The sequence below is a fragment of the Spermophilus citellus genome, assembly GCF_964194105.1.
Source record: "Spermophilus citellus genome assembly, chromosome: 1".
Classification (NCBI taxonomy): domain Eukaryota; kingdom Metazoa; phylum Chordata; class Mammalia; order Rodentia; family Sciuridae; genus Spermophilus; species Spermophilus citellus.
In genome coordinates this window covers 1257970-1402148 of record NC_138182.1, presented here as the reverse complement: position 1 = coordinate 1402148, position 144179 = coordinate 1257970, and the positions used below count along the sequence as shown (strand labels likewise).

The 144179-nt window shown below is 48.1% G+C and overlaps 3 protein-coding genes across 5 annotated transcripts; 2 read left to right on the top strand and 1 right to left on the bottom strand.

Annotated features, from left to right (window-relative positions):
* Positions 1–33410: 33410 nt before the first annotated feature.
* TUBGCP3 (tubulin gamma complex component 3) lies at positions 33411–104867 on the bottom strand (the record flags this gene model as incomplete). 3 transcript variants are annotated; one of them, XM_081297331.1, is made up of 22 exons in its annotated part: positions 33411–37381; positions 38912–39028; positions 41671–41811; positions 44567–44698; positions 44788–44876; positions 54912–55047; positions 58882–58950; positions 59630–59765; positions 61546–61735; positions 64559–64667; positions 64997–65107; positions 73903–74069; positions 75619–75751; positions 76109–76177; positions 77367–77492; positions 78031–78149; positions 79921–80093; positions 81648–81865; positions 82639–82716; positions 87707–87774; positions 88416–88523; positions 104663–104862. In XM_081297331.1, 22 exons carry the CDS (start codon positions 104739–104741, stop codon positions 37223–37225), a joined length of 2727 nt encoding a protein of 908 aa, XP_081153457.1. In that variant the 3' UTR covers positions 33411–37222. The 3 variants fall into 3 exon arrangements, with proteins under 3 accessions (XP_081153457.1, XP_081153458.1, XP_081153459.1); XM_081297332.1 differs by lacking the exons at positions 82639–82716; positions 87707–87774; positions 88416–88523; positions 104663–104862 and adding an exon at positions 82143–82531 and having other exon boundaries at positions 79921–80089; XM_081297333.1 differs by lacking the exons at positions 33411–37381; positions 38912–39028; positions 54912–55047 and having other exon boundaries at positions 41676–41811; positions 104663–104867.
* Positions 104868–133689: 28822 nt separating this feature from the next.
* Positions 133690–134185, top strand: LOC308645425 (uncharacterized protein). The gene has a single exon (XM_081287547.1). It carries the CDS (start codon positions 133790–133792, stop codon positions 133922–133924), a length of 135 nt encoding a protein of 44 aa, XP_081143673.1. The 5' UTR covers positions 133690–133789; the 3' UTR covers positions 133925–134185.
* A 12-nt stretch (positions 134186–134197) lies between these two features.
* LOC308645417 (protein tyrosine phosphatase type IVA 1-like) lies at positions 134198–135170 on the top strand. Its single transcript, XM_081287539.1, has one exon. The coding sequence runs from the start codon at positions 134278–134280 to the stop codon at positions 134809–134811; it is 534 nt and encodes a 177-aa protein (XP_081143665.1). The 5' UTR covers positions 134198–134277; the 3' UTR covers positions 134812–135170.
* Positions 135171–144179: the final 9009 nt, after the last annotated feature.

Below are 144179 nucleotides of genomic sequence, written 5' to 3'. Positions count from 1 at the left end.
GTGTCCTCTGGGTCCGGTGGCCGCCTGCCCTGCTCAGGTCTCCCACGTCCTCAGGGCACCACTGTCTGCTTGCAATGCCGCCGTCTCCAGCCATGCACTGGACCAGCCCCCTGGTGGTTCCGGCAGTGCTCACGGCACGTGTCTTGAAGCTCTTGGACAGGTGCCTGAATACGTAGGGTGGCCGTGCCACTGTGGTGAATGGCCAGTTTAACACGAAGAGATGGCTTTTGGTGCCCACGCCAGGCTGTTTCGTCACTGCTGCTCTGTAGTCTAGTTGAAGGTCTGGAATTGTGGGGCCTCCTGCTTCACTCTTCTTGCTAAGGATTGCTTTGGCTATTCTGGGTCTTTTATTTTTCCAAATGAATTTCATGAGTGCGTTCTCTAGTTCTCTGAAGGTCGTCATTGAATTTTAATAGGAAGTGCACTGAATCTGTGTAGTGCTTTGGGTAGTGTGGCCATTTTGCAATATTGATTCTGCCTATCCAGGAGCATGGGAATCTTTCCACCTTCTGAGGTCTTCTTCAGTTTCATTCTTTAGTGTCCTGTAGTTTTCATTGTAGACGTATTTCACCTCTTTTTGTAGGTTGATTCCCAAGGGTTTGTTGTTGTTGTGGTCTGTCTGTTTGTGGCTATCATGAATGGGGTGGCATTTGCCAGCAAATGGATGGAGATGGAGAATATCGTGCTAGTGAAATAAGCCAATCCCAAAAAAACAAATGCCAAATGTTTTCTCTGATAAGCACATTCAGGTAGGGAAGAGCGAAGGAAATTTGGATCGTGCAGAGGGGAGTGAAGGAGGGACAGGGCGGTGGGGATGGGAAGGACAGGTACCTGAACATGTAGGGCTGCTGTGCACCGTGACGAGCTACCAGTTTAACATGAAGAATGAGGCGGACATTATTACCCTCTACACACTTAGACTCACACTGCTGGTGTGACTCAGAATCGTGCAGCCAGAGGAAGGAGAAGGTGTGCTCCATCTGTGCACTGTGTCAAAATGCACTCCGCTGCCATGTATAATGAATGAGAATTTAAGAAGAAATGGCTTTTTATCCTTACTGATATTCTTTGCTCCCAACATGTTTTGTTTGGAGTTTAAATTGCCATTTCATTTCCTCTTGATCCGCGTGGCATATCTTTCTCAGTCATTTCTCTTTCTATTTCCGTCTTTACACTTAAAGTGGGTTTCTTGCAGGCAGCATATAGTAAGGTCTTGCTTTTTTTAAAACCTAATTTGACAACCTATGCCTTTAAACATAGGGGCTATGGTTCTAAAAAAAAAATTTCTAATATGATGATTCTACCATCTGTCCATTTCTTGGTCAATTTCAGTGTTTTTTTTTTTCTTCTCATTATAGGTACTGTTTTATTGATCATTCATAGGTTGCTAATTTTTGTTTAGATGCCAGACATTGTGAACTTTATTTCATTGTGTGTTGAATATTATATATTTTAAAATATTGAACTCTGGTTTTTGTTTTATCCAGTTTAGTTACTTTGAATCACTTTGATCCTGTGAGGTTCGCTTTTAAGCTTTGTCTTATGGACCCAAACAGCACTTACCCTACTAAACCCCACTACCAAAGCACAGGATTCTCATCATCCTGTGTGCTAGGTTCCCTCGTGTCTCCTGAAGGAATACAACTTACTTCTGGCCTGTGTGAGCTCGGGGCTCATGTGCTGTCTTTGAGCTGGTCCTTCTTATTACTGGGGGTTTCCTCAGAGCCACATACTGACAGGTACTCAGCTGCAGCCCTCTTGTCTCTCCTCCCCCTGATGGGAGCAGGGCTCCGAGTTGGTTCTCCGTCTCCAGCTGGCCTGCAGGCTCCCCAGGCAGTCGCTGGAGCGATTCGGGGCTCCACTCAGCTCTTGTCTCTCTCAGGGGCCACCAGCATTTACTGCCTGATGTCCAATGGGTGGGAAGCACTGTTGCGTGTGGGTTTTCTTGTGCTTTAGTTAAACTGGAAGGGTAAGTCTGATCCCCATTCTTCCACCTTGTTTGGACATTAAAGTACAAATGCTAAACTTTTTTATCATGATATGGTTCCTTTGAGAATCCCTCATCATGGAAAGCCCTGCATCTCAACTGGGAGAAACTTCAGGGTGGTCTCCAAGGAGCAAGAGCCAGAGACAGTGGACCTACAGGTTCTTTCCAGCTCAGACATGGTGCCTCGGTGGCCTCATCTATAATGGAGACCCAGAACACCCACAGGCCTCCTCACTCTGTGTGGCAACTGATGAATTCCACGCATGACCACATGACCTCGCATGCCTGAATTATCTACCCAAATTTTCGAAGCAACTTCCTCTAAAAACTATGGAGCATGATTAAATACTCAGAGTATGACCCTTGCAAAAATCTGTGTGGTGTGGATTTTACCTGGGAAGACCCACAAGAAACGTCTGGCGACTGTGGGCTCCAGGAGGAGCCAGCAGTGAGGGCCAACCATTGGAAGATTTTCAATCCAAAATTTGAAAACTGTGCCCTGGGTCTGCAATGCTTATTCCAAATAGAAACTGAGCACCTAAAAGTCGTTTAGATTAATATTTGCAAAACCAGAAGCAGCTTGAAAGATGGGGGTCTGCAGACATCTGTCCTTCCTGTGGCCACACAGCCAGGTCCCCTGTGTGAATGAGACTTCTGGTGTTTGCTAAGTCCCATGGCCCATAATGTGGTTCCTGAGGCAGCAACTGCATCTGAGTTTAAGACTCTGGCTCTGTTAATAAAGTCAAAGTGCCTCAAAGGACAGTTGTAGGTTTATGCCATAGTCATTAACTTCCTGTTGACATTATGTCGTCAAGATTCACTCACTCAATAACATTGGCCAGGTGCTGGATAGGTGAATGAGAAACCTGTTCCCAAGACACTGGAGACAGGGGAGTCAGACTAGTCAACAGACATCCTCATTCCTGTGTCCAAGGAACATGGCCTAACCTGAGCACTTAGGTGTTCCAAGTTGTCCTTTAAAGACTTGTGGGTCCTCCTTGCTTGCTTGGACAGTAGGAAGAGTGCAGGAAGGACAGGGACGGCATCCTGCAGGTGCAGTGAGGACCCACCCTTGAGGGAAGCAGGTCCCTCCCCAGGAAGCCTGTGGACAGTGCTGCTGCTGCATACAGGGGACTAACAGTCCTCGGCCAGCAGTCCTCGAGAGGGGAAAGCACAAAGCCACTGGACTCCACTGTGACCTCCCTGAGGGACGCTGGGGGATGTGGGGCTGGGCCCACCTCTCATCTTCACCCAGCGGCGTCTTCCCTCGGTTGATGGTTTCCTGAGTTAGAGGAAATGGAGTCACGCCTTCGTGATTTATCCAAGCTTGATGGCAGCACTGATTTTCCCCACAGAAAAGAAGCACTCAGCCAGGGACCAAAACGACAAGCTGTCGGTTCTGGACAGAATCCTCCAGGATATCGGAGAATCTTCAGGTAACTGGGATGGTGGACGAGAGGCTCTGGGCCCACAGAGGGAACGGCGCCCTGCGTCCTGTGCCCTGTCTCTCTGAGGTTAGCCGCTCTTTTCCTGGGGGTTGGGTCTGCATCTGCAGGTTGTAGCGAACGCTGGGCCATGAGGGCCTCAGACCTTCGGGGTGACCTGTGAGGGGCTTCAGTGAGGCTTCCCCACCAGGCCTGCCCCGCAGCCCCTTCCCCAGCTCTGCGAGGTCAGAGCACAAAGAGGGTGCCGAGTGCCCTGAGTCCAGGCAGGGCCTTCTTCCACTGCAGGGGCCAACAGCTCCGTGAGACTGCCCAGGCACCCATGGTGACCCTGTGAGAGGTGAAAGCAGGCACAGCTCCCAGTGGAGATGCTGCCTGCCTATGTCGCCTCTGGCGAAGAGTGCCGCGGCTGGTCTCGGGCTTCTCTACGAGTAGAGGGACTGGACTGCAAGCTGGTGGAAATGACCAGCAGGACACCTGGTGCTGATGGGGAAAATCTTCTTTCTCCAAACAGAAATCAACTTTCTGTAGCGAGAAGAGGATGGACCCTGAGGCTGTGTGCAGCGCAGGCGCCCTGAGCCGGCCCTGTGGCCAAGGACCTGCTCCATCCACGTCTGTCCCCTTAACCACTCCATAAAGCAAGCTGTTCTGTCATGAGCCCCACGTCTGTTGGCTGGTTTGTCGAGGTGGAGGCGTGCGGGCTTCATGGGGTTTTCTCATTTTGTTTATAAAAACCTCACTGATTGGGGCTACCTGTCCCTCACCCCCAAGGCACAGGAGACCTGATTACAGCCATTCAGAAGCTGAAAGCTCCAGGATTTTCTATCAGACCACATCGAATGTCTTCTTGGAGATGGCACCAAAGCCAGGGAGCACCGGCTGTGTGCAGGCACTCTGGGTACTGCAGGGGACAGGCGGCTCTGCTCCCGGGGGTTACAGAGCAGCGAGGCCCCAGTGTACAGAAAACATGCATTAGCATCAGCTGCCAAAGATGGCGTGGGGGTGGCTGCCCGGCAGGCAGCCCTGGAGCCATGTCAGAGCAGAGCCCACGCCACAGGAGAGGAGGAGCCCCCGAGGCAAGAGGCAGCGGTGGTCCCCGGCCACGTCTGTCTGCCTCCTGGGGGAGAAACACTGATCTGTGCACGAGTTCAGCGTTCTCGAGTTCTCGGAGACTCACTGTATGGCCTGACACACGGCAGGTGTGGCCAAGGATCCAGGTGGGCCTTGGGAGGAAGGTGACTCTGCAGTGTCCTGCAGAGCAGAGCAGGTGAATTGTGCTGACCCGGGGTCAGTCAGCTCCTTACGGTCGCCCCTCCGGCTCTCAAGAAGGTGCGCTCACATCCCACACTGACATCCCAGGGGACCCACTCCTGAGCCCACAGTTCTGCTCTGCATTTCTCGCACACTGTTACAGGTTCATGAAGACCAATATTCCGCCTCCCTGTGGATTTGAGCTTTTATTGATGCAAAACGTTCCTCTTTATCCACGGCTTGCTTCTTTCCCTAAATCAGCCACCTTAACTCCTTTGGTTGACATTCGCATTCCACTTCCACCCTGACCCTATACTGTAACACTGTACTTAATGTGTACCTGTTTAGGCAATCACTTTCTGAATCCTGCACAGACAGAAAAACACTTAGACCCATTTAAAAGTCATTTCCTGCATTATTTTTTCACAGGTTCTGATTCTACATACGTGTTAAGGGCCGCACCATATTGAAACCAGCTGTGTGGTCAGGTTCCTTTAGACTCCTTCCCACCCGCACTCTCCCTTCTTCACTGATTGGTGCGTTTCAGTGCTTCTGTCTGCACACTCTGGCCACCCAAGCCTCCTTCAGCGCTTTGTGTGGTCTTTTTTTTCTAGAATATTTATTTTTTAGGTGTAGATGGACACAACACAATGCCTTTATTTTTATGTGGTGCTGAGGATCGAACCCGGGTCCTGCCTGTGCTAGGTGAGCACAAACCCAGCCCCGACTTTGTGTGGCCTTACTGGAGGATTCTCAGGTTTCCATTGGTAAATTAAATGCCATCCTCTCCTCACTGTTTTGAGGCAGGCCTTCATAGCAGTGTTTTCTGTCCTGTTTAAAAGACAGTCTCCATTGTCTCTGAATTCCATCGTCTTTCTGAAGAAGTCTGCTGTCACTGCAGAGTCCCAGATGGTCACCCCTTGAATGTGTGTGGCATTTCTCATCTCTTTGTTGCCTCTGGCAATGGAAGGAATTTCCCTTGCTTTTTCATTTCAGCCATGATATGCCTGGGTGTCTCCACTGTCCCCATCCTGCCCGGGGCACATGGTGACACTTGAACCATGGCTTGATTTCTCTTGCAAGCCTGGAAGAATTCTAGGCTGTAGGTTCAAATGCTGAGTCTGTACCTCCTTCCTTCTCTCTTCTGCAGTTATACACATTAGGGGTTTCTACTTTGTCCCATATTTTTCTTCTCTTTATTTTCCATTCTCTGATCTCTTTGGCTTGAGCTTGGATATTTCTTACTGGTCTACATCCAGGTCACCAATTCTCTCTTCGGCAGTTGCCAATCATCACTTTAGTACTAAATTTCGATACTGTTTTTAATCATAGAATTTCCATTTGATTGCTTTATCAATTCCATTTCTCTGTGAGCTGGCATCTGTTTTATTGAGATACAGTAATCCATTATTTTCAATCTGCATTCCATAACTCCAGCATATGTGGACCATGAGAAACCTGCTGTGTCACCTGGAGCCTGGTATAGTTTTTGCTTTTGCTGGATGCTGAAACTGGGTAAGGAAAACTTGCAGGCCCTGGAAGACCGTTAGTCCTACCATCAGTGAAAATATGGACTGAGTTGTTTTGACACTGAGTTTCAATCTTTGCAACACCTCACCTGTCTCTAGTTTCCCTTATTCCTAATGGAGTTCCAATTTAAAGTTCAGGGAACTGACTGGGCACTTGAAATTCGATTTTGAAACTTTACACCCTGAGTCTGCTGGTAAGCTCTCCAGTTCCTCAATATCTGGGCTGCCGTCCTCTGCTTACCTTCTCTCAGCCTGACAATGAAGCACTAAGACCAGACTTCTGAGGGACAAGCAGGTCATGGATCGAGTCCCCCCTCTGCACATGACTTCTTTCTAGGATCTTGGCACCTTGAGCCCAGGCTTTTAAAATCCCTTAACTCCCATTGCCCCTTCCACCCGGGCAATTGCCGAAAGCCTGTTTAGCTCTGCTTTCTGCAGGGCTTCCTTGTAAACTTCTGTAACGTGATGTGTAAGAACTAGCAGGAGCCTCAGGGGGTGGAGGGTTCAGAGGAGGGTTCAATTTCTTCTGAGTCTTGAACCCTTGAATTCTTCTGTCTTCGTAGCTTCCCAATACACATACCAGTTTACACAGCATTTCTGCGTATCTTCAGTGGGAGAATTGGCTGCTACAAACTAGTTCACCACTTTCAGAAATGGAATTTTGAGAAACAGTGATCTACCCCTGGCAGTAAAAATAGATAATGAAAGAAAAAATACGCACAAAGGTCTACAAGGCTTGACTGTTTTCACACCTGGGGGAAACCACAAATCAATTCCCTGGGTAACTTGTATTCTTTTGATCTGAAAATGGTGCTACTGGCTCACAATGGGGTCATTGTGAGTTACGTCCCAGGAGCCGGAAGAGACCTTCCCATATCATTCATTCACTGTCCTCTTTGGTCTCCCTCTGGACCAGATGGCCTGTGCCAGCATCTTAAGTCGATGACACTGGCCCCCAAGAGAGGTGTATCTTGGAGTCTACTCAGTATGTGTCCCAAAGGAGGATTCATGCCATTGCGGCTGTGTGCCAGGCTGAAGAGGGAGAAGCTGAGGAAGAGGGACGGGAAAGTGGCACATTAAAGGCAGAGAGAGCGTAGGTTGGCTTGCAGGGCCGGGAATCTGTCATTAACTAGCAGCACCCCCTGGGACCAACGAAGGCAGAGTTTGCTCTCTGCTCAGATGCAATACAAGCGATTCCCCAGGTACATCTCATCCAAACGCACGGTCAGTTTGCTTTATTCTAATCCAGGCATCTCTTCTAGCAGTGTGGGAGAGGGCTCGGGACCCACCCTTTATGAGGACACGAACACCTGGTGGAGAAACGCACACTGCCAAGGGGCTGCAGGGGCTGCAGGGGCTGCCTCGCTCACCCCAAACCACTCTGAGTTGAAAACACCTAATCAAGGATGCCTTTCACCTACCAAGCAGCATAGCCCAGCCACACAGCACACTAGCTAATGGCACCTGCTGCCCAGCGTCACCGCAGGTGTTCTGGGGCATGTCACTAGCCCAGGACAAGATCAGAATTCAAAAGTCAAAGTACAGGTTCTGCTAACTGCATACTGTCTTTGTGAAGCCGAAATCAGACAGGCATCAGGACAGATGGGTAAATCGAGTCAGTCGGACCAGGGAGGCCAATTCTGAGTGCGTCTGGAAGTTGGAGACTGTCCCCTGAGGGACTGAATGTGAACTCCCTCAGAGCCCTTCCTCCACCCTTATCCAGAACCTGCCCCAGCTCCAACCTGTGGCCAAGGTCACCTGTCCCAGAAGTTGCCCCTCCCTACAGGGAGCTACAAGGCCAAAGTCAGAGTGTCCAGGGCTGCTCCACCCTGCCCTTCCCCTCAGCCCACCTGGTTCCCACCTTTAGGCCTCCCACCGAGCATCCCTGGGCACTCCTGGGCCTAGTCACGTAACAGGAGGGAGATGAGGGGAGAGGGCAGAGAGCAAAGGAAGCCCAGGACATGTGAGAAGGCAGGACACCTCGCTCCTGGGGACACCAGGACACCAGCTGTGCCCCTCCCCTCCCAGGAGAGTCTATGTGACCCTTCTTAAGTAAGCCCTGCTTCATGGGCAGCCTCAGGGGCCTCTCCAGTGTTCTCCTTCCACACGTGGGGAGCAGGACCCACGGGGACGGCGGTATCATTTGTCCTCTGTAAGTCGAACCATCGCAGGGGACTCTGCTGTGCGCTTAGCAGCATGAGCTTCCTCTGGGTGTGAGGGAGGCAGTTCCAGCCATCCCAGGCCCAGTCCCCGGGGCCGCTCCTCCGCTTCAGTGAGCCCTGGATGCCCAGACTTGTTCCCTGCATGCGTGTCCAGGCAAGGAGGGCCCCAACCTTGCCATGGTCGTGGCCCTGCCCCCTTGCACACGCCCTCGCCGCCACGGTCCCCTTTCTGTGATCCCTTGCACACAACCCCCTCTGTGGTCCCCGTTCTGTGACCCCCTTACAAACTCCCCCTCTGCTGTGGTCCCCTTTTTGGGTCCCCTTGCCAGTGTTTCCCTCAAAGCTGTCCCAAGGGGGATGAGGAGGCGAGGAGGCGACCTGGTGGCTGGGACTGAATTCCCCAGTGACAGGTGGTGACGGGTGTTGCTGGGCCTCTCCCACATCCTGTGGCCACTTGCCTGGTTTGAGAAGTGCCCACTCCAATGGACGGCCCATCCTCTCACTGGATCGCCAGGTCTGGTTCGGGGTGTCAGTCTTGCTGTTGGCCCCCTGGTGTGCTCTGGCAGCGTCCTGTCCTGAGGGACAGTCTGCACCACTCCCTCCCGCCCCGCCGCACTCTCTCCTGCGGGACAAGCTTCATGGGCTGAGATAACCCTGTTTCTGCCTCTCTGCCTGTGCTCTTGGGGCCTCTTGTGCTCATGTCCTACAGAGTCTCCCTTCGTCTTGATCCAGTGCTCTAAAGGTTTCTGGTCCCTGAGGTCGCTGGCCCACTGACCTGCTTTTCAAAGGTGGTGGGAAGCGTGTGGACGCCCAGGCTTCCCCGCGCCTTTTGCTCTCGCCGCCCTGGACAGAAGCAGGTACCTGCTCGGGTTGTTCTGGGTCCCCAAGGGCCATGGTGCTGGCTCCGCAGCATCCTGCAGGGTCTGCGGTGTCGTGTGGCCCGCTCCCGGGGCAGCCAGTGCAATGGGTCAGGGTCTTGCTCCGGGTGCTGTGGCTGCCCGGGGTCTTGGTGGTGCCACGAGTGGAGGTTACTGCTCGGTGAAGAGTGTCGGAGGACCTCCGCTGGGCGTCGTACTGAACCTCTGAGTCTCTGGGGAGGATGGACACCGCGACAGTCCACGAACGTGGGAGGTGTGGCCATCTGTGTGTCCGCTGTGGTTTTCTCAGAGTCCCATGGTCTCTGCCAGAGAGCACTCACTTCCTTGGTCAGATTGTCCCTGGCATTTTGCTTGTAGTTATTGTGCACAGGACTGTTGTTTTTCGGTGGGTTGGTTATTGGCACATGGAAGCCCTTCTGCTTCTGTGCGCTGACTGCATCACTACTGAACTCCCCTGCCAGTTCTAAAGGCTCTGGGTGGAGAACTTCAGCTTCTCTACACGTGCAATCAGTGGACTGCAAACAGGGCCCTTGGACTCCTACTCTCCTGTCTGGACGCCCTCTCGTCCTCCTCTTATGTGAAGATTTCAACAGGTGCAGCCCTCGCAGCCGGCACTTACTGACTGGCCTCGCCTGGGTCTTGGAGGAAATGGCCTCGGCCTTCCCGCTGTACTGTGTGGGCTGTGGTTTGTCCACCATGGTCTCTGCTGTCCTGAGCAGGGTCCTTTCACACTTGGAAGTTCTTGTCAAGACGGGACTCCAAGTTCCTCAGATGCCTTCTCTGCACCCGAGGAGATGACTGCAGCGGTCCCCCCGAGTTCTGAAGTCCCGGGTCATGTGGGCTGGTCTGTGTACTGAGCTGTCCTCGCCTCCCGGGACCAACCCCACTGGACCGTGGTGGACAGTCTTTTGGTGAGCCGGGTTTCTGGGGGAGTGTCCTGCAGCTGACCCCAGCGCTCTGCAGAGGCCTGTGGAGGCTTTGTCTGGATGCCCTGGGCCTGGGGAGCTGTCGAGAGCCTCTCCTCTCCGGGCCGCACTCCTGGGCGCTCTGACCCTGGTGCTTTCATCTTTGCCACGGTCTCTTCCTCCTGTTGGACTGCCTCTTGAATGGAGGCCTTCTGCTCTGCTCTGGACTGAAGCCTGGCTACGCGGTGGCCCAGCCTGCTCCCCTGCTCACTGCAGTGTGAGACCTTTTACCTCCTTTTACTCTTACTCCAGGTGCAGGTTCTCACCTGGAGTCTGTGCTGCTCCTGGGAGCTGCCCTTTCTAGAGACAGCTCCAGAGACCAGCAAGTCCTGGTGCAGTCAGGAGCAAAGGGCTCCCTCCCAGGACCGGGCCCTCTACAGCAGCCTGCTGTCCTCCGTCAGAGGTCAGTCCCTGCCATGCCTAATGGAGACTCACACAGTCCCATGGACTGGTCTGCCAGCCCCAGGAGGTGTTGCTCTCACACTGGACACACAGGAACACACATGTGCATGCTCCCACCCCTGTAGTAAAGGAACTGGGCTGCAGTCCATGGTGTTGAGATGCCGGCACCTGGGTCCAGACCTCAATCGCTGTCCTGCACTGCCTCCCCGTGGTTCATCGGAGAATAACACCCACCCTGCCATCCAGGAAGTTCCAACTGGGTGTGGTTTTCACCCCTGACAAGAGGGCCCTGGATGGCCACTGTCCACATGCTCAGGGTAGTTCAGGGCTCATCCCAGTTCTATGTCCCCAAGGCAGAGTCCTTCACTCAGAGAGGCCCAACACCACATCCGGGCAGCTGAAGACCCTCAGGTCCACGCAGGATCCCAAGTCACTGTGTCTGCACCAGACAGCTGTGAGGTGCAGGGAGTGGGCGGAGCTGATGGCAAAGAGGCCAGAGGATTCAGGGTTTAGCAAGGTGACAAGGACGTTGGCTATGGAGAGGGACGGGCAGGGCTGGAGACCTCACCTCCTGGCATGACCTCTGAACTGTGGGGAGAGCTGCAGGAGACGGGGAGTGGACAGCACCTGACCAAGCACAGTGATTCCAGCCCCGAGCCTGGGTGAGCACGGTACAGCAAGGTGAGTCCTCACCCTCAGAGCTGGAAGGGCCGTGGGGGAGGCATACCACGCCCCACCCCAGGCAGGCACCCAGCAGCCTAGAGGAGTGGGGACGCCCTGCCTGCTGCTCTGTCTCAAAGGGCACCAAGGCAGTGCCCACAAGCGGAGGGGAGAGGCCCAACAGGATCTGCCCACCCACCCCTGCCTTCTCACACAGGCACCTCTGCCTCCAGGTAACACACAGGACAAGACACCACAGATGTGGCCCCCTGGTTCTGGCCAGATCCCTCCACTGTTGAGGGGCCTGCCTGGCGGATCCCCTCCATTTCTACCCTCCTTCCCGTGGGAAGGCCAGAGGCTCAAGTTCGCCTTGCCTCCTCCCTCCAGCGCCCCCGCCCCGCCCCCTCTGCCAGCCACATGGCTGGAGTGTGCTGCCTCCAGGGCCAGAGAGATTTCAGAAGGTATCTCCACAGCAGCCCTCCAGATGCCTCGTGAGCGTCCATGGCAGGCCACAGTCCTGCAGTCGCTACTGCCGGATGCCACGCAGCCAAGTGCACGCTGCTCCTGCTCACGGCAGGTCCAGGGCCCTGCCCACAGTAAGGTCACGGTCTATGTTTTCCTGTTGAATACAACTAGGCCCAATCCAGTCCTCCTCCATGGAGCACGTTCCCAGGGGGCTGGCCTGCTGAGCAGGCAGGAGGAACTAGGGACACTGGCGCACCTGGCCAGGACACGCAGGGTCTGGCACACAGGTGAACAGCCACAGCGATGGTGGCACCTGTGAGATGAGGAGGTCTTGCACTGCAGCCCAACAGCGTCCCGGGTGCCACGGAGGCGGCACCTCCTGGGGCACCCTAGGGCCACGGAGTCAAGAGGGAGCAGCAGGCAGGAGGCACGCGAGGGGCTTGCCCGGCTCTCTTCCACACCCCAGGGCCCCACCTGGGAGACGCCATGCTTCTAACCGACTAAATGCAGCCTGGAATGACGCTGGGTGTCGTGGGAGTGAGAGGCAGGGCTGGGGCTCAAGGTGACGGCAGGAGGCTCTGTGCTCAGCGGAGCCCGGGGCTGCCATGTGCCATGCAGAGGGCTGCTCTCAGGTGTGGCTGTCACAAATAACAGAGACGTCAACCAGCTGAATGAGTGGGTAGATGGACTCAAATTCACGCCCAACAGGAGCCAGCTGGAGTGGTCAGGTGTTAGCCTGGGGCTGAGTCCGGGTGGCTCCAGGGCCTGGTTTGCTGGTCCGAGGGAGCAGGAGGGGTAGGAGAGCCCGTCCTGTGCACCCCAGGGCCCGCTGGTGTGAGGCAGAGCAGCCTGTGCAGGCTGGACAGGGTGCAGAAAGGGCAGGCGGACACCCGCCCTTGCCTGGGTCTCAGTGTCTGTGCTGCTGTGACCCAGGACAAAGGACAGGGCGACCTGTAATGAACAGGTGACTGCTCACCTGGGGGCTGGAAGGGCAAGCCCAGGTGGGGGCAGGGGGGCCTGGTGAGTTCTGCTCTCCAGTTTCCCACAGGGTCACCCTTCCCCACAGGGCAGAAGCAGGCCAGCTGAGGGAGAGCCCCATGAAACCACCCAGAGGGTAGAGCCCTGGGGCCCAGCCACCTCTTGAAGGACCCACCTCTTCGTAAGGCCACCTGACCATCAAACTCCCAGGAGTTTTAGAGGGGACAGACCACACCTTCCTCTCCAAAAGACACACCCAGTTTTTCATCTCAGCCTTCAACAAAGTTCACCACCCCCAGTAAGGCCCTGCTGCTTCTTCCTACCCACCCCACCCTTGGCTGGCAGAGGGTCTCGGGGTCTCCACGCACGCTGTTTCTGCCAGCTATGGGGCTGCAGGCAGGCTCTCGCGGCCACAGTGGTCCCCACCTGCTGGGTCAGTCCCCGACGTTACCCCTGCTCTGAGCTCCTGCTTCTATGGCAGTCACAGTGAAAGCCACGGACACTGGGTCACAGAGAGGGAGCTTCTGTCCCGTGGCCCCTGGCCCTGTCCCCTGCCAGCTCCCTCTGAGGGAAGGGAGCTCCCATGACTGCTGGAGGCACCCCAGGGGGACCGGGGACCTCTGCCAACAGTCAGGAGGGACAGCTCCTAAAAGCAGACCCCTCCAGCTGGGAGTGATGGTGCCCTCCTGAGAACACGCCTGATTCCCTCTTGAGACGAGGAGCCGTCTTGTCACAGTCACGAAAAGCCGATTTCTGTTTTACTGTGAACTACTGCGGTTTCTCAACTGGCCTGGAAACCCTGCCCGTGCCTTGGACTCACCCATGCCTGGCTTCCCTGACCAGAAAACAGCCCTCTCTGAAACCTTAGCGGTGCCTCATAGACTCTGGTGCTGGGATCTAAATCTACTCCCTAACTTGAGATATTGACCGTTGAGGTCATGAACCTGCTACCCGCCTCTGCATCACGCCTGTCAAAATCCTGTGAGCTCCAAGTTCTCAAGACACCCCCCTTTTGCAACTTTCTGTGCGATAAAGAAAACCAAGCTCCTAGAGAGCTGAGGACTGTCCTCTAACCCACGGATTTGGGGAGGGAGAGTCCCAGCCAGCCGGAATTACAAGCTTGCTTTAATTTTATTTAAAATTGGAGTCAGTGGTCTTTTCTTTGTGTCGTGGTTTAACAAGGGCGAGAGGCACTGCACTCCTGCACTGCAGGAACACTGCAGGGCCAAAGTGTACCTCAGGTTACTACCTTCAGGGATCACCTGTTGCCCCAAAAAAGACCCTGGGCCGGGTGGACTTCCCAGGGGCCCTCAAATCTGCCCAAGGAAGGTGCTGGTAGAACAGGCTGCCTCTGGCTCAGCCTGGGCACGGCCAAGCGCGAGGCAGCAGGATGGCCCCTGAAGCTGCTCCCTGGCCTTCAACCTTGCTGTGGACATTGCTGCAGGTTGAAATCAGTTACAAAAGCACATCGAAGTGACCTTGAGGGGAAGATGCTTGGAGGGGGTTGAGGGGCAGGAGTGTGGGGCCAGAAAGTGAGGCCCAGGGTCACACTGAAAAGCTGGATTTCAGGACATTTTCATGATCGGTAGAACTGCCCTCTCCTCCCAGCGCAGAGCCCTGGCACTCTCTGGGCCTGCTTTCCACACCCAGGGAGAGTCCTCAACCACACACCCCATGCTGCCCAGGGGCGTGCCTGTGATCTGTTCACTAGAGTAAAGCGCAGAGCTCAGAGCTCACACCAGGCGGGCATGGAAGAAGCCGGCCAGGTGTTCTAAGCAGGTCGGGACTCACGCAGGTGCTGTGAAAACCACCAGGAGGCTGAAGCACTGTCCAGAGTACTGGCCCCAGAGATCATCCGAGGACACCTGGGGGTCAGGGAGTGGTCATCACGAAGCCCCAGGGCCTGGGGACTGGGATGTGTCACTGGGCCGTGCAGAATGGACGCGGGTGGAGGAGTAGCACACCCCAACATGGCTTCCCAGCACCAACTCTTCTGCAAGTCCCAGCAGGTGCATCGACTGCAGATGACCTGCACCCTGACGCTGTCTGGCAGGCAGCCCCAGGGACTGCCGCTCCCTCCTCCACCGAGAGGCAGAGGGGAGGGGAGGCTGAGGCACCTGTGCTGTCCACCAGAGGTGGGGCTCTAACAAGCAGACGGGCCGAGGCTGGGCTGGCAACGCTCTCAGCACACCGTCTTCAAGTCGCAGAGAAGGGCTTGGAGCCACGCTCAGGAGGCGCCTGGGAGTCTGGCACCGCTGGGCACCTGGCCAGGCGGGGCAAGGAGGTCTGAGGGCAGTCACTCCACCCTCGGGCTCTGTCCAGAGCAGTCGAGGCCACCATCCAGTCACCACAAGGCCCCATGTTCTCTGAACCTCATGAAGTGACACAGGGACGTCTGATCAGGGCCACCTGCTAACAGAGCCTAAAGACAGAGGGGGCACCTTCCTCCATGGCACTCAGGGTGGCTCACCTGTCACGCAAGGCCACCAGCCTCTGCAGAGTCCTGAGGTGACCTCCCTCTCTGACCAGGAGCCTCACCTCCTCCACTAGTACCTGTGACATGGCAGAATCGCCAGCTATCCAGGAGGGCGACCTTCAGAGCCACCTCTGTTCTGGACACCCTTGCAGGGTGCTCTCAGAGGGCACCACACCCAGGGTCTTGGGGGGGAACCAGGAGAGCCCGACTCCCTCCCCTCCCCACGGGGGTTCAGAGCCGCCCCTTCCCCTAGTCAAGAGCCCGAGAGGAGGAAGCACTGAGTCCAGGAGCAGCTGTAGCTAACTGAGTCCAGCCCGGGACCTGCCAGGGCCTGGGACACGCTGGCCCCTCCCTCTGTGCCCTCTCCTGAGCACCCCACCCGGCACTCCCTCCTCTGAAGATGTCCTGCTGTCACAGGCCACGGCCACGGGCTCCTCCCTCCACATCCGCTTCCTCAGACTTCAGTCCTCAACTCGGTCCCCGACAGGCGACAGGCGGGGCTGGGCTCACCCTCCTCCCCATGACCCCGCACACCTGGGCCTGAGACCTTAGTTACTAAATGCCCACAGACCTTAAAGTGACGGTTTCAAAACGAAACCTGGGAACTAGAACAGCGGTTTGCCACTGTGTTCCCATAAAGCACCACGGGAGACCCACCGCAAGGGGCCTTCGGGTGCTGTCCCCTCCTGCTCTCCACCCCAGGCTGCTCAGGGCCGTCCCCACCGACGAGCACACACCAGGGAGGGCTCACGTTCTGCTGCATGTCTGCTGCATGTCGTCTTGGCTTCTCCTGACGGAGTGCGGTCCTTCTGTGCCGAGGTGGTCCGTTCACGGCCCCGGGCTGCATCCCCAGCACCACCACCGTCCTTCACAGGACCCCACCAGCACCCAGAGGGTCCAGCACAGACTGAGGGGACAGGGTCTGGCCATTCCTGCCCATGGGTCTGGCCCAACCCAGGCTTTCCAGCAGAAAAGCCAAGCCCACGCTGCTGTCCACGCCCAATCCACGCCTGGCCTCTCTGGGCCTCCCCACAGATGGTCACAGATGGCTGCTACACAGCTGCCAGGGTATCCAGCCTGTGGCAGCTGGGCACCAGAACACAGGGTGCTCGCATGTGCAGTGCTAGGCAGAGGCCCGGTGGGCAGCCTTGGTGCAGCAGAGAGGCAGGAGCCAGAGCCCAGGCTGGGCTGCCCACCAGGGGGCTGGTCACCAGGTGGGCCTGCCATCAGGCCTCTGGCTTCCACGGGGAGCTTGTGGAGCCACCTCGAGTGTTTCTGAGCCCGGAGACCATGGCAGGTGAAGCTGCGGAGCAGCACCAATACTGAGCCAGGGCACAGAGGCAATGCCACCAGCGACCACAGGTGAGAGCCCATCCTCTCCTGGACAAGACCGTCTCTGTCCGCTCCTTGGGGACATTGATAGAAATATCTGCGGATCATCATGAGATAGCCATGAGTCGTGCCAGACACTGTTGACATGGCACAGGGCAAGTAGGAGGGGGCAGGCAGTGGCGGCCCAGGAGGGGCCAATGCCAGCAGAGGACACAAGGAGGCCGCCAATCCTGGACTATCCCAAATGGAAGGTTAAATAGCACAAGGGAAGAGCTAACTAACTTTGAGCACTGAGCTATCCATATCCTAATACCTAATCTTGTAATGTTTTAATTAAAACTAAAACAAAAATGCTCCCTGGGGCTACAGTTTTATGTCCAAGTTGCTGAGGGGAGCTGCCGGCTCCCGTTGCTGCACCAGGCTGCTCGGGAGGTCTTTGTCTGGCCTGCGGAGTGACGCTGGGGTGGTCCATGCCTTGGGTCTCCCTAAGGGCGGCCTGGAAGGTGTCATGGAGTCCAGAGCGAGTTTGTGTTTGGACCTCAGCTGGCGTTGCAGCTGTGGCCTTGGGCCTCGGGCCACAGGCAGGGTGCACACCTTTCCACACGCAGCCGATGCCTTCCCATGTGCAGTCCCCGGGCACCTGCCCCTGCCGGAGTCTTAGCCATCCTTGGCAGAGGGTCTGACTGCAAGCGGCTCACCATCCTGGATGGCAGCTGTCGGGGCTTATGTCTGCTGAGGTGGCTTGGATGCCTGTCCCTGGGACTTGCCTCCGTCCCATTTTGTGTCCTCTGTGTGTTCCCGAATGCCTTAGATCTGTGGAGAGGACTCATTCTGTTAATGGCCAGTGTGGGAGGGGGCATGGCTGGCACACTGCTCACGGTACTGCTTCCCTTTCCTCACATGCAGGGAGAGACTCCAGGGCTGCTTTGTGCCTCAGTCGTCCTGTATAATCGTGTTTCTGGGAGTCACACTGGAGAGAGGGCCATGGGGTCGGGCAGGGCTTGTGTGATCCCTGCACAGCATGGCCACAGCCCTTGGCGTCCCTGTGGATGGGCGGGGGACTGTCCTGGGTGCTGTCGTGTCCAGCATGCGCCACAGCACAGGCCGGGAGCACCCCTGGGCAAACCAGGCCATGCCAAGAGGAGTAGGTAGCTGCCATGGCAGGTGGGTAATGCCCAGGCACGAGGAGGAGGAGGAGAGGGTGAGTCTGCCTGCAGCAGGCGGAACTTCAGTGGGTGGAGCAGCTGAGCTCCCAGGTTGGTGTCTGGGATCCTGCAACAAGGCTTCCTGGTGGCATCCCAAGCCCTGCTCCCCACAGACCTGGAGATTGTCACTGGTACAGATGTGGGGCAAGAGGCTGTGCATCAAGTCACACACATTCACAGTGAGTGCCTCTCAGATGTGGGTGACTCCTGCTGCTGTGGCCAAGGGAGTCACGTGCTGAGCAACCGTGGGGCCTCCCCTGCAACGACAGGCCAGGAGAGAGGAGTGCGTGAAGATCAAGCCGGCTCCGCTGAGAGACTCTACCCCTGCTTCCAAAGCAGTCTCCTGTGGTCAGAAGGCTGCACACACTCTCATCCATGCTCTAAGCAGGAGGTCGAATAAGGAGGGGGAAGAGACACATCCCACCCTCTCGGGAGAGTCCTACCCCAAGTTCCAAGCCACCGTTCCTTGGCCAGTGGTTCTGAAAGATTAGAAAGCAGTCCTTTGTTACAGGCTCTCTGCCACCCCATGTAAGTGCAGGGTACTCCTGCCAAAGGAGAGGGCCGGAGAGGCGACAGGCCTCTGCTGCAGATGGGCAGGCATCTGGGTCTGGGGCTTCTCTGTCAAAGAGAAGGCCTTGGGCGGAGAGGGTGCTCCTGACAGCTGCCCGCCCACCCGCTCTGCCGGGAGCACCAGGAGGAGCATGGGGCCAGCAAGGCCGAGCAGGTCCCGGACACTGCGCCTGTCACTTCAGTTTTCCAGTGGAAGCATTTTTAAAAGTAAGAAGAGAGAGAAATTTTATTTTAACATTCTATTTAATGCACTATAGCTAAAGTATTCCCACTTTATCAAGAAATCAACACAGAAAACCAACCAGCCACAGCTACTGGGCTGAGTTCATGAGATTCAGGGTCTCACCCCACGCCTCATCTCTCTGCACTGGCCACTTTTCCAGAAAATGTGCTCGGGGCCTGCGCGGTGGTGGCTGCTCTGCTGGGGTGGGGCGGGGGGTGTCCAAGCCACGGGAACCACTGTGGTCTGCACATGACACAACAGTGTGGCTGCTGAGGACATGTGCTAGGACCCATGGAGCGTGACCTGCAGGGTGCCTCGGGTCCCCACCCACACACAAGCACCACTCTGGCTGGGGGCTGTGTGCAGAAAGTAAAACTGAGGGCTGGGGCTGGGGCTCAGTGGTACAGCACCTGCCTGGCCTGTGTGAGGACCTGGGTTCAATTCTCAGCACCGCATGCAAAAAAGTAAATAAAATAAAGGTCCATCAACAATAAAAATATTTTTATAAAATTGAAAATAAAACTGATATCAATTTGGGGACAGATGCTTTTCCACCTGGCCACTGTAGGCAGGTAGCTGTCCTCACTGCTGTCGGGGTTCTGGGGACAGCTCCCCCAGGGAAGGGCCTGCGTGTCCTGAGCCCATGCAGGGAACATCTGCGACCTCCAGCAACACCAGTGTTCTCACAGCTCCCAAGAGCCATCTGAGACCTCACCCAGCCTCTGGAGCAAGACTGTATCAATCACCAGGAAGGCGGGACCACGGCCTGCTTCTAGCCCCACATGAGCAGGGTCACCGCATCATGTACGTTCTGTGACTAGAGCAGACTCAAGGACAATGTCAGGACAGAACTTCAAACAGCACCACACCGGCCACTCCAGGTTTCTGCTATTACAGGACGTGGGACGTGGGACGTGGGACGTGGTAGGCATATGACTTTTGCTTGATTGGCTTCATTAACGTTAGCCTAACATCTGGCTTAACCTTTTGCAGTACAACCTTGTGAAGTGATCTTTAACTTCAGTTAATTTGGATATCTGGTTTTAATGACTGTGACATTGAAAAAGCCATTGCTCAACACAACTGCCCACAGGACAGAGTGAACTGGAGACCATCGTCACGGGCCACATGGGCCTCTGGGCAGGAGACTACTATATTCCAGGACCAATGTGACAAACTTCAATTTTGACAAATGGGTCCAAACAAAATGCTTTGCTTGGAATATTTTTAAACAAGTTTCAAAACTGTTTGCAACACATTTCTCAAGCGTTTAAGACAAACTTTCTTTTTTACAAAACGTGACACACATCATTCTTATTGACAAAACTGTGTAATTATAGCTCTGCTGAACATTCATTTTCAAAATGTCTTCTCCACAGACGTCTCTGTGGAAAGCAGCCACTCCTCGCTGTCAAAGCTGCTGGCGAGGCTACTCGCAGGGGCTGGTGGCATGTGTGCATGTTCTGAGGGCACTCTCAGCAGCCACTGTTACCCCAGAGGAGCCGGGTGAGTCTGAGGCACTGGAGGATTTGACGCACAGCGTCCACTGCACGCAGCTGGGTCTCTGCACAGAGGATGGCAGTGAGGCTGGCTGCACCCTGGAGTTGCAGGAGCATCAGCCCATGTCATCAAGTCTCTGGTCCTCGAGGACAGACTGCCGCGAGCCCTGCTCAGGCTGCAGGGCTCACAGGGAAGGCCACCCCGCTGTCAGTGTGAGAACAAATGGCAGAACCCAAGTGGAAGCCCAGCCCCTTGCAGCAGAAGCTGGAAGAAGCCCTGAGGGCTGAAGCAGGCCGGCTAGCCTCTCGTGGTAGTGCCCGCAGCAGCCGCCAGCCATGGCCTGGCTGTGGGGGAGGAAGGAGCCGCCAGGGCACAGCGAGGAGGAAGAGGCCACCGTAGGTATGGACGCGGAGTGTGGGTGGCATGAGGATTCACGTGGGGCTGTTGAGGGCCACAGCCGAGTCAGGATGACACATGGCATTTTTGCCAGAAGTAGTGGTTGAAGTTCCAGTTGAGCTCTCGCGGGGATTCCTGGAGAGTTCTCATTGGTTGGGGAAGTGCCGGAGGAGGGATCTTTTCCGGTTGCTGGTGGCTGGACGAGCCGCGTGGCGTTTGGAAGAATTCCCGGGGAGTGTGTGTGGAGTGTGCTGGTGGAGTTCAGAAATAAAGTTTGTTCCTGCTTCAGTGGCTTGTGATTTGTGCCCACCCAGACTGCGGCATGGGGCCAGGTATGAGGGCAATCTGTGCCCACAGGGACCTCTCCTGGCCTTCACAGGCACCTGCGCCCTCAAGGGCACTGAGGGACAGAAGAAGAGCTGAGAGGGGAGGGTGGCCTGCTGGAGACTGCGGGCACAGCAGAGGGACCAGGACAAGCCCTTGAATGTGGAGGCTTCTTCTGAGGCCACAGAGAGCAGGGCTGAGAGAGGGCACCACCGGGGCAGGCAAGAGGGCCCCTGCAGCACAGGCCAGGGACACACGGGGAAGTCCACACAGGCATAGCTGTCCACCCAGCCTGGGGAGAGGCGACCCCAGGGGAGCAGCTCAGGGTGGGCGGTGAGGCTCAGCACAAGGAGGCACACTCCCAGCCCTGTGCCACCATGACAGGGAACGTGGCAGGGGATGTGGTGGGGAGCCCGACCGCGGTGACCCAAAGTCCACCTGCAGCCAGCCGCGCCAGCGTGGGTGTCGGCAGAGGCCCTGCCCTGGGCCACGTGTGCTCTTCCGAGCATACAAAGCGGCCCCACAGTCAGTAAGAAACTCAGATACCCCAAAAGCAAGAAAGTGACCCGCCATCATGCGAGGAAGCACTCAAACCTAGAAATGGCTCGGACACTGTAATTCCAGATGGAAACTTTAAAATAACTATGACAAATGTCAGAGAATCCCGAAAAAATGGTGGACAACGTTTAGGAACAAAATCACATGGAAAACTTCTGATTAGAAAATACGACAGAGCATTCTCTTTATGGACTAATCTGCTGGCTGGGAACAGCACAGGAACCCTGAAGACTGCGAGTAGAAAGAATCCCAGCTTAAGGAAAAACAGGTGGGCGGGGGCAGCAGCAGAGCTGTGGGCCAAGAGAAGAGGGGTCAGCTGACACGGCCCCAGGGAGCAACGGCAGGACCCCGAACAGCTGCCGAGACTGGAACCCAAGCAGCCGCTCTCCTGCATGACACAAGAGTGCCTGAGCCTGGTCACCATGACCATTCTGAGGCTGCAAGTCCACAATCAGATGCCACCATCTGGCGAGGGCTTTGAGGTGCTACCCATGTTGGAAGGGCAAAGAGAGGGCAAGAGGGGAAAGAGGCGCAAACCACTGCTGCGCTAGGGCCCCACTCAGCTGGCATCACCCACTCGAGAGGGTACAGTCCTTGTGGCCTGACCACCTGCTATAGTCCCACCACCTCCTAAATCTGTGACAGCAGCAATCAAATTCCAACTTGAGCTTAGTGGGGACAAACACTCAAACCAAAGCACTTTGCAAACCAAGCAGGGAAAGCACAGAGGACAGTGCTCCACACACAGGACAGTCGAGCCACCGGGACCGACCACAGAGAGAACAGGAAACCCCAACCACAGCCAGAGCGGAAGAGGGTTGGGAACAAAGCAGAAACCGCCACGGCTTCTCTCTGAAATGCGGGCAACCAGAGGACCAAACACAAGACCCCTCTAGAAGACACCCTCCACGGCAGGCAGGACCCATCTCAGTCAGGCTGCACGGTGGCTAAGGGAAACGCTGGTGTTCTCTGCTGGGAGAAGGGCCGGGCGGGAGCGAGTGGCCAGCAGCACCAGGTGCAGATGGGACACCTGCGGGCTAGGCTGTGTGCGTGTGCACACGGTCACACTGTAGCTCTCCACAAACGTACAAGAGCACTGACTGCTGATTCTTCAAGCAAAAATAACAGTGTCATGAGCTGCCACAGAGCACGTAGAAATGAAATGCAGAGGGCACCAGGGGAAAGGACGGAGGTGGGCACCACGCCAGTCCATTACCACGCCATCTTTATGTCTGCGGCAACTACTAAAAACATGCAAAAAAAATAATGAGTAAGCCAACAGAGGAAATAAAATACCAACAGATCACATGATTCTCCCCCTAAAGGCAGAGAAAGAAACAAAGAGTAGAAGAGGATGGGCGTGACCAGTGGAGCACAGACCCAGGGCCACCTGAACAAGGAGGGGAGACACCGGACAGGCTGAGGCCCAGAGGAGCAGGGACGGTGGAAACCCATCTCTGGGGCCATGAAGACGAGTCTCTGAGAGCTTCAGCTAGGAGGTCACTGATCTGGGCCACAGCATAGGCTCAGAAACGCACCACGTTCCACCCCAAGACCGAGCCCCAAGAGCACGCCTAGCACAGCTGAGAGCCAAGGAGCAGGCACCGTGCCCCATCAGGTGGCTTTGCCAGCCTCCCCCAGAACCATACTGTCCCCATACCAAGCTCCTCCGGCCCTTCTCCACGAGGACGTGATGAGTCAGAGGTCTGAGAGCCTCCCATCAGACACCTGAACCCCTGCTCCATCAGGGGTCTCTCCAGTCAATCTCCTGCACATCAGATCCAGCCTGCTGCAGGCCTCCTGGAGTGCAGACTTGGCCCGTTACTCACAGACATCAACCACCTTCTGCAGGCCAGCCAGGAGGCAATCAGCCCTTCAAGCGATACAACTCTAAGTGATCTAAGAATGGAATCCCTAAGGATGTCCAACGGAGCTGTGCAGAGCCCACATGGCAGCACTTACAGAACTCCAGGGACGTGAAGACAGACCCAGCAAGACGGACCTAGTGCCTTCACAGCCTGGGAGAGTAAATGTTATAAACATGTGGCCTTTCTCCAAAACAACTTACAGAGACGATGGACCTGGACCCTTAGATTCATATGAAAGAAACAAGGAGAGAACTAACCAGTCCTTTCTGCTCTCTCCTGCCCTCTCTGCCTCCCTTCCCCTTTCCTTTCTGACCCTGTCCTGTGCTTTCCCTCCCTCCCTCCCTCCCTCTCTCCCTTCCTGTCCTTCCCCCAGGCCGCACACCCCTCCGCTATGCCCCTGGCCAGCCAGCACATTCTCGAGTGGAGCTGAAGCACCCCCTTAAGAGTTACCGATATCTGTCATAAACCACAGAGAGGAGGCGTCCTGTACTGATTCAGGGAGGGACAATCTGACAAGGGGACAAACCATATGCATGTAGGTTCTTCTTAATGGCATGGAGAGTAATTCAGATCTAGTTTTTCCTTCCTTGCTGTGTACAAACTAGACACACTTGAAAAAAATAAATGAAGTTGGGCTTCTGCCTCGTCCAACGTGTTGAGTCTGATTCCAGATGGACTGAAAACGACACGTGAAAGGCAGAACTAAGACTCCTTGCTGAGAGCCATAGCCGAGTTGGAATGACGCATGCATTTTTGCCAGAAAATGGTTGAGAGGTGATAATGGTTATGTTAAGCTGTGTATTCAATTGTATATTAGACCCCTGCTGTCCGCCTCAGCCTGCTACTTTGGAGTTCTCACAGACATTCCCAGAGAGTTCCCAATGGTTGGGGAAGTGCCGGAGGAGGGATTTCCGGTTGGTGTGTGGTGTGTCCCGGGAGAAGGCCACCTGCATGGCATTCGCGGGAGTGCACAGAATACAGGAGTTCCTGTTTTGAACCTACAAGGCTGTGTGGCGGCTTGGTTATTTTGTGCCCAGCCAGACTGCGGCAACGCCTTAGGATGAAACACAGCAGCCGCCTTCCGCGGACTCGGGGCAGGGAGGACATCCAATAAATGCAGTGCTGGCTGACCACGGGGTCTCCATAAAACAGGAGAGATGGCGCCTGCTGAAATCCAACATGTCTACTCGGAAACAACGACACAGAGAAAGAGAAAAGCCAGCCAGAGATTGAGAAAAGATGTCCAACACACACAACCAGGAAAAGACCGTGCACGGCCACATGAAGACACCCCATAAGTCCACGGCAGCTCTCACCGTCACTGGAAGGGATGGGACCAGGAACTGAAAAATGGGAAAACTGAAGAGATCTGGACATAAAAACATGTCACTAACATGTGGAAAATACAAAATAAAGCCACAAGGAGAGTTCGCGGCAGTGCGGCCACAATGGCCAAATCTGCACAGCGGGCAGGCGGAGCAGCCGGGCTGCTGAGCGGCAAAGTCCTGCGCAGTGGAGCGTGCAGTGGCCTGCCGCGCTGTGTGGTACTGTGTGGCAAGGCTGCAGGTACCCCGAGCCCGGCTCCCACTCCCACTCCACACGTGCATGGGAGCTGCAGGCCTGCAGGCCCTCACCAGAGCTGAGCTGAGGAGGCGCCATGCCCAAGCTGCCAGTGTGAGCCAGGAAAGCCTCTCCTTTTAAAAGACAACCGGCCTCAGGTGCTTCTGTTAGTGACGAAAACATCTCAGCAGATGGCACCTGCCTAAGGTCAGCAGAGGCAGGAGGAGCCTATCACTGCTAGGAGGGCGTGCACAGGAGGTGAAGCTACCCAGAGGGCAGGGAACATGGCCACCAGCAGCAGAAGGCAGGACGCCAGCGTGGCCTCAGGCCACTGGAGGAGTCTGTGGTGAACAAGGGTGGTTACCTGGGCCCTCGCATTATAGTCAGTCTTCAGAGCATACACCTATCTCTCCATACACGCAGGAACTATACACACAACTCCATTAAAAAAGAGATCTAACACACCAGCACTCCAGTAAAACATCTCGTCCAACACAACAATCGATGATTGACACTGCTCCACCACAAATACCTAACAGCTGTTGTCTGAATTTCCAATTTTAAAACCACTGCACACAAGGAAGGGTCCTGTCTCATTCATTAGGAAAGACAAGTGGTAAGATGGCTCATCTAACAATCTCAAGTAAATAATCTAGAAACTCTAATCAGAAGGTAGAGGCTGTTGAATTGGAGAGTTTAGTCAGGCTTTTTGCTGCTGCAACAAAAAAGACCTGACCACAACAATTAGAGGAGGAAAAGTCTATTTTAGGGCTCATGGTTTTAGAGGTCTCAGCCCATAGACATCTGGCTCCAGTCCTGGGGGCCTGAGGTCATGGCACAAGCCCAGGGTGGGGAAAGAGGCTCAGGACATGGCACAGGCAGCAGAGAAAGGCCCCTCACCAAGGACAAAGGCACGCCCACGGTGACCGCCTCCTCCAGCCGCAGGTTACCAGTCCTGCCAGTCAATACATTCAAGTGGATTAATTCTCTGATTCAGTTGATATTCTCATGGTCCAATCATTTCACCTCTGAACTTACTTGCATCTCACACACGAGCTTTTGGGGGATGCCTCACATCTAAACCATCACACGTACGTACGCATGCACGCACACACACACACAGAGGCCAACCACGTGCCAGCTACATGACGCCCACTTGGAACACAAATCAAAAATAGGTTAACAGTAAAAAATCAGAAAAAAAAATGTTTCAAAGTGAAGAATATTGTCTTGGTCTCTCTATAATGGCAAAAAGGTCAATTCCTTAGGGAACAAATGACCCTAATGCTTACCATTCTAATAATAGAGGCTCCAAACACATAGAGTCCAAACTGAGGGAAATGTCCAGAGAAAGACAAAGTCCAGGGTTACAGCCAGACGCCTCAGCAGACCCCTGGCTACCTGACAGCAGGGCCAGTGGGGGTGTGCGCCTCAGGCAGCGGGCTGGCCTGGCCTGGCCTGTCTGCCTCAGAACACAGCAGAGCTGGCACTCTTCTCCTGGGCTCGCAGAGCCATGACCCAGATAAATCCTGCCCACAGCATAAAACAAGTGCCAATAAAATTTTGATTTTTATACAAAATATGTTCTCTGACCACAGGGAGATCCATTAGAAATCAGTAACAGATATGTGAAAAACACATAAATATTTGGAAACCAAACAACAAATTTAAACACTCCAGGGCTCAAAGAAGAAAGCAAAAGGGAAATGGAAAAGTATTCTGAAATCAGTAAAAATGAAAGCATGATACATAAAACTTTCTAGGATATAGCAGAAAGATTTTAAATCAATTATTTCATCTTCCATTGCAAGAAAAAAAGAAAACTTCAGAGTAGGTAGAAGAAAGGGAATACTAAAGATCACAGTGGATGTCAATCAATGAAAAACAGAGCAAAAAATAATAGGGACACTTGAGGACAACAAAAGCTGCTTTTTCAAGATCAACAGAAGTGACCAGTCTGTCCAATCTAGTCAAAGAGAGGCACAGAATTTACCAGTACGAGACAGAGAGCAGGGATTCAAGATGGCAGCCAGGGCAAGCCTGCATTCCTACTTGCTCTGGGGTTGGGATTCAAACAGCAGGAGCACTGCTCCTCAGAGAGTTGGGAGAGAGAGGAATTTCACCAAATGCAACATTGGATAGAGCATCTTGGAGTCTAGGGATTCAGGTACACTGAACAGAGAAGGAAGAGTCCTGTGCAGATGAGCTAGTTGTGGCAGTAGTAGCTGGAGTGGTGCTGGTTCCCCTCAGAGGGAGGAAGAACACAGAAACACAATTTGGTACAAAGACCTGTGACCAGAAAAGCATTCTGAACTTGGCTGACCCAGAGGCCGCTGCCGCAGTCTTGGCTGGGCACAGAATCACGAGCCAATCAAGCAGGAACAAAACTTTATTTTGAAAAAGCCGCTAACACTCTCAGCGCCAGCAAGTCAAAAACCGGTCCTCCCACGAGGGTGTCCGACCGGAACCGCGCGCCGACCGGAACCCCCGGGTCCCCCGGACCTCCCCCGGAATTTCCTCCTACTATCCTTCCCCAACCAATGGGAACTCTCCAAGAGTCTGGTAACATGAGTCCGTAACATGAGTCCGGTAGCAGGCCAAGGTGAACAGCGGGAGTCCAATTTGCATATGAATGTAAATCTTAACATAATCATCTCAGTGGCTAGCTGGCGTCACTTTACAACCAAAGGTGCCATACATTGTATATTTGCTTGTGGCTCCTAGCAGGCCGCACTGTGCCCTGGTGCTTGGAGAGAGCTGTTTCCTGCAGGCCGTCAAGAGCCGAGACAGTGCCATTCCAGGGCGCAGAGACAGGAGCTCACGGAAAACACTGCCACACTGTCTTCTTCTTTCTGTGTGTGTGTGTGTGTGTGTGTGTACGCACACGTGTGCATGCTTGCTGTGCTGACTGGTTCAGGGACAACACAGGTACATATTTGTTTCCTCTCATTCTTAGCATTTTTTAAATGTAGTCATTTTCCTTGCTTGTCTGTGAGTGTCAGGGAGGTTGGTTTGTGCATTGTGGTTTGTTTGACCCTCTTTCTCCCTTATCTTCTCCAGCTAACAGCCAAATCCTCTTGTTCTCTCTGTATTTGTTGCTCCTATTTTTCTCCTCATTCCCTACGACCATCACATCCTACATCTCTTCTACTTTCTCTATTCACTTTTTGAAACTGTAAACTCTTTTCCACCATCCTAGCACATTTTCTTGTTCCTTAATTAAATGAACTGTATTTTTACACCTTTTAAATTAATTGGTTTATATAACCCCTGCCCCCACCATTAATGTTGATGTGATTATTCCTGCTGTGGACGACACAGTTGAAACCCACTGTGTGCTTTAAAACCAGATCTGGTTCAAGACTATTGCTTTCAGTGCTGACAACAGCTGATGCCACGGTTCCTCCCTTCTGTTGGAATCAATGCTAGAGAAGTCACAGTAGGAAATGGGCATTGACGTCCCATCTACAGACACCCACTGCCGAGAGAGAGAGAGAGAGAGAGAGAGAGAGAGAGAGAGAGAGAGAGAGAGAGAACAAACACAGACTGTGTGGGTGCCCCACCTACAGGGGGATCTCAATTCAGGTCACTCTAGGACACTGTGGCACATGCAGACGGTGCCCTACAAAGGCCCACGCAGACGAGCAGAAGAGACCCTCTCCCAGCACACGCACAAACCAACACAGTGAGACAAGGAAAATGAAAAACCAAGGCACCAGGACACCTCCAAAAGTTCATGATCCAGCAGCAATCAACCCAAAAGATACTGAAATCGATGAAATACCAGATAAAGAATTCAAAAGAATCATTCTAAAAAAAATCAGTGAATTTCAAGAAAACACAGAAAAACAACTGAATGAAGTAAGGAAGTCACTACAGGACGTGCATGATAAACTCAATACGGAGACAGAAATAGTGAACAGGAACCAAACAAATCTGGGAAATAAAAGACACAATAAATCAAATGAAACGTTCACTTGGAATTCTAATAGAGTGGACCATACTGAAAACAGGATCTCAGAGCTGAAAGACAGAGAGGCCAACCTTGAACATTAGATACCATTAAACTGAACCATTAGGAGCATCAGGAGACCACATTTAAGAACCAGTGGGACTGAGGAAGGTGTGAGAGGCAGGCTAAGGGACAGATGACCTCTTCGAGGACATAGTAACAGCAAGTCTTACAAACCTTGAGAACGGGATGGACCTCCAGGCACAGAAGCAATCAGAACCCCAAACAGATGAGGTCAAAAGCACCTCCATGACACATTACAATTAAAATGCCTGACATACAGAACAAGGAGGAAATTCTTAAAGCCTCAGAAGACAGACGTCAGGTCGTATTTAGAGGCAAGACAATCAGAATCACTTCCAATTTCTCAGCACAAACTCCAAAAGCCAGAGGGCTTGGAATGATGTGCTCCAAGTACTGAAAGAAAATAACTGTCCACCAACACTACAGCCAGAAAAGTTATCACTTAAAATCAAAGAAAAAAATTAAAACCTCTAATACAAGCAGAAACTAAAAGAATTCACGACAACCAAACTGGCACTAGAGAACTTCAACAAATCAAAAACAAACCCAGAGTTGACAAGTGAACAAACCTCAGTTAAAGAGTGGCTAAGCAAATGAGAAACATGGCCAAACCAAACATATCAACCAAAATGGCAGGAATTAATGAACATCTCTCTGGAATATTAACAAGTGCAAATGGTATCAACTCTCTGATTAGAAGACATGGGCTGGCAGAATAGATAAAAAAGCAAGATACAACTATATGTTCTTTGAAAGAGACACATCTTACGGGCAAAGACTGCCACCGGCTAAAAGTGAAAGGATGGGAATTGACATAGCACATGAATGGAGTCTGAAAACAAGCAGGAGTAGCTTCTCTCATAGCTGAAAAAGCAGATTTCACACCCAAATTAATCATAAGAGACAAAGAAGGTCACTTCATACTGGTAAGGGAACAATCCAACAAGAAGATATAATAAGTATTTATGCCCCCAAAGTACATGCAACTAATTAACAAAAAGGACACTACTCAAATTGAAGCCTTAGATAGACCCTAGTACAATAGTACTTGGTGACTCCAATACACCTCTTTTGCCATAAGATAAGACATTCAGACATGAACTCGGTAAACACTCTTTGGATGTGACAAACAGTACAAATCAAATGGATTTAACAGACAGCTACAGAATATTTCATCCAACATCAGTTAGATACATTTTCTTTACAGCAGCTCATGAAAACTCCGAAATAGACCATATTTTAGGCCACAAAGCAAATGAAAAAAAAGAAAAGATATAATTCCTTGCATCTAATTGGACCACAATGGAATGAAATTAGAAATCAACACAGCAAAATGTTACAAAATCTACATACACACATGGATATTAAACAATACACTTCTGAATGATGAATGAGTGATAAAAGAAATCGAGGGAGAAATTTAAAAATTTTTGGACACAAATGAAAATAGTGACACAACATACTCTGGTACACTATGAAGGTTGTTCTCAGAGAAGAGTTTTTAGCTCCAAGTGCCTACATAAGAAAACCAGAAAGATCCCAACTAAACAACCTGATGATGTATCTCAAGTTCTTGAAAAGGGAGAACAAACCAATTCCAAAACCACAGAAGAAAGGAAATAACTAAAATCAGAGCCCAAATCAATGAACCTGATTTAAAAAAAAATACAAAGGATTGATGAAAGGGCTGGGGATACAGCTCAGTTGATAGAGTGCTTGCCTCGCATGCACAAGGCCCTGGGTTCAATCCCCAGCACCACCCAAAAACAAAGGATTGATGAAATATAGAGTTGGTTCTTTGAATAGATAAACAAGATTGATAAGCCCTTAACCAAACTAACCAAAAGAAAGAGAGAGAAAAACCAAATTAATAAAAGTAGAGATGAAAAAGGAGAAATCAGCACAGACATCTCAGGAATCCAGCAGATCATCAGGGACTGTTTTGAAAACTTATACTTCAATAAATTGGAAAACCTAGAAGAAATAAATACATTTCTAGACACACGCAACCAGGCAAAATGGAATCAAGAGGGCATAAAAAACCTAGACAGACCAATGATTAGCAATGAGATACAAGCAGTAATAAAAAGTCTTCCAACAAAGAAAAGGCCAGGATCAGATGGATTCTCAGTTGAACTCTACCAGATCTTTACAGCAGAACTAATGATAATACTCCTGAAATCAATCCATGAAATAGAAAGGGACGGAACATGTTCACATTCATTCTATGAAGCTAGTATCACACTGATACCCAAACCAGATGAGAACACACGGAAGAAAGAAAACTACAGACCAATGTCTCTGATGATGCAAAAATACTTAGTAAAATATCAGCAAACCATGTTGATTGAGCAACGTAAGAAGATTATACACCACAGCCTAGTTGGTTTTATTCCAGTGGTGCAAGGATGATTTAACATTTGAAAACCAATAAATGTGGGACTGGGGTTGTGGCTCAGAGGTAGATTGTTTGCCTATCAAGTGAGAGACCCTGGGTTCGATCCTCAGCACCATATAAAAATAAATTTTAAAAAAATCAATAAATGTAATTCAACATATAAAGAGAATTAAGGACAAGAATCATTTAGTTATCTCAATAGATGCAGATAAGTCCTTCAACAAAATTTCAGCACCCATTTATGATAAAATCTGTGAAGAAACGAGGGATAGAAGGAACCTACCTCAACATCATAAAGGTCATATATAAAAAAGTGAAAGCCAACTTCACAATAAATGGGGAAAACCTGAAAGCATTTCCTTTAAAACTCAAACAAGACAAGGATGCCCACTCTCACCACTCCTACTTAATGGAGTGCTAGAAATTCTAGCCAGAGCAATTAGGCGAGAGAAGGAAAGAAAAGGGATGAACATAGGAAAGGAGTCAGTCAAATCAGCACTATTTGCCGATGATGTGCACATATACAGACAGTCCGAACACCCCACCAAATGACTGCTAGACCCAATAAACAAATGTGGCAAAGTAGCAGGTTATGAAAATCAACATACAAATATCAATAACTTCCCTACATACCAACAATGAATCTGCTGAGAAAGAAATCACAAAAACAATTCCAATCACAACTGCCTCAAAAAAAAAAAATAGAGTATCTAGGAATAAATCAAACCAAGAACACTGAAGAAAGAAACTGAAGAAGGCACAAGAAGATGAAGCCCCCTCGCATCCCAAGTCCATGGATAGGCAGAATTAATAGTTGAAATGGCCACACTACCAAAAGCAATATCCCCGTCAAAATGCCAAATGACGTTCTTCACAGAACTAGAAAAAACAGTCCTGAAATTCATTTCGAAGAACAAAACACCCAGAACAGACAAAGCAATTCTAAGCAAAAAAAAAAAAGGCAATGCCGGAAGCATCACCACACCTGACTTCAAAGGATGCGACAGAGCTACAGTGACCAACACGGCAGAGACTGGAGTGTGATGGTGCACAGAGACGCGGTGCAGAGGACGGCATCTGACCCTTGACACGGGTGCCCAAAACAGACCTGCGGAAAGACAGCCTTTTTAACAAAAGGTGCTGGGAAAACTGGTTTTCCACGTGTCGAAGGCCGAAATCAGATGCATCTCTCTCACCCTGCCCCAGATCAACCCAGAGTGGATCAAAGGCCTCAGTTAGACCAGAAGCCATGCAGCTCCCAGAAGAAAACGCAGGGTCAGCACTCCAGCTTTCAGGCCCAGGCAAGGACTTTTTCAGTCAGACCCTAACACTCAAGAAATAATGCCACAAGTTAATGCATCTCATTAAAAAGCTTCTGCACAGTGAGGGAAACAACAGGAACATGAAGAGAAGGGGAGCAGGCGGAGGCAGGCAGAGGGGACGTGCTGGGGAGTGGCTAGACTCTGCTGTCACGTTGTGCACCGTGCGGTGTGTACCACGTCTCATCAGCTTCTACGACCCTAATGCACCAATAAAACCTGTGGGGAAAAATGAAAGCAGGAGCATCATTACAGATTCTACTGTTACTGAGAAGATAAGGAAATACTATCAACACAATGCCCATAAATCCAACAACTCAGATGAAATGGACCAATTCCCTGAAAGGAACAGTCAAGAACATCACCCGAGAACAATCTCTGAAGCAGAGCATGTAGGTGTGGCCTAGACCCAGGGTATAGAATAAACATCCACTCTGACAAGAGCGGTTTCAAGAACCAGGTGTGCACGGGAGAAGGCACCCATCTCCCAAAAGGCAAAGCCCAAGCAGCTGGGGGCGGGCACTGCACTCCACAAGCAGCCTCAGCCCACGTGGCAGTGTAGGGACCCCTCCTCAGGGGCAGCCCAGTGGAGCATGAGGCCCCCAGCTGCACACCCTGCACCCACCTAGTGAGAGGCCAGACACACGCACTCTCTTCCCAGGACCCACATCCCGTCCTCCATGGGAACAGCATCATGCGACACCCAGCTGGGGTGTTTCACGACACACCTGACGGTCCACCTGCTGCCAGAGCAGAGGAATACCAGAGCCCAGGGAGACCCCAAACCCCACATGAAGTGGGGCCCAGAAGGTTCCAGGAGGAAACAGGCCCCTGTGAAAGGCACCATCCAACAGAATCAGAGTGGGTACCACAGCTGTGAGATCGCCAGGACCCACATTAAAAAGAGGAAGGAGGAACAGGCAAAATTTCAACAATATATTTTATTTAGCCAAATATATACAAAATATTATCACTTCAACATGTAATCCATGTGAATAAAACATGGGAACGTTTCACATTCCTCCTTCATACTAACTACACAGTCTGAAATTTGGAGTGTGTCTCCCACTCCACACTCTTCAGTCCAGAATGGGCACATTTCAAGTGCTCCACAGCCCCCGATGGACACAGACCCAGAGACTGGCAGTGGCGACCTCTGAGCATGGCCAGGCCTTGCACCCTGTGGACCACGCTGCCCCAGGAGACCCTGTGGGTCCAACACAGGCAAGCACAGCACCTCTGCTCAAGGTGGGCACCTGCAGCATCAGTCTGGACTGTCCAATCCTACAAGCTACAGCTTAAGAGATGCTGTGCTCACCATGGACGTACACAAAGACTCCATGAGGATGAGCATAGACGACATACACAGGTACACTCGTGTGTGTCTGTATGTGGACGTGTGGATGTGTACATGCATGTCTACACACATGAATACATATGCCACACTGGGAGGAAAGATTTGCAAAGCAATTATCTGATAGAAGACTTTTGCCCAGACACATAACAGATTGTGGAAACTCAGGAGGAAAACAACCTAATAAATACACAGGCCAAGGCTCCTGACAGAGGCTGCCCATGGTGTTCAACTCCCACACGCTCAGGGCAACGTGAGCTACAGCCACCTAACACCCCCACAGACGAGAACGCCCCCCGGGACAAGCACCAGGAGCAACCGAGCCTTGCACGGAGAACTCAGCAGTCCAGCACCTCCTGCACTGACCACCATATCCCCAGGGACTGGCACCACACATGCAGCCCAGGGGACCAACCACTCGGCACCTTCACTGCAAGATTAAAACACGGGAACATTCAATGGTCAACAGGCAAATGGCCAGCCAGCTGTGCTGATCCCGGGGACAACTCAGGTAAGGAGCAGAACCGGCTCTCTCAGGCAACAGCAGAGAGTGAACCTCAAGACTGACCTGTGGTTAGTGAGAGGCCAGACACAGGCACAGACACAGCACTAGTGGAATTCTAGAAAACAGGAGACCAGAGGGGCTGCCTGAAGCTGGGATGCCACGGGCAGCAAGGGGGGCAGGCATCTCCAGGACGCCTGGGTGACAGATGTGCCCTCACTGAATCAGACGCTGGCGTGGGGCAACATGCAGGGGGTGACGCTGTAGGTGGCCAGCGCCTTGCCTGGGAGGCAGCCTCACACACCTTTCCTGGGTCTCCATGTGCACGAGTCCCGTGCTCCTCCTCTGTGCGTGTGGCGTGCCTGGACTCGCTTTTTATTCCAGTCATTCCCAGGGCCAGCTGCCACTAGGACACAGACCTTGTTACCAGCAACCAGGCTCCCAGGCTGTGTCTGTCTCAACCACTGTACTGCTGCTTCTCACTGTCACCTCTGACACCCCTCCCTTCACAGGTCAGTCCTAGAGGATGCTGCTCATGTGTTAGGCGCCCTAGGATTACAAGAGACTGCACTTTCCTGGCAGCCTTAATATTTTACTTTCACCTTTAAACCATTCAAGCCATCTGAATTTTTCCTGGGATATGAATTAAAGCTCTTAATTTTTTTCAAATGTTTGCCCAAAACCATGTACTTCAAAGCACTTGAACTGGGAACCAAACATGTCACACCTCCGAGGTGGGTCTTCTTCCGACACGGAGCCTCCGTGAGCCAGCACCACGGCACTGCTCCATCCACTGAGGGCAGGCTCTTCTGACTCCTGTCTAGCGCCCTTTACATACCACAGTCCCAACATGCTGGCACACGGTGCAGCCAACTCCCCTTTGTTTTTCTTTTATTCTTTTTCAAAAAGGAAAAGGAAAAAAGCAAAACTCCCAGAAATTCTGAAGCTGAAACAATATCCACAGTCAAGAGAAAACCTGACAGGACAGAACCACACATGAGTCGAAGACCCTGGCAGTGCCCCGTGGACAGCGTGGCTGGGTCACAGCCAGAGGGTGTGGTCAGGGACAGGCTGACAATGAGCCGACTCACCTGTCACACAGCCACCACGAGGCGCGTTCTGCAGGGAATCTGCACCTTGCAGAAGAGCAGGAGCAAGTGAGCTGGGCCTGGAGCCACACCACCACCCGGGCAGGGAGAGGAAGAGTGAGTATAGACAAGAGTACAAGAAGGAAAGGGGCGCAGCTCACCGTGGACACTGGGAAGGCCACAGGGGCATGGATGCGGAAACCACACCAGCACATGCCAGAGCCTGGGAGAGCAAAGCAGAGCAGTCCAAAGGCTGCCCAGGCCACCTTACAGCAGGGCACCAGCACCAACACCAGAGCAAGATGGTGATCTCCCTGATGTGACGCTCGTCTGGCCAGCTGCCCCTTCTCCCCTCCCGCCAAGCTGAACCCATAGGCCCTGCCAACCATCCACACCTGAGTGCGCTGTCTGATCCAGGGTTCCCTCCAGCCTGCACATCCTCAGCCCCTCTACACGTCCTCCTAATGTCCATGCGTCCACTGGAGCATATGAATACCACAAGTGACACCATACTTCCAACAGTGGCAGCCACACCTGAGCTGGACAGGAAAAACAGCAGATTATCATAACTACGCTTAAACCAAACTGGAGCAGCCTGGGAGCTAACTGGAGCACAGGCAGGCAGGCCCTGAGGACACTCGCCAGGGGCCACTCCACTCTGGGACTGAGCTTCGCACCTCCTGAGTGACAAAGGTGGCTATCGGCTGAGGACTCCTCACTCAGCAGGGAGTGGGGGTCCCTTAGGTTCTGCACTGGAAGTCGCACACAGCCTGATTTCTTGGTTTCACAAATTAAATAATTCCTATGCTGCATCATGTTAAATCCAATTCAACCCCCACCCCAGGCCTGGCAAGGGACCATCTCTTCACAGACTACTAAGAGATAAGCAGTGCGTCTGAAAGATGGTGGCCTTTAATTCTCTAAGTTTTCATTTATGCAACGTAAAAAAGGCAGATTTATGTGACCTGATATGACTTTTTTACAAAAACAGTTCCCCCCAACATCTGGTCAGTGGTATATAAATATTTACAATGAAAAAATAGGCAAGGGAAAAGGAAACCTTCATTATGCAAGTCGATTTCTTTCCAATGCTTGTCAGGATTCTGAAAATAAAATTCTTACTTTGGAGTTATTTGTATCTACACACTGCTTCAGCTGACAGTTTTGAGCAATCTGGCTGCACTGTTTGAGGTCTCTGTTCTATATCGTGCCTACTTGTTTCTGTACTGTTTTAGAAGTTATCTGAAATAGTAAACTAAATATAAAAATGTAACTTTGGAAGAAAAAGTCAGAACAGACATATGTGAAGGCAACGCGTTAAGACACAAATGCTCTCAGGGGTCAGTATGTCACAGCACTAAAACGAAAACAAATGCTCTGTGTATTATCTTAGTAGGGACGTCTTTTTTTTTCAGTTTAATTTCATTATGATAACAAAAATTGCCTCTAAAGAGGATGTTAAAAAAATAGCCTTGACATTACCATTTCAATTCATGAATACAGCACTGCCCTTGTGCTAAAAGAAACACAAGTTTCTAAAAAAGTGACAAATATAAACGACACAGAGAGCTTAGGCAGCCCAAAACACCCCGGCATCTTCTGAGTGGGAAGACAGCGCCAGCCAGCCTCTTCGACCCAGCGACCTCGCACTCAACTGCAGCACAAAACCCACTCCACCAGCCACCCTGCCACAAACACAGGGCCTCCTCCCAGCTGCCCGGAGGGCCCAGAATGTGAACTGAATCTCAGCGCTGACCACAGCAACCTGCGCAGCTCCTCGGGAGAAGGCGCCCGTCACATGTGAGAACTGCGCCGCCCTCTGGTGCCCAGAGACACGCGGAGTCTGGGCTCTCTGGCTTTATAATGCTCGTTGAAGTCCAACCTGAAGCTGAGAAACCGGAGACTTTCGTCAGAGCTGGTCGTCAGTAACACCAGGAACTGCTGCACGATGCCCTGGAGAGACAACAGCAGTGGACACTCATTTAGAAGCGAACCACCCACCAGCTCCTGACCCCTCCAGGGCCCTAGGCTGGTTCTTCCTTCTGCCAAGAGCCTGCAATGTACCCTCAGCAGGCCTCAGGGACCTGGGGCTGGAACCTGGAGCTGGCTCCGCCAATGCCACAGCACCCGGAGCTCAGTTTTACAAACACAATTAGCAAAGCAAAAACTAACAGACTTTTCCTTTCGGTCCTGAAGTTGTACAAAAATAAACAAAATCCTGTAGAAGCACTCGATCCTTCCTGCTCTGAATCTAAACCGGTGCTGGCTTTTCACTCCCCAGGTGAGACTGCAAGCATGTCCACCCAGAGCTCTGAGGGGACACAGGCTGAAAACATGCAAGCTGACCCGGACAGGGGCCGGAGAGCAGGCTCCACTCGAGGCCATGGCGGGACACGCCATCACCTCTGCCAAGGAGCTTTGTAAAGAGGCCGCAACGGGACGCGAGCTGTCCCATAGTCTAATACAAGCAGCCGCCTGCTCAGGGTCACAGGGTCCTGTGCGGCTCCACTGTGACTACACCACCAGCACAAGCTATCTGCAAGGGGCTGCTCTTCACCTCTGTGGCTTCAGCTGTCTTGGAAGAGTCTTCCACAGGAAAGACACAGGCACCAGGCCCCGCCACCCTATAGTCTTCTCTGTGGCCACCCCTCTGCCGGGCTGGAGTGGCAGGCGCAGGCACTCGGACCCACACAGGACCCACCTGGGGCACACACACCCTGCAGCATGCTCAAGTTTCCAGTGTCTGTGTAGGTGACAGGAAAGCCACTAGAATGATAGAGACTGGCTTCCTGTGACAAGCAGCACCTAACACCCAACCGTCTCAGTATGCCAGAGCAGAGAAACGGCCTTTTGCTGTCAAGGAATTTGAATGGTAATGATTTATCGAGATTAAGACTGCAATTTCAACAAAATCGGGATTAGACTAATCAAGATTACTCTTTAAGATCTATATCAACTCCATCAGGGAAATATGTAACCATAAACTAGACCACTCTCTCTCTGAAGCAGGCAATTGGCCCAATTCGTTAGATCATACAGTACTACTCTGTGGCTACACAACTATCTTGTTTTAGCAGCACAGAGCTAGTCACAGGTGTCCACTTTTAGGAAGCAGGCAACCGGCCCGGGGGGAGAAGGGATCTTGAGCCCAGCACCATCCAGCACAGGCGCACCTGCTCTGGGCCTGGACAGCTCCTCTACTGGCCCCGTGGTCTGGTATGGTGTCAGTAGGCTGGAAACAGCCCTCTCTGCAGTCTGGCACCAGCCCACAGGCCCCGAGTGCCAACCTCCCTGTTGGGCTTCTTGTCGAGGCTGCTCCATAGGAGCCCATTCAGACCTGTCTCCCAGTAGGCCCCTGAGCCCCTGGGCCCCTGGGGCTCCATCCTGGCCACCACTCACATCTATACAAACCAGAGCCATTCGGAGGGAACCAGTTCTTTGAAAGCAAGAGAAATTTCTGTCACAGGAAATGCTAACACCCACCTGGTAGAAGTGCGTCAATATTTGCAACTGTGAACACATTTTTGGTACAGAGTCTTGAAATTCTCGGATCCTCCTATTCTCCTCCTCTTCCTCCACTGCCGTCACCCCCCACTGACCCTGAAGAATCAAAATCACCAAATTTAATTTCTTGATAAATACTTGCTTTTAGTACCTACAGTATTACACTGTACAGCAGGCAACAACCTGTGTGATTCACCCAAGCTGCCCGTCCTTCCCGACTACAGATGCACACAGTCTGACATCCTCCTGACAACACAGGTGAGAGTGGACCCCAGGCGGGCACCGCCATGTCCCTGAGATTGAGGCAATTCTACTAGAGACATTTCCACCTACTTCTATTTTTAAAAAGGTAATTTCCAATCAGTGGTGACTTAAATAAATGCCTTTTCAACCAGCAATGTACAGGCATTACTGAACTCATCTCTTTTTAGTAATTTACATGGAGGAGTACTCTAGACCCTACACTAAAATATAAACATGCTCCTTTGCTGCAGCAGAAAGCATAAAAAGACGTACAGAGCTCATACATGAACAGCCTACAGCCTCCTCATCACACGGAGATGCACACATGTGGCCTCACCCGGCGGGATGGGGACCAGCAGCTGCAGAGCTGCAGGGGTCCCCCAGGAGTGAGACGATGGACAGGCCCAGCATACATCACTGCCCACGCATCCCAAAGTGTTTGCTCCAACCTACCCTCCACCATCAGTGCCAAGTTCTCACTGGCTCCACCTACCCACAGTGGACACTGTCAGTCTTCAAAACGTTGGCCTTTTGTGTGCACATATGAGTACGTAGGAACAAACCCCACCATCATGCACAGCTACAATGCTCCAATAAAAAAGGTAGGGAAAAGCAAAGCTCAGGAAACAAAAATAAGGTCAGCCATTCTGCCTGGTGCAGTACAGATGACTGGGGTTTAGTCTTGAGTTACTGGTGGTTAACACGGATACTTCTCATCAATTGAAGGCACATGGTTCCTGGGGTCGTCGCATGGACTTGCAGCTGCACTCACGCATTCTGGATGAGCTGACACCTGTGTGGATGCACACAGTTTCTCCAGCTGAGCTGGCGGTATGTGCTAATGTTACGTGCTGATGACAGATGTTACTAACTGGGATGTAAGATCAACTTAACTTCTTTTATAATTACCCAACTGAAAGGTCTCCTACCCTCACGGTCACGCTGATACTTGATGCTCTCTGAAGCTCTAGTACCTCACCTCTGCACCGAGGTGTAAAACCCTGTACTGGCTCCTGTGTGTGCGAGCACAGGAAGGCCACGGAGCTCCCTGACGCTGCCGACTCATGCCCCTGCCTGCTCTTCTCCGTGCCACCTCTGGACACATGGGGCCATTTCTGGATGATTCTGCTCCACTGATCTTTCCTCCAGCCGGTATCATTTTTTTAATTACCATAGCTTCATTGTAAGTCTGGAGTATACACTCATCCATCCATCACCCATGGGGACAGTGCCAGGAGCCTAGTGGACACCAAAATCCACAGATGCTCGAGTCTTTACAAGAGGGCAGTGCTCACACAGGACACGCACATACCTCACCGCACTCTGAACTGTCTCTAGACACTTACAGCAGCCGACACCATGTACGTGCTAAGCACACAGTGGTCACACTGCATTGTCTCAGGGATATGACAAGGAAAGAAGGCTGTAGTGTGGAGTACCGGTGCAATTTCTTTCTCCCAAACATTTCCGACCTGCAGAAGGCTGTCTGTAGATGCGGGGACAGCTGTGTAAGTGTCCTCAATCACTCATGCCAATCCCCGTTCTTATTTCCACATGTATCTTGGAATTAATTGATCAATATCATCATAAAGACAAGGCAAAGCCACAGTCCTGGGGTCAGAAAAGGCACTGGGCCACCTGTGTCCAATTCTCCACTGCACAGGCCGCTCCCCACTGGGCCCTTTGCTGCCTCTTCAGGTGCCGCACAGCAGAAGGCACGGTGCTTCTTCCTGGCCTCTAAGGCCCGGGCCACGGGCTCCCTGCTACAACCACTCGGCTGTCGAGGGTCACTTCTCAGCACAGGGACAGCCACAGGGGCCGGCACACCTCAGCTGGCCTGCTATCTGTGATGTGTCCATGGGGCTTCCACAGACGTGCAGCATCTCAGAATCCTTTAAAGGCATTCCGTGGAGGACTCCATTGCTGCTGAAGGAAATGAATGGGCTGCTGCAGGCTGACCTTGTTCCCAGCCACCCTGACAGAGGCACTTGTTCACTTCAGTGACTCACCTGAAAATCCTCTCAGACTTCTGAGCTCCCAAACCAGCTTCGGCAAAAAGAAGGTAGCTTTTCTCCCTGTGTGCTCCCTTCCTCAGCTCAGTACTGGAGGACCTCAGTGCAACACAGCGACAGCCCTGGACCCGAGGTCTCTGGGAAGGTCCCCAGACCTCACTGTCGAGCACAATGTTCTGCTGCAGATTTTCCATGCAAATGCTTTGTCAGATTTGCTTGGAATTAAAGGATTTTTCTCATTCATTTGTAAATGGGAACCATAATGTTTTTATTAGAAAGTTCTAATGCAAAGAGCTTTGTACCCTGGGACTGTGCCCAAATGTGGCAGAACCCATTTTCCTTTTCACATGTCACAGTTTGATGATACTTTGGGTTCTTACATCCACGTTCACAACAGGAAAGGTCCTTGCTGCCACTTGGGACTACTGTGGCAAGAAGTTAGCTCATCACTGGACTGAAAACCCCCTAGTATGAAAACCATACCTCAATTTCATGCTGCTTCTTTTTCTCTTCAAACTGTAATCGTCTCTGCAGTTCTTCCAGAGCAGCCCTGTATATTGCATCTTGAGCATTCTGAAGCTCAATAATCTGGTCAAACACAGCTCTGAGTTGGTTTAAAAGTACCTAAAAAGATATGACCATTTTTTTTTTTTAATCACAAGAACATTGACGTGCTGCTAAGCTTCCTGAATCTCTAGTGAGACAGAAGGACACTTGGTTTGGATGTGGTCTGTCCCCTCTACAACTCACGCTGAAATCTGGTCCCCAGCCTAGCAGTGCTGCAGGTGGAGGGGCTGTGAGAGGCGCTTGGTCCTGAAGTCACACAAGGAAAAGACCATGCTGCTCTGTAGGAACTGGAGGTGTCTTACAGGACTGAGCACCCACTCTCACAGGCCTGAGTTGTCCTGAACCAAGCACACCCCTCGTGTTCTGTCCCTCCTACCCATGCCCACTTGAGCTGCTCTTGCACCAGGTTGCAACACAGCACGAGCCCCTCACCAGATGTAAAAGAGATGTGAGCACCATGCCACTGGACTTGCAGCCTCCAGAATCATGGGCCAAAACAAACCTCCATTCTTTATAAATCATCCCATTTCAGGTTTTCTATTACAGCAATAGAAAATGGACCGAGACAATACTATCAAGTAAGTCATCAGCCCAAACTCTCCAAGTGTTCATTCACCAAATACCTACTACTGATCAGCACTGCATGAGGTACTGGCAAAACACTACTTCTGCACTTAAAATCATCTACGGTTTGGGCTGGAGCTGTGCTCAATGGTACAGTGCAGGCCTAGCATGTGCGAGGCACTGGGTTCCATTCTCAGGACCACATATAAATAAATAAAGTCCATTTACAGTTTGAAAAAAGATTAAAAAAAAAAAAAAAACTTCTATGGTTTGAAGATGGCTTGCCCCCCAAAATGCAAGTGTTGGAGACCTGGCCCCCAACCTGTCAGTGTAAAATTGTGGGGACCTTTAAGAGAGGCCCAGGACATTAGAGGGATTGATGTCTCCCCTGAGACCAGACTCATCGTAGCAGGAGCAGGCTCTTATGAAGCAGGTCAGCTCTCACGTCCCTCTCTTCCACACACACCACTTGCCCTTGCAGTTCCTGCCAGGAACTGAAGTTGCATGGGGCCCTCACCAGAAGCCAAGCCCAAGCAGGTGCCATGCTCTCAGACTTCCAGAACCCAAAGCTAAATGAACCTCTTTTCTTTAAAGTCACCCCCTCAGGTATTTTGTCATAGCAACTGAGTACTAATCTGATGAAGTATCAAGCTCTCCATGCAAATTCTCTCAAATTCTCACACCAATCCAACAGAAGCATTAGACCTAGTGATGGTAAATACCTTTTTAAAACATGCTTGCACATGTGCACACAATGTGGCTTTTGATCACTTTCAAGTAGCAGCCAACAACCGTGTGCCAGTCACTATGATGAACATTCCACATAGATCACATAACTTCACTCTTGCACATCTGCTGAAGAGAACCAGTATGCCATTTAAACCGGGAGAGCGCCACAGTCGAGCAATGCAGTGGAAGTCCAGCCCTGGCCTGTCCCTGGCAGAGCTGTTCTTCTGTCTGACTGTGGCCACCTGGCCTGCTAATAGTGCTCATGACTGAGGCACACGGCAGCAAGGCCTCCCGCGGCACTGCATGCTCTCCAGCCACAGCCACGTAGCGGGCCATGTGCTGAGGGTGTTCCCAACACCCTCTAGACAACACACACACCGCCCAACAGCCCAAAACCCGCTACAGTCTCAGCCCAACAGAATAGGTCTCGTGATGGTAAAAGGGGTCACAAAGCCAGCAACCCTTTAGAATAGCACGCTTTAAATTACTAGGTATATTCCAAGTACTTTAGACTACCTTTGTTGTTACTTGAATGTTTCTAAGACACTGTTTACAGAAGACTCTTTGGGCTCGGCATGTTTTAGGTATGTGATCAATAGTTGTTTAGTAGTGAAGTTCAGTGTTATCAAAACCCTGTCTTCTCAGCTATGCTTGTCTAATCTAGACACTCGGATGTCCAGGCAAAATGAGAGCTGTAAAGCAGGACGTCCCCACAGCAGGACCTTGAGGTGAGCACAAGGCTCTGGGAGCAACCCTCGGCTATCTGTGATGGTGCCAAAGAGGCCACTTAACCTAAGCAAGGCACCGAGGCTTGGGGCCTGTGCAGCTCATCTGCTGCAGGGAAAGCAGCATGCTCTTCCTTGCCCAGGCCCGAGTGAAACCAGACCTCCAGAGAGACCTGCTGCAGGGAACATGCCACCCCAGAACAGGAGCCCCCGGGAGAAGATAGCTTGCAAAAGCTTAAGGCCGTGGGAATGCAGGGCCCTCGTCAGGCAGTCTGTTCAATGCATGAAGCCAGACACTGGCTCAGTGAAAGCCCATGTGAGACCACTGTCCCTGGACTGACAGTGACACAGCTGGGAGGTGGCTCCATAGCGCAGCCCTGGCCTCCACGTCAAGGGCACTGGTCCACCCAGCACTGCAACAGACAAGAGAGAGAAGCAGCACCCTAACGCAAAGGCTCCTGCTTCCTTTGCACACTGTCTGGGACTTGGGCACACGCCACTGGCCATCTGTTCTCTCGGCGCCTTGTGTGGTCTACCATGTGTTCCCACAACGGAGCATGGCTCAGGACACATCTCCTTTTGGACCACACAGGGGTCAGCCTGCCTGCCATGCTCCACCCACCTCAGGCACGTCACAGCATGCTCTTCTTCCACCCACTCTCTTCCTATTCTGTTTAGAAACAGTGAGCCTCAAACATCATTGAATTGCTGCCGATGACGTGGCGGGGCCATATGATTCTAAGGTGCTCCATCTAGCACCTGCTATCCTCCTGGGGCCTGTCAGTCAGCCTTACCCTGGAGCCACTGTCCAGCAGGCAGCGGGAGGTAATGGTGTCCAGGAAGGCCTCGTGCGCTGCAATGATGTGGTCCAAGTCCTGGGCCTGCTGGACTCGGTTCCAAAGCTCGTCCCAGGAGCATTCCAGCACCTGCAAATGACAAGTTCAGGCTTTTGGATATGCCAGGTTCTTCCTGTTGCAGGAGTCTGCATTACTAATTCAGACTACAGTCAGCATACCTCGAATGTGATGTAATACTGCATTTGATGAATGAAGTGCACCATCTCCGAGGCCAGAATGTGACACTGATGCAGCACCCCAGAGAGCTCTGCAGAGAAGACAGTGTGATCACAAGGGGCATCCAGGACAGTCAGCCAATGGTTTTAACAAGGCCCCAGCTTTAGCAACCAACCCTATAGCAGGAAACCACCTCCCATCGTCCATTTCTGAGCTTGGAAAACACAACAGGACGGGGCGCCTGCTCGAGTAGTGCATCTCTCCTCCAGACAGAAGGGCCTGGTGGGAAGGGAACCAGACAGACCACACACGGCTGGCGTTATAAAAATGCAGTGCCATGACTAAGCATAGCTAGTGTACAGCCTCTTCACAGCAGCCTGTCGGCTATGCACAGGACACTAACTACTCCCCAGCTATTTGGAGACAAAAAAAGGAACTTCTTTAAGGACTGGGGGACCATGTCACCTGCAAGGAAGATGGCCTCTGAAGGTGTCAAGGTGCAGCAGACCTCTGTGCTTCCTGTGAAACTGAAGACACTGTCACAAGGCTGAAAGGTCACCATGGAGTAAAGCTCTCTGCTTGCACTTTTAACTTCCTGCTCAAAATCACGCCAGAACAGTGTCACACTAATGCACATGAAACTGAGCCAGGTGGGGCCACCAGCAGAATGGCTGTAACAGGACAGCTGCACACACCTGTGCTGCCTCTCCACAGGCCCTCACTTAGCTGCCAGACGCACATCTGTCACGCAGGCAGCCGTGCGAGAACTCACGCTGCTCCTCCTTCAGAGAGCAGTGCAGGAGCAGAAGAGACACGATGCAGTCAGAGCGGCCACGCACACGCCAGAACCGCTCCCTCCATCACGCAAGGTGAGGATGCAAGGGGGCCCTAGTCCAGTTTGTGTCCCCTTAAGAAGACAGAGAGACACCGGGGGAGAAGATGTCCATGTGACGGCAGAGGCAGAGACTGCCAACATGCCCCGTTGCAGAGGTCAGGAGAGCCATCCCGACAGCCTCCGAGCAGCTGGCCTTCCTTCTGCATTTCTGGCCTTCAGAACTGTGACCCAGTTTGTGGTACTTTATCCCAGCAGCTCCAGGACACAAACGCACAGGTGACCAGCGATGTGGGATGGCACCTCCCAGGGAGGCACTACTGCCAAAGGAAAGGAGCCCCTTTCTGCAGGCCAAGGTGAGGGCCCTGAGGGTCTTCTGGAGCCTTGCTTTATTAGCACCATGTGGTCAGGGGAGGAAAGAGGGAGAAGTGACCCGAAGTTTTATAAAATACAAACTCTTCAACAAATGACAAGTATCGTACATAAACTGCACGAATGCTATGCAAACAGACTACAGCACCAAGTCCTACAACCTGACCCTGAAACCACGCTGAGGAAGACGCAGGGGCGCAGGCTGCCAGAGCAGGGTGCCAGGGAGGAGGTCCGGGCAGGGCCAGACAAAGGAGCACAAGAGGGTCTTCTGATGAGGCCAACTTTCCGCCTGAGGAAAGTGCTCGCAGACACAGGCGGGGTCCCAACCAGACAGACACTTCTGTACCTGCGCTCCTAAGCAGGGAGATGGATAGAAAAACTAAAACAGACACGTGGACAGAGAGGCACCAATCAATAATAGTGAGGAGAGCATGGACAGGGAGGAGATAAGGAAAGGAAAGAGACCATAAAAAGAACTGGCCAAAACTCCCCACCAGACTCCCAATTCTTTGCTAAACAGAGACAACAAACCCAGCATCCCCAGACAGTAACAGTGAGTGCAGCCTGAGATGAGCCAGCCACGTGCTTGGAAAATGCCAAGAGAAAATGCAGAAGCAGATGTCACTCAGCTCTAGGAATCTGGCCTCAGGAGCTGGACTCTACAACACTGGAGGGCCAGGTGGCCCGAGAGCAGAGCCGAGGAATCCTGACACAAACGTGGCACACGAGCACTCCTTTTGTGAGAGAGAGGCGCGAACCCCTGAATGCACGGAGGAGGCTTAAAATGCCAGACTTCAAAGACGAGCAGAATCCACACTCAGGGAGGTGGGAGAGCTGCATCTGGAGGGACACGATGAACAACACACTGCACACCTTTCTGGGGCTCAGACTCACAGAAGCACTGACACACTGACCCTCAGGCCACATGTGGGGGGAGGTAGGAACCTGACCAGTGGCCTGTCCAGTAGGTCTCTGCATGCGCATGCCAGCCTGTCTCATTCCACAAGAACCCTGTGCTCTAGGGCTCACGGCGCATCCTCTCCAGAGCTGGGACGTGTCTGTGAAACACAGCCAAGATCCTCTTACAGAACTCCACAGGTGCCTCAGCGCTCCTGCCACAGCCCAGACAGCTGAACACAGCAAGCTGGCTTCCACCAGCAGAGCAGTCTCACCTCTGCGCACACCACAGTCCCTGCCAGCATCCCACCTGCTTTGCTTCATCAGTGAGCCATCCACACCAGACGTCCTCCCGCTGCTCAGATGGACGTCCACGGACACGGGAAACACACGTCCAAGGCCCAGGTGCAGTTTCCAGCCCAGCTGAAAGCCCCAAGCAGAGACTGTGCTTTTCACTAAGAAATAAGCTCCATTCCAGCTCAACTTAGTTCTCAACTTGTAAAGGCAAAGAAACGTGCTCTGAGTGGAGTTCAGCTACATACTGGGTTAGTCACCTTCTAAGGGAAAGAGCCACCATCTGCAACTCCAGGCTCGGTTTCAGCCCAAGCCTCATCACCTTGAGTTACTGGTCTGTGATGTGTGTCCACAGCCTGGTGGTCAACTGTGTCCATTCAAACACTCCACGCGTCCAGGATACACAGCTCTCTGGTGCCCAAGTCACGTGAAATAGTTCAGGTGCTATTTGTAAAGGCTTTCCTGGCGTTCTACATTCTATCACAGATGCCTGGTGGGTTTCCCCACTAATAAATATGCCGCCTGGTGTCCTTCCTGAGGTCTGCCTGGGACACCTACACCTGACCACCCTCTCTACCTGCAGCGAAACAGACCCCTGAGCACAGTTCTGACACATCCCAGTGGCACCACCCTTACTCCCCAGCACCCTGAGGCCGCTACGCAGTCGACTGAGCTCTGCCGACAGCTGCCCAGGGAAAGCTTCGCAGGACCAACAAAACCAGACAAAATCATGTGCCTTCATGCTGATGCCGAGCAGGCCGCTCTGCCCCCGTGTTTCTGAGTGGGCCACTCTCCCCCGCACACCCTGTCTGGGGGACCCCGTGTTACTGAGCGGGCCACACTTCCCCCCCAAGCTAAGGGACCCTGTGTTACTGACAGGCCACACTTCCCCTGTCTCTGGACCATCTGTGACTAAGCAGGCCACACTTCCCCTGTGTCAGAGACTCTTTGTCTGTTACAGAAACAAACATTTTTTTTTGTAGCTGTTCTCCATTTTTTAGTTCCAAGTTCATTTTCCACACAGATTGGAAAAGTGCAATTCCGGGAAAGCTCAGGTTTGCATTGCGCTTCTCAGTCTGCACTGACAGAGATCCTCCCAGAGGTCTTCCCGTGGAGTCACACTGCCCATCAGTACCACAGTATTTGCGTGACATGTCAGAGTTCAGGACCAGCTACACATTTATGCTGAGATTTACACGCTTCACTTTTCAGGCAGGAATTTTTCTCTGGTTTTCAGGTCCTTCTGAAAGTAGGATTAAATATGGATTAAATCATGAATCCTATGTTACAATCTCTGAATTTCTTGGATGCATAACTTCTTCACTACTAATTACATTCTACATTCACTAATGCCACTGCATTTAGAAACGAAAAGGTCACTGGGGATGCTGACATCAATACCTGGGCCTGTGATCCCTCCGTGCTCCAGGCTGGGCACGCAGGCAGTGGGCGCTGCTCCACGGAGGTGGGAGAAAAGGGGACGTGGCTAAACTGCAGTGTTTGGCAGTCAGAGTGTGGGAGCCCAGAAACGTGGGTGTGCTGAGCACAGAAGGTGAGTCCCCTGTAGCCCGCTGTGGCAGCAGTGCTGGCTCAGCAGAGGGAGGGACACACGGCCAGCAAAGCAAGGTGTGCCACGGAAAACCCAAGACCGGAAAGCAACCCGAGCTCAGCTGACCCAGAGCTTCACCTTGAACTGGTGTTTAGAAAGTGCACTGCGATTCCCACCTGGCTGCAGAGGGCTGGGATGGACCCATTTTGAGGCGGACACACTGTGACAACTGCTGCGGAGCCTCGAGGTCACACTGTCCCAGCAAGCACCTGTCCTGGGGCCTAGAGTACCCAGCAGAACACGAGTGAGACAGGCACAGAGGAGACTGCAGCCAGGGGGTTCCAGGTGGAAAAGGGAAGGAGAGTCCACTCCCTTGTCCTTTGAGTCTGGTGGCTCATGTGTCCAGATGAAATGGGCAGGAATCTGAACAGGCAGGTGTGAACGCTCTAGGGTCTAAGCCTGGGGAGGCTGTGGCCGGCAACAGCCCCAGCCCGTGCACCTCCCCTCACAGAGCCCTGCGGTGGAAGTGCACAGATCAGTGCAGACAAGGTGTCCACCTCCTCCTCCTCTAACCCCGCACTGCGCGCTCCAGTCCACACCACTCTGCACACAGTGGCTCACACTCATTGTCAGCACCCAGAGCCCCTTCCCTGACCTACACCTGTGAGAGGACAATGTGGATGCCATCACCTCTGGACCTTCTCCAACCCGGTCTGTCTGAGGCCTCCCATTTTGACTCCTACAGTAGTTTCCCAGAGCAAAATCACAAATCAGGTATTTTAAGTTCCTATCTGTCTGTCATATCCTACAGGCAACAAACTTCCCTTTCTGCCACGTCCATCACTGGATACCAGAACCGGGCGGCGCCACGCAGACCTCACAGTTGCTCACTGAATGGATGGGGATCTGCACCCACCTGTACCCTGACCATTCAAACTCACACCTCTGAAGAGGGTTCCAGGACCAAGTCAGCAACAGTGTCAACACGTCTTCTCTGCTCTCCTTCTCCAGGTCTCCAGCACTGTTCTCTCTACAAACACCTGCCTCTCTCCTGTGCCCCACACAGCAGTCTCCGGCAGCACCCTTCAGAGTGTGCTCACTGAGGCGTGCTCACGTGACTCAAGAGCATGTGTCCTGTTTCCTTGAGTCCACCTATTCAAATCTCTCACCACCTGGTCTCTCCTAACCCTGCTCCTCACTCGGCTTGCACGGCCCCGCGTCACAGGCAAGCACCACAGTGACAGCAGCACAGGCGTGACGCTCTCACAGCCAGGTGCTGTCCCAAGGACTCGTGTGCAGACGTGATCCTGAGAAGGCTAGGCAGTCATGTTATCATCACCCACTCCCGGGGGGAGTGAGGCCACACAGCCAGGGAACTGGCAGGTTGCGGGGAGATGGCCGGCCAGGGCTGGGCAGCCCCAGGTGTGTGCTGGTGCCTAAGCCTGAGTCAGGCACACAGAAGTCGTCCAGGTTTATATAATCACAAATCTGAGGACTCATTCACACACAAAAACAAATGCAAAGAAATTTCAAAGAGGAAAACGTTCACTCATCTTTTCAGACCCCGTCTCACCAAGGCTCAGTGCTATCTGCATGAGACGCATCACTATTAGTGTCTCCAGAAAGAAAGCAGCCACCATGCGGACTAGACGGTGATGACGACCGGGCCATGGCACTGGACACCAGAGCACCTGACGACTCCCTCCCCAACACCAGCACCTGCCACTTGTGCATAGTCCTTTGCTTTCAACATGGAACAGAGGAATTTTGGCCCCTCTTCCCACAGTGGTTACTGCTTAGCTAAGCTCAGGCTTCCTATGCAAACACAGTACTGTCCACTCAACATGCCCACAGCCACTCTTCTCAGGGGCAAGGGGCTACAACTGTGGCTGGCCGCTTCAGTCCACAAGACACACTTCACCACCACAGTGCACCGGGAACAGCTGCGTCGAGGCCACGCACCACCTCGTGGGCAGCAGAAGGCACTTCAGACATGTTCTGAGAAATCGTGACCTGAAAATAATGCCACCTTACAAGTGATAAAAATAAGTAAAAGGTGAACCAAAAAAGTCACCCAAGCAACGAGGCCTTGGCTCGCCCTGAGCTTTCAACACCGTCGGGTCTCCCAACTTCTCCCCGCTTCACTGTGGCTACTGTCACCCTTGCTGCCATTTGCTGTGGAGCACAGGTGCAACCCAGAGAAGAAGTGTGGGGAGAGCCTGCAGCAGTGCCGGTGAGGAAGAGGCACAGCAGGACAGTGGCCGGGGACAGCTGGCCGGGCACACGCTCTAGCCTCCCAAGCCACAGAGACTAGACCAACGTGTGCTGCACCTTCCAGGACCTCCACATTCAGCACCAGGTGAGGCTCGGGTTCCTCCGCCCAGCTGAACTCGCATGAGATGCAGGTGCCGGCTGGAGACACCCACCTTGCATTGCAGCCCTCTGAGGCCCAGGGCATCTCTGGAAGCCCTGTACAGGCAGCGAGGCCTGCAGCTTGGGAGAGAGAGCACCCTAGGACAAGCACCTGGGAGAATAGGGCAGAGCCCCACAAGGGCCACCCCTTCCTGAACTTCCAGAGCCACTACCAGATGCCCAGCCTAGCCCTCCGGACAATTCTGAAAGCATCTCATATCCAACATTCAATCCAAACATCAGGCCACTTCTCACAGCTTCCATTCATATTAACTCATTTTTCATTCACTTTCTTGCTAAGATTTCCATTTTTATTTTCAAGCAAACTTGAGTCAATCCTGAGCACAGACATGTACCTACACGCTCTTGAACCAGCCACTTCCCGTCCCCAGTGGAAACAGTCGTTGACTAGGAGACCTCCGTGGGCTCTGCTGGGAGAACTGAGCCTGGCCAGTGGTTCAGAGCTGCCCTCGGGGGGCTCCCTCCGTGGCAGACAAGGTCGGCAGTCAGACACGGCCACGCCCCGACACCATCTGTTCTGGGAGCACTGTCTCACTCAGCAGCATTGGAAAGGAGTAGAAGTCAGTACCACTTATTATCACTCACGCAGGGGATACACTGGTGTTTAGTACACAAACTGATTTTAAAAACAATTATCATTTACATTTCTTCTAAGCTAATAAGATTATATTATCTTAATATTAAAAAGTAAGCAATAAACTCCCACTAACCAATGTTCTCCCCATCCCTATCCATTGTAGAGAACTGACATTCTCTATGGTTCTCTAAATATTCAGTGTCTAACCTTTTTGTTTCTGTATGAACGAATACATCTCAAAACAAAGGGAGAGGTAATTTCTGGATCAGTCTCACCTACAGTCCTTACGACTCTTCACGAGGAGGAACGCAGTCTTCCTCCTACTCGAGACCAGGGGCATGCCATTTCAACAGGACTGCAGTGACCACTTCGACATGCTCTGCTGAGCAGATGGAGCCTCGGCTCTCCTTCCCCACCCAGAGGGCTGGGGGAGACCACGAGCTCACTTGCCTACACTGTTCACTTCCTCACGAAACACAACACAACACGAAGTAAGTGCCACAGGCAGCAGTATCTTTTAGGTTAACTGAAGCTGACAAACCATTTAGTGGAACTGTGTTATACAGCTGAAAGGCAAATAGATAAAAATTCTGCCATCCAGGGAAAACAATCTTAAATTGAAACAGGTACGGTCCTCCTGGCAGAGCACCACACCCTGTCCCTGCCAGGTGCAATGACACACATCTGTAATTCCAGGGAGTCACTCGAGAGACTGAGGCAGGAGGATGGCAAGTTCCAGGCCAGCATGGCAACCGAGTGAGGCCCTGTCTCAAGATAAAAACCAAAAAAGTGCTGGGATGTGTCTCAGTCGTAAATTGCCCTGGTTTATGCTCTTTGTCCAAAAAACAAAAACAGAAGAAAGCCTCCAGTCCCGAGCAGGTAGACTTCCCCTGGACTGCCCACTGGCATGATGGGGCCAGGCCAGGTCCTGATGAGAGCCACTGAACGCTCGCTGGAGCAACGCCACCCTCCACACTGAGGACCACCACGGGCAGCTCTCAGGAGCACCTCAGGGGCTCCATGTGCACTAGCCTCAGGGTTGCAGTGGATAGATGCATCTATATCACCACAGTTAACTTCTGCTCATGAAGACGCTTGCCACAACCAACTTCAAAATACTTCTCAAAATCTAACATAAGCACATTAATCCCCCCCAAAAGGAACATGGGCAATAAATGATTTTTTGGAAAAAGAAAGACAAATAGGAAAAAAACAAAGTGTTCACCCTCATCAGTAATTTTAAAAGCATAAAACATTTAAAATGAACTTTGACTTATCAAAAACCTAATTCACTTGAATGTAAGATCCAATTGTCAGCAGAAACAGCAATACCAACACCTTCCACAGAGTGAGAGCTGGGCTCGTGGGGATGTGACCTAAACGGCACAAGGCTTCCAAAAGCAGCCTGACCGTGCGCCCTACGGCTGGAACACACACAAGTGCCAAGTGCAGTACACAGAAGTGGAGCTGGAGCCCACGCCTGTGAGTCTGCAGTGATAAAACAACAGTGCAGCCAAGGCAACACGATGCTGTGGTCAGAAGGTTCTGGAACAAGTTCACTGACAAAAGGAAAGGACCAGCGAGAGAAGCGAGAGTTAAGCTCAGCACGGTAAGACCCACTCATGTACAGTTACTAACTGGACAGACACCAAAGGTGCATATTCACATACAGAGAAAATAGACCAGAAGATTTATTACTTGTCTCCAAGTGAAGAACAAAACATGGGTCTGGGGTTGCAGCTCAGTGGTAGAGCGCTCGCCTAGCACGCATGAGGCACTGGGTCTGATGCTCAGCACAACACAAAAATAAAGATATTGTGTCCACCTAAAACTAAAAAGTAAATATTAAAAAAAAAAAAAACACTGTTGATTATTTGCAATGGTGAGAGAAATGTGATCCCCACCATCAGCACCTAAAGGTGCTCTGGAGCTCAGATCCCTAAAGCCAAAGCACCCAAGATGCTGATACTGATGAAGAAGAGCAGCATAGGGACAAAGTCTCTGCACGACTGGGTTCATCTAAATCTACAGCAAGACGCTGGCTGGTCGGTGGGCGGCCGAGAACCCACTCCTTGACCCTACTGACGAGAGCGGAGGAGGAGGACGGCAGAACTGCAGGGAACGCGACATCTCGCAGGAAGAGCCAGAGCCAACTGCACCCCGGGAACACAGGGCAAACAGGGCCTGTGTCCAGGGCCATCTCTGGAACCCAGCCCCTCCTCAGCTGCTCTGAGGACCCACCAAGAGCCCTTCTGCACAGCAGCTTCGGGCGCCCAGGGAGACCCTGGCCAGGCAGGCCCCGCTGCCTGCAGCCTGCCCAGGCGTCACTGTCTGGGACTCTAGAGTCCAGCAGAGACACCGAGATCTTCAACTCCTTTTTTCATTTTTAATAACTGCTTTTCACCAACCCAAGGGCTCATTCACTTTAGTTTTCTTTAGATGTATTGACTAAAATAATTTCTCAAAGGTTCTTGCCAAATCAAATTCAAAGCAAAGATTTCCCAAGTATTAGCAAGTGAAGTCATTCAAGATTCGTGACATTAGAACAACGTGACTGACGCCTCACATTTTTACTGTAAACGTCTCCACGTCCTGGTTTTTAGAAAAACAATGCACTAAATACATTCCACAAGAGAACACAAATAAGACACTAAGTGAATTTTAAACAAGTCAATGACTAGTTTCGGCAGTGGAGCACACATGTGATCCCAGCTACTTGGGAGACTGAGTCAGGAGCATTTAAAGTTCCAGACCAGCCTCAACAACTTAATAAGAGTCTGTCTCAAAAAAAAAAAAAAAAAAAATATTAAAGAGCTAGGGATGTGGCTCAGTGGCAGACTGGGTTCAATGCCACCCCAAACTGCCTACCAATATAGTTAAAGTGTTTAACTAGGTAACAGTTGACAACCAGTGAAAAACAAATGTGATTTTTTTAAAATATATTTTTTTACGATCTGAAAAAGTAACAGTATGACTCACTTTGCTCATTTGTACCGATGTCCAGATAACTCATGTTACGAGCAAGCCCTTTCACTAAACAATACAGAGGAAAACAGTGGCTCCCTCCAGCTGGACTACTTCAGATAGACTTCCGTTTCCAGGGAGTCGCTAGAAACCAGACAGTGCGGCTAGGGGCAGGCACATGCCCACACGGCCACCCCACAGCGCCTACCCGGCATGCTCCTCAGGAGCTTGGCGTTGCACATGTGTCCCTTCCGGATGTCGGTGAGGATGTACTCCATGCGCTTGGCCCTCCAGAGGAAGTTGAACGCTCTCAGGTAGTGGCTCATGCACTCTCGTGTGAACACCTGGGGGACAGCGGAGACAGGGTCACGGCACTCGCTGCAGACTGCAACCAACCTAGGTCCCAGCCTCCAAAGAGCCAACAAACACTCAGTCAATGCCAGCAAACTCCAGGAGATGCGCAAGTCACTGAACCAGCGCATCTCGAGGAAAGCACCACAACCGCCATGACACTGGTGATTTACAGGCCAGGCACAGCCCAACAGCAGAGGCAGGCGTTTTTAGACCCACCCTGCAGCAGGGAAAACTGGGGCTCAAGGTGACATGGCTAGGAAGTGGATCATCAGAACCTTGACCCAGGCTAGGCCCAGACTAAGTGTGGACGCTTAGCTATGACTCCCAGCTCCTGGAGGGACCTAACAGCAGCTCCAAGGTGGAAGGGAGGCCTAGCGGAATCTCCACTCTGAAGGGTCCCTCAGCCATCTTCATGGATCTACTCATCACTTGAATACCCCATCTGATGCCCACAAATGTGGCTTCCCAAGCACTGAATTTACCTCACCAGCCCCTGGTGGGGACCAAACAAGGCCTTCCCTGCAGCCCCTCAGTGACTCAGCCCACGAGTCACTTCTTAGATCAAGGATGAGCTATGCACTTGTGGCACAGGGTCTTCTGCAGACCACAGCCACATATTTCTGACACAAACATGAGTGCTGCAGTGGAGCACGTGTCCACCTCCATCAGAGGAAGGGCAGAGGAAGTGTGGCCTGCCTCAGTGTCCACCCTGCACCAGAGACACTTGGACATGGCCGGCTCGGCAGGCCACTTCTGCCACTGGGACAAGGCCAGCTTTCGCTCTGAAGGGAGCTCCTGCACCCCTGGACCTGGCCTTGTCCACCTCCTCTTCTTTATCTAAATGTGACGTATGTGGCCCTATTCTACCCATCTCACCTGCCCAAGCTCTACCCATCCTCCAGGGCAAAGGTACACGTCGTTCCCCCGAGGCGCCCATGTCCCTCTTCCTCACACACCTAGAACATTACTGCTGGATGTCCTTAGTTTTAGTATGTGATTAAGGACTACCTATTTATTCTCCCGTATGCATCTTTTTGCCAGTACCTGGCAGGAGCCCACACTGATGGAGGACCAAGCACTGGAGCAGAGGTGACTAAACTTGCACTGAAGGTACTCCAAAACCAGACCATCTGCTTCAAAGTGCTTCCCATGCTATCAACAGTCTTGCAATTACAGAAATTAAGGTGACTGGATTAAGTATTGTGGTAAATGAAGGATTCTTCACCATACAAATACATACTATAGGGCAAGGGCCCTTTAACACTTTTTAGGGTTTTTTAAATTTGTTCTAATTAGTTATACATGACAATAGAATGCATCTGGACACACCGTGCACAAATGAAGCACAACATATCATTCCTTTAACACATTTTAAACTGCATTTTTAAAATGCAATTTAATCACCACTCCTTTGGGATATTAACTAAAAAAAAGTGCTCACATTGCACTGAATTTACATGAAGAAAGCACCACAACACTGTAGTTCTACTGTCACGCTGCCTTTCAGTTCACCTCCTCTTACAGAATCGATTTCAGAGAAATACTAAAAAAAGCTCTGAAATGAGAAGGTGACAGAAATCCCAGGTTTCTGCCGCACCGTGCAGAAGGCAGCACTGAAGCAGAACCAGGCCTTGCACTGCCCGTGCCTCACCACCAACCCTCAGTCCCCTCAGCCACGGGGCAGTCAGACGGCCTCAGCACTCTGAGTTCCCAGATGAAATAAAACCCAACGTCACACAAATAGCTTAGGATTCATTCAAAATAAGGGGAGCCAGAGTATTTTATTACATGTTTAGTGAACTATATTTGGCTAATTTAGGGGGAAAGTAACATGAATCTTGAATTTCATAAATTAATTTCAAATTAATTTCCCAAATAAAATCTATCCAAAAATTTCATTGATATTTTATATCATGGAATCAGTATGAAACAAATTGCTGTTATTAGATATAATTTCATGATTATTACAAGATATACCTATAATTAAATTCTGTATAAAAATGCCAACTTGAATTGAGAACAGAAAATAAACAGAATAATATGTAAGTTTAACAGAAAACCATTCTCTTCAAAATCTTGACTCTAAAGACTATTTTTAATATAAGTCTCCCAGTAACCTTTATATATAACATAACTGCATACAGTTTACTCTGATAAACATTATTTCAATTTCTAGTAACAGTTGAATACTTACAACAGTCCAATATGGCTACAGTCATGGCAATTTAGCTGAAAACCTGCTAACCACATGGCAAAGGCCAGAGGAGCAGGAGAGCATTCCCCACACTGGGTCCCTGGCAGGGCTGCCACCGACAGGACCCTCCCTTCCCCTTTCTCCATCGGGCAGTCCAGGCTGCTGCCACCACCACTGGCTAGCCTACAAATCGACACTTGTTTGTCACAGGAATGTCCTAGATGCATTTTTTAAAATGACACTATGGCATAACGTGCTTTTCTTCTGTCCTTCTGCTAGAGCTTGAAAACCTATGATTTTAACAACATGCCATCACATGTGAGTGCACAGCACACTCCATGTAAGATGTGCAATGTTACAAAACAACTAAGGCATCACATATCTAAACTGTGTTCAGGTTGCCTATTTGCGAAGGCACTTGGAGCTTGTGAAAACGCGATTTCCCTTCCTAGGGTATCCTGGTCCCTCATGCGGGTTGGACAAAGCACTCTACCACGGAACCCCACCCCCGCCCCACTGTGGAGCATGTTGTAGGCTATGAAAATGGCAGGAAACGTACATGAGCCCGCAAAGCAGATACTATGACAGTCTCTCACTTAGAGTGTTAAAATATCAAGCGTGTTGTACATTTTAACTATCTAACCCTGTTTAGGATGTAAGTCAAAGGAACTGCCCATGACAAAAGAGTGAACTTAAGGGTGTTCAAGCCAAGGCAGCTTCCTCTGGCGAAGGCCAGACAGGCGAGGCAGAAGTAAGGCACCTGTGCCGTAGTCCCAGCTCACGGCCAGCCACACACCAGTGGTTGGTGCCAAGTCTGCCCAGTCTGGTGCAGCCTCAGAGACATTATCCTCACGGGCAGTGTGATTTACCCCAGGAGAGGAGGGGACAAGCCAGAGAGTCCGGCTCTACAGGAACTACTACAGAAGGCTTAGAGTCTAACTCTGTTACTTCTCAGCAAAATATTTGTCCCAATAAATAAAAGAAATGCAATGTCCTTCTTCAATATTTCAGCTATAAAAATGACTGAACTAAGTTTAAAGAGATATCATGGTCAAGGAGGATTTATTCAAGCCTGAATAAAGAAAAATGAGCACCAGAAAGAGGCATTTTAATTGCAGAAACTAAGATGACGACTCTCCTGGCCAACCATTTACAATCGGATAACTAAAAGAAAGGGCGCTTCACATGTGGTAAAAGCACTATGAACAATAGCACAGCTATTTTCTCATCAGTTTAAATGAATACTCCATATCAAACTTTATCTAAGTAGTAAAAATACAATTCCCGTAAAATATACTTTATAGTTCCTTTCAAATTATTCTAAATTAGTTGCTACTATCTTAGAATAATGGAACAAAATGAACAGTCCATTTATTAAGTACTTGCTGAAATCTATGATAGAACGGATGATATTTTTAAGGAATCTTAAAATAATACAGCATTTCAGCACTTATTACTAATGATCTAACACACAATTTTGGCCTAAGTATTCATTCATTCAATGGGCACATATCCTACACATCACAATCACTTGGATCATGTTCACGGAGAAAAAAGCCAATTTTAAACAATAAAATGTTTAGCATTCAAAACAGGCTGACTGTTAGACAAGCGCACAGAATGAACTCACAGTTGCAATGGGTCCATCAACATGGTAATCCAGGCTGAAGACGTCCCAGCCCGTGTCACCCGGAGAGACCTATCAGCAGAAACAGACATCGGTTTATCATCTGTTATTTTCAGACAACTGAAAGACTCAGGGCACCTGCTGCAGAACTGCCCAGGCTTCAAGAGACAGCACTGCCCGGCCCCCTCTGTAACAAGGCTCTGGTGTCTGGCTGCAGGAGAGCAGGGAGCTGGTGGCGTCAGCCTCTGCGTCCTCAACAGTGAGGTGAGGGCAAGGCACGCCACAGCTGCTCTACAGGTGGTTAGGAATGAACACTGAGGGTACGTTCAAAGCCCATGGGCCCATGACAGGTTCCAGATCTCAAAAAGTCTGTACTTTAAGAAAACCAATGGAGTCGTATCATGATTCTCATCAACATTCAGCGAACACGCGCTTGTGTTTATACCCAGGCCCCAGCCAGAGCCACTTCCTCTCACCTATGCGGAAAGCCAACCTGCTGCAGAACAGTCACCACCACCAAGTGTCCATGATGTGCCATCTGTTCTGGGCCCACCAGCCCTGTGAATCACCCCTCCCCAGGTGGCATGGCTTGCAGGGCAGGTGACTTGCCTGTAATCACCAGTATCAAGGCTAAAGTAGAGTCAAGGCCCCAGGAAACAGGCGGTGCCGTTTCCTGGAGAGCCTAGAAGAGCCGGGCCTTCACCAATGTGGACACACCCACGAAGACACACGGCACACTCACGCTGCTCACCTCCAGCAGCCTCACGTCCAGCCTTCTGAGGATCTCAGGACTGTCAAACTGTGCATTGGTGGCTCTCACAGCAGTTTCAAGGATTCCAGTCAAGTTATGTTGATACAAAGTTGTTGCTGGACGGACAAGTTCCGGTCTTCATATGTTGTGTAAAAAATAAAGAAAATGTTACTTGGACTTTGAAGGAACCCCTAAGTACCTTGCAAGTAAAATTCTAATTGCAAAAACTGAAAAGATAAATGGGACCAATACAATATGGTAACAAGAGCTACAAGACATAAATTGCAAATAGGATTTGCCAACTATTTTAAAGACTGAAACACTTTATTTAAAATTCCCAAAATATTAATTTTCATTTGGCTTAAATTGAAAGTACTTAAATGTTAGCAAAGTTTTCAAACTTAGGACTGGCTTATGAGTAGCACAGATGACTCCTTTCCTACAGACACTCAATGGTGGAGAGGGCTTTCTGAAGTCAAGCCTACTAGAAACGAGGATGCCGCAATTCCAAGGGGCTCAGAAACACCCGCCATCAGCAACAGTATTACCAGCTGCTAAATACCAAGCCTTAGGGTGCCTGAGAAACATGGGCAAACACTGGGCATCACCTGGCCACTCCCCATAGACACCAGACACCTAAAGCCAAGCTCTGAGAAGGACCCCTGCCTAGGATAATCCAAGCCACCCTAAAACTTAAATTTCCAAATAATCGGTAAATAACAAAGCACAGATATTCAGAAATATATTTACAGAAAGTGAAGTCCCTGATAGAGCTAGTCCACATGGGTTTCGGAACTAGACAAAAGACAAAATGACTCTGGTGGTTTATTTAAGGGGGCAAATCAAAGACAGGTATAAGGTTTCAAGGGCAGACAAGAGTCACAAGCCACCTGTGGCTATGTGTGGACTGCTGTGCATAGTAGCCTTGCGAAAAGATCAGTCCGGCATTGAGAACTCCCAGAGGCACCTCGACAAGGAGTGACCACCTAATGCGGGTGAACTTCCCTCCTCAAGCTCTGCCAAAGATGCCACACTGCACCTCAAATGGGTGTCACATGCCAAGATGTCAATCAATCTGCTGACCGCAAGACTCCGCCCTTGAAACCTTATCCCTGCCTTTGATGTGCCCCCTTAAATAAACAATAAATATAGTTCAACCATGGCCCAAGACCACCGAAGATCTGATGGGGACAGCTAGGATTTAAAAGTAACTTACTGTTTTGTGTCCTAAGGGGGACATTCATCTTTTTTTAAAATGTCCTAAAGAGAACTCCACACCCTGCCCCCAAATAAGAAGTATCCATTCTCACAAACGCCTGAGTGAAAACCACTGGGCTTATGCTGTGACGACACTCAGCGTGTGCATGGCCAGCACTGCCCAAGAGCGCTGGACTGCACCCCTGGGGTCTGTGTCCTCTTAGGAACAGACGTCTCTGTCTCTAGGGAGGGAGGACAAGACCAGCATGGGACTCCAGAGGGATGGCGAAGGAGGGCCAAAGGAGCAAAATGGAAGGTTTTGCTCTTCACACAAAACAATGATAGCTGAAAATACGAACACAAAGTTGAGTGTAAATCATACATTTTCAGGTTAATTGCACACTGAAGCCAGAGTTAACTATGACTCTGCCTGACTGCTCACACTCAGGTGCTGACACAGCCACGGTGCTCGTAATGACACAGATTCTTAGGAACAGCACATGGCACAGGCTGATGGCCTGCAGATCACCAGAGCAAACCCAAAGGACCCTGGCCCGTGAAATGACACCATTTTATCTGTGTAGATTCTGATAGACTGTGCCCCGTAACAACTCAAGCTTTCCCTCTGATACCACTGATTCTTCCACACGAGAAGTATCAGACTCTTTCACATTGCAAGTACTGCCTACTTAGAACACTTGAAGCAGTTTACTTCTTACTTTAGCAAATCCATTAAGTGCCTTATAAAGTCTCCTTGACCAAGAAGCAAGTACCGCCTCATTGCCTGCATGTGGTCCAGCAAGCTGTACTTTTTGTTGAGAACATCCAGTAGATATTTGCTGGTCTCGAAATAAGCAGCATCGATCTTCCCTTGAAATGCATTTTCTAAATCTGTGAATAAATCTGCAGCTGTAGAGGACAAAGGGAGAAGCACACATACATGTGTGATATGTATCGGAACAGTACAGCAGAGGCACAAATGTGCGGAAGGCAGTGCCGACCCCACCATAGAGTTGCAGTCAAAGAAAGCAAACCAGCACCCAGACAGCTGAGGGCACTCGCCGACCTCAACTGCGGGACCAACAATAGGAACTGACACGGCACTGCTCCTAATTCCAGAGGTCACTTTCCACACTGCCATGTGAAGTCTGACTAAAGCTCTATAGTCACCCACAAAACAAGTGGTCCTGGAAAAGAGCCCCGTGTGAACATGTGTGTGTTATGCAGCTCTGGAGAGCAGGGCACCACAGTCACGCAGCTCTGGAGAGCAGGGCATCTCCGTCATGCAGCCACATCACAGTGCCACAGGAACCCACTGGAGACTTCCCAGGGAGAGGACCAGACTGTAGCCCACAGAGCCTAGCTCCTAACAGGGAGAAAGTACTTCCAAAGGACACAGAATGTGGAGACCACAGACACACCACAGGGCTTTTATGAGGCTAATGACATCCTGCAGCTCCAGTGTGAACATTCAGTTTCATTTAGAAACCACAGTACCCTCGGGCTAGAAAACCACCCCAAAGCTAAGCAACAACCTAAGCCTGAGAAAAGATGAAGTACATGTTCAAGGTCAAGCAGAAGTAAGAGAGGAGATGCCTTTCATCCCCAGTTTCAGTCTCCTTCCACTGCTGAGTTAAAGTATCAGAAGACTCCGCGACTCTCTGTGCTTCCCCACACCCGAGAGTGAGTCGGATACTGCTCACTCCAGTGACCCACTGGAGTAGGAGACAAGGACCCAGTGAAGAGGGCCACGGGTGGCGGCAGAGTGAGGTCCGCTGGGCCCACAGGCACAGGAGCAGGCCACCAGCTCCCACGGTCCTCATGCTAGGGCAGAGGTGATGCTTCTGTTCATCTCTGCAGTTTTACAAGGGCAGACCCTGTAGCCCAGGAGGCCTTCACCACACTGCTGTTTGCCTCCTAAGCATTTCTCATTCTAGTACAACAACAGAACACAACCAATCTTCCCCCAGGGCGCCTGTCAGAAAACTGAGACCCAGCTCCTCAAGTCCCAGCTCTCCTGTGTCCAGCTTCTCAAATTCCTCTTTATTCTTTAGCAGCACTTGGATCATCTGGAAATTTTTTCACAGGTGAATATGAATTTGACACATCCCACATGTGTACTGTTGGCAGTCTCTGGGGACTTGTGCCTCATCTTTCCACTATGCTATAAACTGAGCAGCAGAATCTGGCTTTCCACAGACACTAGCTGTGACACAGTCTGAAGGGGGCAGCAGGAATCCAGGCCACCGTGAAAAAGCAGCACAGCCACAACCACAGTGCAGAATGGCAGCGGCAGCAGAGGTGCAGCAACAGCCGCAGTGGCCTTACAGCAGCAGCAGAGGCGGCAGTAACACCAGCAGCACACAGTGACAGCAGCAGCGGAGGCAGCCAAACCAGGCCTGTGGAGATGCTGTCCCTCCCAGGTGCTACCCATGCCCCTCCTGCAGGTGGTCCTCTAGGCACTATGGAAAGGCCACAGCTCCAACACAATTGCTATCCTGGCTCTTCTTTCTTTCACCTTTTAAACATAGGCATTTCCCAAAATCTGCACTGAATGGCACCTCTCTATCCAGGTAACCTGAGGGACCACAAAACTGTGTGCAAATGCAGGTGGGTGAGACACCCAGCTCTGAGGGCCTGACATTTGCCCCACCCCCACCCTGGGCGCTCTGGGCAGGGCATCAGCCTTGCTCTTGGCTGTCTTCCACGGCCAGCCCAATCTTTTCCTAGGGTTTGGTACCCCATTGTCAATACAAAGGAAACTCTATGAGCCATCTGAGATGACGAAAGGAACAGCAGATACAGCCAGCACAGGAAAGCTCTACAACAAGCTAGGCACACACACAATGTCATGACACCATTAAAACTGGGCAGGCAGCGAGTGGTAAAATGGAAGTGAGGAATGGCAGACGAATGTGGGGAAATCATCACACTTGAAATGGAGGGACAAATTTAGCACAGCATTTTGAATACAATACATTGCCAAATCCCTGCTGGTTTCTGAACTAGCATTTGAGTCCCAAAGCATGGCTACCATTAGTTACATTTCACCCTGTTTTCCTATTTTGGCACCTGTCATTTTACCATTAGGGAAAGAGTAACACAAATTACTAAGCAGAATAAAAAAGTCACACCCTAGTCCAATACCTACTATTTAACTCTGTGTAAAAAGGGAATTAACATTCATACAGATATTATACGCACACACGTGCACACACTCACACACATATATATCTAAACTGTGTTCAACAGTATGTTAGTCATCCACATAATCTCTAAATCCTACGGAACAAAGAACATCTTAAGCAATAAATAACCACCACCATCACCACACAATCACCCCCACCCTCACTGTCACCACCATCACGACACAATCACCCCCACCCTCACTGTCACCATCACCACCATTATCACCACCACCCTCACTGCCACCATCACCACCACCATCCTCATCACCACCACCCTCACTGTCACCATCACCACCATTATCACCACCACCATCCCCATCACCATTATCACCCTCATCACCACCATTCTCATCAGTACCATCCCCATTACCACCACACCCACCACCATCATCCCTGTCCTCACACCACCACCACCTTTCATCATCCCCACCATCAATACATCACCTTTACCCCTATTACCACCATCATCATTATCCCCATCCCCACATCACATCAATGCCACCGCCACCGCCACCACCAATCATCACCACCAACATACTCATACCATCCTGCGGTGGCTCTGCAGACTTGGTCACAGCTATCATCTTTGTGGTAGGAGTCTGATCATGACAAACTTGGTGCAAGAAATTTATTGATTTTCCTATCAAAAGGACCTAAAAGGAAAATATCCTATGATTACCTTTAAATGAAATTTAAATTATCATCAAATACTACAAATAGTCACAAGTTAAAAATTGGTGATTAATCAAAAACTACATAACAAGAACATCAGATCTACTATCAAATAAATTCTAGGAACTCAAAGCCAATACATTAACACACACATTGACATAGTGATGCATTCAATTAACATATACTTCTAAGAATACTAACAATCCTAAAATGCAAAAAAATGTTACTTAACTGAAAACTAGTTTTGTTACATAATCCAAGTATATATTACAATAAAACATCGAAGTCACAAAAATTCCTTCTTCCCCACCTTCCTAGATTGATCCATTGTCATAAATGAAGGAATCATCGATTTCCTCAAAGTATATTTGTCATGCCACAGTCGGTCTGTTTTAACTGTTGGATCTGATGCTACAAAAAACTGAAAGCAAAGGTTCAATGAGTATCAAAAAGTGATATCATTGCAAAAACTGAACTAAAAGCAGCATCAAATAATAAGTTATTCTAGAAAATTATTCTATAGGCAAATTCTCCAGATAACAGGGAATCTTACCCATTTACCCAATAAAATTAATTTTATAAAGAATTTTAGACAAAAATCCAAGTTGAATTACATGTTTCCCAAATAAGAGCATAAAAAAAAAAAAAAAAAAAAAAAAAAAAAAACAAGTTATACTACTTCTTGGAGAATCAGGAACCTCACTTTGAGTATCCAGGAGGCTCCTGCCCGCAGCTGGGAGCCAGCTTCCCTCTCTGCACAAAGCTCTACTACCTGGCAATAGCACCAACCTCTGTTCTGCTCAGCCAGGACCAGCTTACCATCTCCACTTCACAGAGCTGCACTGTGGGGCAGAGGTGTCTGAACTCACATGCTCTGCTCACAAAAGAGCACCGGAGCTCCCACCATCACCTGCGGGCAGGCCCTCCTGCACACACGAGCACGCGTGCAGTGGCATCAGCAGCCAGCCAGGTGGCACTGGAAAAGGACCAGGATCTCCTCTCCCTCCCATTTAAATCACAGCCCACTTTTCCCGCCCCCACCCCACCCACTCCAGCCACCCAGAGGGCTGACATCAGGAAGAACTCCAAGCACTGAGGGGAAGTTCCACTGCTATCACGTCCAGCTTAGCTACTACCACAGTGAGAATACTTCCACCTTCAGCCACATGCCCAGCACCTGTGCCTTGGTTTCTATAAACGTGTTTCCTAAAAGCAGGAGTGCTGAGTCGAAGTAACCTAATTCTCATGGACAGTACCAGACTTCCTTTCCCAGGAGCCGTCTACTGCCCCCCTCCTCCAATAGCATGCCCGACATTCTGCATCCTTGTGTGCTTTAGGTGACATTATTATTGTCCTGTTATATGACTGCAAATGAAGTTTAACATATTTTCATAATTTCATTACTTGCTTTTTTTCCCTCCTTAGAACTGTCTTTTTGTGTCCTTAACCCACCTTTCTACTGGTTTTGCCTTCCCTTATTAATAACATTCTGCTGTAAATTACTACATGACACAAACTTAGTTCTTCTTTTCTCTTTTTTGTACCAGGGATTAAACTCCAGAGCACTCAACCACCTCAACCACTGAGCCCCATCCCATCCCTATTTGTATTTTATTTAGAGACAGGGTCTCCCTGAGTTGCTTAGCACCTTACTTTTGCTGAGGCTGGCTTTGAACTTTCGATCCTCCTGCCTCAGCCTCCCGAGCTGCTGGAATTACAGGCACGTGCTACCACACCCTGCAAATCTAGTTTTCCTAAGTTAACTGTTTGCCACTGGTTACACTTGTGTTCTATTTTCCTGTGACCTAAACACCTGCCTTCCTCTAGAGCTTCCAGGCTTCCTGTCTCCCTGAGATCTTCCCATTTCCAGATCATAGGAATATTCTCCACCATGTGACTTCAGTCTTTGTGCCATGTTCAACCTTGGACTCTGAACTGACAAGATGTTGCAGGGATCTGCTTCCTTCTGCATGCCATGATTCTTTACTGCTGGACCTGCTGCACGGGGAAGCATTATCAGAACTGCATCAACAGACAAGAAAGGATGCCGTGTGGGAAAGCAGTATCCAGTGCCCCTAGAGTTTGAACCCACAGGGTTGTTATTCCCACTGGTGCTCCATGCTTGGGAACATGGAGCCTCCGGGACCACACCCTGGTCCTTAATACTCGATGGGCTCTAGGAGTCCTGCTGGCCTCCTGGCACAGAAGGGCCTCTGGGCTCACCTCGGTTCCTCCAGCCTCCCCACGAGCCCACTCTGCTCTAAGAGAGAAGTCAGGACCACGACCTCAGCACCCGTGGTGGTGTGCCACAGGACCCAGAGGACTGAGACCCAGCACCGGCTGAACCACACACAGCAGCTCCATGGTGTCAGACCAGAAACCCCACACAGGCAGAAACACACAAGTGCCTACCCATCCCAAAGTGCCCTGTGAATGACACCCCCCCGACTGGACAGTGAGTCCACAGGCACAAAATGGATCCAAGGAATATCAGCAATTATAGAGCAATGATCTCCTAACATAATGCAAGGACCAAAAGTAAACCAAGAAAAGAGAGGAGACCCCAAAAGGGCAACATCATTAGAAGAAATTGGAAATGTTAAGATGCTGTGAGCAAGGTCCAGGGCCTGCTTAACTTTAAAAAAAAAAAAAAAAAAAGGTGGCTTTTTTTTTTTTTTTTTTTGGTACCAGGGATTAAACCCAAAGGCACTGGGCCACATCCAAGTCCTTTTGATATATTTTATTTAGGGACAGGACAGGGTCTCGCTGGATTGGTCAGGGCCTTGTGCTAGGTCACTGAGGCTGGCTTTGAACTCATGATCCTCCTGTCTCAGCCTCTCAAGCTGCTGGGATTACAGGCATGTGCCATCACACCTGGCTAAAAACCACCATTCTTAAGCTCTGAAAATGTTCGAGTCCACAGAAAATATACAGAATGCCTGAGTTTACTTCATGACATTAGCCTGACGCTAGCACACCTTACAAAGAGTGTCAAAACTTAATATTATAAGCCAGTTTCCTCTATGAACATAGAAGAATGAATTCTGAATGAAATATTATCCCTATAGTACTTAAATAAAGTATCCTTGGTCAGGGTACATCACTGTTCAGTACGGCACTAAGTGTCTAAGCACAACTGAAAACAAAACATAAAGGGATCACAAAGAGCTATCACGTCGTGATTGAAAACAGCTTCTTCTTAACTATCACTGACCTGCCAAGAATCTGAGGAAAGTGCAGACCTTTGTCCCAGGGGGAAAATGCACATGTCACAATACCGTTTGGTATACTGTTCAGGAATTTCAGAGATCATTCTAAGCAGCCATGGTATGAAAAAATAATATTTACTGGCATAAAATAACATTATTTACTACAAGGAAAAAAATAACAAGTTATAAAACATGAATTGTGATACGGTACACAAATACACAGTAAAAATGGCATATTCCTAAATATTTGTACATGAGATTACTAATGAATTTTTAACTACCTCCATTTACCTATTTATATAATCTATTGTATCTCTATTTATATAACCCAGATTTTTAAAATTGGACATATTTTTAAATCAGGAAAAAATACTGTTTAATTAAAGAAGTAATTCCATCAAATACTGAACACATTTTCCAGTATTTTTCTTAATAACATTATCTTCTCAAGGCAATTAAGTCAAAGGCTTTTTTGTCTCTGGCAGGAACACCAAGGGAGAAGACCCAGGGGATGGAACTCCAGCAATGCCAAGGTCCTGGTAGGAGAGGTGTGATGGCGACGGCCGCACACAGCCAGCCCTCTGCACGCAGATGCAGGACAACACCAGGGCTTCCCTGACTGCAGAGCAGGGCCACCCCACTGAGTCAGCTAAGACTTCCTATCTTTAGCACAACTTGAATGACTAAGCATTCATGGACCTTTCTATTTTAGACTTTTTGATTTACATTACCTTTCTAATTTAAAACACAACTCATAACTGCTTTGAGAAATAAACAGTTCTCTAATGTGGACTATCATCACCTTAACATATACTTAAATTATCTCCACTGGAAATTTAAAAATCCACCATGAATAATCTCCAGGGTTACCCAATCACTGTGCTGTGCATGCTCTGTAGCCTGCCATTCAACAGATTAGATTAATTGCATAAATTGTATTTCCCTGCTGTTCACCTGAACAGAAGAGCTAGCTTTTATGGACAACACACTAATTCATCCTAATAGCTGGAGTGCAGCCGGATTTTTATCAGCGTGAACAATAAGAAAATTTAATTTCAGCTATAAAAAGCTCAGACAATCCGGTCATCTTCAGAAGTCATGAACGCATTGCTTTCTCTGGGGCAAAGGAACCCGCAGTCACTCTACCGGCAAACAGCCAGTACGAACACAAAGACGGGGCCTTCAGAACATCATTAACCCTGTGAGAGAGATGCAGCAAGGGGGGAAAAACAAGGTCAGAATACAGATGCAAAGCTTTTACTTTACCGATGCATTTTTCCACTCAAGGTCTTGGATTTTCACTATTAAACCTAACAGAATCAAGGGAAAATAAAGCTAACTGTACCAAGGTATGTCGTTCGCTGCTAGAGAAACACCAAGGCTCCCCTACGAAACACAGAAACAAAGAGGGAGATTTTCTCAGTAAGCAACTGGTTTCTAGGAATCAGATCCATCAACACAGACCTCTGAAGATCCACTCACCAGCCATGCAGGCCAAGGCCAGGGTGAGACTGCTTCTCAGGACACCCGTCGGAGACACCACAGTGACCATGCCAGGGGACACCCCCACACACACCCAGACACTCGTGCAACAAAAATCCTGGAGGCAGCAAACTCACAGACACAGCATGCACAGGCTCAAGACACACACTTCCTTGGCTAAACTGACCCCAGGCCTCCTGCCTGTTGGGGTCCTACTGCGTGTGACCATCTTCTCGGTCTCCCATGTGGACGTACACTGCTGGGGCACAGGAGTACAGCTGGTTCCTGCTACTGATCTCACACCTGCTGCTGGGAGCACCTAGATGCGAGGTTCAGGCTCCTTCGCCCAGGTACCCTCAGAGTGTGGTGCTTGCATCTACAAGACCTTGCCATCGGGGACAGAGAGCAGTTACTGCTTCCTTTCCGACCTGGATGCTTTGTTCCCCCACCTGAAGCACAATGCTAACAGGAGTGGTGGGAGCAGACACCCCGTCTTGTTCCTGATCCCAGAGGCTCGTGGTCTGTGACAGTTCATAGACGCCCTTTGCTGGCTGAGCTCCTTTCTAGTTAGTCTGTGTGTTCCTAAGGTGAAGAATGTTGGATTTCTTCAATTGGTCCTTTAGCACCAATGGTGGTGGGGCGGGGGGTGTTTTCTGTCTTCTCTGCTCATCCTCTGAGTGTGGTGTCACGCAGTCGGCTCTAGGCTGGACCCTTGCATTCCTGGGGTAAACCCCACTTGGCTGAGGGGTGCGGTCCTTTTGATATATGCCATGAGTTTCGTTTTCCAGTATTCTCTTGGGGATCTTCGTATTTTCATTCATAAGACATTGGCATACTGTTTTCCCATGCTGTCTTACAGCAGCCTCTTAAAATGACCTAAGAACCCTCCCCATTCCACTGAGAGTGCCGACTCGGGACGTGCAAAGCAGAGCGTGAGATCTGCACACCGCAGTCTCCTGGGCACCGTTCACATTCCTTCCTTCTTTCTCCTCTGGTCCCCCAGCTGGATGGCCTCACTTGACCTCCCTGCTGAGCAGGGCAGCTAGCGTTTCTTCTCACTGCAGTAATGCCCTGATCAGCTCCGGCTTCCACCTCTACACCTACTCCCTTTTACCAAGTTCTTTCTTGATATCTTTATCTTTCTTTTGATTATAGAAAGTAGCATTTCTTTATGCAGACATCCAATAATCTACCAGGAAATAAAAGATTATAAGCTCCTGTATCACCATCAGGGTCAACTGTAGACTGTAGAAATTCAACCTCACAGTAGCCAGACTGAGGACATACTAACCTATGCTGGAAATGAAGGAGAATTCTCAGATTTTAGCCACATAACCATCAAACACACCCTCTACAAACTACCAATTTCATTCAGTGAGTACATCAGAGTCAACTAAAGAGAATGCTTCCAAAGCTCATCAAAAGTTTAAATGAACATATGTCAACGTAGGGTTCTCCAGAAATTCAGGGTGATGGAGATGTACAAACAGAAAAGAGAAAGGCCGCCGACTTAGGGACAAAAGAGACCCGGGGACCCACCATTCTGCTGGGGCTGCCTCAGTCAGGTGACATCTACAGGCTCACCACTTGTCTGCTCAAACCTCGTCCACATGGAACCCCAGCAGGGTGGCCACCACACCCCTCTGGAGACGGAAGGGAGGCTGAAGGGCAAAGAGCCACGAGGAGGGCGGCCAGGCCAGAGCCCAGCACGGCCTGCCTCGCAGGCAGCAGGACAAGCAGGGAGCAGCACGTCCATGGCCTGAAGGGCTGGGCAGGGCAGGCCTCAGCAAGGAACTCGGGCACTGCACCTCAAGGGCTCGGGAGAGCAGAAACCACCCGAAGCTGGGTTAAAATCCATGTATTAATCACCAGATAGAGAAGAGGGAACAGAGACTCTTCAATAAATAGTCGTAAAATTCTCAAGTTTTTTCATAATCTTTATAAAGATTGCTCTAAAAAATAACCTCTTAGTTCTGTAAGGTACAATTTTAATGGGTAATAAAAAGATAGCCTCAAAACTGAACACGCAGAACTTTTTTCTTTGGTGCTGGGGATTGAACCCGGGCCCTGCACATATATACACCTTAAAAAGAAACTCATTTTTTTATTTTCTTAACCTAAACTCAAAAATGACTTACTTTTAAAGTATAGATAATTTGTTTTGTGATCATGGTCAGAAGATTTAACAAGCATTTTAAATAATCAACTATACAGGGCTTCTTTTGGTTTCAGGGTGTTTTGGGGGAGTGTTACTTTGCTACTGAGCCACATCCTCAGCCCTTTTTATAAGTTGTTTAAGGCCTTGGTACATTGCTGAGGCTAGCCTCAAACTCATGATTCTCCTGTCTGAGCCTCCCAAGTCACTGAGATTACAGGTGTGCACCACCTCAACTACACAGAAAACACCATCCAAAACTCACTTCATCCTGTAACTGGAAAATAAAGGAATGCAAATGCATCAACTCTACCAAAAACAAAGCAAAGGCAGACACTTGCAAGTTCCTCCCTACCTCCCATCTTCCTGGATAAGAAGTGAACAGCCCAAGAATATAAGACCCCTTTAATCCTCAAAGCTTAAGTCTCACTTGAAACTCCTAACCAAACAAACAACTTCATAACATTTTCCAGAATAGATCCAAAAAGGATTTAAATTTCACTATAAATACAAAACACACTCCCCGCACAGCCAACCGGCCTAACTGCGCTCAGAAACACCTATGTAAGCTGATAATAGGAAGCCCAGGACACTAGCACGGGCCAGGGGCCCTGGTTTGAAGTGCCTGTGAACAGAAGCGTCTAGAACAATGGATCTGTTTTGGACTCTTGAATGTCTGCATACACATAAGGTGCCTCGGGATGGGACTCCAGTGTCACCTGACTTCGTTTACGTTTCCTATGCACTGTGTGGACAGTATGAAGGTCGCTGTCGACAGCATACAGAGTGCCTGTTTCATGTGAACTGTCACGTGGCCAGGGGTGGCATCATGACATCACTCAATTTCAGATTTCAGATTTGGAACGTTCAAATTAGGGACGCTGAATCTGAGGTACACCCACTTGAGGGCTTAAAAGGGCAGAATCAAACCTAAGGCATGCATCCTCACCAGCCAGAGTTCTACCTCCATATCTACTTCCAGGAAATTTGGGAGACACAAAAAAGGACATTCATTTGAATAATGTTCCTAAGATTAAAAGCTACAAAAAACACAATTTCCATCAACAGGAGAGCTGCTGAGTAAATACCGGTCTGTTCATGTGGTGGAATAACACATGGTAATACAAAGGCCCTCCCGGCGTTATCAGAGAGCCAAGGCACACTGACCACTGGCACCACACCCCCACATACCGCCCACCACAGGCTTCCAAAGCACAGACCGCCATCTACCACTGGTTCTGCTCTAGCCCGTGTCTTAAAAACAACGGCAATGGCGGCACAGCTTCACATCTGCTCACGGGCACCTCGTGCCATGAGGATGGCAGCCAAAGGCAGAGCCAGAGCCACAGGACAAACGCACAGACAGCCCTGGGCCCCCTTCCTTCCTCCCAGGTGCACTGTGTGTCAGACGGCCCCCGACACTTCACAGAACAGATGGACCCAAGCCCTTCCATGCCCACTTCCACAGCAAACATCAGAGCTGTTCCAAGGTGAATGCCGTACTTACTGCAGGTTCATGTATCTCTTAACCACTTAACAGGTGTAAATTATTTTTAGGTTCCTGCTTTTGCTTTCTTAATGTTCCTGAAAATGTTTTTGAGTGTGACAATCCTCACCCTATTTTCCCACAAAGCCCTTTGGTTTTTATCGTGTGGCTTTGCATAGCAATGATTTTTTTTTTTTTTTCTGGTACCAGGGATTGAACCCAGGGGCACTTTACCACTGAGCTGCATCCCAGCCCTTACTTTATTTTTTTATTTAGAGACAGGGTCTCACTGAGTTGCTTAGGGTCTGGCCAAGTTGCTAAGGCTGGCTCTGAACTTCCTATCCTCCCGCCTCAGCCACCATGCCTAGCTGCACAGCAGTGATTTTTAAGAAATCACATGCTGCATTGTAGCAGAACTGACAATACTTCCAGAAGGTAAAATATACACTATACAGTTAACTTGCTTCCTTCAAACAACGGAACTTAGGTGACCGACTGATACTAGAAGAGATAGGGGATGCAAGAGAAAGGAGCATGTTGCAGAGCCCACCACAGGTGGGCAAAGTGAGTGCACCCAGGGGCCTCCTGGAACAGAGAATGGACACGGGAGGCGGCACCACTCAGACACATGACAGAAGCCTGGGCAAGTGGGCCGACTCACTGAGTCTCTCCCTCCTGGAGCTGGAGAGCAGTTTCCCACCAACCACACACAGCTCTGCTGCTCAGCAAGACTATCTTTTCGGCACAGCACAAAATGCTTATGGCACTTGAGTGAAGCATGGTGTGTCCCGCTCAGAGGGAGTGGAAATGGTGGAGAACCAGGAGGAGTCACCGAGCATCCGCAGCCTTCGCCCCCAGTCTCGGCACCAAGCACCCCTTCTTACTTCGTGGTAGGTGTCCTCAAGCTCCCCGTCATAGATCCAGCGGTAGAGGAAGCTGAGCACGGGGTGCGACACCAGGCTCAGAATGTGCTGCACCAAGGACCTCACACAGGGGTCCCCCGTTCTCGTGTAGGCATGGACAGCAGAGGCCAGCTCACCTCCTTTCCTTCCTGGAAAACACAACACCCAGGTTTACTTCACAGCACAAACCTGTCACTCAGCATTAACCAAAGACGGCCAAGTAACTGAGATAAAGCGTGTCTGCTTTCTTCGGTCTACGCCACTTTGGTACCTAGACACAGCAGCAATAAGCAATGCGTCAGGCCAAGACATCAAGACCCTGCCCAGGGCTTCACCCAACATCAGTGGTCTCCCTCTTTTTGACTGCTAACAAGTGTTTCAATTCAGAAAGTAGCAACAAGTGACTGGTGACAAAATCTAGATCTTACATGGCTTTTCATGCCTTCTTGACTGAGCCACGCTAAGATTCACACATCGTATTGTAATTCAGCATGATGTAAGATTAACAAGAACTAAAGTTCTAAGAAACTGACGTTCTACACTGTTTTGGAGTTCACTACGCTAGTCTCAATTCTCTTTCTTCACTCTTAACCAGCAGCAGCACCATCTAAGACCCTGTTCCACGCAGACAAAGCAGCCCTGAGCGCAGGCTGAAGCAGGCAAGTGGCAAACTCAGGTCCAGAAGCAAAGGTGCAGGAAGCTTCCCAAGTGACACAGCGGCTCATGTTGCCCTGCGTCACTGCTGTGGGCAGAATGCTCTGCCATGTGCACCAGGGGTGGTGAGCCTGGGACCCAGGATTTGTCAGTGGTTCTCACAGCAGCAGCGCCACCAAGATGGGAAGAGGACAGGTCAGACAGGTAGAGGACAGCAGCAGGACTTAGGTGACGACTGATACTAGAAGAGATGGGGGACTGCAAGAGAAAGGAGGATGTTGCAGAGACCCAGCCATGGAGGTGTGCAGTAACTGGACCAACAGCAGAGTTTTATTTGTTGTGCTCAAAAACCTTTTTGAGAAGTGCCAGGAGGTGAGGGAGGCAGGCACAGACTCAGACATGTAAGCTCAGGTCCTGAAAGCTATACAGCAGAAGATGGCAGAGTGTGGGGAGCTCCTACCAGGGACAGATGGCTGGCTCTTCACATCCCATCAAGTCCTAGGAAGCCTAGGATGTAATAACTACCAGGATCCCAACATCACAAAAGAGAAAGGAGAGGGTCTTGGCCAAGCTGGGACAAACTGTGAGGGGAAAATGTCCAGCAGGCAGCCAAAACTACAGAAGCTAGAGCTCGGGAGGGCCTCGGCTGGACACATACACAGGAACACCACCATACAGGTGGAGAACAGGGCAGAACCCTGCCTCAGAGGAATGAGGACGACAGGGAGAGGCAGGGAGGCTGCCCAACAAGAGGCCAGGCAGAGAGGAGCACAAGAGGGTCCTGGCATCCAGAACACATGCAGTGACACCTCCCCTCCTGGCCTTCACCTCGGGGACATCCTAAGCCTCCACAAGGACACACAGGGACCACACTGGCCACGAGTCGACCTCCCTGTAGGCGCCATGTCTATTAATCTGCATTCAATGAAGGTACTTTTGGCAGCTAAGGATGCAAAGGGTCAGGGTACTAAAGCACACCGATGGCTTGCCCTGCAGACGATCTTCCACTAGAACATATCTAGGCACACACAGACACAGAAGCACCTTGGCAGTGATCCACCAGGGCTGCAAGGGTCTTCAGTCTTATTTTGGGATCATATGTCCAAACCAGGAGGCGCCGTAGTGTTAGGCTACTCTCAAGTCCCAAGTTCACCCCCTGATCGTCCTCTAGCTGTAGCTGAAAAACAACATGGAAAAGTTTAGGCACAAATTCTTAAGTTAATTCTAAACAGTACAAAGTGAACACAAAGAAACTACACTTGTGATGAAACCAAAGGTCCCCTTTGAAAAAATGATAGTACTTTCAAGGACAGAGGGTCTTTAAATGATAGACAAGACCCTGAAAATTAACAATTAATGGGCTCTAGGATACAAAGAGACTTTAGAGCCATTTGGACCTAACAAATCATATTATGAAGCAAAATGCAATCATTAAAAGTATTGTATAAAGTAACTTAAAAAACTGTCTATGTGGTTTTTTAATTTTTTAACTCTTCAAATCAGGAAGAAATCAAAAAATTTTTAAACAGCTTACCTGGGAATGTAAAACGGAGAGTAGGCGGTAGTACTCCCTGAGCTCTTGGTGCAGAGCGGCACAGAAGCTCTGTGGGGAGCAGAGAGTCACCAGAGTGCCCCGCCCCTGCCCCCACCCCCACCCCCGCCCTGGCCCTGGAGAGGCCAGGGTCAGAGCAGAGGCAGCCAGCACACACTGGGGCAGTTCTACCCCAATGCTGCTTCTGCCAATGTCCTCACACAGTTCTGACCCCACAGTGAGCCCTTCCACATGACAGGAAAGTGGTAGTCCTTAGTAAGACAGCGTGGACTTCGCAGCATGGCCTTCAAGAAGCTGAAGGGCAGTCACTTCAAAGAGCCTTTGCTTTAGGCCATGTCCCCTCAGACTTTTTAGCGTTAAAACCTAATTTTAAGTTTCTTATTTGGCAAAATTTAAAGAGTGGTAACTCAATACTGACCCAGCTGTGCTCTGGCCTGCACAGCTCACTCCCCACCCACAGCTCTGAACACTCTGTCCCACTGAGGGCCGACAAGGGGCCACAGCAAGACAGCACTGTCAGCGCTGCAAGGAGGGCTCCCTGCACCCGCACACAGCCTGCGAGCAGACCTTGGGCACAAACTGCAGGCTACGACAGAGCACACCCTGGGGCAGTTCTACCTCCCACAGCGGCCCACCAGACACGGTCTGCAACAGATAGAGCCTGTTCTCTTGAACACGCGGTAGAGCGCTTGCCTAGCATGTGCGAGGCGCTGGGTTCGATCCTCAGCACCACATAAAAATAAATAGACAAAATAAAGACATTGTGTCCAATTACAAGTAAGAAAACACTTGCTGCTTCCTGCCAGGCTCCTGTGGGAGGCAGGGGGAGGAAGCTGGTGTTCCTCTGCAGAGTCCAACCACAGCCCCAGGCGGCACAATGGGCTCCCAGTACCAGCACCTGCAGCACGCAGACATGGACGCAGGTGCTGCCCAGAACAACTGCATGTCACGTCGGCCGTGTCCTGGGAGCTGCTGCTCAGCAGTGGCAGCAGCAATGGGGCAGGCCCTCCTCCCAGGCTCCCTGCTCGCAGGCCCACCACTTGTGGGCCCTTTACAGCAGCGGCTGGTCCTTCTGTGTACGCCTAGCATGGTTTCCACTCCCTGAGCACATGCACCCTGACTGATGCCATCACCGACCACCAGGGGGGCTGTCCTCGAAAAGGGTTCTCCTCATAGCCATTTCCACAGTCAGACCTTAAGTAGATCTAAGCACTTTCAAAGCTAACAGTAATGAACATACCTGACCTACAAGTCCAAAGGAACGGTCCAGACTCCTCTGGTCAGTGTACTTTCTGATTTTATTATGTAACCATCCCAACTCAGCAAGTCTGACTGCCGTGTCCCTCAAAGATTTACTTAGGTTTGCCTGAAAAGGAAACACATCAGAAGTTAAAAATGAAGAACCAATACTAGAGTCTTCATCATCACTCTCCTCGACCACTTGTACTCTTAACAGTATGATTCTCAGGTGTCAGCATGTGGAAGCGAGCAGTACTGACGCACCACCACAGAGGGCAAGGACAGCACAGGGCCAGCAGGGAACGGGGAGCCCTGGAGGGAGTATGAAGCTGTGGCGTCACCCTGTGCGGTGCCTGTCTGTGGCCGTGACTGATCCTCTGAGAATCCTGTGTCAATGGCAAAATGCCAAGCTGACGCTCTGTCCTTCAGGCACCTCTGACTGCACTGCTGCAGCCACATGGCCAACCCAAGGAAAGGAAGAAAGCACTGCCCAAAGCTGGAGCCAGATGGGACAGGGAAAAGGCCAGGGCCTCCCGGTGCGACTGGTCTGGGGCACCAATTCCATAAAGCCCCAGGAGCACCCTGGAAGGGAAACAGCTTACTATTTGGACTTATGACACTTTTTTTCTTTTTGAATATTTAAACTAGATCACTCATTACCGTACCTTTCCTTCCACTTTATAACAATTTTCAGTGTTGCTCATTTTGATATTTTTGCCATCTATGCCCTGGAAGACATATAAAATGTCTCTCACGAGAGCTGCTTCAGTAATTTCCATAGCACCTGTAAAATGATTTTTTAAAGACAGTAATCACTAACAGACCCATTTTAAGATGAAATAAATTTCATGACATGATTAGCTCTGGGTTACATATTTGCCACCAGGACATTTACAAACTCAATAAACAAGCTTAAGATGAAAAGGTGTGAGTTTAGGAAAAACAGGCCTTCTGAAAGGCAACACAGCCCCTCTTCCATGAAGTGCCCACTCTGAAGGACAAAGCTCCATGTGACCAACAGGCCAGCAGCATAAGCCAACCAGAGGAGACAACCAACAGAGGTGACCTCTACCACGCAGGTCCCCTGCACAACACGCACTCCAGCCTGGGTCCTGCCAGACCACTGAAAAGTAGCTCTCAGTGCAAACAAGCCCCTGCTCGCCGTGACTCCTTGGAACAAATGTAAGTCAAACTGGGGGACAGGGCCAAAATAAGGACAAGGAGGCAGAGGCACCCACAGTCCAAGATACCGGTGCAGGAGAAAGAGGCCTAGAGACACAACCTGGGATCAGTGTTCCCAGAGCCAGCCCAACAGAGCACAGGGCGTGCGTCCAACAGTGGGTAGGACGTGCTACGAACACCACCTGCTGCACGCTGAGTTCAAGTCCTATCCGAACCGCACACAGCTGCTACCCGGGCCACCTGACTGTCAGTCCTCTCCAGCAGTAACTGCAGGTCAGTCTGTCTTCTCTCTGCTTCTGCCATCGTGCTCTGTGCACGTGAAGCTGCTGGGGGAGGGGGGGTGCAGGAGGAGAGGACGACACAGGACTGGGACTCCATGTCTTCCTTAGGAGGAAAAGGCCCTCTGCCTCGGCTCCGGTCCTGCCCAGCGAAGTCCAAGACAGAGACACAGGCACACGTCTGTGCAGCTTGTGTCCATGAGATGGGTGCCTCCCATCCACTTACTTCAACCCTCCACCCTGAGTCCAATGTGTCTCTCACAAGCAGCACACAGTCTGAACAGGATTCTTTTAAACACACCTCTCTTCAACCAAGTGCTATGCATTCAATGCAGTTACCCCAGGTCAGGGTTTAGAGTAGGGCGGTCTCCACCTGTCCCCTGCCCTTTCTTCTTTTGACCGTCTCCTAATTCTCATGGATCAATCAAGGAAGCCTCGCAAGTCCACTTCCACTCCGGTCTTCGTCAAGAGCACAGGCCACAGGCGCTGGCCAGGGTCAGGAGTGGAAAGCGGCACTGACCAGGTCAAGGCGCTGGCGTACTAAGCACCAGCAACATGCCTGTGCAGACCTCTGTGGGGCTGAGCCTGCTGCAGAGGCCACAGGCTCCTGGACACCCTCACAGCTCCAGGGCAGTCCTCGGCCTGCCTTCTGTGCAACCTCAGAGGCAGCAGGCTGCAGAGCAGAGGGGAAGCCCGCTCTATGCAGTGCCTCAAGAAGGACACTGATACTCCTTTCACCATCCAGCAAACTATCACCGAGTTTCTTCCACCCTCTAGGCACTGCACTAAGCACTGGCACTGTGACAGAGACAGACAACCTTCATGTAGCTCAGACGTGGAGGTCCGAGTGGCCAGCCCAGGGGGAACAGAATGAGACAGGAAAAGAGCTCTGATGAGGCTTCCCAGAAGGGATAGAAGGATGAGAAAGGACTGTGACCACTGGCTGAGAAGCAGAGGGTTGCAGGACAAAAAAGGGGACATGAGGTGACACCCTAAGATGCTGGGCCCGATCGGGCACCTTCACGACACAAAGGAAAGACCCCTGGGAGCGGAGGTGCTGAGGGAGGGAAGAGAGCTGCTAGACCCCTCACTCACCGCCCGTCTCTCCTTCTCTCCTCGACCTCGTCAGGTTGCGAGAAACAGCACTAGAGACACCCTTTGAGGGAGGGGTTTGTGAAGAAGGCTGGTTTGCAGTTAAAGTCCATGCAAGACGTGACCCCAGCTGCTGTCGAAGGCAATCCCCGACTCCCGGAGTTTGATGAGACTGTCTAGAAAAAAGAAAGTAAGGTTTATATCTTGAAGTGACCATGCAACTCACTAAGGAGAAAAGCATCCCAGAAATTCCCTTTCAGTTGCTACACTGAATCACATTAACCCTTTTATGAGATGGGAGACCCCACGACTTCACCCAATCAAACATCACCACAACCAGTCCCAGCCCATGGACACTTGGACCACCGCTGCACACACACCTTTCTTCCCCAACCACTTATCTTTAAAACTACATGAAACACATTACCCACGAATTATCACTTTGGAATTCTCAACCAAATTTACTTCAAGATCACCACCTTTCACTGACTCGACAATTCCTGAGCAGAAGGGTTTAAACACCTGGAACCTGCCCATCTGCCTGCCCCAATCACCTCCCGCCTTCAAGGTGCTCACTGGGAAAAGACATTGCAATTTCAATCAACTTGGAAGATGGGAAAATGCAGAAATGGAAGGCAAGCTGCAAAGGTCAAGGTAGCAAAGTGACTTGAGAACACTTCACAGCTGCTTCCTAGAAATCCAAGGACCTGACAGAAGTTTCCAATGACATGCACTCAGACACTCCCAACAAAAGTGCCCCTACCAGGGCTGCAAGACACGAGCAGCTCCACTGCCCTTGCTGGAGGTCCAGAGCCCTGCAGGCTGCTTGAAGCAGACAGGGGAGGGCAGTCCCGGAACAGCTGTGCTTGATCCTGTCCTCAACAGGGGAAGCCAACAACACTCACAGACTGTGTCTGTGAACACAGCTGCAGACTTAGCAGACTAATTCTAAAAGTTAGCTGTACGACTTTCTGAATCATCACAATAACCACTCTACATCCTGAGACTCAAATGAGAGTGTCAGCTTACTCTCTGGGCCAGACCAGAACTTCAGATTCGCTCTCTTTTGGGCTGTTTGTAGATGTGTAGCGAGCCCCTAGAGAACACTCTGCTCACGTGTGACCCATGTGCTGCATATGTTCTGTCTTCTGATTCCTTGGACATGACTCTTCATCTTACAAAACAATTTATGACTCTACTGTGCCCATGTGGGAAACACCATATATCTGATACTGATTCCTGATCACTGTTCTAGAAAATTACCCACCTCTGACCATCTGTTTTACTGAGATTTCCAGAAATGAACAATAGCAAAAAGCAAAGCCATCTGATTACTTGCACAAGAAACATCCTTAAGATTGGATCTTAACAAAGCTCTTAAGGCACATTAAAGACACTGGCACCTTCCTCATTCTCACTCATGAGCTCACACTCCCTCAAAACATAACCAGAGTGGATGGCATGTTCCACTCCAGAGGCTACCTCACAGCTGTGCAGCCCCGGGGGCCAAGGTTCCCCGCTCCTAGGCACTACCTTGGCCAGAACCGTGTGCCTGAGGATAATTCAACGGTATTAATTATTGCTGAGTATTACTCATCACCAGCCCGACACAACTGGCCAGGGTGACGACCTGAAGACGCGGCCTATGGTGCAATATCAGGCTTGGTTGAAAGCCCGGGACACCTCCAGCTCTCCTACACCAGGAGAGTGTGCGTGCAAGCATGCTTTACCCTGGAAGGAGAGGCTGGGGCGCAGGTGCAGGGCCACTGAGGGCACACACGCTGATGCTGCTGATGCCACTGCTGCCCAGGCTGCCAGAGCTCTGCGCCGCCTGGGTGCCCCGGTCCTGGTAATTCAGGGGCAGGGACTGAGGCCTGGCGCAGTAGTAGGGAGTGGAATGAGCATCTCTCGGCAATGCCTGTGCAAACAACGAGGCATAGCTGGACACCTGAAACAGAAGTGCACTGAGGTGAGGGGATGCGCGACCACAGACGGCTTCTCCCAAACCTGAAAGGGCATTGGCATGCCCCTTCCTCCATTGCTGGAATCAGATTTGAATTTCACATTTATTAAATAATTTAAGCAAGATGCTTTTTAATAGCCAGAACTAACAAAGCTTTACAAGTTTCTAAAGCCCCACAACCACCACAACGTCTGATGACCAAACACTTCATCCCCACTCCAGGCTGAGCGAAATGTGAGCCAGGCTGCAGTCTGCACCTCACCTGGTGAAGAGCCCACAGCGCACAGCGAGGCTTTAGAGAGGCGTGCAGCCACCCCACCCCGTTCCTCAGCCTGGGCACTCTCACATCTGTAGGACGAGATTTTCTGGACTGGACCAGGGCACTCTCGCATACAGCACAGGCATGACGGAGCCGGGTGACAGCATGAAGCCCACTGGGACGTCAAAAGGAGTGTGCCCAACACCTGAAGAAAGGCACAAGGAACCCCCCTGGGCCTTCCATGCATCTGTGCTGAAGTGGTAACTCACAAAGCCCAATCTTAAAACCACAACTTAAGCTCGCCGCACACTGTTACAGGAGAAGAACATAACCCTAAAATAGAGTTTAAGGAAACTGCACACTGGCCTTTTTAGGCCCTTAAAAAAGAAACTGCCTGACCCCAATGGCCAAGCCAGCTCCCTGCTCTCTGCTATCTTCTCAGCTGTAGGGGCTGATTCCTTCCGAACCTGACAAACGTCCCAACACCAGGGCCACTCACCTTGTTTGCCTGCCTGCGCGGGTCTTCACTGAGGTTCAGCAAGAGGTAGAGTATTGACCATTTATTTTTCAAAACTCCCTGTTAAGAAAAAAATTAATACTAAAAGAACTATTTCATATAATTTTCAGTTTTATTTTCCTCTCTCCTAAATACATTTCCAAAATAGAAAAGCATTTTAAAACTCCCCTGGTGATGTCACTCTGTACTCATTTCACATGTCGTCAGTACAGCTACCATCAGAAACTGGAGATAATGTTCCCAAATCACATCCTTGGGTCCATGTTAACCCCAATAAGAATGAATCTTGACATTACCCTACTTCTGAATAGCAGTATTGTCTTCTCTGAAAAAATCTGAAGAACCTCCCAAACAGTGATCATAGGACAAATGTCATCATAAAAGTCACGAGTTGTTTTTTCTTTATTAACGTCTCGCTTAGGTCTGAAGTGTGAGAAGCCTCCGGAGCATGTGGACCTTGTGCGCAGCACCTGGCTGCTAGGATCACTGGCCCCGTGTCCACACGAGGGCTGGCACTTGGGCCCCATTCTTCTCTAGTCCTGCTCCACTCATCCTGATCCTCAACCCCGTTGGCAGCCAAACCTCAACCTGCTTCACCTCAAATGTGCACAGCACCTCCTCTGTTCCAGAGCCTCATGTCTGGACACACAAGCTAGACACAGACACCTTCATCTACGGGACCCACTGCCAGACCATGAACACTTGCAGCATGCAGACTCTTTGTTATATAAAATATTCCCGAAAATTTATTTGAAGAATAAGCTCATCCCAGGTATTTAAATTACTAACTTATAAAACTGATTTACATAAACATTTTCCAGAAACGGAAACAATTCCCCAGCTGAGCAACAAGAAAAAGAAAGAGCCCCGGCCCTGATGGAGTCTCAGCCTGTGTTACAGCAAGCAGGCGGGTTACACAACAGCACCCAGGGCTCTCAGAAAGGCGGTCACACAGGAGAGACGGGAAGGTAGTCAGAGTGCAAGCTGGAAGGGGTGAAGAGTTCTGAGCAGGACACAGGAGCCTGCAGAGGCCTCCTGCAGGGAGCACACCCTGCTTCACGGAGGGGTGCACAAGGCGCTAGAGGCAGCAGGAAGACCGCAGCCACCTGGGAACACACACCTGGGAGCTCACTACCCCCTGAAGGGCACCTGACCTGGGGCTCAAGGGCTTGCTCAGGCCAACACTAGCACTTAGGCCACCTCTCCCCCAGATCCCACTTCTCTTAAAGATTCTGGAGCAGTCAGACTATAGCAGCAGTTCCATTTAGAGATGGTCCACAGGATGCAGGTACTTCACCTACAACACCTCCTGCCACAACAGAATGTATTCACTTCATTCCACAAATGAGAGAAACACAGACAGCAAGCCCACATAATCCACCTACATCACAATGCTGCATGCCAGGATTCAAACCAAGGTCTGCCCGACTCCAAAGGAGGATGACTTGAGAGGAACAGCCCACAAGCCTCGGGAGTCAAGATGGCACACACCAGAGAGGGGACACAAAAGAGAAAGCGCAGGGACGCCCAGAGGCACAATTAGGAACTGTGCCCCGCTCAGTTCTGAGGATGCCTGGCTGCAAGTTCCAGTGGGGCATGGCCATAGGAAAGCTCTTCCTCTGCAACGAAGGGCAGGTCCAGATGCCCGCTCTCTGAAAGAGGGGTTCCTGAACAGAGGGGAAAAATCACAGTGGGGGAGGGGGTGTTGGGACTGAACGCAGGGTGCTCTCCCACTAAGCTGCACCCACTCTTTGTATTTTGAGGCAGGTCTCACTAAGTTCCCAGGCTGGCCTGGACTTGCAACCCTCCTGCCTCAGCCCCCCACCCAGGGGTTGCTGGGACTGCGGGCGTGTGCCACTGCACCCCGTGACTGACAGCTTCAACAGAGAAGAGCAGGTGTCAAACAGCCAGGGTCAGCTGCTGAGGAGCACCTAATGAGCACCTAATGTATACTGAGTAAGAAAGTAAGTAGGAAACAGGAGCAGGAAGACAGCCAAGCCACGGGCCAGGAAGCTCGGCACAGCCTCCATCCTCCCCACTCTGGCTGGGGCCTCAGCCACCTCCAGCTGGAGCCAGAGGGCAGAAAGCAAGGGACCTGGTGGTGCAAACATAAACAGTCTCAGCTCTAGAAGGATATTTTAAACTACCCCTGCCACCGCGGACTCCAGAAGCCAAGAGGCCTCGATTCAGGCATCAAGCTTCAGGGGCTGCGTGTACACGAGGTTTTAAATGAGATGTGTCAGACACCACGAGATCTGGGAACACCAGAGCAGCTGCCCCACCAGAACCAGCATGGCTGGCGCAGCGTCCTGCGGGGCGGTGCCCACCCCCACCGAGGCCTCCTCCGCCTGGTCCCAGCTGCAGTGTGCTTCTATTCCCCAAGCAAGCCACTCCCCGTCCTCAGCCCTTCCTTGCCAGTCACACCTATACCCACTCAGGGTCCCACGTTCCCACTCCACACCTGGACCCTCCTTCCTCTAGAGCTAAAGACCACCACAGCAGACTGTACCTTACACTTTCCTTCCATGGCAGGCACAGCAAATGCAGAAGAGGTCCCACACGGAGAAGACAGGACAGGAAAAATACCAACAGTTGTACTTTGGAGCCAGATATTTTTAGAAAAAAGATGGGATGGCTACTTTGCACTTGAATGACTAGTATTATGCTACCATCTCTTAGTATTTTTTATGTTTCAGCCACACAATGTAAAAAAATCACCCAAGTTAGTTTTCTGGGCTAGCCCTAGGAAGGCAGTCATCATTTCAGAATATTGATGTTTAGAAAGAAACAAACATTGAATTCCAAACAAAATTCTGGGAAACAACTATTTTACTTTTTAATTTATTCTCATTAGTTATACAAGACAGTAGAATGCATATACACAATGGAATACTACTCAGCCTTAAAGAAAAATGAAATTATGGTATTTGCCAGTAATGGATGGAGCTGGAGAATATCATGCTAAGCAAAGTAAGACAATCCCAAAAACCAAAGGTAGAATGTTTTCTCGAATATGTGGATGCTCACTTACAATGGGAGGGGAGGGCGGTAAAGACACTTTGGATTAGACAGAAGGGAGTGAAGGTAGGGGAGGGGGTATGGGAAGGACAGTAGAATGAATCCGATGTTATTACCCTAGGTACACATATGACTACACAATCAGTGTGAATCTACACCATGTACAACCAGAAAAAGGAGAAATTATACTCCACTTATGTATAATATGTCAAAATGCATTCCACTGTCATGTGTAACTAACGGAAAACCACCACTTTAAATCACAAAGTTCCTGAACATGTTTTCTTCCAATGGCCTACATCAACAAACACACAGGTTTCACAGGATGAGATCCTCCAGGTGGGGATCCCAACAAGGCTAAGCATCTCAGGAACATGATACCTGATAGTACATCTTTCTAACACCCAACACCAAGAAGTAATTTTTTACAAAAAAAAAAAAAAGATTTAAGAAAAACAAATAATATCACTGTTAGAAACAATCTGTCTAGAAATGCATGTACAAAAAAATTTCCTATTTCTCACTTTGTAAATGTTATCAAAGATGAAAGAGTACACTTAAAACCATGAATCCAAGTAAAATGATCTGAATTAAGGAATGAGAACACTCTCCCACCCTACTGTCTCGCTGTTTATCCTGAACAAACCAAGTGCTAAGGGCACAACCACCCTCTCTGAGATACCCTCTTGGAATTAAAATGCTCACACAGCACATACATTTAGGCTTGTCTTAGGACACAATATACGTAGAGAGATGAAGATTCAAAAATAAGAGTTTAGTTACTAGTCACGTTACGCCAAACTTCACAATTTGTGTCCTTTCAACTTCACAGCTGTGAAACAAAGCATTAAACTTCTCTGAACTCACTTTTTGCTCTACAAAAGGACAGAGAAAGCTAGTGAACTCAGTTCCTTTATAGTCAGAAATCTCACCTATAATTTTTTTTCCCTTCAGGTCTGGAAATTGAACCCAGGGCCTTATGCATAGTAGGAGACAGTTCTACCACTGAGCTACACCCAGTCCTCTCATTCAATCATCTTATTGGCAAAGTCTTTCATAAAAATATCAGGTTAGGGGCTGAGGATGTGGCTCAAGTGATAGCATGCTTGCCTGGCATGCGTGAGGCACTCGGTTCGATTCTCAGCATCAAATTAAAAATAAAAATAAAAAAATAAAGATGTTGTGTCCACCTAAAACTAAAAAAAAATATATATATATATATCAGGTTAAAGAAACCATTACCCAGAGTCAGTACCCAATCACAAAAGATTCAAAATTTTTAAAATTATTCCCTATAAAGGTACAAATTAGGACACAATAAAGTGCATCCGAGGTGAGCTTTTACTGCTGTGTGGACCAGCATGCCTGCTCAGAGTGTCGTTAACACTATGACACAACCCTAGAGCCTCTGAGTCCTTTTCAGTCCAGCTCCATTCATCTTCATAAGCAACTTCACATGAAACCCAGCTAAAATTCACTCAGGGGGTGTTAGAAAGGGGCTAGGGCTCAGCAGTAGAGCACTTGCCTAGCACATGCGAGGCCCTGGGTTCGCCCTCAGCAACAAATAAAAATAAATAAAATAAAGGTATTGTGTCTAACTACAGATAAAAAATAAATATTAAAAAAATACAGGGAACATTATTACAATTAAATCATTAGTGATCATAGAAAAGCTTGCTGTGGGCTGGGGATGTGGCTCAAGTGGTAGCGCGCTCGCCTGGCATGCGTGCGGCCTGGGTTCGATCCTCAGCACCACATACCAACAAAGATGTTGTGTCCGCCGAAAACTGAAAAATAAATATTAAAAATTCTCTCTCTCTCTCGCTCTCTCTTTAAAAAAAATAATAAATAAATAAATAAATAAATGCTAAAGATAAAAAAAATAAATAAATAAATAAAAAAGAAAAGCTTGCTGTGATACCACCAAAATGTCCAAGTATTTCCGTCCACTAGGAAGGCCTCCCCACTCATGGGCTGACTCTCACCATGTCTGCCACACCTGCCAACGCAACTTCTTCCCACCTGCGCGTACCTGGGAATGAAGTCTCCTGTGGAGCTCTGAAAACAATGCAGCGTCTGCCTCTCTCCTCTGCCGAATAACTGAAAAGAGAGGAAAGAAATCAGGCATGTTCATCATACGCGAAAACCCACTATTTCATCTATGCTAAAACAAGGAGTGACACTTTAGCTCTGACAAACTCTCTGATACTTATAAAATATGGAAAATATTAGGCTGGAGTCAAAGCACTTATGTGAAAATTGCTAAACAGAAACAATGGGATCATTTATAGTCTATTTACTTACAAATATTAATTAGCAGTGAGGCAAACTATCATCAACTTAACTAGTTAATAATACCTACCTGAAAAGAAGGATTGGAATCCTAAATTCTAAGGACAACAAAGTACAACATTCATGACAGTTTACCTGACTTAAAAACTACCCTTACAAAACATTTTGTTAAGATACACAGCAATATTTCATCATTTTAGAGTAAAATACAATAGTCAATTTTTAAAATAAAAATCAAAACAGCTTGTTAATTTTCATATTAATAAATGAATCTAGATATTCAGTTACACTCATAAATCATGTGAAAGGAGTGACAGCAAGCAACAAGTCCCCCCCCCCCCGCCACGTTCTGTCCCGGAAGAGAAAAGCCATGGGTTGGCTGTGGTTCCAAAACTCAGAACATGTTGGTTTCAAAAGCCAGCATGTAACACGTAAAAAAAAATACTTACGTTCTTTCTTGATTTTCTCAGCTACCAGAAATTCATCTCTTTCAACAGTTGGGGCAAAGTTGCTGCCAATAACTCGCACAGCAAACTGGAACTGTTGGGCTACATCAGCTAGAAGAGACGCCAAAGGGTACAAATTATTGCCACAGTCTGGCTGGGCACAAATAACCGGGAGGTCACAAGCCACTTGCAGATTCAAGCAGGAACGAACTTTATTCCCGAACCCCCGAGAACTCCACTCGAACTCCTTGAGACCCAACGGGAACTCAACGAACACTCCGTGAGAACTCAAAAGTAGCAGGCACCCGAGGCAGCAGGAGCCGCCCCTTCTGGCAAAATGCCAGGCACCATCTTGACATGGCTGTGGCTCTCAACATCTCCCCACTTTTGTTTAATTAAACAAGTATGTGGCTTAGGGACAGTGCCTGTTAGGCTGTCCAATACTACATATGGTCCTTACCCGTCATCGGATGAGCTGACCTCAGGCGTCAGCCTCCTGTCTTAGGTCGGTACCACTGCAATTGGATCTTATCCGTCATTGACTACCAGCCCAGCATTTAGCCAAACTTGTGGATAGTGGTTTTTACACAAATACCATAAACAACCTGATACAACCAGAAAGGGGAGGATACAAAATGCCATGACACCAAGCCAACTGATGACCCCTTTTAGAAAAATTGTACCACCGATGACATTATCAGCAAAGATACCCCGGCACTACCACAGTTCACTGCACCAACACATAGTTCACAATGCATACAAGTGATACATAGTCCAGGCAAGTTTTGCAAGCAGATCAAAGTTGAGGAATCCATCAATATGTCCATTTCCTCCCAAAGAAAATCGACTCCTTGATTGAGCATCACTTGTTGAGTTATATTCATTGATGCATCAGTTTATACAGTTTACTGTGATAGCTATCGCAGAAGCTGTAGTTTGGTTTTAAATCATGCTCTATCTTTGTGTTCACCGGCACTGGGATGAAGACAGGAATTCTGGCAATGATGGCTAAGAAAAAATTATGTAACCTTCTAGCAGGAACTAAAAAAAGCAATTTTCTAAACAATTTAGTATCCTGAATACAATTGGATATAATGAAAAGGAAAGGAGAAAGTAAACATACAGAACTGTTAACCACATTTTAAAACAGTCCTCAACAGCTGTTTACCCAATTTAAATTAAACCGTTTAAATCAGTGGATAAAAAAAATGTTTGGATCCATTTTTTCATGAGCGCTCCTCATATATGATATATGGACATACGCACATACAGACATACAACACATAACACAAGTTTGCACACATAACACAATACATACAACACATAACATAATAGTAAAGGCCTTGTAGCTTTTCACAGGTGAAATCTCCATTGCAATGTTTAAAAACTCCACAGTCAAAAAATAAAACTGATCAGAAAAACATTAACCTAGGTCTGTATGAGCTCAAATATAAATAAATAAATAAAACTTCATGATGTGGGAAAGGGCAATAATAAAATAGATATTGAAAAAGGCACATTAGTTACCACCAAAAAAGGGTTTGACTCTTTTTTTGATATCCCATCCTTTTTCCTGTAACTTGCATATGGGTCTGAAGGTATTCCCACAAGCAAGCCCCAAGGTTTCTTACATTTGAAATAGGCCTTAATGGTGTTCATTATTCATTAGCCTCCAGGTGTGGGAGAACCACTGTTGCAGATGTAAGGATAGCCAAACCGGAGTTCTGGATATCAGCTGTTATGGATTTGAGCCAAATCATCTTATTTTTGGTCTGTAGAAATATTTAGTTAGTCTCTCTGGAATCCAAATCGGCTGCTGTTCTCCCTGTGGAAACACATAAACAGACCCCCGATTCCAGACAATCACTGGGTCAGGACCTTTCCATTGTCCTGTTAGAATATCCTTCCAAAATACCTTGGGCTTATGTACATTTTTTGGACACATATGCCTTTCTGCAGCACTAAGCCCTGTTGAATCCAAATTTAAAAAGTTTAGAGTAAAAGGGGTTATTTTAAGTTTATCTTTGGGGGATATATACCCCTACCCAATTCCCTCTTTTTGCTTTAATAAGTACATTTTACTAGTTTGATGAGCTCTTTCAACTATGCCTTGTCCCTGAGGATTGTATGGGATTCCTGTTATATGAGTAATGCCAAATGATGAGCAAAATTGTTTCAAAGAGGTAGAAGTATAGCCAGAGCCATTATCTGTTTTTAACTGTTTTGGAATGCCCACAGTGGCAAAATTTTGTAAGCAATGAGCTATAATATCTTTACTTTTTTCTCTGGCATGAAGGGAGCCCATCAAAAATCTGGAAGAAGTATCAACTGTAACATGCAAATATTTTAATTTTCCAAATTCTGGCAAGTGTGTGACGTCCATCTGCCAAATACAGTTAGGTATCAATCCTCTAGGATTGACTCCAAGATTAACTTGTGGTAAAAAGGTCACACAATTTTGACATTGTTTTATTATATGTCTGGCTTGTTCTTTAGTTATTTTAAAACGCTTTTGTAAAGTATTAGCATTGACATGGAACCTTTTAAGAAAATTTATAGCTTCTTCTAGTGTAGAGAAAATATGTATGTCATGTGTAGTTTTATCTGCTAAATCATTGCCCAAACTAAGGGCTCCAGGCAATCCTATATGTGCCCTGATATGTCCTATAAAGAATGGATCTTTCCTGTCCCAGATTAGACTTTGTATAGTGGAAAGCAAAGAGAAAACAGTAGAGGAAGGGGAAATCCTACCAGCATCTTCAAGGGATACTACAGCATTAACTATATATTGACTATCGGAAAATAAATTAAATACAGAATCTTTAAACATCACAAAAGCTTGTAATACTGCATTAAGCTCTACCTTTTGAGCTGATTGTTTTGGGTACTAAATATGTAAAAGTTTGATCAGGGGTAACTACTGCAGCTGTACCATTATTTGACCCAACAGTGAATATATTTGGAGCATTCATGATAGGTGTTTTTCTTGTCATTTTTGGAAAAACTACAGGATGCGAAGACCAAAAAGACAACAAAGGATTAGATGGTAAGTGATTATCAAATGAAACATTAGATTTGCACATGATTATTGCCCAAGTATTTGACTCATTAGCTAATTCATCAATTTGATTCATAGTATATGGAGTAATAATTTTATTGGGAGAAATTCCAAACACTCCCGTTGCTGCTTTTATTCCTTTGAGTATCAATTGTCCTACAGCCTCAGGATACCTAGTAAGAATAGCGTTGGGAGAATAAGATAAATGTATCCACAATAATGGACCTTCTTGCCAAAATACTCCTGTAGGAATATTTTTTGTTGGTAGTACAATAAATAATAAAGGCAAACTTATATCAATTATATCCAAATGCATATTTTCCATATATGTTTCAATGATTTTTAATGCCTTTCTTGCTTCAGGTGTTAACATTCGGGGTGAATTTGGATCTGATGGATCTTTTAGGATATCAAATAAAGGTCCCAACTCTCCTGTTGGTATGTCTAGATAAGGCATTATCCAATTTATGTCTCCTAATAAGTTTTGAAAGTCATTAAGTGATTTGAGTTGATCTACTCGTATTTGAATTTTTGGTGGACGGACCATGGTTGAGGATAATAGAACTCCTAAATAATTAATTGGAAGATTTAATTGTACTTTATCTATTGCTATCTCTAGATTATAATTTTTTAATAAATTTGTAAGTGTGGCATAACATTCTAGCAATGTGTTTTTATCTTTGTGTGCTAATAATACATCATCCATATAGTGAAATATTTGTAGTTCAGGATTTTGATTTCTAAGTGGCTGGATTGCTTTGTTAACATAAATTTGACACATAGTTGGGCTGTTAGCCATCCCTTGAGGGAGTACTTTCCATTCATATCTCTGATCAGGACCTTCATGATTCAGTGCAGGGATAGTAAATGCAAAATGTGGACTATCCTCAGGATGAACTGGAATTGTAAAAAAAAAAAAAATCTTTAATATCTATAGCTAAAACATACCAGGTTTTTGGCAAAGCAGACAATTGAGGACTCCTCGTTGAGCAGGTCCCATAATAACCATCTCATTATTAATGCCTCTTAAATCTTGAAATAATCTCCATTTACCAGATTTCTTTTTGATGACAAAAATGGGAGTATTATGGGGAGATATGAAAGGTTGTATATGTCGCTCTGCTAATTGTTGTTTGACCAGGTCATGGGCTGCTTGTATCTTTTCTTTAGTCAGAGGCCACTGAGGAACCCACACTGGTCTTTCTGATTTCCAAGTTAATTTTTATTGTCTCAGTGACCCCTTCTGAAAACCCAATCCATGTCTATCAATTTCTTGATCTATTTGTATTGGTGCCACTATACTTTGTCCTTTTTCTCCTAATCTCTTTCCTTTCCTAAAACCTTGTCTAGCCATAATAGTGGGCACATTTGGATTGATATTATTTGTTAATGTCAAACCTAACTGATCTAGGACATCTCGTCCCCATAAATTTATAGGAAGATGATCCAATACATATGGCTGCATAGTTCCTTCACATCCTTCAGGATCCTTCCAATCTAATACCATCGCACTTCTATGGGGATTAGTTGCCACTCCTAGGCCTTAAAGCGTTTGAGTGGCTTGTTGTAATGGCCAATATTTTGGCCATTCTTGACGAGAGATGATGCTAAGGTCTGCACCTGTATCAAGTAGCCCATTAAATTCATGTCCTTGAATATTTAGTTTTAGCATTGGGCGAGAATCTAAATTTAAAGAAAGTATAGCCCAATCTACACCTGTGGAGCCTAATCCCCTGGAACCTCTTTCTGTAGTACGACTGGAAAATTTATCATGTAGGCTGGGTATTATTAATAACTGTGCTATTCTATCTCCTGGTGAAATTACTGATATACCCCTTGGAGAACTCTCTATAATTTTTATTTCACCCTCATAATCGGGATCAATTACCCTAGGACTTATCATAAGTCCTTTTAGAGTACAAGAACTGCGTCCTAATAATAAGCCTACTGTTCCTTGGGGAAGAGGTCCTTTTACTCCTGTGGGAATGATTTGAACTCCCATCTCTGGAGTTAGTACTGCTCTGGCAGAGGAGCAGATGTCCAGCCCTGCGCTCCCTCTGGTTTGTCTAATAAGTGATCTAATGGATAATGTGTCCTGGGCACTAGCCTGATGGTGTTGCTGGGTTCCTCCAATGCCCCGTATATTTGTGGTCGTGGGCCCCAGAGCATTGGGCCCCCCATCAGTTTTTTGGCAATGGAGTCCAATGTTTTCCTCCACGATATCGTGGGTAAACACCTGGTCCTTGTCCGTTTTTTGACAACGGAGTACCCTCTACAGTAGTATGAGAATGGCATTCATTAGCCCACTGTCTCCCTCTTCGGCATCGTGGGAAAATATCCAGTATTCTACCCCTTTGATCATACAGTTTTATTAAACCCGCCTCCTATGGAGCAACTCCTTTTAAAATGTCCTGTTTGTCCACAATTGTAGCATGTTTCTGGCCTGGCACCTAAAGCCTGTTGTACTGCAGCTGCCAAGGCTTGCCCCTGTTCATTAATGTCTCTACATAATTTAATATATGTGTTTAAATCTCCATGTTTCCATGGTCTAATGGCCTCCCTGCACCATCTATTTGCTTGTTCATAGGCTAGTTGTTTTATTAATGGCATCGCTTATTCTACATCCCCAACTAGTAGCTGTTTGTATAAGCCTATCTACAAATTCAGTGTAAGTTCGTTAGCTCCTTGTATTACCTTAGATAATTGACCTTGTAAATCTCCATGCCCCTATAATGTTTTCCATGCCCTAACCGTGGCTGAAGCGACTTGTGAGTATATGGCAGGATCATATCTAATTTGTTGCAGCTGACCCTCATAAGGTCCCTCTCCTAACAACATATCTAGATTTCTCTGAGGATAACCGGCTGCTGCATTTCGCCTAGCCGTCTCCGTGCAAAATTCCTGATTGCCAACCTTCCATAACAGATATTGTCCTCCATGTAGCACAGCTTTGCACATACTAGTCCAATCTGCTGGTGTCATGTTCAAGTGGGTAATGGATTCAACCATGCTTACAGTGAAGGGTGCTTGGGGACCATAGATTGTTACAGCCTCTTTTAGCTGCTTCACTGTTTTGAAATCTAAAGCATGGTGAAGTCGCTGTCCTCCTGCCGCCTCAAATACAGGGCATGCTAATCTTTGAAGTCCTGTCTCAGGATCCCATCTATCAACTAGGGGGGTTGAGGGCCACTCAGCATATGTTGTCTCCATAGGTGGAGCTGTTGGTTGGACACTTACGCCCTCTGGTGATAGAAAGGTGTTAGTAGCATCCTCCCGTTGTAACTTGTCCCCTGATAGCCTTTCCTTCTCTAAACTCTCTTCCCCTGTCTAACTCAAGAGACTTCCACTTTTACTTGATCTAATATGTCTTCTCCTTGACTAAGCAAACAAGATTGTATCAACGTCCATAATGGTAATGTGCCAAGTGGCAGACTTCCTGGGCTTTCCTTTTCTATCCTTTTTGAATCTTCACCATGATGGTTCCATTGTGACATATTTAACAGCCCCTCTTTAATGAACCATGGGCTACACATTTGTATCGTCTTAACGTATGCCCTAACTGTTCTTGATTTTACTGAGATGCCTCCTTCCTCTAGTAATTTAGTTAACACCCTTTCGGTTAGGTTTTTACTAATTTTTAATTTCACATTTCTCCTACAAAGATAACGCAACCCAACAAGATAACACAAAACAAAACCGAAACAGAATGAAAAAAAGGAACAAAAAAATCGTTGTATCAATTTTCCTATTTTCTTGGAATGTATTTTCGTGGTCTATCTCTATCTCTTCATCAGGGCCGAACAACTTCAAACCTTGAGCCAACCATTTTTCCCAGTTTGCCTGAGAAAGTTCTAGGGACAGGCAGCTTGGAACAAAAACAAAACAAATCAAAACAAGAACACATTGTTTTTTGAAATGGCCACCAATTCTCTCGCCCTGCCCTCAGGGGCGAGTAGTTTCACTTACCCCCATGTTTCAGGCGTTCCCCGTACGGGCTACCAAATGCCGCAGTCTGGCTGGGCACAAATAACCGGGAGGTCACGAGCCACTTGTAGATTCAAGCAGGAACGAACTTTATTCCCGAACCCCAGCGAACTCCACTCAAATTCTGTGAGAACTCAACAGGAACTCAACAGGAACTCCGCAAGAACTCAAAAGTAGCAGGCACCCGGGGTAGCAGGAGCCACCCCTCTGGGAAAATGCCAGGCACCATCTTGACCTGGCCGTGGCTCTCAACGATTATGACCAATAGGCCATGTTTCAGTCACCCAGCCTTGAGGTCAAGAAAGCAGGCTAGGTGCACAAGTCTACCTTCCACCTTCCCCAAGATCTTAACTGAGAAGACAGAAAAGCTACTAAATTATAATGAAATGAATGAATGAATAAAACTAGAGTTTCATCAAAAAGAGGGGAGAGACAGCAGCAGACCAGAGAGTCAGAAAAATTCTAGAGGATAAAAAATAAACTGAATCGATCATCACACGAAAAAGTAGCAGAAAAAGCCACAATCCAGATAGAGGACCTGGGAAGCAGGCCTCTGAGAAGGCCTCTGAGCAGCACCCAGGTGGCACACAGAGAAAGCCAGGCTCGCCCACCAACAGTCGGCCGTTTGTATCAACACCCCTAGACAAAGATGGCGCTGGCCTCCACCCCCTTCAGAAATACCACTAAACTGAGAATAAGGCAATTATTTAAAAAGGCATAGACCACAAGGGCAAAGAATCGTAGCAGAAATGAAGTCCAAGACTGGTTCACAAACTGTGAAGAGGTGCATGACTGATAGGAAGGCAGCAGAAGTGAAATCCAAGGTCAGCCAGGACTGGGAACAGATGCCAAGAAGAAATACAGTGCCCTCCACAGTGCCAGGGAGGCTCGGAAGGGGCAGGAACTCGTCGTCCTCTCAAGATGGCCACCACAGGGCAGACGGAGCGGCTAGCAGGGCAGAGGTCGGCAAACCAACACCATCATGCCCCACCCACCACAGTCCCTCAGAGTGCTGTGACAAAGCTGTGCCCCTACTAGACCTACATGACCAAGCATCCCGGGAGCCTGAGTGAAGGAAGGACACAGCAGAGGGGACTCGTTAGATCTAGATGTCACCTAGAAGAAACCACCCAGAATATAATAAAGACAGTTAAAAATAAAAGGACAAGAAAAGGCAGATCACTCAAACTCTGTTCAGAACAAATATGAACCAGGTAGGAACCAATAGGCAAAACAAACTAGACCCAGAAAGTCCATCAGGACACAGGAGGACACTGCACAGAAATAAAAAGCCAATTCACTGGGACAACAACTTCAAGGTACACACTCCTCCTACCAGGGAGTGGGAGGGAGCTTAAGACGCAGGAGGCACATGCAACAGAGGAGACAGAGAAGCACATTCTCAAATATGCTTGGAGAGGCTGGGGCCTGCCTCAGGATGGAGCAAACAGGGGAGAGAAAACCCACTGCTCTAACAACCACGCAGAGTAGCAGGGACTCAGAGCAATGCCCCTGACAAGGACACAGTACGCTGCTCTTCTGTGTGCATGGGAAGGGTCTGTCAGCACAGACCAGATCAGGGGTCACAAAACCACCTTTATTTTTTTTTTTTGGGGGGGGGATGCTTGTATTAGCAAAACAACTAGAAAATTAATGCTTTTTTTGGACAGGTTTCGTTTTTCCTATTCTTTTATTTTATTGGTTGTTCAAAACATTACAAAGCTCTTGACATATCATATTTCATACATTAGATCCAAGTGGGTTATGAACTCCCATTTTTACCCCAAATACAGATTGCAGAATCACATCGGTTACACATCCATTTTTACATAATGCCCTATTAGTGACTGTTGTATTCTGCTGCCTTTCCTATCCTCTACTATCCCCCCTCCCCTCCCCTCCCATCTTCTCTCTCTACCCCATCTACTGTAATTCATTTCTCTCCTTGTTTATTTTCCCATTCCCCTCACAACCTCTTATATGTAATTTTGTATAACAATGAGGGTCTCCCTTCATTTCCATGCAATTTCCCTTTTCTCTCCCTTTCCCTCCCACCTCATGTCTCTGTTTAATGTTAATCTTTTTCTCCTGCTCTTCCTCCCTGCTCTATTCTTAGTTGCTCTCATTATATCAAAGAAGACATTTGGCATTTGACAAAACCACCTTTAGAACACGAAATAACTAGAAATTATTCAAAGCAAAATCTGCAACACTAACAAAATTAAACTAGAAATGAATAACATGGTATATGAAAAATCTCCAAGTATCTGGAGGTCAATTAGCACATGATATGTGGGCCAAAAAGAAAGCCTCAAAGGAAATCAGAAAATTCACAGAAAATGAAAATATAATGTATCACAAAATGTACTAAACATATAATACTACAGCACTTAGAGGGAGATTTACAACATGAAAGGACAAGGAAGACATAAAAGAGAGATCTCAAATCAACAACCTCAGTTTACACAATAAAATCCAGAAAAAATGTATGCATTAGGTAATACTAAAATTTAGAGCAAAACCAATCAAATTTAAAACAAACATAGAAGGAAAAAAAATAACAAATCCAAAAGTTGGGTTCTTTATAAAAAAGAAAGAAAAAATAAGGTAGGATTGATAAACCTCTACCAGAATGACCAAGAGAAACAAGAAGCAAATACAAAAACAAAAGAGGGGAAGGAATATTGGCACTGATCCCACAGAAACTCAAGAGGTAATGAGGGCTAAATCATTTATGAAGATACTGACACCTCAAGAAGGCAAAGCACAGCTCTCTCTACTGGGGGGTGCAGGCTGCACCTAAGACTTTCTTCCAAAGGGCTCAGGACAGAAGGCGGGAGGGACTGTAAGGAGGAGCATGCCCAGCCCAGCGATCAAGGCTGACACCAACAGGCTCAGGCCCTCTGACAGTCTCCCCTACTAGATGAAGTACCACAAATGCACTTCATCTCTGTGGGCTTTCTCCCAAAAATACATGACCCAGTCAGCCCAGGAGAAAAATATCAGACAAACCAGAACTGAGGCATTCTATGCAGTGACCTTGACCTTCAAAACTGTCAGAATCAGCTGGGCACTGTGGCTCAAGCCTGTAATTCAAGCAATTCATCAGGCTGAGGAGGAGGATCACAAGTTCAAAGTCAGCCTCAACAAAAGCCAGGCACTAAGCAACTCCACAAGACCTTGTCTCTAAATAAAACAATAAAAAAATAGGGCAGGGGATGTGGTTCAGTGGCCGAGTGCCCCTGAATACAATCCCCAGTACCAAAAATAAATAAATAAATACTGTCAGAATCATTATTTAAAAAAAAAAAAGAAAGAAAGAAAGAAAGAAAAGAAAGACTGATTCTGAGAAACCCCAGCATCCACAGAGTCCAGAGGAGCGCAGAGAGACCTGAGGACGAAAGCCCTGTGGCCCATGAGAGGGAACGCTGGAATGCAAGCGGCAGGAGGGTAAGAAAGCAGCAAAACACAGCACAGACTTGTTCATGTGGAAGTGCTCTCTGGGACTGGGGGCTGCAGCCCTGCTGGCAGTGTCCAAGCACGGGAGCGTGGCAGGGCGTGTGGGAACTGTGCGTGTGTCGTATTTATCCACCCCCAAATCACTCTAAAACAAAGTCGCTGCTGCCGCGGTTTGTTTGGATTTTGGTTTTGGTTCACAAATCCTGTCTTCACCGGTCTGGAGTGGGTCCATGCTGTTGATATTTTTTTAAACCTCCATTTTAACTCCTTAGTCTTAAAGATAAGAATAAAACAACTGAAACATTTTTTTTTAAGTTTTTCGTAAATTAGAATGTAAACCTCAACTTACACCACATATGAAAATTAACCCAGATGTACCACACGTAAGAGTAAAGTGTCAGTCCTCTCAGGAAAATAGAAATACAAACAGCAACAAAAAGAAGAAATCTTTAGCATGTGTCAAAGGTTACCAAAATTTTGATCAAGATTATCTGATCATAAACCAAGTTATGATCGGCTTTTTTAATGGACAAACTGACCTTCAAGATTAAAGGCCTCTGCTCTGCACACACACCTATCTGAAGGGCTGCGACGAGGATACTGGAGATGCGAGTGGGAGGAGGGCCAACAGCCACCCCCAGATGCAGATGCACAGTGCACCTGCCTCCAGCAGGGACACCTGGAACAGGGACACCCAGGAGCAGGGACACCCAGGAGCAGGGACCCCCAGGAGCAGGGACCCCCAGGAGCAGGGGGGACACCCAGGAGCAGGGGGGACACCCAGGAGCAGGGGGGACACCCAGGAGCAGGGGGGACACCCAGGAGCAGGGACACCCAGGAGCAGGGACACCCAGGAGCAGGGGGGACACCCAGGAGCAGGGGGGACACCCAGGAGCAGGGGGGACACCCAGGAGCAGGGGGGACACCCAGGAGCAGGGACACCCAGGAGCAGGGGGGACACCCAGGAGCAGGGGGGACACCCAGGAGCAGGGGGGACACCCAGGAGCAGGGGGGACACCCAGGAGCAGGGGGGACACCCAGGAGCAGGGGGGACACCCAGGAGCAGGGGGGACACCCAGGAGCAGGGACACCGCACCCAGGAGCAGGGACACCGCACCCAGGAGCAGGGGGGACACCCAGGAGCAGGGGGGACACCCAGGAGCAGGGGGGACACCCAGGAGCAGGGGGGACACCCAGGAGCAGGGGGGACACCCAGGAGCAGGGGGGACACCCAGGAGCAGGGGGGACACCCAGGAGCAGGGGGGACACCCAGGAGCAGGGGGGACACCCAGGAGCAGGGGGGACACCCAGGAGCAGGGACACCCAGGAGCAGGGACACCGCACCCAGGAGCAGGGACACCCAGGAGCAGGGACACCCAGGAGCAGGGTCACCCAGGAGCGGAGACACCCAGGAGCAGGGACACCCAGGAGCAGGGACACCCAGAAACAGGGTCCCCAGCAGGGGGCCAACAGTGACAGCTGATAGGGACTACACAGAAAGCTCAGGATGAAGAAGTAACAAATGTTCAGTTCAGTAAAATGCTTGTGCCCTCCATAATTGCCTGGTTGCCATTCCCTTGCCCACACCCACCAACCTGCTTAGGCTCCTGTGGGATCCGAGGTGCCGGCACTGGGTGAAACATAGTGCTCTAACACAAAAGGCTGCTCTGGACCTGTGGTATCCAAGCTTTTGGGTTCAGTGCCCCTTTACAATCTCTAGATTCAGGACCCCGCAGAGTTTTTGTCTATGTAGGTTACACCTATCCAGGGTTACCATATTATAAGCCATGACAATTTTAAATCTTGACTTACTTTAACAACTTACAACATAATAGTTAAGTAATTCTATGTATATACTTTAATCTGTAGGTTATGTATAATAACCTAAACAATGCACATGCTCTACACAGTAGTTACAGTGTATTATTTAGGGAATTGATGAAAAGATCTGGACATACTCAGTACAAATGCAAAGTGATCAGTTGAATCTGTGGACCCAAAGCCCACTGATGCGGAGGACCATTTAGACATTTGATAAATATTTCAATTTACCTTTAATATACGTTTCAACATTCATTTAACACTCACTGATTTTCCCAAGAGTATAATTATCATATTCTCAAAAGAAAGATTACATGGTTTTACTCAAAAGCAAGATTACGCATTACACATCATTTACCACTTTAGAAAATCAACAGCAGCTCTGTCCCTAACACTGGACCACCAAGAAAACACTCCTTGCAGTTGGGAGTAGACTCATAGGGGTCTTACTTACTTTGATACTTTGTACACTACAGTCATACCTGAACATTCATGTTGCCATGCTAATCTAAGGTAAACTCCCCTTTATTTTGTGATAGTAAAACCAGACCTGCGTGTGAAATGAAATTACAAAAACATTATGGTAAGAAACCAATGCTGGGGAAGAGGTCAATTCCACTCCCCTCTCTCAGCCTTTCTCCAAGAAGTCTAATTAACCAAGGGTCCCTATCTTTTGGATTGTAAATAACTATCCCAGGAATCTGACTACTCCCTCTTGAAATGTAACAGGTGCCTGGGCAGAGCCTCTCTTCTTACCTGTTTCTGTCAGCATGCTTCATGCTAAAGACCCTGCACAAGGCCTTCAGCCACACAGATTAGGAATTTTTTTAAAAAAGAGGAAAAATACACAATGATGGGATGAGTCTAAGAGGATGGGTCAAATAACCTATAAATATCGTGAAAAATTGTGGATCAGGGCTCAGAATTTGGAGTTTCTGTTTTCCTCTAGGTCCACAGGCATAAAATAAGGTCTGGAATTCTCCTCCTCTCCCAGTGCTGCTTGCTGCTTCTAGACAGGTTTGGGAGGCCGTCACGTCACGTGCCAGCATTTTCCCCTCCTGATAGGTTGAGGCACTGTCGGTCATTCCCCGGATGATCTGGCTACTCTTAAGTTGCTGAAGACGGTAGACCCCGATCTTGAGGGTAGAAATAATACAACCAAATGTGTGTTCATGTGTGCCTTCCTACAGCCCCATGGGTCGAGCTATGCTCACCTGTTTCCCTTGCTCTGTTTGGGACAGAATATTCCATGGAAACGCCCTTTGTGTGTCCCCTTCTCTTACTCTGCCCTTGGGTGTGGCCTACCTAGATGTCAGTCAACCTGCTGACAGCAGACATCATGGAGCTAGACTCAGCCCCCTGAAACCTGACCCCTTGCCTCATTTGAATGGTTTCTCCTCAATAAAAGGGGTCAGCACTCGAGATCACTCTCTCTCTCTTTCTGCAGACCCTTAAGGACAGAGAAGCCGTCACAGCACCCCCAAAGAAAAATGTATTTCTGACTCTTGTGTGGTTATTTCGCACAGCCCCGTTCCCCTAGAGTGACCCTGTTTTAGTCCCAAGCAACATGGCAGATGGGTCTGTTTCCCACAAAAATTTCTCTTTGCCCCATGGGACAACTGAAGATTACAAGGTAAGGAGCACTGAGGCTTACACAGCATTATGAGAGAAGTGCTGCTCTGTCACAGCTGAAGCACGCCACCATCAACCTCACTGATTCCATGAGAGAAATACTGCCTATTCAAAGACACAAGTAGAATGCACTCCAGCAGGGCAGGGATGTGGAAGTGGGGTCTTCACATCACTGGCAGTATGTTGTTTCAAGCAAAGTTACAGGTGCTAGATGTTGGGAAAGTGATGGTCCAGTTTGGATTCTGAATGTCCCCAAAAGGCCCATGTGTTAAAAGCATAGAGGACAGCAGTGTGCTCCAGCACGCATTTGGATGGTGATGAGCAGCCTCACCACAGACCAACGCAACCAACCGATCGTGGACTAGAACCTCCAAAACTGAAGCCGAAATAAAGTTCTTTATAGGTCGATTATCTCAGGTATTCCTCATAGTAACAGGAAGCTGATTGACACATGGGAAATAATGATTATGTTAACTTTATAAAATCATTAAGCAACATTGGCTTCTGAAGGTCCATTGAAGCCAAGTACACATTTTTTTTTTAAGATGCCTTATGGAGGGATGCAGTGGCTCATGCCTATAATCCCAGTGGCTTGGGAGGCTGAGGCAGGAGGATCTCAAGTTCAAAGCCAGCCTCAGCAACTTAGCAAGTCCTTGTCTCAAAATAAAAAATAAAATGGGATGGGAATGTGGCTCAGTGGTTGAGCACCACTGGTTTCAATCCCCAGTAGCAAAAAAAAAAAAAAAAGCCTTATGAAACTTTAATAGGAAATTCACCTTAAAAGTAGCAAGTATCTCTTATGTCTTTATTTCACTGTATTAAAAAGCAACATATTTCAAGAGCATAAAGCCAAGTGTTTGCAACATATCATTAGAAAATGAGGCAATTAAATGCTCTGGGGAGTTAGCAGACAAAATGCCCACTAATTAAATTTTTTAGATGTCAAGTTATAAAGGCAGTAATTAATATTGCTCTTTGCTCAATGACAGAGAAGTTTAAAAGACAGAATAAGGTAAGCTACTAAATACATTTACAAAATGTTGTAGTAAGTAGTAGCATAACGTGCAATGATCAATATCAAAAATGTCCAAGACAGAGCAGAGACTGGCTTCCTGAAATATCTTATTCTGAGAGCCCCTCTGGATCTCACTAAGAGCCTACTGACTCTTGACACGGACACAATCTACACTAGCAGATAAGAGGGCAGAATTTCACTGAAGCATTTCCATCTCCTAGAAGGGGTGAAACTTATAGGTCAATCAAAAAGTCCCAATATAAAGAATTTTTAAGTTTAGAAATGTTACTCTAGCTCATGAGGAAGAACTTTAAAATCCAGTTGTGATGACGACAAGGTATAAATGTGTGGTTTATCCCTGGAAGAAAACACTTTGGAATCACAGAAAAGGAAAACATACGATCAAGGGGGAAAGCCATAACCAGGCACCTCAGTAATCTGACTTCTCCTGATGCGCCTCTGCACTGAAGACCACCAGGGGCTCCGGGGCTGGAACAGTCTGCTCCTCTCAGCCTCACGAAGGCTTCCCTGCCCTCTGCGCAGTCACTTTCCACTGATCGGCCTCCCTGGAAAGTGGGATCTGTGACGGGATTGACTGTATCCTGGTAGCTCCAGCACCTGGTACTGTCCAGGAAGGAGGCCAAGTGGAGCAAGAACCGGATGAAGCCAAATAGGAGTGACACAAAATCATTCATCCTTTGTCCCTTAGGTCACCACGGAGCATTCCACAAGTTACACGCATTAATTGTCATAAACCATGAAAGAAGGTGAACGAGTATTCTCGGCATTTTAAACCTAAGCGGCTTAGCCATCCTTCAAAACGGCTCATCTCTTCGCTGCGGAGCCTCAGGACTGAGTGGCACAGCCGCTTCAACTCCGGTGACGTTCCCTCGCGGTGCGCCGGGTGTCTCCCCGCACCAGGGCCAGGAGGTGACGTCCTGCGCTTCCCCCGGAGCCCTCAGCCCGGGCGGCTCTGCAGCTGCACCGGGGCCGTCGGCCGTGCTCGGCGGCCTCCGCCCCGACAACCCCGGGGCAGCCGAGCCCGCGCCCACCCGGGCGGGAGCAGCCGGGCGCGGGGAAGCGCGCTCTCCGCCGAGCGCCCGGCCGCCGTGGGCGCGAACGCGGCCCTGCGACCCCGGCCCTCGGCCCGGCCCGGCTCCGCCGCCCGCGCCCCGCGCCCCGCGCGCCTCGGCCCTGCCCCGCGACCCCGCCAGGCTCGGCCCTGCCGCCCCGACCCCGGTCGTCTCCGAGCGGCGCGCTGCGGCCTCGGGACGCGCGTACCTTCGCTCCGGCCAAGGATCCGGCAGCACAGGTTCTGCAGCAGCACGTTCGGCGACTTCTGGTCGGGGGTCGCCATCATCGGCCAGTCCTGTGCTCGGCGGCAGCCCCGCGCCCCCGGCTCCTGGGCCCCGGCTACGGCGCCGCCATGTTCGCGGAAGCGGCCCCCGGCGCGCGCTTCCCATAATGCCCCGCGGCCCCGCCGCATCGCGCGTGCGCTGCTCGCCCGCCGCAGGTCCCGGGCCTCCGCCCGCGCGCCGGGGCTCAGGCTGCAGCCCGCAGTCTGCGCGCGGGGTTAAACTGCGCAGGTGGAGGTTGGCGCCACACTTCTGATGGAAACTGTTTAAGGAGTGCACGGCCTTTAACCGTGGGTGCGCCCCTCCTAAGCAGAGGCCGGGGGTCGCGGGCGTGAGCTGAGGGGTAGAATCACCAGCCGCGAACCCCCTCCCCGGTTAACTGTCGTCCTTGGATCCGTACGTGGGCAGAGCAGGCAGTGACCGCGGGGCGTTTGCGGTGTGTCCAGCTGCTTACCCTCGCTGGCACTCTCCGGCCCCGGGGCCAGTGCACTAATGTCCAGCTACCTGAGGGAAGGTCGGGAGACCGGGCTGCGTGGACCAGGAACGCTTCCGACGGGAAGAGCTGGGGCATCATCCCGGCGTTCCCGCCAAGCACGGTCTGCAGCCCAGGGCAGCGTGGTCAGCGAACAGAGCGCGTGTCCTCAACATTAAACCTGGGGATGGTGTCACAGCCTGGTGGAGCGAATCATCACTGCCTGGTGGGGCGTATGGGGCAGCAGAGGAGGACATGCCGTCGTCTGCCTTTTGCTCTAGATCCACTGTCCGTGCTGCCCTGCCCTGCTCTGTGTGGGAGAGAACGCTGGCCTCCTGCAGGGTTCCACCAGAGGAAGCCAGCCTTGGAAACCTGGGAGGAAGAAGAGACCCGCTCATAGCACACTGTCTTTGTGAGGATGAGATGCTTTCTCCCGGGCAACATCTTACTGTCAGCCTATTCTTCGTGGCATGGAGACTGCTCCATCAGAAGCTTCCAGAATGTCACTATGGTGACTAATAGCTCTTCGCACCGTCTTCCCTGCCCTCTGAGCAGTAGGGGCTTTGCCTGCTCATCTCACCAGCCCCAGCCCCCTGCTTCTGTCACCCTCCTAACCAGTTCTGTTTAATTCCTGTGTGGTTTCTGCTTTGGGCTGATACCCAGCACAGTCCTTGGTAGTAAGAGGGACTCTGAGCATTCACAAGCCTTAAGAGGGCATTCCAGGACTGGATTGCTCACAAGTCTAATCTCCAGTGTGTTGACACGTAATCAATGGCACGTGGGTAATCAATGACATGGAGTGTCAAAGTGGTTTATATTATTTTGTGTGGCTGCTGGTTGGTAGGAAGACCTTGAAAAATTAAGTAGCTGCTCCAGCCAGGTATTTATGTAGCAGCACGACTACAAAGATTGAGTTGGGACAGGCAGTACAGGAGTGCATTCCAGTTTTGGTCTTTGCATTTCTAACCTCAGGTACAATCACAGAGCTAGGGAGCTCCCATAGCAGCTCTAATAGGATCTCTCGTTTTTGCACCTGCAAAGTAGTCAGAACTGAGGAACAGACCCAAACCTACCTGGCAGTAGGGTAGGAAGCAGACTGAGCACAGTCCTGCCACATCTCATATTAAAGTAGGTCATTAATTGAAAAATGGGGGCTGGGCATATAGCTCAGATGATAAGAGTGCTTGCCTCGAATGCACAAAGCCCTGGGTTCAGTCCCCAGCACCCCCACCAAAAAAAAAAAAAGAAGAAGAGTACTTGATTAATTGAAAAGTGGGACCCTGAGGATTAATTTAGACATTGGCTAAAACATGAAATCCAGAATACTCATCTTCAGTGGTCTGCTCAGCCACTTTACGGAGACAGACCTGCCTTTCTCTGAGTCCAGGAACAACCAGCATGGCTATTCTCATCATAAGTAAGTTAAAATGAAATTTCAAAGAAAGAAAGAAAGGGTAGGCAGACAAAAATCACAGAAGATGAGCAGAAAACCAATTTTTATATGGTATTTAAATCCAACTATACTAATAACTACAGCAAAAATCATGGAATGAAGCATCGAATTAAAATCAGAGACTGGCTGGGCATGGTGCACCTGTAATCCCAGCAACTCAGAAGGCTGAGGAAGGAGGATTGCAAATTAAAGGTCAGACACAGCAACTTACCAAGGTCTTAAGCAGCTTAGTGAGGCCCTGTCTCAAAACAATAAATAAAAAGGGCTAGAGATGTGACTCAGTAAAGCACGCCTGGGTTTAGTCCCTAGTTCCAAAAAAAAAAAAAAAAGGCAAGACTGTCAGAGTAGGTTTTAAAAAGTTGGCCTTAGGGGCTGGGGTTGTAGCTCAGTGGTAGGGCACTTGCCTACACAGATGACGTCCTGGGTTCAATCCTCAACACCACATAAAGATAAATAAATAAAAGATATTGTGTCCGTCTACAACTACAAAAGAATTTTTAAAAAGTTGGCCCTAGTTATGTGCTAAATATAAGATGTTTCCTAATAGAAAGACAAACATTGAACCGAAGTGGGCGGAGGAAAGAAGCACCATGACAGCAGCCAAGTTTCGCAAGGCCAAACAGTACATTGACATTGGACAAAACAGGCTTCAAGATGGGCAGTCTCACCAGAGGCAAAGAAGAAGGTTCTGTAATAACCAAAGGGTCAGTTTGTAAATGTGTAAGTGCCTGACGGCAAAGCTGCAAGAGGCAAGAGGGAGTTCCAGAGGCGAGTGAGGCCGAAGCATCGCCTCTGCACACACATGGTGTAAAGCAGGGTGAGGCGGCAGGTTCAGCCAAGTCGGGGCCTAGAAATCCACCAGACAGGTAATACTGAGAGAAGCCGTCCACCAGAGCACTTGCAGGCCTCTGGCTGGGCTACTCCAGCTCCAGCACACAGCATGGTCAGCGAGGACCATGGTGGTCCTCAGAGAGCAGACTCCACTGGGCCAAGAAATTAAAACCCATGGCTCTGCCAGAGAAGAAGGGTTTGTTAGCGAATAGGCAGGAGAACACCCCAGCCACACTAGCCAAGGCTGGGGTCCCACTGGGTACCGGTGGCAGGCCAGACTTTCAATGCTGTGATGGCTAACTTTGTGGGTCAGCTTGCCTGGGCCACATTGCCCAGATACTGGTTCAGATTTATTCTGGGCATGTGTGAGAATAAGGCAGCAGGTTTTGAATGAAGCACATAACCCTCCCTAGCAGGATGGAGCCCAATCTGGTCCGCAGAAGGCCTCAATAGGACAAAAAAACGGACTTCCCCTAAACAAGAGAGCTTCTGTGGCAGGCAGTTGATCCTTGTGGCCAGCCTGACAGCCCACTTGGAGATTTCAGACTTGCCAGCCCCCACCACCATGCAGACAGCCTCTTTCTGTCTTCTGTGCTTTTAGTCAGATTGTCACTGCTGTGACCAAAAGACCCTACAAGAACAATTATAGGAAAAAAGCTTATTTGGGGCTCACAGTTTCAGAGGTCTCAGTCTGTAGATGGATGACTCCATTCCTCAGGGCCTGAGTGAGGCAGAACATTATGGTGGAAATGTGTGGCAGAGGAGAGCAGATGGGAATATGGCATCAGGAAACAGCAACTCCACTCACCAGGGACAAAATATAAGCCCCAAAGACACATCCGCAATGACCTGCCTCCTCCAGCCACACCCCACCTGCCTACAGTTACCACCCAGCTAATCCCTACTGGGATTAATGTACTGATCAGGTTAAGGCTCTCATAGTCTGACCCTTCCAGCTCTACCCCTTGCATAGACTCACACTCGAGCTTTTGGGGGATGCCTCACATGTAACCATAACATATGAACACACACAGTGTAATGTCTGAGATGAGCTTCCCATAAATATCTCACTGACAAGGAAGCCATGTGAGAGACGTTGACAGAACAGCAAACCCAGAGGATATGTGGAAACTGCTGTGACTACAATCCAGCCTACACACAGATCCAGGAGCAGAATGAAATTTTTCTGGCTTTGTCCAAATTGGGGCTTGTGCATATGTTATGCAAAAACAGGGACAAGACCTAAGAAACCAGGCTAAAAAATTAAAATGAAAATTAAAAACAGGAAAATCTGCAGCTACACAAACGGTGAGACCATTGCCGCAGCCTGAGTCCAGGACATGCACAGATCTGCGCACTCAATGAGAAAGCCCGCGTCGCCCCAGGGCCTGGGGGTGCCAGAGGATGTCAGTGGAGGTGATGGCAAAGCTCTGACAGTGCCTTGTGCTGCACCAGCTCCTTCAAGACACAGGCTACTGCAGCTAAAAGATAACCTGAGCAACCCTGGAGCTGCCAAGGACACGGGGTTTAATAAAAGAAATGCCAGCAGGCCTCATGGCCCTTCACCAGTAGCTGAGGACCAGCAGCTAGGGACCAGCTCACACAGGCTCTCCCAGAAGCTTACAGGTGAGGAATGTTTCCTGCTGCAGTTTGCTTACGTGTACCCTGAAGGCAAGGTGTACAGGGTTTGGTCTCCAGTCCCTGGTGCCATTGGGAGGTGGTGGAACCTTAAGGACCTGGATGTAGTGGGAGGAAGGGAGGTCACTTGAAGGGCCTCTTGCTTTCACTCTGCTCCCCGGCTGCTAGGAGGTGAGCATTCTCCCCACCACATACTTCCTCGCAGGCCCAAAGCAAGGAGCCAGGGACCACAGGTTTAATTCCTAAAACAAAAGAAACCTTCCATCCTCTTAAGTTTTCTGAGGTGTTTTGTCACAACAATGGAGAGCTGACTCTCACAGCTCCCTGACTCACTCCACAAGGGCAGAATTACACCAAAATCCAAAAAGTCATTGTAGGAAAGAAAATTAGCCTCCACTCCCTGTTAACCTAGATGCCAAAATTCTAAACTAAATTTTAACCAATCAAATTGAATGATTGGTAAAAAGATCAACACATGAGCAAGTGAGCTCTACGCTAGCGTTAGGGTTTGAACTGTGCCCCTAACTTTATACACTGAAATCTGAACTTCAATGTGGCTGTGTTGGGAGATGCAGCCTTTAAAAAGGAGATTAGGTTAAACGATGTCATAGGAGTGGGGCCCCAATCATATGGAACTAGTGGATTTTAAAAATAAAGCTTATTGAGTATATTTAAGGGATATTATGGGAGGGACACCTGTGGATAGTAAAGTGCTTACTTGGGTGAAGCAGATCAACGCGCTCATCTGCTCACGTAGTTACCCCGTTTTGTTTCTTTTATGGCAAGAGCAGCTAAAATCTTTTTAATTTGTTCTTTTTAGTAATACATGACAATTGACTGTATTTTGGTAAATTTTACGTACATAGAGTTGTTTTATTCTATTTAGGATCCTACTCTTGAGGTTGCACATGATGCAGATTCACGTGGTCACGTATGCAAAAGCCAGGCTACAGAGTTATGTCCAACCCATGTAGAGGAGCCTCACCTCCTGTGCTCCTCACCGTGCACTTGGTCACCTACACATCTGCCACTTAGTGTCCTCTGGCCCACATCTTCCCACTTCCTCCCCCCCACCACCTCTGATAGCCACAGTTTGTTTACTATCTCTGTATACTGGAATTTTGCTTTGTAGAATTCATTTCTAAGTAATATCAGGCAATGCTCCTCTTTCTTTATCCGCCTCATTTTACTTGGAATAATGCCCTACAGGCTCGGCCACTTGTGGCAAATGACAACATAGGGCTCTTTGCGGGGCTGAACTCTGTTCCACCATGTGGAACATATCTCTGTCTGTCGGGGCAGTTAGGTTGTTTCCATTTCTGGCTGTTGTGACTGGAGCTGCAGTGAACCTGGGAGTGTGGGTCTTCACGAGCTGGTGCTTTCACCTCCTGTGGGTGGTGACCCAGAAGAGGGACATCAGGTCACATGGGATGGGAGGGGTTCTGTGCTTAATTTATTGAGAATCTCCTTATGATTTCCGTAAGACAGTAGCAATAGGCCTGATGTCCTCGTAAGAAGAACCAGAGCACAGACAGCTCACTCTACCTCTGCCCCACACACACTGAGGACAGGGTATGAGGTATGGGGATGAGGTGAGACAGTGGCTGTCTGCAAGCCAGGAAACAGGGCCTCCCCAGACCCAACCCTGCTCACACCTTGAACTTGGACTTCCAGCTTCCACAGCTGGGAAGCAATAAATTTCTGTTGTTTAAGCCACTCAGCCTGTGGTGATTTGTTATGGCAGCCTGAATTGATGGATACACCCAGCCACGTAAGGCTGATTAAACATTCAAGACTCAATGTAATTAATATTATTAAAAATCTACAGAAAAACTGTTAGATCATCTCAATCAATGCAGACCCTTTACCAAACATCTGAAATCCATCCTTTTTTTTTTTTAAGTACTAGGTATTGAACGCAGAGATGACCTGCCTCTAAGCTGCTGAGCACATCCTCAACCCTTTCTTTCTTTTTTTTTTAGAGCAACATTTTCATTTTATTTTAAAATACATCTCTGTGGAATTTATACTAGTATGTTATAGGAAAACAAACAAACAAACAAAAAAGGTGTACTGCCATTATTTATCTTGGAGCAAATAGTTATGTAACCATCATTTCAATCAATAAAGAGCACATTACCAAGATCCCCCTTTTCTCCTTCACTCTTTAACATTAAAGAAGAATTCTGACTTTTATGATATTTGCTTCTTTTTTATTGGTTGTTCAAAACATTACATAGTTCTTGATATATCATATTTCACACTTTGATTCAAGTGGGTTATGAACTCCCATTTTTACCCCATATACAGATTTCAGAATCACATCAGTTACACTTCCACTGATTTACATATTGACATACTCATGTCTGTTGTATTCTGCTGCCTTTCCTATCCTCTACTATCCCCCCTCCCCTCCCCTCCCCTCCCCTCTTCTCTCTCTACCCCCTCTACTGTAATTCATTTCTCCCCCTTGTATTATTTTTCCCTTTCCCCTCACTTCCTCTTGTATGTAATTTTGTATAACCCTGAGGGTCTCCTTCCATTTTCAAGCAATTTCCCTTCTCTCTCCCTTTCCCTCCCACCTCTCATCCCTGTTTAATGTTAATCTTCTTCTCATGCTCTTCGTCCCTACTCTGTTCTTAGTTACTCTCCTTATATCAAAGAAGACATTTGGCATTTGTTTTTTAGGGATTGGCTAGCTTCACTTAGCATAATCTGCTCTAATGCCATCCATTTCCCTCCAAATTCTATAATTTTGTCATTTTTTAATGCAGAGTAATACTCCATTGTGTATAAATGCCACATTTTTTTATCCATTGGTCTATTGAAGGGCATCTAGGTTGCTTCCACAGTCTTGCTATTGTGAATTGTGCTGCTATGAACATCGATGTAGCAGTGTCCCTGTAGCATGCTCTTTTAAGGTCTTTAGGGAATAGACCCAGAAGGGGAATAGCTGGGTCAAATGGTGGTTCCATTCCCAGCTTTCCAAGAAATCTCCATACTGCTTTCCTAATTGGCTGCACCAATTTGCAGTCCCACCAACAATGTACAAGTGTACCCTTTCCCCCACATCCTCGCCAGCAGCACTTGTTGTTGTTTGACTTCATAATGGCTGCCAATCTTACTGGAGTGAGATGGTATCTTAGGGTGGTTTTGATTTGCATTTCTCTGACTGCTAGAGATGGTGAGCATTTTTTCATGTACTTGTTGATTGATTATATGTCCTCCTCTGAGAAGTGTCTGTTTAGGTCCTTGGCCCATTTGTTGATTGGGTTATTTGTTATCTTATTGTCTCATTTTTTGAGTTCTTTATATACTCTGGATATTAGGGCTCTATCTGAAGTGTGAGGAGTAAAGATTTGTTCCCATGATGTAGGCTCCCTATTTACCTCTCTTATTGTTTCTTTTGCTGAGAAAAAAACTTTTTAGTTTGAGCAAGTCCCATTTGTTGATTCTAGATATTAACTCTTGTGCTATGGGTGTCCTATTGAGGAATTTGGAGCCCGACCCCACAGTATGTAGGTCGTAGCCAACTTTTTCTTCTATCAGATGCCTTGTCTATGATTTGATATCAAGCTCCTTGATCCATTTTGAGTTAACTTTTGTGCATGGCGAGAGAAAGGGATTCAGTTTCATTTTGTTGCATATGGATTTCCAGTTTTCCCAGCACCATTTGTTGAAGATGCTATCCTTCCTCCATTGCATGCTTTTAGCCCCTTTATCAAATATAAGAAAGTTATAGTTTTGTGGGTTGGTTTCTGTGTCCTCTATTCTGTACCATTGGTCCACCCGCCTGTTTTGGTACCAGTACCATGCTGTTTTTGTTACTATTGCTCTGTAGTATAGTTTGAAGTCTGGTATCGCTATACCACCTGATTCACACTTCCTGCTTAGCATTGTTTTTGCTATTCTGGGTCTTTTATTTTTCCATATGAATTTCATGATTGCTTTCTCTATTTCTACAAGAAATGCCATTGGGATTTTGATTGGCATTGCATTAAACCTATAGAGAACTTTTGGTAATATCGCCATTTTGATGATGTTAGTTCTGCCTATCCATGAACAAGGTATATTTTTCCATCTTCTAAGATCCTCTTCTATTTCTCTCTTTAGGGTTCTGTAGTTTTCATTGTATAAGTCTTTTACCTCTTTTGTTAGGTTGATTCCCAAGTATTTTATTATTTTTGAGGATATTGTGAATGGAATGGTTGTCCTCATTTCCATTTCAGAGGATTTGTCGCTGATATACAGGAATGCCTTTGATTTATGAGTGTTGATTTTATATCCTGCCACTTTGCTGAATTCATTTCTTAGCTCTAATAGTTTCTTTGTAGACCCTTTTGGGCCTGCTAGGTATAGAATCATGTTGTCTGCAAATAGTGATAATTTAAGTTCTTCTTTTCCTATTTTTATGCCTTTAATTTCTTTCATCTGTCTAATTGCTCTGGCCAGTGTTTCGAGAACTATGTTGAACAGAAGTGGTGAGAGAGGGCATCCCTGTCTTATTCCAGATTTTAGAGGGAATGCCTTCAATTTTTCTCCATTCAGAATGATGCTAGCCTGAGGCTTAGCATAGATTGCTTTTACAATGTCGAGGTATGTTCCTGTTATCCCTATTTTTTCGAGAGCTTTGAACATAAAGGGATGCTGTACTTTGTCAAATGCTTTTTCCGCATCTATAGAGATGATCATATGGTTCTTATTTTTAAGTCTATTGATGTGGTGAATAACATTTATTGATTTCCGTATATTGAACCAGCCTTGCATCCCAGGGATGAATCCTACTTGATCATGGTGTACAATTTTTTTGATATGATTTTGTATCCAATTCGCCAGAATTTTATTGAGGATTTTTGCATCTAGGTTCATTAGAGATATTGGTCTGTAGTTTTCTTTCTTTGAAATGTCTTTGTCTGGTTTAGGAATCAGGGTGATGTTGGCCTCGTAGAATGAATTTGGAAGTTCTCCCTCTTTTTCTATTTCCTGAAATAGCTTGAAAAGTATTGGTATTAGTTCCTCTTTAAAGGTTTTGTAAAACTCTGCTGTATACCCATCCCGTCCTGGGCTTTTCTTAGTTGGTAATCTATTGATGGTTTCTTCTATTTCCTCTATTGTTATTGGTCTGTTTAGGTTGTCTATATCCTCCTGACTCAATCTGGGCAGATCATATGACTTAAGAAATTTATCGATGCCTTCACTATCTTCTATTTAGGATTCAAAATAATTTCTGATTATCTTCTGTATTTCTGAAGTGTCTGTTGTGATATTGCCTTTTTCATTCTGTATGCTAGTAATTTGAGTTCTCTCTCTTCTCTTCGTTAGCATGGCTAAGGGTCTGTCGATCTTATTTATTTTTTCAAAGAACCAACTTTTAGTTTTATCAATTTTTTCAATTGTTTCTTTTGTTTCGATTTCATTAATTTCAGCTCTGATTTTAATTATTTCTTGCCTTCTACTTCTTTTGCTGTTGTTTTGCTCTTCTTTTTCTAGGATTTTGAGATGAAGTATGAGATCATTTATTTGTTGGTTTTTTCTTTTTTTAAGGAATGAACTCCATGCAATGAATTTTCCTCTTAGAACTGCTTTCAATGTGTCCCATAGATTCCGATATGTTGTGTCTGTGTTTTCATTTATCTCTAAGAATTTTTTAATTTCCTCCTTAATGTCTTCTAAAACCCATTGATCATTCAGTAACCTATTTTTTATTCTCCAAGTGATGCATGATTTTTCCTTCCTTCTTTTATCGTTGATTTTCAGTTTCATTCCATTATGATCAGATAGGATGCATGGTATTATCTCTATTCCTTTATATTATCTAAGAGTTGCCCTATGACATAATATATGATCTATTTTTGAGAAGGATCCATGTGCTGCTGAGAAAAAAGTGTAACTGCTTGATGTTGGGTGGTATATTCTATATATGTCAATTAAGTCTAGGTTGTTAATTGTGTTGTTGAGTTCTATAGTTTCCTTATTCAACTTTTGTTTGGAAGATCTGTCCAGTGGTGAGAGAGGTGTGTTGAAGTCTCCCATGATTATTGTATGGTGGTCTATTAGACTCTTGAACTTGAGAAGAGTTTGCTTGATGAACATAGCTGCACCATTGTTTGGGGCATATATATTTATGATTGTTATGTCTTGTTGGTGTATGGTTCCCTTGAGCAGTATGTAGTGTCCCTCTTTATCCCTTTTGATTAACTTTGGCTTGAAATCTATTTTATTAGATATGAGTATGGACACTCCTGCTTGTTTCCGAAGTCCATATGAGTGATATGATTTTTCCCAACCTTTCACCTTCAGTCTATGTATGTCTTTTCCTATCAAATGTGTCTCCTGTAGGCAGCATATTGTTGGGTCATGTTTTGTGATCCATTCTACTAGCCTGTGTCTCTTAATTGGTGAGTTTAAGCCATTAACATTTAGGGTTATTATTGAGATATGGGTTATCCTTCCAGCCATATTTGTTTATTTATGTTACTGAATATGGTTTGTTTTCCTCTTTGATTATTTTCCCCCCTTTACTGTCCTACCTCCCACTGTTGGTTTTCATTGTTATTTTCCATTTCCTCTTCCTGTAATGTTTTGCCGAGGATTTTTTGGAGAGATGGTTTTCTAGCTGCAAATTCTTTTAACTTTGTTTATAGTGGAAGGTTTTAATTTCATCTTCCATCCTGAAGCTTAATTTCACCGGATACACGATTCTTGGTTGGAACTCATTTTCTTTCAGTGTTTGAAATATGTTATTCCAGGATCTTCTAGCTTTCAGAGTCTGTGTTGAGAGATCAGCTGTTATCCTGATTGGTTTACCCCTAAATGTAATCTGCTTCCTTTCTCTTGTAGCTTTTAAAATTCTCTCCTTATTCTGTATGTTGGGCATCTTCATTATAATGTGTCTAGGTGTGGATCTCTTATGATTTTGCACATTTGGCGTCCTGTAGGCTTCTAGGATTTGGGATTCTGTCTCGTTCTTCAAGTCTGGGAAGTTTTCTCGTAGTATTTCATTGAATAGATTGCTCATTCCTTTGGTTTGGACCTCTATACCTTCCTGTATCCAATGACTCTTAAGTTTGGTCTCTTTATGTTATCCCATATTTCTTGGATGTTCTGCTCATGGTTTCTTAACAGTTTTGCTGAGCTGTCTATGTTCTTTTCAAGTTGAAATACTTTGTCTTCATTGTCTGATGTTCTATCTTCTAAGTGTTCTACTCTGCTGGTAGTATTCTCAATTGAGTTTTTAAGTTGGTTTATTGCTTCCTGCCTTTCTAGGATTTCTGTTTGTTTGTTTTTTATAACCTCTATCTCCCTGTATAGTTGATCTTTTGCTTCCTGGATTTGTTTATGTAATTCATTGTTGAAGAGATCTTTCATTGTCTGATTTTGCTGTCTAATGTCTTCCTTGAGACTCCAGATCATCTGAAGCATGTATCTCCTGAATTCTTTATCTGACATTCCATCTGCTGCAGATATTACCTCTTCTAACATTGAGTTGACCTGCATTGCTTGTGGTCCTTTCTTTCCTTGTCTCTTCATACTGTTCGCGTTTCTTTCTGCTTGGTGAAACTGTTGTGTTATTGAATTTTCCCCCTATATATTTGTATTACTCTTGTATAGTTGCAAAGTCTCCCGCGCAGGCGCGGGCAGGGGCTCTGCTCCTCCTCCAATTGGGGCAATGTGCCTACGACATTGGCAGGCCGCTTCGCCTGTTCTGCTGGTTGGTAGCAGGTGCGCCTACCTTGCAGGCGCGGGCGGCAGCTCTGCCCCTCTGCGGGCCGCTAGGCCTGTCCTGTCGGTGGTCGCAGTTCCGCCTCCTTTGCAGTCGCGGGCAGCGGCTCTGCCCCTCTGAAGGCCACTGGGCCTGTTCTGCCGATGGGTCGCAGGTCCACCTACCTTGCAGGCGCGGGCGGCGGCTCTGCCCCTCTGCGTGTCGCTGGGCCTGTTCTGTCAGTGGTCACAGTTCCGCCTACCTTGCAGGCACGGGGGGGGGGGCATCTCTGCCCCTCCGCAGGCCGCTGGGCCTGTTCTGCTGGTGGGTCACAGGTCCGCCTATCTTGCAGGCGCGGGAGGCGGCTCTGCCCTTCTGCAGGCCACTGGGACTGTTCTGTCCCAAGTGGGGTGGCTCTGCCCCTCTGCGGGTTCCTGGGCCTATTCTGCCGGTGGGTCACAGGTCCGCCTATCTTGCAGGCGCGGGAGGTGGCTCTGCCCTTCTGCAGGCCACTGGGACTGTTCTGTTGGTGGGTCGCAGGTCCGCCTGCCTTGCAGGCAAGTGGGGTGGCTCTGCCCCTCTGCGGGTTCCTGGGCCTATTCTGCCAGTGGGTCGCAGGTCCACCTACCTTGCAGGCGTGGTTGGCAGCTCTGCCCCTTGTGGGCCACTGGGCCTGTTCTGTTGATGGTCACAGTTCTGCCTACCTTGCTGGCGCGGGGGGAGGGGGCAGCTCTGCCCCTCAGCAGGCCGCTGGGCCTGCTCTGCTGGTGGGTCACAGATCCGCCTACCTTGGAGGCGCGGGGGGAGGGCGCGGCTCTGCCCCTCAGCAGGCTGCTGGGCCTGATCTGCTGGTGGGTTGCAGGTCTGCCTACCTTGCAGGCGCGTCGGGCGGCTCTGTCCCTCCGCGGGTTGCTGGGCCTACTCTGCTGGTGGGTCGCAGGTCCGCCTACTTTGCAGGTGTTGTTGGCAGCTCTGCCCCTCCACAGGCCACTGAGCCTGTTCTGTTGGTGGTCACAGTTCCGCCTACCTTGCTGGCGCGGGGGGAGGGGGTAGCTCTGCCCCTCCGCAGGCCGCTGGGCCTGGTCTGCTGGTGGGTCGCAGGTCTGCCTACCTTGCAGGCGTGTGGGGCGGCTCTGCCACTCCGCAGGTTGCTGGGCCTGACCTGCCGGTGGGTCGCAGGTCCGCCTACCTTGCAGGCGCAGGGGGAGGGCACGGCTCTGGCCCTCAGCAGGCCGCTGGGCCTGATCTGCTGGTGAGTCCCAGGTCTGCCTACCTTGCAGGCACGTGGGGCTACTCTGCCCCTCCGCGGATTGCTGGGCCTATTCTGCTGGTGGGTTGCAGGTCCGCCTACTTTACAGGCGTGGCTGGCAGCTCTGCCCCTCCGCAGGCCACTGAGCCTGGTCTGCTGGTGGATCACAGGTCCGCCTACCTTGTAGGCACATGGGTCGGCTCTGCCACTCCCAGGTTGCTGGGCCTGACCTGCCGGTGGGTTGCAGGTCCACCTACCTTGCAGGCGTGGGGGGAGGGCGCACACCTATTTGCATTTAGACAGTTACGCGAAATGGAGGACGTAATGCTTGGGATGAAAGTTGGGGGGAAGGGGAAGGTAGGTGCTCTTGAAAAGAAAGAAGGAAAGGGAGATAGATAGCATAGAGAAGAATGGAAAGAGCAGTAAAACTTAGAAGGGGAGAGAGAGAGGGAAAAGGGAGAGAAAAAAATAAAATGAAAAAGGAAATAAAATTAGGTCTTAGAGATCCATTTTCTTCTCTTCCCATAGGCAAAGCTGTGCCCTCCGGGCTGAGTTTTGCCCTCAATGTGTCGACAGCAATCCCTGTAAGGCGGTTCCTGGGAGTCTCTCAATCCTGTTGGTCCAGAGCCGTTTCACTTCTACGGCCCCTCCTCCCCTTCCTCCTGCCAGCCAGCCAGGTCCTATTCACCGGAGGCAGTTCCCCAAGGATTTGGTTACACTTTCAGCCCCACCGAGTGCTCTATTTCCCTAACTACTGAGCACTCTCTCTGTCATTCATCTAAGCCCCAGTGCTGTGGAGCTGTGGTCTGGGAGTCAATCGTTTAATTTTTCCGGAACCCTTTGGTGGGCACACCTTCAGAATCTGGCAGCTAAGACCATTGGTGTCACTGCTGGTGGTAATAGGAGTTGGGGGTCGAGGATCCCCTCTACTTCCCTCAGCCCCTACAGTCACAACCACTCTTCTGGCGGTAGGAGGAGTTGGGGGTCTGGAGTGTCCTCTGTTTCCCTCCGCCCCTACTGTCACACCCTCTCAGTTCGCAGTTGGGGGAGTTGGGGGTGGGGAGTCTTCTCTGCTTCCCTCTGCCCCTACAGTCACGCCCTCGTCACTGGCAGTAGGGGGAGTTGGGGGTCGAGAGTCCTTTGGCCCTTACGGTCACGCCCACGGAGAGATTTTGAAGTTTCCTGGTTGTTTGTATCTGATGTGGGTGGGAGTCACACACCTGCTAAAGTAGATTCCGCTGGGAAGGAATCTCTTTGGCCAAACTTTGGTGACTTTCCCTCTCTGCTATGGTGGGCCCCTGGCTCCTTGCCGGAGTGTCCGAAGGGAGGGGTGGAACTGGCTTGTCTGTGGTCTGACACAATCTCTGGTTTTAGTTCCCAGTTCACTATTTCATAAAGGGTTGGTTAGATTCCCTTCATGCTGTCTCGGGGGGGGGGGAGCCGTTCGCCGGGTGGTTGGGGCTGTTAGTAGAGCCGGGAGGGCACGGGCTGTCTGCTGGGCCAGGCGGGGACACTTCTCGCTGCGCTGGGCCGCCGGGGGCTGCCTGTAGAGCCGGGCAGCTGCGGTGGCGTGGCCAAGAGCTGGGTGGGCGGGGTGGCCGTTCGCAGAGTGGGCGGGGCCGCCAGGAGAGCCGGGATGGCAGGGGCCATCTGCCGGCCAGGCGGGGACCCCTTTTGCTGAGCCAGGCCACCGGGGAGTGTCTGTAGACCCGGGCAGCTGCGGCCGCATGGCTAAGATCCAGGCGGGCAGGGTGGCCGTTCGCTGAGCGAGAGCGGGGCCTCCCGGGCGAGCCGGGATGGCAGGTGCCGTCTGCCGGTTCGGGCGGGCTGCGCCGCTCTGGGCCGCCGGCCGCTTGCAGAAGCGGCTGGTGGCCACGGGATTGGACCTCTGCACCCGCCAGGGGGGCGCCTGTAGAGCTGGGCAGCTGCGGCGGCGTGGCTAAGAGCCTGGCAGGCGGGGTGGCTGTTGGCAGAGCGAGAGCAGGGCCTCCCGGGAGAGCCAGGATGGTGGGATGGCGGGTGCCGTCTGCGGGTTCGGGCGGGCCACGCCGCTCTGGGCCGCTGGCCGCTTGCAGAAGCGGCTGGTGGCTGCGGGATTGGACCTCTGCGCCCACGTGGCCGGCCAAGATCCACTTGTCTGGGACAAACTGACACTTCTAATAAACCTACCAATTCCCGGCAGGTCCCCTCTTAACGGAATTTTGCTAGAAGTTCCTCAGTAGGTAGCCTGCAGTTGTTCCAATGGGTCTTTCTGATCCCATTAATGTGGAGACATTGGAATCGCTGCTTCCTCGCCGGCAGCCATGTTGCTATAACCCTTTCTTATTGTATCTGGAGGCATGGCTTGCTAAGCTGCCCAGCCTGTTCTCCAACTTGGGATCCTCCTGTCCAAGCCTTCCAAGGAGCTGGGAGCACAGATGTCACTGCACCTGGCTCCATTCCTCACACACACACACACACACACACACACACACACACATGCACATACACACACCCCTCCAAGTTAAGTATGAATAGAGGGTAAGTGCCTTAACCTGGTGAGGACATCTACAAAGCAAAGTTAAAAGGTATGTAGGAGAGGAAGCCTCAATACTCTCCCCCAAAAGTCCCACTGTCCCACCATCAGAGAAGTTTCTAGCCAGGACGTGAAGATAAGAAAAACAAACCGAACGCTTCTATATTGGAAGGGAAGACATTACTAGCATCTTGTTCTGTTTTGTTTTTGTCGTCAGTCTGTATTGGAAATCCCGTAGAGTCTACCAGAAAGCTTCTGGAGGCAGCAAGTGAAATAGCAAAGCTAAAGTTCTATTTCTACATGCTAATAAACAGCAGAAGAAATTAAATTCATAAATACCATTGCAGGTACATCAAAAGCATGAACTAGGGATAAATCTGACAAAAAATGTGCAGGACCTGTACACTCTATACTGGAAATATCTGGGAGAAACCAGAGAAGACCTAAACGAATGGCAAGATGCACCATATTCATGGACCAGAAGGCAGTAAAATTCTTCAGCATGCCAGTCTGAGAGGGAGATTTTTTTGCACTCAAAATCCTAGAAGAGTTTTTTGTAGAAACTGAAGTTAATTATAAGACTAATACAAGAATAGAAAGAATGAAGAATAGAGAATGCTGCTTAGATATAGAATATTTAAGCTTATTATACCTTCATGCAAAGCTTAGTATTTATTAAGCTACCTACTCAAGCTAGTATAATACTGGCTTTGAGATAAAGAGGTCAATGGAAAGGAATAGTTGTTTATGGAATAGTTGTCTACACAGTCAACTGATTTTCAATAAAGATGCAAAGTCGATAAAGAAAAGACATGAAAAAAATCAAAATGCTCATAGATCTAACTGTAAAACAAAAATTCAGAGACCTCTAAATGAAGATTAGAAAACAGGACAAAGATATTTGTGATCTTGAGTTAACCAGAATGTTTTTTATAACAGACAAAAGACCTGGTTTATAAAAATAAAAATTAAGTTAGACTTCATAGAATCAAGAAATTTTTCTTTTTTGGAAGTCAGTGTTAAAAGAAGGAAAATTAAGCCACAGGCTTGGAGAAATTTGCAGAGCATGTGTTGGACAAAGGAATTGTGTTAACAAATGCTCAATAGTCAAATACATGACAAGGCCAACAAACACAACTGAAAATTTAAACCTGAACAAAATACTCCCGTGGATGCTCCACCAAAGACCTGCACATGGCAGATGCATGTCTGGAAAGGTCAGCGTCCCCAGCCCTCAGGGTGAAGGGCTTGCAGCCATCCTGCGGCAGTCGGCAGCCTTCCTAGGAGCCTCCTGGTGGCCAGGATGAACACCCTCTGGCCATTCTAGGGCACAGGCAGTGGTGTGGAAAACCAAGGGAAAGCAGACCCAGGGAGACTGCCATGTTCCACATGGTGCACCATGAACAGCTGCCCACGGGAAGTCAGAGGACTGAGAGTTTGTAACAGAGAATTTAGAGAATAGAACTGGGAAAAAACATAAATGAGGTAAGAAACCACAGTGTGAGCTTCAGAGCAGTTCAGACACAACCAGAAAGAGAAGGAAGTGAAGAGAAACAGAGCAAGGAGGAGGAGGTCTCACACGTGGAAAAGAGCACAGGACACCTGGGGACAGGGAGGCATCATCTGGTGCACCTGGGACTCAGAGGGAGAAGAAAGAAGACAGAAGCTAACTGAGGAGAATGGCCAAGGGCTCCACAATGGACAGATGCTATCCCGTGGTGCCACAGCTGCCAGGCAGGTCTGAGCAAGTCCCCAAGAGCCAGCAGCAGAGAGGGTACTGCTGCCAGGTGAGGAGCAAGAACTGTCCTGAGAACTCCCTGGGCCTTTCAGATAAGGAGCCCCTAATGCAACATGGCAGCGGGCAAGTTGCCAGTGGGCGGATAACAAGTTGTTTTGAAAACCTTCTAATTGGCCCTCCCATCTTCCATACACGTGGACAGTTCGTGCCCCCCATGAATCTTATGCAGGGTGGATGTGCGTGCACCGTAGATGATGACCTGACCTTTACTATGATTGGCCCAGGGAGCTTCCTGGTTTAAGATAACTGACTCTCACTTTCTATATAAGCTAGCACCAGCTTGCAGTAAAGTGCTTCATCTTTGTCACTGCTATCTGTGTGTGTGCATTTTAATCTCCGACGACAAACCTTGGCCTTTCATTGGTGCCGAAACCCGGGAGGGGAAATTCCTCATTCTGAGGACCCCCTCTCTCAAGGTTCGCTATCCTCATTCACCTTTTTGAGCGCTGCTACATTTCACCCAACACCAGCTCTCCAATAGGTAACTACTTCTGATCAACAACCGGTGAGTCCCCCTCCCCCTCTTTGGGAATCCATCTCCAAATGGCTACATGCAAAGGCTTTGGCTGTGAACGTCCAGCAAGGCCCTTGATGCCTAGTTTGGAGGAGAGAACGCACCCCACCAAAACTTTCACAGTTACGGTGGACTCTCTGGATGCCCATCTCATGGTTGATGAGCTATAAGGGGCAGAAGAATAGGCACTCCCTGACTCTCTTATTCTCCTTCTCCTCTCTTGCAAAAACCCTGATGTCAGCTGGCCTGTGACTCCCGGCCTTAAGGTCTCGCTGGTTGGGCTCTTGGGTGACGACTCATTTGCCCTCCCAGCCCCGGCTCTCCGGAGTGTCTTTGGTTGACTTCTCCTTTCGGGGACACCTGAAGGAAACTCAACCAAATTCTGTTCCAGTCCAGGCCATTCACCTCTTCTCTTCCTGCCAAGAGTCATCATGGGAGCCTCTTCTTCCCTCCCCGCTGATTCCCCTCTCAAATGCTCCTGGCTAACCTCAACCAGTTGACACTCACTCTGGACATCAAATCCAAATTCCTCATCAAATTCAGTGCACAGAATTGGCCATATTATCAATTAGACAACCAAAACCGATGGCCCCCAGAGGGGTCTCTAGTTCCTCAAATTCTGTGTGACCTTTTTAACTTCTGCAAGTGCTCAAAAGGGTGGAAGGAGATCCCCCTATGTGGAGGCCTTTTCTCTCCTTCGCTCACACCCTGAACTATGCTTCTCCAATAGATCCTCATCCTCAGCCTTCTGCCCCAGACTCTCTGCTGTCACTCCCACCTCAGCAACCTGATTTCTCCCCTCCAATTACTAGATCAAAAACCCAAACCTCCGCTGGTTCTCAGACCATTGCCCCCTTGCTGAGGTAGCAGGTACTGAGGTACCCCTCCACCCACTCACTCCTCTCTTCTCCTGTCAATGCCCACACCGGGTCCCACCAGGTCCTCTTACCAGCTAACCCAAAGCTCAAACCAGCTGAGGAGAGCCCTCAGAGCCGAATCAGAGATCTGGTGAAAATGGCCTTTAAAGTTGCTTTGTCATCACTGAAAACAGGTTACTAAGAATTTAATGTCCCTCACAGGCTTTTTGGGATACTCACTCCCATCTTCCCCTCTGCTGTACCTGTTCTACTGCTCAAGTTTTCATTGCTAGGGAAAATCCCAAACCCCTTTCCCATTATTCTTTTACATCTCTCCTTCCTCATTCCCAGATCCACCAGAGCTGCTCTCAGCCCTGCCTTCCCATCTTCCCCCTCCCTACCAGGCCCACAGAAAAGCCTTAACTGACCTTCTCCAGAAGTCTTCACCATGGCTGACTTTAGGACTTTCAGCAAAAGAGTCCCTATAAAAGAGTTCAGTGTAGATAAACTTCCTCTTTTTGTGTTGCCCTGTTCTACTTGGCCACTGGCTGGAAAAATCAGCACTCCTAAGCTCGACACCCCCTTACTAGTTTTTCACAAAATATGTGAACAAGGCCTCTGGCCTTGAGCTGGGCTTCACAGAGATAGCTACATTTCTAAGATAAGGAAGTTACCAACTGGGCTCCATGGGAACAGCTGGCAGAGGGAGGAAAGAAAGAAAAGAAAAAGTTCTCCCCCTCCCAGGTGTCCTTGAAAAGTTAACTTGCCCTGCCAGAGTCTGGCGGGGCAGAATTCAGGAGCCACTTGTCAAAAGAAACAAACTTTATTTTTAGAACCACACACGCCAAACAAAACAGCTCCTCAGGAAAACCTTCAGAGCCCAACTGCCACCACAGGCTTCCCACAAGCCTCTCCCACAAGCCTCTCCCCCTCCCCCACTACTCCTGCTCTTGAGGCCAATTGGCTGGGTCGCATTGGCGGAGCCAAAAAAAGTCCCCCAATGAGCAGCTCCATGGTCTGAAAGGGCAGGGAAACAGCCCAATGAGCATCACCGCAGAGGAGCCAATCAGTTGGCAGCTAGAAGTTGCTGGGGCTGCTGTGAGCCAATCATCAGCTGGCAGCTGGAAGTTTGCTGGCACCTGGAAGTTTGCTGGGGCCCCTTTGGCTGTGGCTCTCAACATCTCCCCCTCTCTATTTAAACAACAAGCATGTGGCTTAGGGACCGTGCCTGCCTTAGGTTGTCCAATAGTTACATATGGTCCTTACCCGTCATCTGATGAGCTGACCTCAAGGCGTCAGCCTCCTGTCTTAGGTTGGTACCATTGCAATTGGATCTTACCCGTCACTGACTACCAGTCCAGTATACAGCCACACCTGTGGAGAGGTCTTTGTATCAGCAGGGGGGGTGAGGTTCTTTGCCTCACCTCTGTCGGTCCCCAAATTTTAGCTGAATGACCATAACAAGCAGAAGGGAGGAAGATACACCAAGCCAATTGACGGTTCCTTTTGGAAAAATTGTACCACCGATGACATCATCAGCAAAAATACCCCAACACTACCCCAAGTCCCTGCACCAACAGATAGTTCACAATGCATACAGGTGAGTTCACAATGCATACAAGTCACCGGCACTGGGATGAAGATAGGAATGCTGGCAATAATGGCTAAAAAAAATTATATAACATTCCAGAAGGCACTAAAAGAAAACAATTTTTTTTCTTTTTTTTTTTTGAAAACAATTTTCTTAACAATTATTATCTTCAAGAGAATTATTAAATATAATGAAAAGGAAAGGTGAAAGTAAACAAACAGAACTGTTGACCTCCTTTTTTGTTCATATATTAAAACAATCCTCAACAGCTGTTTACCCAATTTAAATTAAACCATCTAAATCACGTAAAAAAATATTTGGATCCATTTTTTCATGAGTGCTCATCATATATGATATATGGACATACGTACATTCAAACATATAACACAAAACACAAGTGTGCACACATAATATAATACATACAACACATAACATAATAGTAAAGGCCTTATAACTTTTTACAGGTGAAATCTCCATTGCAATGTTTAAAAACTCTATAGGCAAAAAATAGAACTGATCAGCAAAACATTAACCTAGGTCTGTATGAGCTCAAAAAACAAAATAGAACTTCATGATGTGGGAAAGGGCAATAATAAAATAGATATTGAAAAAAGCATCCTGGTTCTGTTGAAGATGTAAGGGTAGCCAAACTGGAGTTCTGGATATCAGCTGTTATGGATTTGAGCCAAATCATCTTATTTTTGGTCTGTAGAAATCACTTTGGTTAATCTCTCTGGAATCCAAATCGGCTGCTGTTCTCCCTGTGGAAACACACAAACAGACCCCCAACTCCAGACAATTACTGTGTCAGGACCTTTCCATTGTCCGGTTAGAATATCCTTCCAATGTACCTTGGGCTTATGCATATTTTTTGGACACATATGCCTTTCTGCAGCACTAAGTACTGATGAATCCAAATTTTAAAAGTTTAGAGTAAAAAGGGTTATTTTAAGTTTATCTTGGGGGAATATATACCCCATCCCAATTCCCTCTTTTTGCTTTAATAAGTACATTTTACTAGTTTGATGAGCACTTTAAACTATGCCTTGTCCCTGTGGATTGTATGGGATTTGTGTTATATGACTAATGCCAAATATTGAGCAAAATTGTTTAAAAGTGGTAGAAGTATAACCAGGGGTATTATCTGTTTTTAACTGTTTTGAATGCCCACAGTGGCAAAATTTTGTAAGCAATGAGCTATAATATCTTTACTTTTTTCTCTGGCATGAAGGGAGCCCATCAAAAATCTAGAAGAAGTATCAACTGTAACATGCAAATATTTTAATTTTCCAAATTCTGGCAAGTGTGTGACGTCCATCTGCCAGATATAGTTAGGTATCAGTCCTCTAGGATTGACTCCAAGATTAACTTGTGGCAAAAAGGTCACACAATTTTAACATTGTTTTATTATTTGTCTAGATTGTTCCTTAGTTATTTTAAAACCCTTTTGTAAAGTATTAGCATTGACATGAACCTTTTATGAAAATTTTTAGCTTCTTCTAGGGTAGAGAAAATATGTATGTCATGTGTAGTTTTATCTGCTAAATCATTGCCCAAACTAAGGGCTCCAGGCAATCCTATATGTGCCCTGATATGTCCTATAAAGAATGGATCTTTTCTGTCCCAGATTAGACTTTGTATAGTGGAAAGCAAAGAGAAAACAGTAGAGGAAGGGGAAATCCTACCAGCATCTTCAAGGGATACTATACATTAACTATATACTGACTATCGGAAAATAAATTAAATACAGAATCTTTAAACATCACAAAAGCTTGTAATACTGCATTAAGCTCTACCTTTTGAGCTGATTGTTTGGGTACTAAAAAATGTAAAAGTTTGATCAGGTGTAACTATTGCTGCTGTACCATTATTGGACCCATCAGTGAATATATTTGGAGCATTCATAATAGGTGTTTTTCTTGTCATTTTTGGAAAAATTACAGGATTCAATGACCAAAAAGACAATAAAGAATTAGATGGTAAATGGTTATCAAATGAAACATTAGATTTGCACATGATTATTGCCCAAGTATTTAACTCATTAGCTGATTTATCAATTTGATTCATAGTATATGGAGTAATAATTTTATTGGGAGAAATTCCAAACACTCCCTTTGCTGCTTTTATTCCTTTGAGTATTAATTGTCCTACAGCCTCAGGATACCTAGTAAGAATAGTTTTAGGAGAATATGATAAATGTATCCATAATAATGGACCTTCTTGCCAAAATACTCCTGTAGGAATATTCTTTGTTGGTAGTACAATAAATAATAAAGGCAAACTTATATCAATTCTATCCAAATGCATATTTTCCATATATGTTTCAATGATTTTTTTTTTTTTGTTCTCGGCGGACACAACATCTTTGTTGGTATGTGGTGCTGAGGATCAAACCCGGGCTGCACGCATTCCAGGCGAGCACGCTACCGCTTGAGCCACATCCCCAGCCCGTTTCAATGATTTTTAATGTCTTTCTTGCTTCAGGCATTAACATTCGTGGTGAATTTGGATCTGATGGACCTTTTAGGATATCAAATAAAGGTCCCAACTCTCCTGTTGGTATACCTAGATAAGGCCTTATCCAATTTATGTCTCCTAATAACTTTTGAAAGTCGTTAAGTGATTTGAGTTGATCTACTCGTATTTGAATTTTTGGTGGATGGACCATGGTTGAGGATAATAGAACTCCTAAATAATTAATTGGAAAATTTAATTGTACTTTATCTATTGCTATCTCTAGATTATAATTTTTTAATAAGTTTATAAGTGTGGCATAACATTCCAGCAATGTGTTTTTATCTTTTTTTAAGAGTTATTTTTAACATTTATTTTTTTAGTTTTCGGCAGACACAACATCTTTCTTTGTATGTGTTGCTGAGGATCGAACCCAGGCCGCACACATGCCAGGCACATTCCCAGCCCGTGTTTTTATCTTTATGTGCTAATAATACATCATCCATATAGTGAAATATTTGTAGTTCAGGATTTTGATTTCTAAGTGGCTGGATTACTTTGTTAACATAAATTTGACACATAGTTGGGCTGTTAGCCATCCCTTGAGGGAGTACTTTCCACTCATATCTCTGATCAGGACCTTCATGATTCAGTGCAGGGATAGTAAATGCAAAACGTGGACTATCCTCAGGATGAATTGGAATTAAAAAAAATCTTTAATATCTATAACTTAAACATACCAGGTTTTTGGCAAAACAGACAATTGAGGAATCCCCCGATTGAGCAGGTCCCATAATAACCATCTCATTATTAATGGCTCTTAAATCTTGCAATAATCTCCATTTACCAGATTTCTTTTTGATGACAAAAATGGGAGTTTTATGGGGAGATACAGAAGGTTGTGTATGTCCTTCCGCTAATTGTTGTTTGACCAGGTCATGGGCTGCTTGTATCTTTTCTTTAGTCAGGGGCCACTGAGGAACCCATACTGGTCTTTCTGATTTCCAAGTAATTTTTATTGTCTCTGTGGCCCTTTCTGAAAATCCAACCCATGTCTGTCTGTTTCTTGATCTATTTGTATTGGTGCTGCTATACCTTGTTCTTGTTTTTCTAATCTTTTTCCTTTCCCAAAACCTTGTCTAGCCATAATAGTGGGTGCATTTTGGTTGATGTGATTTGTTAATGTCAAACCTAATTGATCTAGGACATCTCATCCCCATAAATTTATAGGAATATGATCCAATACATATGGCTGTATAGTTCCTTCACATCCTTCAGGATCCTTCCAATCTAATACCATTGCACTTCTATGGGGATTAGTCACCACTCCTAGGCCTCAAAGCGTTGGAGTGGCTTGTTGTAATGGCCAATGTTTTGGTCATTCTTGACGAGAGATGATGCTAAGGTCTGCACCTGTATCCAGGAGCCCATTAAATTCATGTCCTTGAATATTTAGTTTTAGCATTGGGCAAGAATCTAAATTTAAAGAAAGCATAGCACAATCTACACCTGTGGAGCCTAATCCCTTGGAACCTCTTTCTACAGTACGACTGGAAAATTTATCATGCAGGCTGGGTATTATTAATAACTGTGCTATTCTATCTCCTGGTGAAATTACTGATATACCTCTTGGAGAACTAGCTATAATTTTTATTTCACCCTCATAATCAGGATCAATTACCCCAGGACTTATCATAAGTCCTTTTAGAGTAGAAGAGCTGTGTCCCAATAATAATCCTACTGTTCCTTTGGGAAGAGGTCCTTTTACCCCTGTGGGAATGATTTGAACTCCCATCTCTGGAGTTAGTACTGCTCTGGTGGAGGCGCAGATGTCCAACCCTGCACTCCCTCTGGTTTGTCTGATGAGGGATCTGATGGAAAATGTGTCCTGGGCACTACCCTGATGGGGTTGCTGGGTTCCTCCAGTGCTCTGTATATTTGTGGTTTTGGGCCCCGGAGCATTGGGCCCTCCTGTCCATTTGTTGGCAATGGAGCCTGATGCCTTTCTCCATGATATTGTGGATAAACACCTGGTCCTTGTTCGTTTTTTGATAATGGAGTACCCTCTATGGTGGTTTGAGAACGGCATTCATTAGCCCAATGTCTCCCTCTATGGCATCATGGGCAAATACCCAGTATTCTACTCATTTGATACCTATTTTTTTAAACCCTCCTCCCATGGGGCAATTCCTTTAAAAATGTCCTGTTTGTTCACAATTTTAGCATGTTCTTGGCCTGGCATCTAAAGCCTGTTTTACTGTAGCTGCCATGACTTGCCCTTGTTCTAAAGCCTGTTTTACTGCAGCTGCCATGACTTGTTCTTGTTCATTAATGTCTCTACATAATTTAATATATGTGTTTAAATCTTCATGTTTCCATGGTCTAATGACTTCTCTGCACCAACAATTCGCTTGCTCATAAGCCAGTTGTTTTAGTAATGGCATTGCTTGTTATGTATTCCCAAAAACTCTGGTAGCTGTTTGAATAAGCCTATCTACAAATTCAGCATAAGGTTCATTAGCTCCTTGTATTACCTTAGATAATTGACCTTGTAAACCTCCATGTCCTTGTAAAGTCTTCCATGCCTTAACTGCATCTACAGCAATTTGTGCATATACACCAGGATCATATGCAATTTGTTGCTGCTGATCCTCATAAGGTCCCTTTCCTAACAACATATCTAGATTTCTCTGAGGATAACCAGCTGCTGCATTTTGCCTAGCCGTCTCCTTGAAAAATTCCTCATTGGCAACCTTCCATAACAGGTATTGTCCTCCATTTAGCACAGCTTTACACATATTAGCCCAATCTGCTGGCGTCATGTTCAAGTTGTTAATGGATTTGACCATGCTTACAGTGAAGGGTGCTTGAGGACCATAGGTTGTTACAGCCTCTTTTAGCTGCTTCACTGTTTTAAAATTTAAAGCATGGTGAATTTGCTGCCCTCCTGCCTCAAATACAGGGCATGTTAATATTTGAGATCCTGTCTCAGAATCCCAACTATCAACTGCAGGGCTTGGGGGCCTCCCAGCATATGGAGGTGCCGCTGTTGGTTGGACACTTATGCCTTCTGGTGATAGAATGGTGTTAGTAGCTGTCTCCTGTAGAGGTGGCGCTGTTGGTTGGACACTTACGCCCTCTGGTGATAGAAAGGTGTTAGTAGCAGTCTCCTGTTGTAACTTTTCCCCTGATGGCTTTTTCTTCTCTAAGCTTTCTTCCTCTATCTGACTAGCTCGAAAGACCTTCTCTTTTACTTGAATCTTTTCCTCTTTCTGACTAACTTGAGAGACCTTCTCTTTTACTTGAATCAATATGTCTTCTCCTTCCTCTACCTTTGTCTGAACTGAAGGCTTTGGACTAAGCAAACAAGATACCAACTTCCACAATGGCAATGTGCCAACTGGCAGAGTCCATGGGATTTTCTTTTCTATTCTTTTTAAATCTTCACCACGATGGTTCCATTGTGATATATTTAACAACTCCTCCTTAAAAAGCCATGGGCTAAATTTTTGTATTGTATCAACGTATGCCCTGACTGTTCTTGATTTTACTGAGATGCCTCCTTCCTCTAACAATTTACTTAAAACTCTTTCAGTTTGTTTTTTTACTAATTTCTGATCCCATATTTCTACTATAATACAACCCAACAAGATAATGCCTAACAAAACTGAAACAGAGTAAAACAAAATTGGAACAACACAAAATCATTATAATAGCCTCCTGAAATATCCATCTGTCCTTTCTCCCTATCTGTTTTTCTTCCATCTTACACATCTCCAGGGACAGGCAACTTAAAACAAAAGTGAAGCAAAACAAAAGAAGAATCTTAAAATGGCTACCCATCCTCTCACGCTGCCCTCAGGGGTGAGCAGTTTACCTTATCACTTACCCTCAGTTGTTCCCCGTGTGGCCCACCAAATGCCGCAGTCTGGCTGGGCACAATTCAGGAGCCACTTGTCAAAAGAAATGAACTTTATTTTTAGAACCACACATGCCAAACAAAACAGCTCCTCAGGAAAACCTTCAGAGCCCAACTGCCACCACTGGCTTCCCACAAGCCTCTCCCACAAGCCTCTCCCCCTACCTCTCCCCCTCCCAGGTATCCTTGAAAAGTTAATTTGCCCAGAACAGAGGAAAAAACAGAAACAAAACTGCTTTTGGTGAACTTCTGCAGACTGTGAACTTCTGAGCCCCTTCCCTTACATGTTGAGTACAAAATTCTGAAACTACCTAAACTTGGAGTTCAGGGTATTAATTGATTACAACAGAAGCAGTGCCCTCTGAATCTGGTTGCAACCAAATAGGACTGTTTCCCTATCTTCAGTTCTATCTTAGGTGCCTTTCTTTGTCCATCCCTGCAACAGTATAATTCCATATACTTAAACATTGTTTATGTTTTCATGAAATGGTCAACAGATATGATTAATTGTGTACTGCAAAACACAAAAGTACTTTGCTACTTTTCTACAAAAGGTTAAAAGCTTTCAGCCTTTCTTTAATTCATGTTTTAGATATGATATTATATTGTGTTAGCTAATATTCATGTGAACTTGAACAACAATTTATTTAAGCTTTGTAAAATGATATTTAATAAGCAAAGATCAGCTTCAGAACTATAGCACTTAAGATTTATAAAGATCCCTGGCTTACCTGAGATAAGGCTGTGCCTCCCATCTTACTACATGTGAGAATGACTCCAAAGTAGGCCAGACTTCAGGTAAAGCCCAGTACTCTTAATTTAAAGTGAAATTGACTTTGCTGGATGTTTATGATCAAAATTTAAAGTTAAATTAAAAGGGCCAAGAAAACCAATATTTGGCTCTGGCCCTCTGAGTCAATCTGAATCCAGGGAGCAGGAAACTTCTCTAAAGAGCTTTGCAACTCTGGGCCACATAACCTCCTGATCAGGGAGATTAATGAGACCACTGGAGAATGAAAAGCAATCCGTGCATTTGCTGTCAATAGGCGGGTCACCAGAGAAGGGAGACATTCCCTGATGCTTCCAAGGGAAGCCACATGGTCAAGCAAGACCTGGACCCATCCTAGCGCAAATGGCACTAGCAGAACTTAGAAGCTGCTCTCAAGTTCCCCCATGAGCGGCCCCTATGGGAACTCGGCTGACTCTTTACAATAGATAGAAACAAAGTCAATTTTGACCAGCTTGATCTTAAACACCTACCAAAAACAGTTAAGCCAAAAAGTCATTCCTAGGAGTAATGAAAGACAAAAACAGCTAGAAAAGAGGAGACAGCAACTAGCCAACAGTCTCAATGGGGAATGTTCAGTCAAGTATGGCCTTGGCTCCTCCCCCTTGCAGGACCCCTGTTAGTCCTCTTTATGTTTCTCCTAATAGGACCACTAATAGGACCACGTCTGTTAAATTGCCTACAGAAGTTCCTGCAAGATCAGATATATAGATTCACCAACCAGTCAGTCAATCAACTACTTCTTTAAGACTATCAGCCCTGGTGCCCAAGATGGAGACCTATGACTCATGACCAACTCCTCTGGCTCCAGAGACTCTGTGCCCATCTAAACCCCTCTCTACCCCCTTTTTCCAGTTTTCACAACCCCTCTTTTACTTCATAGGAATGAGAACTACTCTCTGGCAGGTCCACTTTGCTTATTCTGTCTGCTCTACAGTATCCCCACAAGGAAGCATCAAACCTAAACTCCCCACACCTCAGATGAGGAGCCACCAGCCAGGCGAAGACTGGTAGATCAACTTCACTCTTGTGCCTAGGCACAAAAAGCTTCACTACCGGCCTCGGCTCGCGTATTGGCTCCTGCGGCTGCGGGCCAGCTAGGCGACACGCTCTCCTCGGAGCCGCTCACTGCATGGTAGTCTGGTGTGCCCACTGCCACCTGCACCGCCACCGCCGCCGCCGCCCCCCCCCCCGCGACGACCACCGCCACCCTCTGCCCTGCAGCCGCCACCACCGCCGCCGCTTGTATCGCCGCCGCCTCAGGACCAGCTGTATGATTAGGCCACAATCTTCAATGAGTAAACATATTCCTCAGTTCTGTGGTGTTCTTGGTCACACATTTATGGAGTTTCTGAAGGGCAGTGGAGATTACTGCCAGGCACAGCACGACCTCTATGCAGACAAGTGAACTGTAGAAATTCATTACTACTCCACCAAGAAGCCCCCATAAGAGTGGTTAACCTGGACACAGACATATTGAATTGAAAATCCACTGAGCATTTTACAAGAGTTCTGACCTGGATGGGGTAAACCTCAGTGCACTTCCTTTCTATTGCCTCAGTATTACTGGATTGAAGAATTGCTGCTTCTTGTTAGGAGGTTCATTTCATTTCCCATTACTCCCAACTTCATACTCAAAGCACTGAGAATATCAAGTGGAGTATATTGAAGTAGATAGACTTCAGTTACTTTGCATCATTTCTGTATTCAATTTTTTAAATTCTTTCATAACCCTATTGAGTGTTTTTTAACTAAATTAACATGGCTCGAATGAACCGCCCTGCTCCTGTGGAAGTCACATACAAGAACATGAGATTTCTTATTACACACAATCCAACCAATGCAACCTTAAACAAATTTATAGAGGAACTTAAGAAGTATGGTGTTACCACAATAGTAAGAGTATGTGAAGCAACCTATGACACTACTCTTGTGGAGAAAGAAGGCATCCATGTTCTTGATTGGCCTTTTGATGATGGTGCACCACCATCCAACCAAATTGTCGATGACTGGTTAAGTCTTGTAAAAATTAAGTTTCGTGAAGAACCTGGTTGTTGTATTGCTGTACATTGTGTTGCAGGCCTTGGGAGAGCTCCAGTGCTTGTTGCTCTGGCATTGATTGAAGGCGGAATGAAATATGAAGATGCAGTACAATTCATAAGACAAAAGCGGCGTGGAGCCTTTAACAGCAAGCAACTTTTGTATTTGGAGAAGTATCGTCCTAAAATGCGGCTGCGCTTCAAAGACTCCAATGGTCATAGAAATAACTGTTGCATTCAAAACTGGGGCGCCTGATGCTATTGCCTTGGAAGTGGAACTTAAGATGGGACCTAATTTGTTGTACATATTAGCCAACCTGTTGGCGTGGTGAATAAGTCTGATGAAGCTTCCATAGGAGTATTGGAAAGCAGTTTTTCCAGGCCACAAGCTTGACAGAATTTTAACCTCTATGTTTGGGTTATGATCAACCTGTTTGGACACTTAGCAAAAGATTCTTGCTGTTCACAATTTAAAATGTGCTTATCATTTGTACCAGTTGACCTTTCCTGAAATCATGCGGTATTGAGTTAATGTCTTTAAATCTATTTCCATGCCAGAATCTTACATAAGAAATTTAGAAAGATTTAGGTGCCAAAATACCCAGCACAATACTTGTATATTTTTAGTATCATACAAAACCAAAATTCCAGGAACTAAGAACACTCTAGTGCTGAGGGCCATTGCTAAGTAGGAATGACGCATCGAAATTTCCTTGCCAGCGTACCCCATGTTGCTTAGAGGACATTCGCTGGGTCATTGCATGTATGCTTTAGTAAGGTGACCTTGCTCAAGGACCAGGGCGGATCCGGGTTTAGAGCTGATCAGGTTTTAGGGAGTATCCCGTCCTTGTCCTTGGGTTTAGGGAAGTTCCAGGTTTAAGGTGCACCCTGCGGGGGGGGGGGGGGGGGGGGATAGGGCGTATCCTGATGCCTCAGGCACACCCGATCCTTGAGTTCCCGTTGAGTTCTTGTGAGATTCAAAAAGTATTGGAAAAGAAAGCGTCATGGAGTAAGTGAATTGGGCGGCAGCAGAACTTGGATTTTCCCAGAATGTGTGTAGAGGCCAGTGTGAGTTCGGGAATAAAGAATTGCTCTTTGAATCTACAAGGTGTGTGGTGGCTCGTGATTCTGTGCCCAGCCAGACTGTGGCACTCTAGACCTTATGTGATTTATTCCTTCAGTCATTTCAAACATTGTAGGCCCTATAAGATTATTTGCCTGCTCTTTTTATGTTTACATCTCCCACATTCATACCAGTATACATCAGGTTTGCTTTTACCTATTGGGGTTTTTTGTTTTTGTTTTTGTTTTTTTTTTGGTTTTTTTTTTCCTTTTACCAAGTCTTACAGCAATTATTTTTATTTAATATCTTTCTATAAGTCTTATTTTTTTGCTGTTATGGGAAACCTCCATTTTGAAAACCTAAGTTTTTACAGAAGCACATGTCTTTAAGTCTCCAGACAAAAAAAAAAAAAAAAGCCTTACAGTTAATTTAATGTTTGCACTCTGAGGTGCAACTTAACAGGGAGGGCCTGAAAAAAAGAATGGGAGGGGGCTATTAAATATTTTTAGTAAAAGGTTGCCTTTGTCTCATGCAGAACCTGTAGAATATATGCTCTTTAATATGCTCTTTAATTTAGTAAATATTTTTTAAAAGGTAGAGATGCTCTGTTATTGTAGGTAAAACAATTCTTAATCATAAAGTTTCTGAAATTCTTGTAATTTTTTTCATAATTATCAGAAGTTGTTTACCAACTTTTTGTTTGAAGTGTGATTTTTTTCTTTTATTCCCAACCTCTTGCAAAAAAAAAAAAAAGAAAAAAGAAAAAAGTGGGTTTCTGCTGATGAATTGAGCAGACATCTAATATTTTATATGTCTTTTGAGCTGTGTAACTTAATATTTGGATACTTGATAATTTTGTTTTATTATGTAATTGATAAAATGGTGATGTGTATTAATGTTAGTTCAACCATATATTTATACTGTCTGGGAATGTGTGGTTATAGTTCTGTGGGAGAAATAATTTGTCAGTGTTCACCAGCTTGTAAAAACTTAGTGCGAGAGCTTAAACATCTAAATAAATAAAGAAATGCATTTATCATCAAAAAAAAAAAAAAAGCTTCACTACCTACTTACTCTGGTTGATACTTTTTCAGGTTTGATAGAAGCCTTCCCTACATCCAGGGAAACTGCTGACACTGTTGCCTCCATCCTCATTGAGCAGATCATTCCCAGGTTCGAACTTCCCGCCTCTGTCCAGTCAGACAACAGTCTGGCCTTCACTTCTCAGGCTGTTCAACTAGTCTCCAAAGGCCTCAACACACTTGGAGGCTCCACATCTCCTACCAACCCCAATCCTTGGGTAAGGTTGAGAGGCCTAACAGCATTCTCAAGGATCATCTCACTAAACTTGCTATTGAACTTAGGCTCTTCTGGCCCAATCTCCTGCTGTTGGCCCTCACCTGAATTCAGGCAGCCCCAAGGGCCCCCTCAGGCCTTAGCCCCTTTGAGCAACTCTATGGGTGCCCTTTCTCAACCACCCAAAGCTTTTCAATCACTCCTCCTTCCCTTGTGTCCTACCTGCCCTATCTCACACGTCCACACAAACTCCTAAGGGAACACGCAGGCCGGTGCCTTCCTGCGCCATTCATTGCCTCAGTCCCAGCACAAGCACCAACTGAATTAGACCCTCTTCAACTGGGTGATCCCTAACTACTAAAGGAACTGCTATTATAAATTCCAGCCTTATTTCTAATCTGCTACGGGCTTCCACACTGCCTTTACAGCTGGGAATAGTCCACTGTAAAGCCCATCAGACTGACTCTTCTCTTGCCACAGTGGGCAACTCTAAAGCTGACCAGGCAGCCCGGTCAGCCACCCTACAGGCCCCATCCTCTTCCTCATTACTCCATCTTTCCTCTGAGGAGCGACCTCCTGACCCTCACCAGCTCATTAGATTTCTCCATTCACTGTTCCATTCTAGCTCCCAGAGCTTATCGACTTTCCTTCAATCTTTTTTCCCTCTTTCCTCCGACAATTGGACCTTTCTGCAACAGGTTACATCCACATGCCAGATCTGCCAGAGGACCAATACCAACACCCACTTAAAATCCAGACCCTATCCTTCTCTTCAAGCCCATGGTCACGCCCCAGGAGCTGATTGGCAAATTGATTTCACAAACATGCCAGGGTAAAAAACATCAAATATCTCTTAGAACTGGTAGACACATTTTCAGGGTGGATAGAGGCATTTCCCACATCCAATAAGCGGGCATCCACGGTTGTGGATCGGTTGATATCTGACATAATCCCTCGTTTCGGGGATGCCCACTTCCATCCAATCAGATAATGGTCCAGAATTTACCTCGCAGATAACTCAGGGGCTAGCTAGTGCAGTATCACTCCCTTGGTATTTCCATTGCCCTTACCGTCCCCAAGCTTCTGGGAAATTTGAAAGCACTAATCAGTCTCTCAAAGAAACCCTCACCAAGTTCATCATGGAATTAAGCTTAGACTGGACTAAGGTCCTCCCTTTGGCCCTGTTGCATCTCAGGGCTTTACCAAAGAAACCATCCAACCTTTCCCCATTTGAGGTTATGTATGGCCGTTCATTCTTACCCCCACCCCCCGGAATACAGACTGAAAAATTACCTATACCTGATTCCTATGCTCTACCTCTCCTTTTCCATCTACGCTCTGAACTTTGGAATTACCAGGACTGGCTTTTACCTGACCCAACCATTACTCAAAACCCCCTCACCCTAACACCTGGCCAACAGGTATATTACTGCCCCCCAGGTTAAAGACCCCAACTGCACCCCAAATGGGAGGGCCCTGCCTCCATTATCATGTGCACTCCCTCGGCAGCAAAACTCAAACTCGCAAATAATCAATAAACTCATTGTATTTACATTTCCAGGCTCAAACCATGCATCTGGGAAACTGATTCTGGCAACATCGGACCAGAGGACTCGCAAGAATCCACACCTACATATTCTTGCTCTCCCCACCCTACTGACCCTTTAAAAATTCTTCTCTCTTGTGTTTCTGCCCTTACACCCATAGCTGAGAACATATCCAAAAATGTACCTTAACTTTCTGATCCTCATCCTTATCCTCACCTCAAGGGTAATGCCTTCACCATCGTATGTCTGGAGATTCAAGATGAGAGAAACATACACACAAAAAACACCCGGACCACCCACTTGGCTACCACTTCTGACTGTCTCCTAACAGGGTGCTCCTCAGCCATCTATATTGTACTCTCTTCCTCTTCCTCTGAGCTCATTAAGCAAGCCAGCCACCCTTACTTATGTTTTTTATATGACCAAAATAAGGATTACTGCAAACAGTGGCTGGAAATCTACGGGGGCTGCCCCTATTGGTCATGCAGAATTCATGATGCATATTCAGGGCAAGTAAATGTAGGAAGATTTAAACTTGAGTCTGCCTCCCACCAATACAAGCTGACCATCCCAGATCCTGGGAACCCACGCTGGGCAGCAGGAGTAAAACTTCCTTTTATTGCGGTGGTATGCCTCCACTCCCTGTGGTTCCTTATCCATTACCGAGAAATATGTTTGCATAGAGTCCCCAGTCTCTCTTGTCTCAACCAAAACAAAACACTCAGAACAATGGCTGCTCGCATCCCTAGAAAGCCAACACACTTCTGACTCTCAGGCTTCACCGATCTATACCTGGTTACAGATCATCACTGACACATTGTCCTATCCAAACCAAACTTTCCCCTCTGCAAGTCCAGCAAATTGCTTTCTGTGCACTTCCCTAGCACGGCCCTTACTTGCCACACTTCCAATAAAAGTTTCCAGTATGGGTGTTTCCAGCTTGCCCAACTCATCCTACAAAAAGGATCCTATTAAACCCCTGCAGAATGTTCCTTTATGGGAACCCGAGGAAAATAAACACACCATAATTCCTTGGGTTTACCTTCTGGGATCCACAACTCCCAATTCCCTTCTGGCAGGTTTTTGCCACCATAACCTAACCATCAACCATACCACTTATTCCCCACCAGGTCTCTTCTTCTGGTGCAATGGCACTCTCACTGCCATTATACTCTCCAACATGTCTAGCCCATGTTTATTAGTCACCATAGTTCCACAACTCACTCTCTATAGCGACTCTGAAGTAAAATCCATTCTTAACCCTCTAAAATGTGGAAAATGAGCTGCATTCCTTCTGTTAGTGATAGGCATCTCATTAACGGCCTCAGCAGCAAGTGAAGGGTTATTGGGAAGAGCCTTAAGTCATTCCCTATGGGCTGTCAAGGACATTAATTCAAAACTTGAAGGAGCACTTACTTCCACAGCAAAATCTCTAACATCCTTACAAAAACAGGTCACCTCATTGGCACAAGTCACCCTTCAGAATCGCAGGGCCCTAGATTTACTCACCGCTGAAAAGGGTGGAGCCTGTCTTTTCCTTAGGGAAGAATGCTGTTATTATATCAATGAATTGGGTCTTGTAGAAGACAATGTTGTTAAGCTCACCTGGCAGCCACCTTAAGGACCCCAACAAGTCAAAACCTTTTCTCTTCCTTAATGTCCACTCCCCTTCTGGCATGGGTGTGGCCTATCCTTGGATCACTATGTGTAATCTTTTTAATGTGTCTATTTTTACCGTGTATTATAAAGTTTATTCAAACTCAAGTAGGTAAAATCTCTAACCAAACTTTTAACCAGCTTCTACTTAGAAATTATCAGCTTTTGGCCACAGATGAATCAACCACCTTCTCCAGAGAACATCCCTCCCAATGCTAAAAACCCTTCAAAGGTTCCTGGGATACCTTCTTGAGAGCGATATCTGATGATGCCTGGCTTGTACCCGCTGTGGAGACTTATACCAACTGGACTGAAGTGATAATGGACCTTTGGCTACAGGGAACATTTTGTGATATCACATCTGACCTTATACCAATCTTTGCAACTCTCTTGTGGGGACTCCTAACTTCCCTCCTTCAGACCCCTTCCCTGGCAACGCCCCCACTCAGCAGGAAGTAGCCAGAATGAATCGACGTCCTTTTCCATATAATAACAAAAAAGGGGGAATGTTGGGAGTCTCCCTGAGAACTCCCCGGGCCTTTCAGATAAGGAGCCCCTAATGTAACATGGCGGAGGGCAAGTTGCCAGTGGGCGGATAACAAGTTGTTTTGAAAACCTTCTAATTGGCCCTCCCATCTTCCATACACGTGGACAGTTCATGCCCCCCATGAATCTTATGCAGGGCGGACGTGCGTGCACCATAGGTGATTGACCTGACCTTTACTATGATTGGCCCAGGGAGCTTCCTGGTTTAAGATAACTGACTCTCACTTTCTATATAAGCTAGCACCAGCTTGCAGTAAAGTGCTTCATCTTTGTTACTGCTATCTGTGTGTGTGCATTTTAATCTCCGACGACGAACCTTGGCCTTTCACCAACAGCCAACATTCCAGCAAATAATAATAAAAGCCAGAATAAAATGGAATTCTATTTCTGAAGTGCTGAAAGAAAATAACTGCCATGTGGAGCTCTGTGCATCCATCATAGAGGCCAGCACACTGTGCCTCTGCACCGAGCAATGAGGGGGAGGAGCCATCCATCAGTAGAGACCAGCACACTGTGCCTCTGCACCAAGCAATGAAGGGGAGGTCTGCAGGAGAGCAAGAGACCCACAGGCCGCACCTTTACCCATGGCAGTTCATGGAGTACTGGTGTCACCTGGTAGTCATTCGCCAGGCAGTCTGGGTTCTTTTATCCCAAGCTTGATTTTGAATATCTACAGCACTCAAGTCACAAATCCCACTTCACTCAATTATATAAATAGGTCACACAAAAGCTAGGACAGGGGTTAGGTAGCCACAGGGGTTCAGGAGGCTGAACTGAGAGCAGATGGGATGCAGAGTCACTGTAGGTGGTCAGATATGATGAGGAACCAGCCAGAGAACATGTTCAGGGTGCAAAGCTCTCAAGGCTCAGGAACAGTGTATTCGAGGCCAGGGTGCAGAGGGACTGCAGTTTGGCAAGTCAGCTAGGAGTGGGCTGTGCGTGGTCATCATGGGCAGGAGAAGCTGCACTCTGCTGAAGTCTGTTGCTGTGGTGATTTTCCTGGGAAAGGCTCTTGACTAGTGACCAGCTATTGGAGTCGAGATGCACCTGTCCAGTCTCGAGTGCAGCTGCTTCATTTGGTGGTCTGGTGAGCCAGTGAGCTCACGGTCTGGTCTTTCCTATAGGAGTTTGACATGCCCTTGCATCTCCTTGCTTCTGATTAATTGGTAAGAACATATGTGGTCATTTTTATTCACACAATTTATTTATCAGTGTGTGCCTTATGATTGGGCCAGGCAGATGGTGATTCTTTGGTATACAAACAAGGTGGCGAATCATTCCACCTCGCACTTAAACTCAAAATGCAAGTAGCTAGCCAGGCATGGTGGCCTGTGCCTGTAATCCCATTGGCTCAGGAAGCTGAGGCAGGAGGATAGCAGTTTTCAGGCCAGCCTCAGCAACTTAGTGAGACTGTAAGCAACCTAGTGAGAACCTATCTCAAAATTGACAAACTTAAAAGGACTGGAGATGTGGCTTAGTGGTTAAATGCCCCTTGGTTTAATCCCTAGTACCAAAAAAATGAAAAAAGAAAGAAAAAAAGAGGGGAGGGAGGCCAGTGCCTAATGGCAAACTACTGCTTTATAATATGGAGTCACCAGGGGAAGGCGCAGCCTGGGAACTGCTGTTCTGCACACCACGGAGTCACTCAGAGCAGGTAGAGCCTGGGAACTGCTGTTCTACATATGATGGAGTCACTCAGGGCATCCTGAAGACTGTTGTTCTACACAGTGGAGTCACAGGGTTAGGCGCAGGGTTAGGCGCAGCCTGAGGACTACTATTCCATATACTTGGAGTCACTCAGAAAAAAACATAACCTGCTTCCCCCTCACTCAGGAAAACACTATATATGTATATACTGGAGATGGAACCCAGGGGCACTCTACCACTGGGCTACATCCCTAGGCTTCTTTATTTATTTTTTAAACAGAGTCTGGCTAAATTGCACAAACTGGTCTCAAACTTAAGATCCTCCTGCCTCAGCCTCTTGAGGAGCTGCATTACAGGTGTACAACACTGTGCCCAGTGGTTTAAGAAAAATAAAGAGGTTTTATTTTTCCAAGAAAAATAGACTGGGTGTGGAGCTTAGTGTTAGAGTGCATCCTTAGCATGCACAAAGCCCTGGGTTCAATCCCCCAATAAAGAAAAATGGAAATGAAAAGTTTTGCCACCAGAAGATCCATCTTAAATAAGAACGTGAATCCCTCAGGCATAAGTAAATGCACCAGAAGAAAGAACAAAGTGTTCAAAGTGTAAAGATGTGGTGAATGTGAATGAGCAGAGCAATCCTGTGCTCAGGTTTAACATACATGAGATCAAACTGCATAGCAAAAGCATTTCACAGCTCAGGGAGATGGAGCTCCGGGCCAGACCCTGGGTTCCATCCCCACCACCACACACAGACTCCCTAAAACTGGAGTACTCAACTCTGTTAAAGTTTTCCAATGTCTCTGAAATGCCCTGAAAAGTTTAATTTATGATATACTTCAATACATAAAGAATATTTGCTGTAATTTCTAGGGAAGCCACTCAATGAAGAGTAAAAATACTGGTAACTACACATTAGTGAAGAGTAAAATACACAAGTATAAAATGCATCTTCAATTCAAAAAATAAATTAAAAGGAACAACTTATAGGATGGACAAGATAAAAATATTGAGATAGTAGGTAAGCCAAAATACATCACAAATGACATGAGTGCAGCTGTCCCAAACCCACTAAGGCACCACAGGACCTCCTCATATCATGTCCAGGGTGCGCACTGTCAGAGAACTGGCCACTGTGGACTCTTGACTGCTGGCTGGAGGGACCACCCATCACTTCTCTTCCTGTCTGTGCTGTGCTCTTTGGAAAGCACTTCAGCCAGCCCAAGCTCGGGCCTGAGTGGGTGTGCACCTGTCCTTTCAAGACCGAGTATCCACATCAAGTATTTGGAATTTCTCTGCTTGGGACATCTGTCTAGTCTCTCTTATTTATTTACTCGATGACTTATTCATGTCTCTATGTACTAAGGGATATGTATGTTATTCTTTGGGTTATAATCTAACACTGCCTTACTTTACTGCTCAAATTGTTCCAGATTTGATCATCTAAACTCTTTTTATTGTTTCCTTTGATATTTCTTCATCATTGTTTTAAAAACATACATCCATAGGTGTTTTTTTGTGCCATTTTAGATTTACAGAAAGCTGGGGCAGATGGGACAGAGCCCATAGATCTGGGCCCTACTCCCACCCCAGCACACCATTTCCTGCTAGGGTGGTGTAGTCATTATGATTAATGAAGCAATGTGTATGCAGTATTCTTAACGAATGTCTATAGCTCCTGCTCTTCCAGTCTTCTGGGAGAGGAAGAGTGTAGGACTATGGCTCTGTTCCCGGAGGTTGAGAGTCCTGTGATCCTCAGTCCTTGGGTGTGAGGCCAAAGATAAGCAATTACCCTGGTTCAGAAACCCAACGACAGTGAGGCGGAAATGGCAATTAGAACAGGCTATTGCAGGAGGGAAAAGAGGGAGAACA

Bases quoted from the DNA above. Each gene is read 5' to 3' on its own strand.
- LOC308645417 (XM_081287539.1), top strand. From the start codon at position 134,278: ATGGCTCGAATGAACCGCCCTGCTCCTGTGGAAGTCACATACAAGAAC.
- LOC308645425 (XM_081287547.1), top strand. From the start codon at position 133,790: ATGATTAGGCCACAATCTTCAATGAGTAAACATATTCCTCAGTTCTGT.